This window comes from Mustela putorius, unplaced genomic scaffold, assembly GCF_011764305.1.
Source record: "Mustela putorius furo isolate JIRA1106 unplaced genomic scaffold, ASM1176430v1.1 tig00000127_pilon_pilon_pilon, whole genome shotgun sequence".
NCBI classification, from domain to species: Eukaryota; Metazoa; Chordata; class Mammalia; order Carnivora; family Mustelidae; genus Mustela; species Mustela putorius.
Window position 1 is genome coordinate 10,540,125 of NW_025421288.1, and position 131,290 is coordinate 10,671,414.

Consider the following 131,290-nt stretch of genomic DNA (forward strand, 5'->3'; position numbering starts at 1 on the left):
GCGGGGGGCTCACCACCCCAGAGTCACTTCTCATTAGTGCCGGTCCACTCCCCTCTGGGGACAGGCTCAAGGAGAGGGCACCCTTTGGCCAGGGGCTCCGTGAGGGGTCCAGAAGAGGGCAGAAAGAACAAAGCTGGAGATCCAACTTCCCTGCCAACCGCCCCCCCCCCCCGCCCCGCAAATGGCTTCCTGGTGCCCACCCTGCCCCCACCCCCCTTCGCCTTGTCTGGCCGGGCTGGCGGGGCTGGCTCTGGGCCTCAGACGCTCTGGAATCGCCAAGGTCTGAGCTCAGGGCCTGGCCCCCTTCCCAGGCTAACAGCCGGGAGGAGGGGGTGCTGCTTGAGGGCCCAGGGGGCTGGGGAGGGGCACAGCAGGGCCCCAAGGCAGGGGTTGGCAGGGGCTGGGGAGGGGCCTTGAGCTTGGTAAAGCTGGAGAGGAGCCAGGCCTGTCCACTGGTCTGGAAGGGAGGCCCTGGAGGGCTGCAGTGTCCTGGGGCCCCAGCCATAGCCTCAGGGCCTGGCCAGGAGACCCCAGGACTCAGTGTCTGACTCAGAGAACTGGGCAGGGGGAGGGTGTGACCAGGGTATCCAGAGCAGGACATTGCCAAGTCTGAGTGCCACCAAACCCTCTCCCGCCTGGCGCTAGCGGTGGCAGTCTGACTGAGGGGAGGGCCTTTGGGGACTGGCCTTCAGGAACACCTGTCGAAGGAACTCACGGTTTTTCCTTTGAGGATGGATTTTTTTGGGTCGCTTTGGAGGGGCTGAGAGAGACCCGTAAGTGCAGCCCCTGCCCGAATTGCTCGGTGAGCTCTGACCTGTTCATACAGCCTGGGACTGCGGGGATGGGGTGAGACCACGTCCTCAGGGGATCCAAGCTGCTGGAATCCCAAAGTGGGGGGCAGCGCCTGCCTCCCCCAGGGTGCAGGTCGCACACTGACACAGGGAGCAATGCTGAGTGCTTACACCTGCCAGGTGCGGGGCTGAGCGTTCTGTGGTCATTTTTCCCTCACACTCATTTGAACCTGACTCTCCCCTGACCCCAGAGCAGGCTGTGGCTCCCCTGGGAACACAGCGCAAACAGACCAGGCATAGAGTCTTAATCACTCCAAGCCTCAGTGTTCTTACCTGTGAAATGGGGCTCTAGTCATTCAACAGACTGAGAACCTACCACCTACCAACCTCTCCGTAAGAGATAGAACCAGTCCCTGCCTTCCCGGAGCCTCTGTGTGGGCGGAGCCCAGACACGTGACACAAATCAATTCACACAGGACGGTGGTTACCATAGAGGCCGGTGCTGTGACCAAGAACAAGAACTGGGAGCAAGAGAGCACTGGGACCCGGAGGTCCAGGAAGGCCCCCCTGGCAAAGGGACTTGGAAGCGGGAGGCTGGGGGAGGAACATGAGTTCACAGGGCGCAGGCGAAGCCAGCCAAGCAGGAGGGAAACCTGTGGGGGGCCAGAGGGATCAGAGCCCAGGGGTCAAGAGACAGTTTACAGGGGGCATGCAGGGCCCGGGGAGGGGAGAGAGATTCAGTTCTTCTAGGAACTAAGAGAAGAAAGCGAAGCAGCAGGGTGCGAAGGGCAGGGAGAATACGGAGGAGGAAGGCCACCACCACGAGGAATTTGGGTTTTCTTTTCATCGCAATGGGACTGTATCAGGGCAAGAGGGGGTGCTGTTGCCAGCATCCCGGAAGAGATGATGTATTTGGGAGGGGGGATCTAGACACTGGGTGAGTGGCGGGGACCAGAGAGGCAGGCGGCACGAGTGGCTCCAGGGTTGTGGCTCAAGCCTGTGGATGGGTGAGGAAAGCGGCAGAGGAGAGGGAGGCATGGGGAAGAGGCTGGACTTCTGTTTGCGGCTCGTTGAGTGTGGGATGCTTGTTTCCTCCAAACAGAGACATCTCAGCCTGGAGGGCTGGAGCTCAGACAGCGTGTCTGGCCTGCGGAGAGAGGCCTGGGGTCCCCAGCATAAAGGGCATCGCTGGCTATGGGAAAGGATGGGCTTAGCCTGGGAGAAAGGGGATCCTGGGTGAGCCAGCGAGGTCCCCATTCCCAGGTCAGGGAGTGAAGGCAGAGTCAGAAGCAACTCAGAAGGAGCCGCTGGAGAGAACACAGAGGAAAACCAGGGACACGATGGGGGAGAGTGAGAGGAGTGTTTGGGAGGAGCATGTAGCCAACAGTGTCTCCTGCTTCTGCTGAAAGCAGGACCGGGTGGTGACTTGGGGGCAGTGAGGTGAGCTCCCAGCCCATGTACTGAGTGCTCAGTAAAGGTTATCTATTGTCACTACCAAATTCCTTAAGCCCAGTGGGGAGCCAGCAAGGAACTGAGGGCACCCTAATGTGGGTGACTGAGGTGGCTAGACGGGCGGGGCTTTTACAGAGCGCTAGGGGACCTTCAGGGGCAAAGGAGGGAAACCCTGGCCGCTGAAGGGGCTGGGAGGGGGGATCCATTGCCCCACTAACCCCAGCCCGGAGTCCCAGGGAGCTGGAGCGGTGGCCTGCCGCAGAGACTCTCAGCATCAGTCCACCTGCTGCCTCAGGGAAGGGGCTGGGGAAATAAACACTACTCTAGTCTCCTCTGGAGCACCTAGGCCTCCCAGGGGCTGAACCCCAAAAGAAGTCTGTGGGCAGGGGCCCCTGGGGGGCTTTAGGACATGAGGTTAGCCACGAAGCAAGCAGAACAAGGAGACAACGTGGACCAGCAGGGCAGACTGTGACAGTCCGACTCACGGGATGTCATTCGCCTGGTCACTGTCTATTCTCATGTCCTGTGTCACCACATCCAGCTGTCCCACCCCCTAGAATCTACAGGCATGCTTCCTGCCTCCTAGATGGAGTTCTTCTGCAAGCCCAAGGAGACCATGGCCTTTTCCATCATTCTAGATCATTTTCAGCACCTAAGACGTCTCCCCACAGACACTACGTACCTGCCCTGGTCCCTCCTCTACCTGGCGACAGTCAGCTTTTAAAAACCTCATGCTACTCCCTGCTTTAAAAACCTCCAGTGGGGGGCGCCTGGGTGGCCCAGTCGTTTAAGCGTTGGCCTTTGGCTCAGGTCATGGTCTCAAAGTCCTGGGATGGAGTTGTATACCCCCCACCACTCAGTCAGGAGTCTGCTTCTCCCTGTGCCCCTCACCCCACTTGTGTTCTCACTCTCTCTCTCAAGTAAATAAATAAAAATTTTAAAAAGGGGGCGCCTGGGTGGCTCAGTGGGTTAAGCCACTGCCTTCCGCTCAGGTCATGATCTCAGGGTCCTGGGATCGATCCCCACATTGGGCTCTCCGCTCCATGGGGAGCCTGCTTCCTCCTCTCTCTGCCTGCCTCTCCGCCTACTTGTGGTCTCTGTCTGTCAAATAAATAAATAAAATCTTTAAAAAAAATTTAAAAAAAAAGAAAGAAAGAAAACACCCCTGGGGTGCCTGCGTGGCTCAGTGGCTTACGCCGCTGCCTTCGGCTCAGGTCATGATCTCAGGGTCCTGGGATTGAGCCCTGCATTGGGCTCCCTGCTCAGCAGGCAGCCTGCTTCCCCCCGCCCTTCTCTGCCTACTTGTGATCTCTCTCTTTCTGTCAAATAAATAAATAAATAAATAAATAAAAATCCGGTGGCTTCTCTTTGCTCCCCTCTTGCCTCTGAGGGGTTGGGAGGTGGGGTGGGTGTGGGGTAGGGATGATCCTTCTTGTCTAGGGTTCCTGCCTCTATGTCTTTCTCTAAAACAGCCACTCCTGGCCCTCTGGGTCCCATGGCCTGTTTGCTTCCTGCTGGGGATTCATCACAGCTTGGAACATTCCTCTTAATGGGTATGTTTACTTATTTACTGTCTGTCTCCCCGCCCTCTCAGGAAGGCACACCTTTGTCTCCAGATCCCAGCACAGGGCCTGGCACACAGAGGGTGCTGAAGTTTGTTGATTGACTAAATGGAGTGAGACCACGAGAGTGCCCACCGCATACCGCGCACTTTGCACTGCTCCGTTATAGCATTCTTCCAGCGACCCTGCAAAGGGGGCAACGGAGGTTTTGAAAGATGAAGTGATTAGACTCAGGTCATCAGGTGAGTGACCCGATCACCTGAGTGACCCGAGAGACCACTCCAGCCTGCCTGATCCAGAACCGACAGAGTGCTCCTGGGAGAGAGGAAAGGGACGGGTCCCACAAATGTGCTAAAGATGGGTGTGTGGGGCCCTGAGGGCAACGAGGGGCTCTGCTGGAATTAGGACAAAGAGGAAGCAGGGGAGCAGACCCAGGACGTGTTTGGACTGCTTAAATGCTAGGGAAGGCTCTTTCTACTGAGGGGGTTCTTGAGGCCCAGAGAAGGCAAAGGACTTGGCTGAGGTCACACCGCCCGTCAACGGCAGAGCCAGGATTCAAACCCAGGGCTCCTGGTGCCTCCTTAGGGGACTTGGCGGGACAGGGCATCAGCCATCTGCATAAGGAAGTTCTAGTTCAAGAGGCGGCATAGCACAGTGGTCTTAGATTTTCCTGGCTGCGTCCTGAACTAACTATGGGAATTGGGAAAATCCTTCAACTTCTCTGGGTCTCAATTTCCTCCTTGTTAGACATGGAATCAAATGAGCTGATGTTAAGGAACCCCTTAGTGGACGCTTCAGAGTTCTGAGTGTCTTTGCAAAGCTTCTGGGCTCCGAAGAAAGACCTGGCTCTGGGGAGTAAGGGGGGGTAGGACTACTCATCAGTTCTGAAGATGACGGTGGAAAGTTTCAGAGGCCTGGAGGGGACAGTTCTGCCCTGGAGCATCTCTCTCAGAAGACACTCTGGTGAGAGTGGCCGTCACTGAGTCACTCCAATGTGCCACTGAGAGATGAAGGGAGCTGGGAGATGGGATTGGAAATTGAAACAAACCTTTCTTCATGCTCCATCAATCAGACAAGATCTTCGGCCCTGCTACCCTTTTCCACCTTTCAGACACGGGAAAAGCCCACTGAGAATCAGGGTCTAGAGGTGCAATGCCTGGAGGGAGTCCCAGGCCTGCGGCATCCCAACTGAGTGATCGTGGAGAAATCTCTTATCTGGCCAAGCCTCAGCTTCCTCATCTGTAACTTGGGGATGATGAGAAAACCTAATTCCAGTGTCACCGCGAGCATTAAGTGAGATAATTCATGCAAATCTCTTAGCACAGTGCCTGCCTCAAAGAAAACAGACGCCCTGGGAAGGGGCTGAGATTATCCCCCACTTGCAGACTAACAAGGGAGCTCACCATTGTTTTGTGCGCGTGGGCAGAAGACACGAGATTCCTGGGTCAGAGACAAAGGACTTCATCACTCACGGCATAGTGAACAGTGTGATCACCAGCTATTGACATTAGTCTCCCTGTCCCTAAGTCCCACAGAGGTGGCACCAGTGGGCCAGACAGATGTCTGCACACAGTGCATTGCAGTATGGAGAGGATGCTAACCTTAGAGCACTCAAATCTTTTCTAGTGGCCAGCAAGCATGTCCGCACTTGGCTCTGGAGGAGACGTCGTCTCCATCTTCCATGGTTGCTTACTATACCTACATCCCTGAGAAAAGTCCTGGACAAGGGAGGCCAGGCCTCTCTCACATTTCTGCAAAATGAGCAGAAACTCAAGAGACTCCTGGATAGTTGTTTTGCAAGAACAACCAACCCTCACATCGGAACTATCTTCGATTTCGGCAGATTTTCCCAAGGCTGCACCACTCTATTGGCACCTGTTCAACAGGGCCTGAAACCAAATCTGTCCAATTTGTCACATGCGGCATTTCTTAAGGCTGCTCTCAACAGGACATCAAGGCCAAGATGAGGCCAATTTATAGCCCTTACCTCAACCACGACCCTCAGGAGGTCCTAGCTGAACAATTTCATAAAGCATCTGATCTCCCTGACAAAGGCAAGGTGGCTGCTCCTTAGCTCTCTGTAACAACCTGTCCGCTTGGCCGGAAGTGTTACTCGCTGTAGAGCAGCTTATATGAACAGCTGCATAGACTCTGCCCGGCCCTGTAAGGAAGAAGTCCAGGGAAATCCTATCATCTATAGCACCAGTGAGCTGGTGAAGGAAAGCTCTCCCAAAAGCTGTCCAGGCCAAGGTGGTGCCATTGATGATTTCAACTAAAGTTGGGGATACAGTTCAAGTCATCCTGTTTTCAAGAAAGAGGCAAGTTACTCTTTGACTTCCACACAAGTTGGCTAGTCTCAAGGGTGCACATGGTGCTTCTGGGAAGAAACCTGGCGCCCCCACCCCCAGCCCAAGTGGGACAGAACTCTATCAGTTAGGGAGCACAGGTTGATGGTGCCTCCCATTGGCCTCTCCACAAGCTGGTAGCCTTAGAGTTCCCAGTCCAAGTTAAATAATTGAGTCTAGTCCTTGTTTGGGGCATTGACTAATGGCCCAACCTGTCCCATTTGTCCATGCCACCAGCCAGATGGCATTCATCTACCCCAGGGAATTGGGAGTGGTGATGGCTATGACTGGGTGAGGAAGACACCTGGGGGTGCTGGGGTTGGCAGGTGTTTTGTGCGGAAAGTATTGGAGGTGAGGCGGCTCTCTGTTCCTTCCAGGCTTTCAGTAAGTTAAGCGGAATGGCAATCCAGCAGGTCAGAACCGAGGACAGCAGGCCCAGCAGTCAGTTAAATTTAACCCCCTTGCGATAGTTTGGGTGAGTGGCACCAGGATGTTGACCTCAGTAAGGGAGGTTCTGGTGGCCAGAAAGGCAATGATCATTAGTGTCTCTCCTTCCTCCATGTCTCCTGTGTCTGAGGTCCTCCTGTGGCCTCCGTCCTCCTTCCCCAGCTGCTGAGATGGTCATTTTCCTGCTGTTGTTACAAAATCAATCTGTTCTGTTCCAGTAACTAGAACGTCACCTTTTCCCAGTCGTTCCCCTACTTAAACTTTTCATCTGGAAGGGCCTGGTGCAAGAAGGACAAGGACATTTTTATAAAACTTACATGGACTCGGGGCGCCTGGGTGGCTCAGTGGGTTAGGCGTCTGCCTTCGGCTCAGGTCATGATCCAGGGGTCCTGGGATCGAGTCCCACATCGGGCTCTCTGCTCATCATGTCCCCCAGTCTACATGAGGACCACGTCCGGGGACTCAGAGAGGTACGCACAGAGCACTCCTCTTATTCTCATGATCCAGGCCCATGAAGCCCAACAAGAGAAACTAGGTGGTTGACCCACGATTGTAGGCCCCTTTTTGACTGAGCTTCCACCCAGGAGATGCACCAGTCAGGCTGGGGCCAGAAAGAATCCTACATCTAGGAATGGTGAGTGTAGAGGTCTGAATTTTTATGTAAGTAATCTCTATACCCAGTGTGGGGCTCGAACTCACAACCCCGAGATTTGGAGTCCCATGCTCTACTGACTGAGCCAACTAGGCACTCCAGTGAATTTTTAAAACTGGTCTAAGCTCCACCCCTCTCATCCTGATCATGACAAAGGACCTGACTAAAGGGAGATGGCTCCATCCTGGGCACAGCCACATTCAGGGACTGAACTGCTGTATTGAGGTGTGTGGACCAGGAGGGAGGGCCAGAAATTTTCCTGAGGTTTTGTTTTAAGTAAACTCTACCCGCAACGTGGGACTTGAACTCATGACCCCGAGATCAAGAGTCACATGCTTTTTGAGTTTATATTTGAGGAGGTTACTTCAACACCCAATGCCTGGGGTTGAGAGAAGGTTTGGAAGGGCAACCATATCCCTAGACTATAAGCCCATTATGGAGTGGCTTTTGGGATAAAAGTCACCCTGTTGCTAGATCAAATCATCCAGAAAGTTAAAAACACAGATTAGTATCAAGAACCACAATGATGTGGCCGCAGTTGGCTGGTTGGACTGGAGCAGCACCCGTGTAACCACAAAAGTGTGAGGCATCACCGATAGCCCCAAGAGGGAGTGAAAGGTTCTATGTATTCAACCCCTCAGGAGTCAACAGAGGCAACACAGCATATACTCTGGCCTCTCTAGTCCCAGGAAAAACAGATGAACGTTGCCAGGAATCACAAGTCTGGCGTGGAGTGGCACCAGAAGCACAGAGTTCCTTATTTTCTTTTTTTAAGATTTTATTTATTTATTTGACAGAGAGAGATCACAAGTAGGCAGAGAGGCAGGCAGAGAGTGAGAGGGGGAAGCAGGCTCACTGCTGAGCAGGGAGCCTGATGTGGGGCTCGATCCCAGGAGCCTGGGATCATGACCTGAGCTGAAGGCAGAGGTTTTAACCCACTGAGCCACCCAGGCGCCCCCAGAGTCCCTTATTTTGTGCCAATTCTATGATGGCGGACCTGTGGTCATGTCTGGTATGTTGAGGGATCCAGGCAGAAATGGAGACAATCTGGACAATGCAGGATCAACCAACAGCCTGATTTCGGTCAGTCTCATTAGAGAATGACCCTTTAGCATGGGCATCTACATAAGTGATCTAGACTGGTCCACTCTGATTTGTTTCCACAGTTAGCTGAAAATGTTACCATCCAAAACTTTCTATTGGGTGGTAGGGTTACTATTGCTGACATTATCTACCTGGCATTTAGGTACTCCTGGATGTTGCAAACACATCTTGTAGCAAACACATCATGTAACAAACACAACTTGCTTTCCAGTTGGACCTGCAAGGTTCATGCCCTTTGGCTAAGCTGGGCTTGAGTTGGTCCATATAGATGAAGGTTTGTCAATTTCGTTGATCTTTTCGTTGAACTTGTAGGTTAGCTGATTTTTTTCTAATCTTCATTACAGCCTTCCTTTTGCTCGCTTTGGGTTTAGCTTGTCCTTCTTTTTCTACGTTCTTAAGGTGGATATTTAAGTTACTGATTTTAGGTCTTTTCTTTTTATAAATGTAAGATTTGACAACTATAAATTTCCCTCTAAGCACTGCTTTGGTTGCAACTTGTAAGTTCTGGTTTGTTGTGTTTTTAAAGATTTTTAAAATAAATCTTAAAGAAGCTTCTAATTTCCCCTGTGATTTCTTCTATGACCCATTAGTTATTTAAGAGTGTGTTGTTTAATTTCCACGTATTTGTGAATTTCCCCAGTTTCCTCCTGTTATTTCTAGTTTCATTGCATTGTGGTCTGAGAACATATTCTGTATGATTCCAGCCCTTTTAAGTTTATTGAGACTTGCTTTATGGTTTAACATATACTCTATTCTGGAGAATGTTCCATGTATGCTTGAGGATATGCATTCCACTAGTGTTGGGTGGAGTGCTCTATAGATGTCTGTCCTTACTTGGGCTTGAGTCACGCGCTGTGACTTTTCTTTTAAAGGAGTCTACCTTGATAGAAGCTATTTCTGTCTGACTGTGATAATAACATCTGTTTTTGCCTGGTTTTAATATAAGGGCTAGGAGCGTTTCCTAAGTGGGGCTGATAGCAAGAATTTAACTGGATTTCTTTGGGTCACCTTTGAGCAGCGTTGTAAACCCAAACTAAGACGATAAGAACACTAAGAGTAATCAATGACTCATCTGTGGTTTTCTATGGGAGTTGGTCTGTCTCAAGAGAGTCTCCCTGAGCGGGATAAATCTCCCTTATATAAGCAGCCAGGACTCCCTGGAAGGGAAAAAACCAAACCAACCAACCAACCAAACAAACAAAAAACCCTGAGACCTTTTACTGTCATCTTGGAGTGGGTATAAGATTGGCATGACAGACAGTAGGAAGGACTGAGTGGCAAGATGGCTCAGCTGTTTTTATTCTCCCTTAACAAGCAGCACATGTCCTCCCCCTCACCTCCCAAGTGAGCCAGCAAAATTCTAATGATTCATCTGGTTTTTGTCTGTAGTGGTAGTAAATTTCCCTCCATTCATGTTTAGTGTGTGTGTGCTGTCTGAAAGGGGACAGAAACTTCTGTATGCCCTAGATGAGTCTTAGGATTGGTTGTTACGATGGGGCGGACCTGAGGGTGACCCCTCCACTCCCCAGTTCTACCCGGAGGAGTGTTAGTAACTCCTGGGCGATGTCTGGCAGCTGACCTTGAATCGATATCCGGGTACTCTGCTGGTAACTACCTCCCTAATTTGTTCTCATGAACAGGAAATAAAGTTGAAGACCCCTTACTGCTTGGTTGATTATTCAATCTGGTCAACATGTGTGCTGCCGATTCCCTTGGTCTTCCCTCAGAACTTGTTAGTAAACCCCTGAGGTCCTCATACTGAAAACTATGTTTCTTTTTTTTTTTTTAAGATTTTATTTATTTGACAGAGAGGGAGAAATCACAAGTAGGAAGAGAGGCAGGCGGGGGGGGGGGGCAGGCTCCCTGCAGAGCAGAGAGCCCGATGCGGGGCTCGATCCCAGGCTCCTGGGATCATGACCTGAGCCGAAGGCAGAGGCTTTAACCCACTGAGCCACCCAGGCACCCCTGAAAACCATGTTTCTGTCAACGTCTCATCCCCCATGCCCAAACAGCCAAGAACTGTGGTAAGGTCTCTCATTTCACCCTACTTTCAAATAAACAAGTTATGGGGATACAATTTTGTGGCTACCGGCAGAAAACGTGAGACTTTTGAGTAAGAGATGAAGGACTTTATTACTCAGGGGGCCTGGGTAGCTCAGCCGTTAAGTGTCTGCCTTAGGCTTGGGTTGTGATCCCGGGGTCCTGAGATCGAGTCCCTCATCGGGCTCCCTGCTCAGCGGGAAGCCTGCTGCTCCCTCTCCCTCTTCCTTGTGTTCTCTCTCGCTGTGCCTCTCTCTGTTAAATGAATAAATAAAATCTTTTCTTTTTTTTAAATCTTTTTTTTTTTTTAAAGATTTTACTTACTCATTTGACAGACAGAGATCACAAGTAGGCAGAGAGTGAGAGAGAGGAGGAAGCAGGCTCCCTGGCCAGCAGAGAGCCCGATGCGGGACTCGATCTCAGGACCCTGAGATCATGACCTGAGCCGAAGGCAGAGGCCCAACCCACTGAGCCACCCAGGCGCCCCATATCTTTTTTTTTTTTTTTAAAGAACTTTATTACAGCACACAAGTGTCATGAATGTGAGCATATCGGTCCCTTCCCCTTCCCCTCAAGTCTTGCCAAAGCAAGGCGGCCGGACTCCTATAGGTGCCTGGAGGGACTCTGAGCTGGGGGCATCTAGGTGTTTTATAAGGGGCAGTAATATGCCAGCCCTTTGCTTCAGAGGGGCGAGTTGTCTCTACTGTCCAAGGCTGTCCACTATACAAACATCCAGCAAAAGACAGTCTGGAACCAAGGTAATGTCTCCGCTCACTACACCTGTATTCACGTGAGAGAGGCGGTGATCAGTGGTCTCCTACCGCCTCACTCCTCACATCTCACTAAATCCTCATGGCAGCCCTGCCAAGTAGGTATTTAACTGACTTGGTTTCACAGATGAGGAATTGAAGTCCAGGGAAGTGAAGTGAATTACTCCCGGTGATAGAGCCAGTAAGCAGTGGATCCGGGATCAAACCCGGGCCAATATGATTCCAGGCCTGTGTCTTGTCCATCCTCCTGCAGAACTTGAGGCATGGCGGGGATCTGAGGGGAGAAAGATGATGGCAATTCCCTTGAGCAGTGGGACAGGATTGTGGGGAGGGTGGGAAGGGTTGAGGGGGGCCAGGAGCCAGATCTGTAGGACCTTGGAGACCACAGTAAGGACTTTGGATTTTTGTCTAAGGGTGATTGGGAAATGCCAGAGAGTTTCGAGCAAAAGAGTGGTATGACCCGATTTATGTTTTTTTTTAATTCTTTCCTTATTTATTTGACAGGCAGAGATCACAAGTAGGCAGAGAGGCAGGCAGAGAGAGTGGGGGAAGCAGGCTCCCCGCTGAGCAGAGATCCCGATGCGGGGCTCGATCCCAGGACCCTGAGATCATGACCTGAGCCCAAGGCAGAGGCTTAACTCACTGAGCTACCCAGGCGCCCCTGACTTGATTTATGTTTTAAAGATTTATTTATTATTTATTTGAGAGAGAGAGAGAGAGAGAGAGAGTCTTGCCGGTTAAGTGAGAGCACAGTGGGAAGGGGCAGAGGGAGAGCGAGCTGAGTGCAGAGCCCCATGTAGGTTTGATCCCACAACCCCAAGGTCACGACCTTACCAACACCAAAAGTCTGATACTCAACTGATTGTGCCACCCAAGTACCCCTTGATTTATGTTTGTTTATTTATTTATTCGCTTATTTATTTTTGAAGATTTTGTTTATTTTGTTGGAGAGAGGGAGAAAGAGAGAGCACAAGCAGGAGGAGTGGCAGGCAGAGGGAGAAGCAGGCTCTCCCCAAGCAAGAAGGGCAATGTAGAACACGATCCCAGGACCCTGGGATCATGACCTGAGCTGAAGGCAGACGCTTAACTCACTGTGCCACACAAGTGTCCCCTGATTTATGTTTTAAAATAATTGTTTCCTGTTCTGCAAAGTGGGGATAACAGTAGTACCTTCCCGATAAGGTTGGCATGAGGAGTAAATGATAGGGATTAAACAGAAGGAGGAGTGCCGGGGTCTTAGTTGGTGCCAGGAAGAATAGCTGTTGGCTGAGTGGATACTGGCCATGACGGTGACCGAAGGTGCACTGAGAAATTTAGGATGGGACTGGGAGCTGAAGACAGTATGGACCTGGAGGGTCTGTACATGCCGGCTAGAGTTCAAGAGGTCCTCTAGTCAGCTTGGCATAACTTACCTAGGGTCAGGCCCAGAGTCAGGAGCACTGCTGCCCTAGAACCTGCCAGTAGATGGAGACAGTGAAGAGGGGCACAGGGCTCTCCAAGTAAGCAGCCGGCAGCAAGGGTCAGAAAATAGCAGTTTCAGGCAATCTATGTACAAGGAAGATGGGGCCAGGAGAAGGGCGTTCAACCTCCAGGTAAGAATGCAGAAGCATGTGCTGTCTAGTTAAAGGAGGAGGTTGCCAATGAGATTACGGGGGCGGGGGGTGTCTAAATCCTAGCTCCTTCTCCCCTGCCTTGTGAACCGCCCTAAGGCCCTTCAGGCTACACTTTAGGGCACCATTGCCTACCCCATCTGGCTTCTCCAAACCTAATAAGGGAGAAGATGCTTAAAGAAAAAGAACACAGAAGGTTGGGGGGGGGCGGAAATCGAGTCCAGTGTTCAGGGAGCACGAGTAATTTTAACAGAAACCCACCTAAAAAACAGCATAATGGCCATAACCATAACTATTCTAGATCATTCAGCTTCACCAACCCGCGGGAAGCGCTCCGCGGCCGCTGGACCCCGACCTGCACATGCCCGGTACAGCGCTCATCAGCCGGCCCGCGTTTGGAGGACTTAGATTTAAAAAAAAAAAAAAAAAAAAAAAAAAAAAAAAAAAAGGGGCGCCTGGGTGGCTCAGTGGGTTAAAGCCGCTGCCTTCGGCTCAGGTCATGATCTCAGGGTCCTGGGATCGAGCCCCGCATCGGGCTCTCGGCTCAGCAGGGAGCCTGCTTCCCCCCTCTCTCTCTGCCTCCTTGTGATCTCTGTCTGTCAAATAAATAAATAAAATCTTAAAAAAAAAAAAAAGTGAGGGGCGGACTTCGCATCCATCCCAGGCCTTGGGGTTAAGGAGATCGGCCGACTGGGCCTCCGAACATGCAGAAGAGGGTGAGGGTGTCTTGAAATAGGCTGAAAGGTACAGAAAGGGAGGACGACCCCCCGCCTGGCCGGTCTTGCGGGTTAAGTGAGAAGCACTGACGACGGAAGAGGCTGCACGGGGGCGCAAGGGGCCACTTGTTATCATCAGGGGTGTTGTTGATTACGCCACTGCCCAGCCTGCCCCGGGGCCCACTTGTGCGGAAAGGGAAATCCAAGGGGGAGATGGAGGCCAGCGGGGATTTCTCAAACCAAGTGGTCCCCATCTGCGGCAGGAAGGGCGACCCCGCGCAGCCACTTTCAGGTCCTGCGACCTGAGCGGCGTTAGCCCGGAGACTCCCGCCCTGCGGCCCAGCGAGCCCAAAGTTCGTCTACCCGGTTGGCGCGGAGGAGCTCGCCCACCGGCCGAGAGCTCCAGCAGCAGACACGCCCCACTACGGGCAACTTGACGTCTGAGAGGCGCCATTTCCGCCCTCATCCTGGGCCTAAAAAGAGGGGGCGGAGCCAAGCGGAAAGCGCTCTGCTTGTACGTCACGTCCGGTGAGCCTAGTGGCGACAACGGCAACATGGCTCTGAACGGTGCTGGTGAGGGTTTGGGCTGTGGGGGCCTATGGTTGCGGGGTGCAGGAGGTAGCCCGCTCGGCAAAGACCCCTCTGTCTCTTGTGCCCCTCTTCCCCCAGAAGCCGACGATTTCTCCTGGGAACCCCCAACCGAAGCGGAGACGAAGGTTCTGCAAGCGCGAAGGGAGCGACAGGATCGCATCTCCCGGCTCATGGGCGACTACCTGCTGCGTGGTTACCGCATGCTGGGCGAGACGTGCGCGGACTGCGGGGTGAGGAGACACTCAGGACGTGGGATCCGGGTTGGGACCGCGGACCAGGCCGCCCGGCCCTTCCCCAACTCTCCCCTCTGGACCCCATCGCCCTGCATCTCACCCTGTGTCTCATCCGCGCCCGCGTGCTTTCTGCTTCTAGACGATCCTCCTCCAAGATAAACAGCGGAAAATCTACTGCGTGGCTTGCCAGGAGCTCGACTCAGACGTGGATAAAGATAACCCGGGTGAGGGGCGAATGTGCTTGCAGAAGCTGCGTGGTGATAGAGGCCCAGAAACAGTAGGTTTGGGAGGTGACAGTAGAGTCTGTGGGTGAGGCGGAGGTAAGGCGCTTTCCCTTTTCGGCTAGGACCATTCATTCAGTAGAAGCACTAAATACCTGTGTGCCAGACACTATCAAGAGTCTGAGCTCAGTTGGGCATAGTCCTAATGGGAGAGATGAAGGAAGGGCATGACTAACTCTGACACAAAGAAGAAAACGGAGGAAGGAAAAACATCTCAAGCATAGGAAGACCAGAGCAGTAGAGAGGAGGTGGCCCAGGGCTGATGGGGGACAGACTTCCTGACCACTCCATCCACTTTCTCCTCTTTTAGCTTTGAATGCCCAGGCTGCCCTCTCCCAAGCTCGGGAACACCAGCTTGCCTCCGCCTCGGAGCTCCCCTCCGGCTCGCGGCCAGCCCCTCAGCCCCCAGTACCCCGTCCAGAGCATTGTGAGGGAGCTGCAGCAGGGCTCAAGGCAGCCCAGGGGCCGCCCCCTCCTGTTGTGCCTCCAAATGCAGATGTCCTGGCCTGCACACAGGAGGCCCTTCTGCAGAAGCTGACCTGGGCCTCAGCTGAGCTGGGCCCTAGCACCTCCCTGGAGACCAGCATCCAGCTGTGTAGCCTAATCCGGGCTTGTGCTGAGGCTCTGCGCAGCCTGCGGCAGCTGCAACACTGAAAGGCCCCTCCTGAGAAAAACCCTCTAGAAAAACAGCTGTCCTCTTGTGTGGTTTGTTCTTTTCTTGGTTCTGAGTGTGCATGCCAGCTCCAGCTCCACTTGCCTTTTTCCTGCCTTTGGCCTCTTACTCTACCGCTGTCTGCTCTCTTTGATGCCCTGAGAGATTCGTTGGGCTTGTTTGTGCTTGCTTTCTCCCACTCAGAATGAGGGGGGAGGGAGAGGACTATATGATACTTTTTGTCCGAGGAGGAGGTCATAGCCTCCTCAAAAGCAGGAACAAGAGGGATGGACCTCTGCGGCATCCCTCCAGTGCTCAATTCCCAGTCTTGAGTGAGATTTTGGGTTCCAGCCCCTTTTGGTATCTTCTCTGTCCCCTGAGCATTCTGATCCCACCATCCTGACCCACCTCATGCCCAGTCAAGGTACTCAGACACGAGACACTGACAGGGCGTCCGGTTTCACGTTAGGGACCCAGTGTGGACTTAACTCAAGTTTCCTGACTCCCCACCACCAGGCTTAGATCCTTTCCCTGGGGAGTTAAAATTGAGCAGAATAATTAAACACATTTTTGTGGAGGGAGCAAAGAAGAACCGCTAAGGAACCCCATTCGCCGCTTTCAGTCTCTTTTCCCGCCCCTTTTTCTTGCTTCGTTCTGGTGGATACCCCATTCCCTTTCTCAGCTTTTCGCGATGTGGTCCCACCACCGTAGCCCTTTTAAGAGAGGCCCCGCCCATACGAAGGGGGTGGGGCAGGGGCGGAGTCGGAGGAGTCGGGGAAGGAACAAAGCGCGGCCTGCGGGCGGCGGCTGGGCTCGGCCGGCGGGGCCGCGCGGTGCGGGGCCTGCGGGCTGCGGCCCGGGCGGAGGGTTGAAGGGAAAGAGGCAGCATCGCCGTCCGCGCCGGCCGGGCCATGAATGGGCTGCCCTCGGCCGAGGCGCCGGGCGGTGCTGGCTGCGCCCTAGCCGGGCTCCCTCCGCTACCGCGCGGCCTCAGCGGTCTACTCAACGCAAGCGGGGGTTCGTGGCGGGAGCTGGAGCGCGTCTACAGCCAGCGCAGCCGCATCCACGACGAGCTGAGCCGCGCGGCACGTCTCCCCGATGGGCCCCGCTACGCTGCGGGCGCCACCAACGCGGGACCCGCCGCCGGTCCCCCCGGCCCGCGTCGCCCTGTCAATCTCGACTCAGCACTAGCAGCGCTGCGCAAGGAAATGGTGAGCGGCTGGGCCCCGGGCCAGCTGGGCGGGGGGCTGCAGTTGAGCATGAATGTCCCAGGGCGGAGCGCAGTCAGAGGCCCGTAACCCGGATCTCATGGCTTGAGCGTCAGAAGAACTGCAGAAGCGGGTTGGGTCAGAGGGGGTTACAGTAACAATGATTATAGTTGCCGTTTATGCCAGTAGTTACCATGTGTTTTTTAAGTGCTTTACTCATGTTACTTTATTCCATCTTGTTAGGTAAATGTTACCCCTATTTTACAGATGAGGGTCAGTGACTTGTCTAAAGATTTACAGCTTGTAGATGGCGTTGGCTGCCCACAAAAGTTTGTTGCTTAGAGAGATGCAGGAAGATTGGCTAGGGCTGAGGGTGGCCTGGACCCCAACCCCAGCCCACCCTCAGTCTTTTGCAGGTGGGGTTGCGGCAGCTGGACATGTCCCTGCTGTGCCAGCTGTGGGGCCTGTACGAGTCAATCCAAGACTATAAGCACCTGTGCCAAGACTTGAGCCTGTGCCAGGACCTGTCATCCTCTCTGCACTCAGACAGCTCTTATCCACCTGATGCTGGCCTGTCTGATGACGATGAGCCTCCCGATGCCAGCCTGCCCCCGGACCCGCCACCCCTCACTGTGCCCCAGACACACAATGCCCGGGACCAGTGGCTGCAGGATGCCTTTCACATCAGCCTCTGAAGAGCTGGGGGTGGGGGGAACACGCACCCATGCAAAAGGCTCAGAAACTCAGCCCGTAGTCAGTACTCAGACTTCTAGTGCCTGCTTTCCCTGTTCCACCTCACTTCACAAGAAGGCAAACCTTTGGGCCCCTCAGAGGTAAAATTGCCAACGCCCTCTCTCCCGACTCTGGTTAGCTAGCACTGGGGCAGGCACCTGGGCTACAGCCTTGGCCCATGGCACCGAACCTCCACTCCTCTCACATGTGTACACCCCAGCTTGGCCAACCTGCTGTCTGGTGGTGGGGCCCAAAGCATCTGGCACTCCCCTTGACGTCTCTGGGATTGGGATGAGTGCCTGGTTCCCATCTCCTTTTCACCTTTTGCTGCTATTGGCAGCTGCTGGCTCAGGGGCATCCCACCTCTGGTCCCTGGGCTCCACTGCTCTAGACCAGGGCATCCCCACTCTTGCACCCACCCACGGCCGGGAGGGCCAAGGCTCCGTGCTGGATATTTAAGTTTAGGGGCCAGACTCTTGGGCACGTAGGTAAATAAATACTCTCTCAGCGTTCTTGTGTTCTGAATGCCTGGCTCTGGGGCGGGGAGATAGCGGTGTTTCTGGGAAGTGCGGTCCCGCGCTCCGCCGGCAGGTGGCGCCGAAGACCCCCGAGTGGAAGAAAGGCTTGCCTACGAGGGAGTGCGAATCCTCCCTCCACCTACCGGGCTGGCGAACAAGCGGACCTGGCCGAGCTAGCACCGCGGTCTGCGACGGCGGGCGAGTGACTTCCCCTCTGGCCGGAGATCTGGGAGCCCTACCCTCCCCGCCCCGCCAACTCGCCTTGGTCGTTCCTGGCCGGCCGGGAAGGAAGGAGAAGGAGCCGCCTATCTTGGGAGAAACTTTCCACCCCAAGTGGGGGCGGAGCTGGGGCGGCACAGGAAATGGGTGGGCCGGAGCCCGCGGGCCTAGGGGCCCTTCGGAGGGAGAGGGGAAGGCGCCTCCAGGATGCGCCCGGGAGCTAGTGAGTGCTCTTCGGGTGGGAGGAAACAGCTGCAGGGGCAGAAGGGGATGAGGTGGCGACGGCCCACACTTCCCCAGAGGCCACAGAAGCCCTGGGCGAGGGGGCGGGGAGAAAGGACCAGGGCCCTGCGCTCCGGGGCAGGAGACCCAGCTCTGGTGAGGAGCGTCTACGTTCCAGACACTCCCATTCTGCACTTACTCTTGTACAGGCCGCCTGGCTCCCCAACAGCACTTGGGAGACTTTAGGCCTGTGTGTGAGGGACTTCCTCTTACGGAGGACCACACCGCTGGGCCTGGGAGACAAACCCACGTGTCAGGCTCGCCGGAAGAAGCCTACACATTTGGGGATGGTGGGTGTTCAGACCTCCAGGCACACACATAAACCCCCTACAGCTCCCTGAGACGAAGAGGAGAGGACCTCGTGGTTACACACTTGGGCTTCCAGGCTGCTCACCCCCACACCCTGCGCACGGTCCCTTGCCTCTGGAGACAACAGTCGGCACTCTTGGCAGGTCAGAGAGGCTGTTCAAACCAAGTATTTATTAAGCAGGTTGCAGTCCGTTCACAAACCTTTCCTAGTGCTGGCAGGGAGGGAAAGCTGAGGAGCTGCCCCCAGGGCAGTTCCCTAACTCCAGCCCTGACACCGGGAGGTGCTCATTAGCATGCTGGGCCCGCTGGTAGGCGATAAGGGCTCTGATCTAGGTGTGAACGAGGCAGCTAATGCCTGGGGCAGGCTTCTTAGGAGAGGTAGAGTAAATGTGTGTGTGTGTGTAGCCCAAGCTCCTGCTTACACACACACACACACACACTCTCTCTCTCTCTCTCTCCCTCCCTCCCTCCAGTCTGCAATAACGGATTCCGTTTAATGAGACCTCAGAAAATCAGCCAGTCTATGTAGGGAATGCTTCCCAAGATTTCCTACTCTCAGTGACTGTAAGAGTCAGAACTATAATTATCCCTATTTAACAGAGGTAGAAACTGAGGCTCAGAATGTTAGTACTTTGCCCAAAGTCACACACTTGTTGGAAATCAGCTGCTTGTGGGGTGTTGGGACTGTCTTCCGTGACTGGCAAATGCGTGCTACCCAAAGGTAGGGACACTCGAGTTGACCCCTGACTCTGCTCTAAGACCTAGATGACAGCAGGAGTCGGCCACCCCAGTGTTGACAGATGGCTCTGGCCCAGATTCGCAGCGTGGCCCTGAGCATGTCTGTTCTTTCTGGGGCTCTGTTTCCCCCACCTGTGAAATGGGGCCATCGTCAATCAGTACGTACCAGGGCTGCGGGCAGGAAGGGTGGCGGCCCGGGCAGTGCTCCTGAGGGCGGCACCAAGTTGCTGGTAGCTCTCTCCCCGGCCCACGCGTCCACACCGCCTCCGCGCGCTATCAGCGGGCCGTGCTGTCCGGGCGGGCCCCTTGGTACGCCCCCCAGGCACACACGCCCCCTCCCCCGCTGCCGCCCCAACAGCGGCCGCCGCGCGAGGCCCCGGAAGCCAGGCCGCCCCGCCCCCCGCTCCCGCCCCGGCCCCGGCCCCCGCCCCCCGCCGGAGCCCCGCCCGCCTTCCGACGGGGGTGCGGCTCCAGGAAACGGCGCGCTCGCCGCTCAGCGCTCCCGCGACCCGACGCGCCCCGACGCGCCCCGACGACCCGGCCGGCTCAGCCCGACCACCCGGCGGGCCCCAGCGGGGGTAGCGGGGTGATCGGCTCCGGGTCCGAGCCTCGGACATCTCCCACGGACGGGGCGGGCGGCGCGGATAGCAGCCCGGGGGGCCATGGGGACCCAGGCCCGGCCAGCGGTCGTGGGCCAGCGGGAGCCCCGAGTCTGAGGAGCGGGCGCCGGGGGCGGCGGGGGCCATGACCTCGGTGTGGAAGCGCCTGCAGCGCGTGGGCAAGCGGGCCGCCAAGTTCCAGTTTGTGGCCTGTTACCACGAGCTGGTGGTGGAGTGCACCAAGAAGTGGTGAGTGGCAGGGAGGCCTGGGGGCCTCCGCAGACCGGCTGGAGCGGGTGGGAGCACGTGAACGAGATGCCCCCTGGGGCCCTCAGGCGTCCCTGGAGCCCGAGAGAACCCTGTCCCCAGCCCCGTGGCCCCTTGCCTCCACCTTGGGCCCTGGTGTCCCAGACACAGAGACTCAAAAATGCCTCTGCAGCTTGTGGGACCCCTGGAGTTGGGGGTGTGGGTCGCTTTTGGGGAGTGGAGGTCAGAACTGGCAGGCCTGAGAATCTGTCTGTGCCCACACCTTCCCTAGTGGCGCTCAGCGCTGGGGAAGGGAGGTCTCATGTTTTTGTAACCAGAGGGACGGTTGGGGTAACATCAGAAAAGGGAGCAAGTTCTGAGGTCTGCGGGTGGCCTGGTTGTGGCAGAAACCTCCACGGACCGCAGCGCAGAGCAAGGGTGTTGCCCCCTCCTCCTCTGCCCGCTTGTTGAGCCAGAGGAACCCACACGCACACTGGAGCCAGAGTGGGTGCTGGGAGGCTGGCTGTGTCTCCACCATGTCCTTAAAAGGGGAAACTGAGCACTGGGAGGGATGAGGAGGGAGGCCCCATCTGCTTAAAGGAGCCTGAGGGCCTAGAGGGCTCGGAGTCTGGGAGCTAGAGGGCTTGGAGGGCGCGGCTGCGGGGTGGGGAGGATAGGTGAGAGTGTACAGGACCTAACTGGACGCCTGAGGGCCCCAGGGGGCATCTCGTTCACGTGCTCCCACCCGCAGCTGCCGGGACCCCTGCGTCACACCCTAAATATACGTGTTCACTGGTGTTCACTGGTGTCGGCTTCCCTTGGCTGGATTAGGGCACAGCTGTGGGGGCCTCACCCGCCAGGGCCAGGCCCGGCTAAATTTAGGCTCCCAAGAGGAAGAGCTGCTCAGGCAGGAAGGGATTATGGGGTCCAAAGGGAGGAGAGTAAGCAGGAGGCTGGGGTCCCTGGGGCAGCAGCCATATCCCTGGTTTTGACTGCGCCAGCCAGAGGGCCAGCTCACTGCCTTGGTGAGGCCCAGAAAAGACCAGGGCCTGGCTAAGGTAACACAGCACAGGGCTAGGACTTGAATCCCGGCCTCTGGCTTCTGCCTTCTGCCTCAGGATCCTGGGGGAAGCCAGGGGGCGGGGAACGCTGGGCATGGTCCCAGAGCCCAGGCCTGGGGTGCGGGCAGTGGCAATGCATCTGAGTCATGGGAGTCCAGGATAGGAAGCTGCCCCTGCCCAGGTCTTGACTGCCCAGGAGGGTGTGCCCAGCCTGAGTCAGGCTGCCTGGCCAGGCCCCGCCCTCTCTAGGCACCCCCTGGCTGCTTCCCCTTTCTGGGCAGGCCCCATGGCTACCTTGCTCAGCCATCGCCTACAGTCTGGGGTTGGGAAGAGGAGCTTGGCTGCAGGCCAGAGGGCTCTGGGCTCTGCTTTGTGACCCTGCCTGGCTCCCAACCTCTCTGGGCCTCAGCATCCTCAGGGGCTAACCAGGAAGCCATTTGTCCAGCCTCAGCCCACAGAGGGGCGGTGAGGTGGGCAGACCTAAGCGTCCTGGCTTGGGGCTGTCCTCGGCCTCATGGTCCCCTCAACCACCCTCACCCTCCGGGGTTACAGCTGGACCCTCTAACCTGAGACAGCCTTCTCCCTCCCCGGCCCAGCCATGTGTCAGTTCTGGGGGGCCGGGCTCGGCGCAAGCAACTCGTTGCTCTTGTGTTTATCTGTCTCTTCACATCTCTGCCTCTCCCCTGAGTCTGCTCTAGCCTGTGCGGTTCAGCCTGGCGGTCACCCTCTGGAAGTCTTCCTTGATGTCCCTTGTGGGAGTTCAGGGGGCCCTGCAAAGCTAGAGTCCAGAGCTCGGGGTTTGAGAGTTGGGGAGCATGGCTGATTCTCAGGGCCGCCGGGCTGTGGGTGGGTATCTAGTGGCAAGCTGACCCTCCTCCTCCCCGGCCACCTCCAACCCTCTACCCCTCGCTCTGACCCCAAGCCTCCCCCCAAGCTCAGACCTTCTCGCTTGCCATTCCTTCTTCCTGGAGCCTTCCTTCTCCAGACCCGCGCACAGCCTGTCCCTCCCTCTGAGCCTCTGCCCAGACCCCAACCTCAACAGGATCCCAGTGGCTCTCTCCCGTCTCCCTGAAGTCCGCTTGTTAACTTATTTTCCTTCTTGACTGGCACTCTTCCCCAGCCTCTGTCGTCGCCAGCCCCGGAAGGGTCTTGCCTCCCTTTAGCTCTGCTCTGCCCTGCCCCTAAACTGGGCTAGGTTTACAGGGTGCACTCCCCACATATTTGTGAGTGAATAGGTTTGTTTAACTCTGAGTCTGTGCCTCTCCGTGTCTCTGAGTCTGTGTCTCTTGCAAGGTCCTTGTTGGGTTTATGTGGGTCTTTCCGTCTCTGTGTGTGCCCGTCTCTCTGAACGTCACTGTCTTGCTGTCTGTCTTCACGATCCCTGCAGACCCACATGGGGCCTTTGCCCTTCTGCCCTGGGCCCCGCCCTGCCTGCGCAGCCTCACCCTGCTCCTGGTGGCTCCCGATAACCAGCTGCCTGGGCCATCTCCTGGGGGAGGGGGATGTGGGCAGAAGGAAGACCCCGGAGGAGATGGAGAGCCAGGCCGGGTGGGCCTAACTGAGTAGAACCTCCTTCTCCCCACCCCCAGGCAACCCGATAAGCTGGTGGTGGTGTGGACCCGGCGGAACCGACGAGTCTGCTCCAAGGTGGGGGAGGTCGCCTGCTGGGGGTGAGGCCAGCCGGGTGTGGGGATAGTGGGTGAGTGAGGCCTGATGGGGGAGTGGAGTCTGCTGTAGGTTTGGATCTGAAACCATGTAAAGGAGAGAAAGATGAGGTCGAGTCTGGGGCTAAGGGCAGGGGGCGAGGGGAGAGCCGTGAGTCAGGGAGGCCTCAGACTGTGCCTTGCAGACCCACAGCTGGCAGCCAGGCATCCAGAACCCGTACCGGGGCACTGTGGTGTGGATGGTGCCGGAGAATGTGGACATCTCTGTGACCCTCTACAGGGTGAGTCCCTAGCCCTTCTGCACAGGTGGGAATGGGGGGGGGGCGGGCAACACGGGGGATCCCCCAGTGGGTTATCTATCCAAATAGCAGAGCACAAAGGGGTGAGACCGAGAACCGAGATGGGGGTGGAGGTGGCCCAGGAGGTCTCCTCGGAGGAGGTAGCATGCACAGGTAGGGCCCCGAGCAGTATGAGAGACAGCTGGCCCTTCTCCCCACGCTGCCTTCACCCCAGAGCCGCTGTACTCACCAGTGCCCCCTTTCCCTAGGACCCTCATGTGGACCAGTACGAGGCCAAAGAGTGGACGTTTGTTATTGAGAATGTGAGTGGCCCAGCAGGCTGGGGCCCGGGCTCTTGGGGGCTGAGGGATGGCACTGATGGCCCTTCCCCTGGCCCCTCTCCCTGGCCCGCAGGAGTCTAAGGGGCAGCGGAAGGTGCTGGCCACGGCCGACGTGGACCTGGCCCACCACGCAGGGCCCGTGCCGGCCCCAGTCCCCCTGCGGCTGCGGCTAAAGCCCAAGTCGGTGAAGGTGGTACACGCTGAGCTTAGCCTCACCCTCTCCGGGGTTCTGCTGCGGGAGGGACGCGCCACGTGAGTGCCCACCCTCTTTCCTTGGCCTTGGTCTGCACCTCCGACCCCAGCTCTCACCCCCGACCTCTGACCCTCCCCACCCCCACCAGGGACGATGACATGCAGAGTCTTGCCAGCCTCATGAGCGTGAAGCCAAGCGATGTGGGCAACCTGGACGACTTTGCTGAGAGCGATGAGGAGGAGGCTAATGGCCCAGGGGCCCCCGAAGCACGGGCTCATGCCCCGCAGCCAGGTGGGCTCATAGCCTGCCGTGGATGAGATCACCAGGACCGAGGGAGGGTGGGGGTGAGCCGGGCCGCGGGCCGCTGGCGCAGGCCCAGTCGGGGGGCTCGCTCCTGCCCAGGCAGTCCCAACCTGCCCAGCAGCTCTGACTGTCCAAACTTGGCTCCTAGTCCTGTGGCAGCCTAGCTCATTAGCTGAGTCCTCCAGGCCCTCTCCTCAGCCCCGACGGGGTGCCTGCCCAGGTTGGCACCTGTCCTGAGCTGGTGTCCTGAGCTGAGCTCAGCATGGCGGGGAGATGCCGGCCTGGTTCCCCAACCCTCACCACCGACCCTCGTGCTCAGCCACTAGCTTCCTCACCCTTCCCTTGGCTCGTTAAGGCTTTGTTTCTGTCTGTCCCTGCGGTTCTCTCTCTCTCTTTCTCTGCATCCGAGGGCCTGTCTCTTCTCGCAGGCCGGGGCGGTGCCCTGAGGCTGGGGCGTTTCCCAGGTAGGCCCAAGACTCTGGTTGGGGGGGAAAGGGGTCCGACCTGAGGGGCCCTCCCCTGGGCTGACCTGCCCCCCATCCTCCCCCAGACCCACCTCGGGAGCTGAAGACAGTTTGTGAGGAGGAGGAGGGGGGCCGGGCACAGGCCCCGCAGGCAGGTGAGGCCCAGGCTGGGGGGCTAGGGCTGGGGAGGGAATGGACCTCTAGTCTCAGGGCCCAGGCCTCAGCGCCCCTCCCTTCCTTCCTCCCCAGCTGCCCGCCCTTCTAGCACGGAGGATACCAGCCCAGCCCCTGTGAGTGCCCCTGTGCCCCCAGCCAGGGCCTCCCGGGGCCAGGGGTCAGAACCAGCTGCTGTGGCAGGGGGCCAGGAGGGGCCCCCGGGAACCCCACCAGAGAGGAGGTGAGATTTGGGATGGGCCCTACCTCCATCCCCTGCCCCACTGTTAGAAAGCTCCATTCCCCCTTCCTACCTGCCTTTCCGGGGCCTCAGCAATCAGAAATGTGGGGATGGGGCTGTCAGTGGGGAGCTATGTGGGTTCCCCAATGCTTTCTCCTGCTCTCCCCTCAGGTCTTCAAGACAGCCAGGCCAGGATGTGGCCCCCAGCCCAGCCCCTCGGCTCCGGAAAGGCTCTGATGCCCCTTGGCCCCCAGGCACCCAAGGGGAAGATGAGGCTCCCAAAGCCTTAGGCGCTCCCCTAGCAGGAGTGGGTTCCTCTGGGGAGACCCAGGCCCAGGGAAGCCCTCAGGAAGGGACAGAGGCTCAGGGACCCGGGCTGGGCCTGGGCATCGAGGGTGGAGGCTCCAGAGTCTCTCTGGTAGGGCAGAAACCCGAGGTGAAGGAGGAGAGCGCTGGGGACAGGCCAGGGGCTAGGGGGGTGGACGCCGGGCACGAGTCAGGAGGCAGAGAGGTGAACACTAAGAGGTCAGACATCAGCGCGGGGAAGGCTGAAGAGAGTTTAGGACCGAGTCAAGTGGATGCTGAGCAGAGATCAAAGGTGAGACATGAGGACACCAAGGGGTCGGAGGCTACAGGGGTGATGTCTGAGGCCAGATTCAAGGAGACTCCCGAGGCTCCTCCGAGGGGCTGCCAGGGAAGGGCAGGGGTCAGGAGCAGGAATGAGGCTCCCACAATCCTGAGCGCGTCCCCAGGAGAGGCTGCGGGGCACACCCGGCCTCTTGGTGACCTCAAGGGGGCCGGGGCTGCCGCAGGCCAGGAGAGAGAGGGTGCAGAGGTGAAAGGCAGAGCCCCTGGTGTTGGGGGGACAGGCCTGGAGCAGGGTCCCTCTGTTGGAGCAGCAAGCATCAGGTCTCAGGTGAGCAGGCACCAGAGGGCCCCACCAGCAGCTGACCAAGGAGTAATGTCTAGGGATCTGGGGTTTGGGGAGGCAGAGGCTGGGGATTTGAGCATCCTGGGAACAGAGACTAGGGTGGCAGAGTCACAGGTACTGGGGACCCAGGAGACAGAAATGAGGGGATCAGGATTCCCAGAGATAGAGACTGGGACAGCAGAAGCTGAGGTATTGGGGGCCCAGGAGACGAAGACCATGGGATCAGGGGTCCTGGACTCAGAGGCTGCCGGAATGGCAGAGTCTGAGGAACTGGGAACCCAGAAAACGGAGGCTGAGCATTCAGGATTTCTGGGGACAAGGATTAGGATGGCAGAGACTGAGATACTGGGGACCCAGGAGCTAGCTAGTGGTTCAGGGATACTGAGGAGAGAGGCTGAAACAGCAGAATCTGAAATATGGGGGGCCCAGGAGACAGAGGGGGGAGGTTCCGGGACACCAGAGATAGAGGCTAGGAGGGCAGAGGTGGAGATATTGGGGACCCAAGAGACAAAAGTGGGGGTTTCAGGGATAAAATCTGAGATAGCAGGGACCCAGGGAATAGAGGCGGGTGGTTCAGGGATGCCAGTATTTGAGACTGAGACGGCCCAGGAGCTAGAAGCTGGGGGTTCAGGGGTCCCCAGGACAGAGAATGAGATGACAGGAGCGCAGGAGACGGAGGTGGCAGATTCAAGGGTTTTAGGGACAGAGGCTGGAATGGCAGAGGCTGAGGAACTAGGGACTCATCAGCCAGAGGTTACAGTGTTAGAGGCTGAGAAGGCGAAGGCTGAGACTTTGGGGGTCCAGGAAGAAGAGACTGGGCTTGGGGGGACCCTCAAATACGAGGCTTTACTGGATCCCATCCCTAAGTATGGAGTTTTAGGGCCTCAGGGAGCAGAGGCAGAGGTGGAGAGTACAGTTTTAAGGGTCCAGGAGGTGGAAGTTGGGGCTCAGGGAGCTGCAGAGACCAAGTCTGGGGCTTGGGGAGCCCCGGAAGTACAGGTGGAGGGTTTTGGGCCACCAGAGAACAAATCCAGTGTTTTGGAGGCCCAGGATGCAGAAGCTGGGGTCTCGGGGACGGAGAAGGGGAAAGAAGCTAAGGCAGACCTCCCAGAGGCCAGCCTGACTGAGGTGCAGGTGGCCAGCGGGGCAGGGGCTGGGGTGCCCAAGCCCTCAGGGGCCTCTTCCCCAGAGGAGCCTGAAGAGGACAGGAGGCTGCCGGGCAGCCAGGTAGGGACGGGGGCCGCCGAGGGCCCAGTCTGCTGCTTCCCACTAACCTGGGGCTGAGCGAACGGCGGCTCTGCATGGACCCACCTGGTGGACTGGGGAGTGGTGGGACAGGGGCTCAGCTTCAAGGAGCCCCCCTCACCCTCTCCTCTCTCAGGATGCCCTGGCTCCCCCTTCTTGTCTTCCCTGGGCTGCATGGAGCCGGACACCCCCTAAGCTGATTTTCTGGGCTGACCTTGAGGTGTGGCTGCTGGTGACCCCTGATCTTGCCTGGGGGCCACTGACCTTTTAGGTGACCTTGGAAGATAACCGCAGAGCTGGAAACCCTTTGCCTGGTCCCAGGGCTCTGACCAGTGGTCTCTGGTGATCCCTGCAAACCCAGAGCTGGGGCTGTTTTCTGCCCGAGGGGCAGAGGGCACGGTCCTATGTTCACAGGCCCTGAGCCCATTCTTGTGTCCCTAGGCACAGCCTGCCCCAGTCAGCTCCAGTCAGTCCCTGCTGGAGTGGTGCCAGGAAGTCACCGCTGGCTACCGTGGCGTCCGAGTCACCAACTTCACTACATCGTGGCGCAATGGCTTGGCCTTCTGTGCCATCCTGCACCGATTCTACCCAGACAAGATGTGAGCCGCCGGAGCGGGTGGGAAAGAATGGGGGAGCCTCCCTGGAGGTCTGTGGGAGCCCAGCCTCTGACCAGTGTTGTCTCTGCAGTGACTATGCCTCCCTGGATCCGCTCAACATCAAACAGAATAACAAGCAGGTGAGATGCAGAGGGAGCCACGCCTGGAGGGAAGGTTCTAGAGCCAGGCCTAGGACTAAGATTTCAGGCAGGTCCCTAACTCTTCAGGAGAGGAATCTGGGGGCTGCAGGGCCCCCAGCCGTGGACTTTGGAAGTTTTGCCACTTTTTAACTCTCTTGAGCTTTAAATCGTTTGGTTTCCTTAGTTTAGTTTAGTTTTGTTTTACAGCATATTTCCACCGGATGGTTTTTCCCAAACCGCCCTTCGGTGTGCGGTTGCTGGGTGACGGCGGGGGCGGGCCCTGCAGCTAGATCTCCCCCAATGGAAGGGGGAAGGCGTTGCTAGGCAACCCCTGGCTTGCCAGTTGCCGGGTAACGCCCGCCGCCGCCGCCGCTGCTGATCCCCAGCTCCCCTATTCCTAGGCCTTCGATGGCTTCGCGGCCCTGGGCGTGTCGCGGCTGCTGGAGCCGGCGGACATGGTGCTGCTGTCCGTGCCCGACAAGCTCATCGTCATGACGTACCTGTGCCAGATCCGCGCCTTCTGCACCGGGCAGGAGTTGCAGCTGGTGCAGCTGGAGGGCGGCGGCGGCGCCGGCACGTATTGTGTGGCCGGCGCCCGGCCGAGCCCGCCCGACGGCCTGCACGCCGGGGGCCTGGCGCAGCGGCTGCGCGAGCACCGGGCGGAGGCGCCGGAGGAGCCCAAGGGGCCCAAGGAGCCCGAGAAACGCGCGGAGGACCGGGCGGCTCCCGAGGCGGCCTCCAAGGAGCACGGAGCCGAGGCGGCCCAGGAGGCGCGCAGGGCGGAGGCCCCTGCCGACGGCCCCGGAGCCCGGGCGTCCGTGCCCCCGGCTGAAGGGCTGGTGAACGGGGCCGGGGCGCCGGGCGCGGGGGGCGGCGTGAGGCTGCGGCGGCCGTCGGTCAACGGGGAGGCCGGGCCGGTGCCGCCGCCCCGCGCGCACGGCTCCTTCTCCCACGTGCGCGACGCCGACCTGCTGAAGAAGAGGCGCTCGCGGCTGCGGAACAGCAACTCCTTCTCGGTGGACGACGGGGACTCGGGAGCAGCGGGAGCCGCCGGAGCCGCCGGAGCCGCTGGAGCCGCTAGTAGGACTTCCGGAGCGGCGGCCGCAGTGAGTGTCCCCTGTGGCGCTGGGATCGGGAGGGCGGGCCAGAGAAGCACTGGCCCGGAGAGGCCCCCAAGAGCAGGGCTGGCCCAGGGCGGCGGGGTTCAGCTGGACCCGGCGAGGCACTTTCTGAGTGGAGGGACTGAGGTGCAGCGGCGGAGTCCCCCGACGAGGTAGTGAGCTCCTGAGCTGGGGACACATGCAAGCCGAGGCCCCCCAGGCTTGCGGCAGCGGGGGCAGAGGCTCCACCTTTGTTTCCAGCCTTGGGATATAGACTAATGCCTGACACCCAGGTGGTAGAATCGTGGGCAGGAGTAGGAAGTTCCTAGAAGACTCCATGTTTTCAGCACTCAGCGCACTGCTGTTTCAGAACTGTAAAGTGGGTTGGGCGTTTCTTTCCCTGCAGGGAAAAGGTCACCCTGCAGATGACCCAGGGGCCACCATTGTCCTGTAAGCTGGGACAGAACTTCTGTGCTCACAGGGACCATCCAGGGCCTCCCAAACCCAAGGATCTCTGACTCCGATCTTTAACTCCAGATCCTGGAGATCCATTCTTCTCTCATAACGGGAGGTTGGAGATGGTAGACCCAGCCAGGTGCTGATGTCCCCCACCCCTGCCCCTGCAGGTCTCAGGTTAGGGGCTCTCGGGGTGTCCAATGGTCACTGCACTGAAAGGGGGACGGTCCCAGAGAAGGCAGGGATTTGCTCAAGAAAACTGAAGCCATTTCGGCTGAAATGGCTTTCCAGCTGGGCTTCCTTCCACCCAGTGCACCCGTCCTGCCTGTGACAGCGGGGGCAGCTCTGTGAGGCCACGCCTTCAACTGCCCGGGGATGACCCCTGAGTTCTAAAGAAAGGAGGGCACAAACTGGGAAAGTCTTTCTGGAAGAAGCAGCCATGTGAGCGAGGCTGACAGATCAGGTGGGCAAGCTTTCCCATATGAAAGCTGAGAGGGGGTGGTTCTCACGTGGGGGGACCGGCTGCAATTACCGCTGGCAGGAAAGCTGGCGTCTCACTTAGGGATCAGCCTGCCTATCCTCCCATGGAGCTAAGGCCCGCAGGTGGTGATGAGGCTGTCTTGCAGTGACAGAGCAGTGACAGAGGCAGGCATTGGGAATGAGAGACAGGAGGGGCCCGGAGGCACCCACAGGGGATGTGGTAGGCAGGGGTCAGACACAGCCACCCATGGGCCAATCTGTTGGCCTCTGGCAACGCCTCCTTGATGTGTGTCAGTGGCTCTTTGAATCTCAAAGGGGAGGGTCCATCCTGTATCTTTCTCTGCCCAAGTCCCAGCGTCTGGTCCTTCCAAGCCAGGCCCCTCTCCAGAGAGGGGCCCCTCCCCATAGGCCTGGAGGGGACACCTCGTTTTGTTTTGTTTCTTTTTTCTCCTAAAGATTTATTTATTTATTTATTTGAGAGAGAGAGTGAGAGAAGCAGGAGGAAGAACAGAGGAAGAGAGAGAATCTCGAGCAGAGTCTGTGCTGAGTGCCAAGCCTGATACAGGGCTCGATCCCATGACCCGGAGGTCATGATCTGAGCAGAGACCAAGAGTCAGACCCTCCACGACCCAGGCGCCCTGGGGCTCCTCGTTCTTGGCCATTCCCATTCCCCATGCCCCATACATGCAGTGGGAGAAGGTCAGGCCTGTTCCTGCCCTTGGAGCTCCCAGAGTCCTGGCTGGGATGACGTCAGGCACCTTGAAGCTGGGGTGGGGTGGAAGCAACACCATAGGGAAGGCAGGATGCCTCTGCCCAGAAAGGCTTCCTGGAGGAGGGGCCATACATGAGGGTATAGAAAGCGGAATTGGGGTCAGACATGAGGAAGCATTGGCATTCCCATCAGGGCTGGGGTGAGTAAGCTGAGTTGTTGCTGAGGTTGGGGTTTTTCCTTCACCCTCCTGCCTCTGCCTGCTCTGCCTGGTGAGGAGCCCACTTCCCTGTCCCTCGCCTGTTCCCATGACTCCTTATTGGCTCCTAACTGACTCCACACAATACCCCTTCCAGGGAGGAATGATCACCCCATTTTGCAGGTGGGAACATTGAGGCTCAGAGAGATGAAGGAAGAAGCAGAGGAAGTTGAGGTTCACCTGTGAACCCAGAACTCTTAAATGGCACTTTCTATAAGGCCCCGCAGTATTGACTGGCTGTCAATACTGGCTGGCTGCCAATTGACTGGCTGCACCCAGCAAGCCATTTAACCTCTCTGTGCTCTCTCCCTGAGGATGAGAAGCATGCAAGGGCGTGAAAGTTCCTCCCAGAGTGGCCTTGCGACACCCCTTCAGGGTGCTGTCAAAAAAAAAAGGGGAACTGTTGGGGTGGCTGGGTGGCCCCGTGGGTTAAGCCTCTGCCTTCAGCTCAGGTCACGATCCCAGGGTCCTGGGATGGAGCCCCACATCTGGCTCCGTGCTCAGTGGGAAGCCTGCTTCCCCCTCTCTCTCTGCCTACTTATCTCTGTCTGTTAAATAAATAAATAGAATCTTTAAGAAAAGGGGGGGGCTGTGTTCTCCCCCAGATGCCTTTCTAGAGCTTTGTGACCCCCAGATTACACAGGGCTGCGCTTCCTCCTACACAAAAAAGACACAAACAGAAACCCAGTGGGTGTCACTGGCCCAGAGGCAAAGAGCAAATTGGTGGCTAAGCTTGGGAACAAATCACAGGATTGGACAGCCCTGGGTGCTAAGCCAGGCTCTGTATGAGCCTCATCTCTGACCTCCATTTTCCTCATCTGTAAACTGGGGATGTTAATCACCCGACACCCGGGATCATTGGGGGAACTGAAGGAGTCCGTATATGCGCTGCACCAGATGCATCGATATTTAGTCAATAGCCCTTCATCGGTGGTCCCCATGTGCACCCCCTGGCCACCCCTCCCACCCCCGTCTGCAGGGGCTACCTCTGGGCAGGGAGACACGGGTGGCCAGCAGCCATGACGGCGTGGGCGCTGTGCCAGGGACAGCCTGGGAGGCCACGCGGGAGCACTGGGGATCAGTGAGGGAGTCAGTGAGTCCAGCCTGGGGATCAGTGAGGCTTCAGGATGTGTGAAGGTGAGGGAGGGGGAGGGGAGCCGTGTGAGAACCCGAAGGGGCCTCAGGGAGGCCGAGCTGAGCTGGGTGTGAAGCTTGCTGATGTGAGGCTGCCCCAGAGAGAGGCCATTCTGGGCCGAGGAAGCTATTTGGGGAAGCGAAAGTCCATGCGCACGGTTAGGGGGTAGTAGTAGAGGCCGGAGCTGCCACCAGGCCTTGGCCACAAGGCTGATGGCTGAGGCGGGGGTCGGGGGAGACTGACACCAGCGCGTGACTGCTTTAGGAAGACCCCTCAGTTGTGGCTTGAGGGTGCAGTCGGCAGGCAGGGCTTGGGGAATGACTGCCGCTGACCCAGGCCACAGAAGGCGGCCCCTGAGCAGGGTGTGTCCAGGGGTGCCTCTCCGAGAAGTGCAGGGTGGGCTGGACAGCCAGGTGGTTCAAGCCCTTCTTCCCACCCTGTGACCCAGAAGGGAGGCTGGAGCAGGAGCCATCAGAGGGGACCTGATGCCCCCCAACCCCCCAGCTGCCTCTCCCAGTGGGTAGCCAGGGGTGGGGCCTATTAAGGGCCAGCCCTGGGGTGCCTGGGTGGCTCAGTGGGTTAAAGCTTCAGCCTTTGGCTTAGGTCATGATCCCAGGGTCCTGGGATGGAGCCCTGCATGGGGCTCTCTGCTCGGCGGGGAGCGTGCTTCCCCACCCCCCTCTGCTTGCCTCTCTGCCTACTTGTGGTCTCTGTCAAAATAAATAAATAAATAAATCTTTAAAAAAAAAAAAAAAAGGGCTAGCCCTGCCTTTCCAGGCTGAAATTGGTAGGTCCAGCCAACCTGGCCTTTTCTGAGGGTCCTGTGGAGAGCCCAGCAGGCGTTAGATTTGATAAAGTGGGAGGGTGCCCCCTTTTGGCCAGGATATGGAGGTGCTGGTTCAGGATGGCCTTGGTCCTGCAATGAGTTGTATCAGGTCATCTCAGTAGCGCGTGTCACTGTGTGGGCCCATGGCCATGATGGAGACGCAAGTGCTAGGTGATGCGAGTGGGAAGTGGCCTGATGGAGCTCCATGGAGGAGGGGACGAGAGAGGGGAAGGAGAGGCCCCTGTCCGGTCCTTCTCAGTCTTTCATCCCTGTCTTTCACAAAATGCCCCTGAAGCCAGGGTTTATCAGCCCAGCCCCAGGAACAAAGACTGTGCAGCTCCAAGAGTGGGAGTAGAGCGGTCTAGGACCACAGGGCCAGGGAGGGTGAAGGCCATGGCCTTTGCTTGAAGAGGCAGTTTCCCTAGAGGGGCTGGGGTGGAGCTCTGTGCACTCAGAACTGGAGAAGCAGCGGGGTGGGCACGGCCTGAGCTGAGGCCCTCCTGTCCTACCTGTGCAAGAGGCTGTGGCTGGCCCCAGGGTGGTACTGTTGGGAAAGCCCTACAAGGCCTCACTGGCCTCTTTCTCCACAGGAAGGCCTGAGCCCTGACCCCAGCTCAGCCTCTGTCCCACCCACAACCACAGCCCCACAGCAGCCCCCTGGTGAGTAGTTCTGCGGAAGGAGCAACCCAGCTCAGTTCAGGCTGTTCACAGATCCATCCTGAGCTGGGGATCCCCTGGGGGGCTGGTGTCAGTTGGAGGTGTCTTAGCTTGGTCTCTGTCTGCAGGTGGGAGTGCCCCCTCGGAGGAGCCACCCCCAAGTCCAGGGGAGGAGGCTGGGCTGGTAAGATGGGCTGGGGTGGGCGGAGCTGGTGGAGGGCACTCTCTAGGCAGAGCAGGGGCTGAGCCCACTCTGGCCTTTGTCCCCCTTTTTTGCAGCAAAGGTTCCAGGACACAAGTCAGTATGTGTGCGCAGAGCTGCAGGCCCTGGAGCAGGAGCAGAGACAGATAGACGGGCGGGCAGCCGAGGTGGAGACCCAGCTGAGGAGCCTTATGGAGTCAGGTGGGGTAGCCTCCGAGTCCCCTCACCAACACACGCTACCAGGTCTGCCTAGCCCTGCGGCCCTTCCCGATCTGGGGAGGAGTTGGGAGGAGGCAAGGCTGGGGTCACTGTCCCATTTACAGCTGGACAAGGGAAGCAGCTTGCTGGAGGCACACGGCTCTGGTTTCTGGGATGCCTGCAGGGAAGCAAGCACCGTCCCCACACCCCAGCCACCCTACTCCTGCCATCTGGGTTAGGGGCAGGCCTTGTGACTGTCCTGGCCTGGTTCTAGGTGCCGACAAGCTGCAGGAGGAGTTGCTGATCCAGGAATGGTTCACGTTGGTCAACAAGAAGAACGCTCTCATCCGAAGGCAGGACCAGCTCCAGCTGCTGTGAGTGCAGGCAGGCCCCGCCCAGCGCGGGCAGGCCCCACCCTTCACGGGCTGGTCCCGCCCAGCGCAGGCAGGCCCCGCCCAGTGCGGGCGCCAACCCCAGCCAACCCAGGGCCAGCAGAACAAAGGGAATCTTGGCGGCTTTGGTCAGTTATTCACCGCTTTCTTCTTTCTGCAAAGATCTTTCTGAAAAATTGTTCAGTCATCTTATTTCCTCCCCCGGAAAAGTCCTGTATAAGTCGTACACCTTGTAAATTGGTACTGTTTTTATGAATCAGAAAACCAAGGCCCAGGGAAAAACGTGATACCTAACAGGCAGGTCAGGGCTGAGTGCCTCAGTTTGAGTCTGTTCCTTTACAATAAGGAAAACCGAGGCCCAGGGGGAGCTGAGTTGGCTCCCGAAGTGGGGTCAAACGCGACTCTTGGCCGTGTTTGTTTTTCTAGTCTTGCATGATGAAGGCAGTTTTGCCTTCTTTGCATTTTGGATCATTTTTCAGAATAACCTTGGTCTAATACTTAGGGCTTATGAATAATGATCATCCAAATAATCCTGCAAGGTTGTTTCTTTAAAAGAAAGACAGACAGACAGACAGACAGGAAGGAGTGGTGGGGATGGGAGAAAACCATATAAACATCCAGAACTCAGGGAACAGTTGGAAGATGATTTGGTGCAGGGAGAGGGATACAGAGCTGCCCTCAGGCCAACCCTCCCCTCAACGGGTAATGAGGTGGCATGGGGGGGCAGGGAGCGGTCACAGCGGTGGGACCCCTCCCCTTCCCTTTCCCCTGTCCGCGACCCACCTCCCTTCCTCCCCAACCCCCCCACCCCCAAACAGCATCGAGGAGCAGGACCTGGAGCGCAGGTTTGAGCTGCTGAGCCGGGAGCTACGGGCCATGCTAGCTATCGAAGGTGGGCGATGGGGCCTGGGAGATGGGGCGGGAGGGGCTGAGAGCCAGGACAGAGCAGGGGCCGGCGCCTCCTGACCCTCAGCCTCCTCCGCCCTCAGACTGGCTGAAAACGGCCGCGCAGCAGCACCGAGAGCAGCTTCTGCTGGAGGAGCTGGTGTCCCTGGTGAACCAGCGCGACGAGCTGGTCCGGGATCTGGACCACAGGGAGCGGATGTGAGTGGGGCAGGCTCCGCGTGGGGGTCTGGGGGGCGAGGGGTGGGAGGTGCTCGCTCCGGCCCGCGGGACTGGGGGTGGGGGTGCGGTGCGCAGAGCGGGAGCAGGGCCCCGACTCTGACTTGAAGCCGCGCCCTCGCAGCGCCCTGGAGGAGGACGAGCGCCTGGAACGCGGCCTGGAGCAGCGGCGCCGCAAGCTGAGCCGGCAGCTGAGCCGGCGCGAGCGCTGTTCGCTGAGCTGAGCCCGGCCCGCCCGCACCGCAGGTTTTCCCGCCGCCGCCGCCGCCGCCGCGTGGGTCGCCGCCCTGGGCTGGCGCTCCGGAGCACCGGGGCCGCACGGCCGCAGCGCGCCGCTCGTGGGGGCCGCCGCCGCCCCTGAGCTGGGAGGAGGAGGGTGGCCCCTGGGGCCGGACCGCCGGGAGCGGCTGGACGGCCGTGCCGTCCGGGCCGTATTTATTGGTCCTTGTGAGTGCGTGAGCGTGTGTTCGCGGGGCCGGAGGTCGGGGGGGCGTCCCAGGAGCGCCCCGCAGAGCCGCCCCTCCCCGACGGCGGGGCTCGGGCCGGCCGCCGCAGGAGCAGGGATGGCCGCTGAGCCGGGGCGCCCCCGCCCTCCCCTCTTTCCTGATCTTCGTGAGCAATAAAGTTGGACAAGCCTTTCTCAGGACTGGGGCTTTCAATAGACGGAAGGGGGTGGGGCTGAGGCCGATAAGGTCGTCTGGGATCCCGAGTGGGGCCCGTGCGGGCTTGGAGGTTCCAAGAGGCAGCCGAGGGCCTGCTGGGGCTTCACCCTGAAAGGATGGTGGGGTTTCAGGATGATGGGGTTTGGGTCGGGGGTCGTTGATCGCTTTAGGAGGCCCATTGAAAGAAGAGACGAAAACAGTCAGGGTTATTGGCCCCGCTTTTTAAAATACACTATTGCCTGAGGGCCTGACAGTCACCCCCCCCCACCTCCCCTCCCCTCTCTGGAGGCTTCCTCTGGAGGCTTGTCCACCTGGAAGGAGCTCAACTCCATCACCTGACCCCGGTCAGCAAGTCGGGGCCTGTTCTGGGGCTGCAGCCGAGGGCGCCAGGGTGCTCAGAGCCAGGTCATCCTGGCCCAGGATGCCACCTTGGTCTTCAGCGGTCATCGGGCCACTGGACCCAAAGAACTTGACCAGGGCACGGGCCTGTGGCAGCTCTGAGAAGGTCTCCACAACGAGCAGCATGGCCAAGAGCCCGAGGAGCAAGTAACCTGGGGAGGAGAGGTGGGCTAGGGCAGCTCCCTGCTCCCCCGCCAGGCAGGTGACCCGCCACGCCTGGCACCTGGTGCCGCTCACAGTCTTCTGAACGCAGCCATCAGGGTTCTTCCAAACACAACCCGCACCCCGCACCCTACGTAGGGCCTTCACCTGTGCCGCTTAGCCTCCCCAGCCCTTTATGGGAGTCCTGGTCCCAGCTCCTCGTCCCTCATCTCCTTTCCCTCCCACTCCGTGGCAGCTGGACTCACCAAGAAGGGCCAGCTGGCCAAGGTGGTAGAGCACAGGGTGTAGGCCACGGCCACGGCCCGGCAGCAGGTCCCCCAGGCCGATGGTGCTGAGTGAGCCGAAGCAGAAGTAGACGGCTTCCAGCAGGCTGCAGTCACCCTGCAGACCCCACAGCACCAGGGCCGGAAGCAGCACGAAGATCGCGGCCACCAGCAGGCCCCATCCAGCCGCCTGCAGCAACGCTGCCCTGGCCGGGGCCAGCTGCCACCGGCTGGCTCCCCAGGCCCCCAGGCGACAGAGCAGGGGCATCAGGCAGCGGCGCAGGGTGGCCAGGAGCACGAGGGAGGCTGGCAGCCCAAGGGCTGCATAGACCATGCAGAAAGCCTTTCCGTCAGACGACAGCGGGGCCATGTAGCCATAGCCTGGAAAGGAGCAAGGCTGTGGGCAATGAACCTGCGAGAGGGATGCTAGTGTCCCCCAACCAGGTGTCCGGCAGAAGGCTGCCCTCTGGTGGCCGAGATGATGGGAACTGTTCTGGCCCGGGACCTAGCTGGCTTTGCTCCTCATTCGCTGGGGGTCTTAGGCAAGTCTCTTAACCTCCCTGGCCGCTCTTCTCAGTTGGTTGTGTCCGACTCTTGATTTTGGCTAGGTCATAATCTCAGGGTCATGAAATCAACCCCCCATGGGGCTCTGCACTGAGCCTGCTTAAGACTCTCTCCCTCTTGGGGCACCTGGGTGGCTCAGTGGGTTAAAGCCTCTGCCTTCGGCTCAGGTCATGATCCCAGGGTGCTGGAATCGAGTCCCGCATCGCATCGGGCTCTCTGCTCGGCGGGGAGCCTGCTTCCCTTCCTCTCTCTCTCTGCCTGCCTCTCTGCCTACTTGTGATCTCTGTCAAATAAATAAATAAAATCTTAAAAAAAAAAAAAAGAAAGATTCTCTCCCTCTCCCTCTGGGCACTGTCCCCCCCACCCCCCACTCTCTAATAAATAAATAGATACATAAATAAACAAACCTCTCTGGCCACTCTTTTCTGGAAAATGTAGGAATTAGAAGAGGCAGTCACCTTAGGCCTCTTGTAGCTGGGACAGTTCTGAGAACTGCTGTCCTGTCCCAGGGGAGGCTGAGTGTTCTCAGATTCCTCAGCTCTGCCCTTGACCGATACAATACTTGCAAATCCACTAGAAAGAATGGTACCCGCTGTTTCACCTCCTGAAGGAGTACTGAGACATCCCGTGTGCTAGGCCTTGCTCTAGCATCTGAGTCTGTCCGGGCCCCGCTTTGTGGTGCCGGGAGACAGGCAGGTGCTGCAAAAAGAGGCAGCGTGCCCAAGAGGGCATTCCAGCCTGGAAAAGTATGTGCAGATTTAGGGCGAGGTGGGAGAGCAGGCAGTGCTGGGAGAACAGGACCGGCTAGTCCTGCCAAGGAGGTAAACTCGAGTGCCCGGAGGAGCCGGAGGGGAGACAAGAGGGAGTGGTGGGGACTGTGCTGGCCTGGGGAGGACACGCTCTGCCCCAAAGGGCAGGCCTCTTCCAGACAAAATGGAACCCCTCACAGGGATTCTGGTCCAATGCAAAGAGGTTTCCTGATTGGTCACAAGAACCAGGCAATATAGACCTTCATTCAAAAGACATTTAAACACTTTCCAGGATGAAAAACCTGCAGTGCTGGGGTGGGGGGTGTCCCATTCCTTTATTTCTCTGGGCCTTTGCACATGCTGTTCCCTCTGCCAGGAATTTCTTCCTCCCTCATCTCTGTGCCCTCTTGCCATGGCTAACATCTCATCAGGACTTCCTCCCCTGGACACTCGCTCCTCAGTCGGTGGCCTAATCTGTATCTGGGGTTCACTCCATTTTCCTCCACCCAAGAATTCACCCCACAATACCTGTCCCCTCCCTTTGTCTCAGGCCCTGGGGTCTGGTCTTAGGGGGTGTCAGGGGGTGTGGCTAAAGACACACCCCACCTGGCAGCTGAAGTGGAGGCACCAGTTGGGGTGTTGGTGTGGGAAGCGCCAGCTGTGACATCACGCCTTGTCAGGCCTGGGCTCTGGCTGACCTTTGGGGGCTGGGAGAAGGGCTACACCCCCAGGGTCCCCAGGAGTCCCCTCTTGCCCGGCCGCCTGGCACCCTTACCCGTGGTGGTGAGGATGCTGGCAGTGAAGAGCAGGGCCGAGGGCAGGTCCCAGTTCCCGGCCTCTGAGCCATTGCCCAGGCTGGAGACCCCGTGGACCTGGGCTGCCAGAGCAGTGCCCAGCAGCTCCTCCAGGGCCCCGGGGGGCAGGCAGGCCCCATACTCCGCCTGGAAAGTGGCCAGCTCGGCTCTGAGCTTGGCCTGGAGCTGGAGCGCTGGAGGCCCTTCCAGGGCCTGAAACACCAGAGCCCCAATCCCCAGGGCCAGCAGGTGGGCCACCACCAGTAGTGGGAATCGGGCCCAGGGCCTCAGAGCCCCCATGGTGAGCCGCCCGGGGTTGGAGGTGCTGTGGCAGCCGGGGCTGTGCCAACCGCAGGCACCTGGGAGGGGCTGGGCAGGGTGGGGCCGGGAGGAGGCGCCGGGGCGTGGGTGGCTGGAGACAGAGGGACGCCGGGGACTGGGAAGCCAGGGGGATGTGAACAAGCTTGGAGGCGATCGAGGTCCATTGTCCCTGTTTCTGGGCCCAGACATCATTTGCCCAATTCCCCGCAGCTGGGGAGATGCGGGTGTGGAGCCGCAGGGGGAGGCCTGGAGAGCGAGCGGCTGGCTCAGGCCCCATGGTGGAGGCCCCTTCGAGCTCGCTCAGCCACACACACTCCGTTCACCCACTCGGCAAGCGCTTCGGTCCGGAGGACACCAGAGAAGAGGATGGACCCAGGTCCCTTCCCTCCTGGTGTCGCCACCAGAAACCCGTTAGCAAGGAAATGTGCTAACTTCACATGGTCATATGTGTCCTGAAGGTTTTTTTTTGGGGGGGGGGGTGCCCTGGGGAGGGCTCCTGGAGAAGTGAAGAGTGACATTGCCTCTGAGGAACAGGAGAGGCCAGCCAGGCAAGGTGGGAGAGAGCTGGGGGGGGGGGGAGGGATGGGGACTGGCTGGGGGGGGATGAGGGTGAAGACACAAGGCCTGGAGGACAGTAGCAGCCCGGGGAGGCCGACGGGGGTTACGGCAGGTGTCCTGCGAGGAGGAGCAGGATTTGGGATGGGTCAGGTAGGGGCAGGGTGGTGAGTGGAGCCGAGGATGCCCAGTGGCCTCTGGACAGATGTTCACCCACGTCCATTCTGAGTCCTGCCTGAGAACCCCCCCATGCTCCGAGGTCCTGTTCCACAGAACAAGGGACCTGGTGGGCCTGGCTGCTGGGAAGTGGCGAGGGGGAGCCTAAGCTACCGCTCCCCAGAACCGCAGAGGGGGCCTGCCCCGGGGCTTGGCATGGGGGTGGCCGCCCACAGAGCCCTGCAGCAGTAAGAGTGTGGGGGGCCTCTGCCAGCGCGGGTTCCTCCTCCGGGCGCCAGACCATGGTATAGACAAACCCAGGACAAACCCCCAGGATGCTGCCCGGAGGGCTCTAGGCGCCCGCCCCAACCCCCAGCTCGGCAAGCTGCCGAGGATGAGCAGGAAAGGCCTGCAGAAAGTGGGGTCCGAGGACGGTCTGGACCGCCTGACTGAGGCCCGTGGACTGGACCCCAGCCAAGGCCCAGGCCGACTGCCCATTGCACTGGGGGCATGGTCACCAGGTTTGAGTGACGGGTTGGAGCCCCCGGTTACCTCCAGAAAGGTGACAGGCTAGGCTTGGGGAGACAGCTTGGGGAGTTTATTTGGCTTCATTGGATCCCGAGGCCGAGGCCCCAACCTTGGCCGGGGCGGTAGGAAGGCACCCAGAGAGTCCCGGCCCCAGAAAACCCCCAGGGTGGGGTGGGGGGGGTTCCAGGCACCAAGCCCTGGGGCAGGGGCCACAGTAGCAGGGCTTTGTCAAAAGTGCTGGTGACGGCTGAGGCTGGCCCCTCTCCCCGGCCCTACCCCTCCTTCCTGTGCCACCCCTGGGGGCAATTCCCTGAGACAGGCTCTGGTCCTCCCAACCAGCTGGGTACAGTGTTGGGCCCCAATAGGGCAGGTAAGTTGGGGGACCCACAGGTTTTGGGGTGTGGGGGGGTGTGGGCCCCCCGTCCAGTGTGAAGGCTTCCTGTGCAGTGTAGTGTTCCTGACCCCCCAGAGAGGTCCCTGGGGGAAACCGAGGCAGCTGCAGAGGCTTGCCCAGCTCCAGTGTACACTGTGGCTCTTCTAGGGCCGCTGGAGCCCAGGCGGGGGCAGCCTGGCCCACTCAAGGCCCTGCCTCGGGCGCCCACGGGGCCTGGGCGCCTATGTCTTTGGTCTGTGCCCTGCAGTCCTGAGGGCCTCCCCGGAAGGGGTTGGCAGGTGGAGAGTCCCAGAAGGGGTCCGAGTCTGGGAACAAGGTCCAGGGTGCCCGGCGAGGCGCAGGCTGGGGTGAGGACAAAGGCGAAGGCCGGGGCCCGGCTGACACAAAGCTCCAAGGGTCGATGCGGCTGCGAAGGGGTGAGGGCCGAGGTCGGCTGATGAGGCCCAGGGGCGGTGAGCGTGGGGTGCCTGGGGTGCCAGGAGCTGAGCGGGATATCCCCGGCGGGGGTGAGACGGTACTTCCTAGGAGTGGGAGGAAGAGGCATGGGGTCAGGTGGGGGTTTGCCCGTCTGCACAGGGAGCTGCTTGACTCAGGACGTCCACCTCTGCGGTGTTAAGAACAAGATCTCTGTGACAGCCTGGCCTGGGCTCGGATCCCAGCTCTGCCATTTACCTCTGGGAGCCTTGAGTCCCTTGATCTCTCTGTGCCCTGAGCTTCCTCACCTAGAGCCTGGGTATGACCTGAGCGCCTTGCTCAAAGGGTGGGCAGGTGGTTAAACGAGACAATCGCCCTACGTGGCGGGGCAGCGGGAGGAACAGAACCTGGAGCAAGTGAGCAACCAGTAGGCGGAGCTCTCCTCCCCTCCAGACGATCATTCCTTTTATCTCACAACCCGCCCGGCCCGCCGCACCCCATCCCTGCAACTGGGTGGCTGAACTTAGAACTCAGTTCCCTCCAGGCAGCCCCCAGCCTCACCGCCCTGCGGGTCCCCCCAACCCCGCAATCAGGCCTGCTTGGGGGCTACTCACCACGCCTCTCCTCGTCGTGCCGCCGGGGGCTCTTGGCGGACAGCTGGCCCACAGGGACCCCCAGCTCCAGCAGCAGGGGTGCAGGGGCGGGTGGGCCGGGGGCCTCCGGGGTCAGCAGGGAGGCGGGGACGTCGAGCGTCTTGGGGGAGAAGCGGATGGGCTGGGAGGGGGGCGGCTCGGCGGGGGACACGGTGGGCAGCGCGCGGGGCGTCGGCGGCGGGGTCTCCCCGCGCTCGCGGCCTGGTCCCCCCGGCGGCGGCGGAGTTTGCAGGTCGCGGCCCAGGCCCAGGGAGGCGAGCAGGGCGGTGCCGCGCAGCAGTGCGCGCTGGATCAGCTTGGGCGTCCCGGAGCCGCTGCCCCGCTCCACCGGGCCTGTTCGTCGCGGCTCCTCGGGCTCCGGGCTGGGCCGCTGGGGGTTACCTGGCAGCGGGGGCGGGCACACATTAGGCGGTCTTTGGGCAGGGGCCACGAGGACCCCTGAGTGGCCCTGGAACAAGGACCGAGTTCTGCTCCTCACCAGCGTCTTCCCGGACTCCCATTACTCCCCCACTCAGTTCCTGCCCACCCACGGGGACTCCCCCCCAATCCCAAGCCGACTTCGGTGGCCTTAGTGTCCAGCCAGGGGCATCTGCAGGGCTCCTGTGCCCTGTGTCCACCTCCTTCTTGTCTGGTCAGGCCCGGTCGTTTTGCCCACCTCCCCCTACTTGATCAATAGCTTGTACGGGGCACACAGGCCAGTTCCAACATACACAACAGCACCAAGAGGCATGTGTCACTGTCCCTCTCCTAGAAATGAGGAAACTGAGACTCAGAGTGGTTAGTGCCAGGCTCGAGCTGACTGATTTAGGGGCATATGTTATCCGATCCTCATGCAGGGGTTCCAGGCTCAGAAAGGTTAAGGGTGTGTCTAAGGCTGCACAGCCAGGGAGGGCTGGAGATGGCCGCACTCCAGGAGGAGGCAACAGAGCCTTCACTCTCCACCACTTCCCACCCAGACTCTGCTCCGGATTTCAGGACATTGGTGTCCTGCCTATGGGCCTAAGGTTGACCTGACTCCGTTCTAGACCACCAGGGGCGACGCTGGGGAACCACACATTAAGAAGGTAGTGGTGGTAGGTCCTTTGGTCCTGTGATGGCCTCCCACAAAGCCCAATTTTGTTAAGTCCTCTTTGGCACTAGAACTTGCCATGGCTCTCCATTACCACTAACATAAAGTCCAAGCCCCTTGGCTGGGCTTTCAAAGCCTTCTCGCACTCTGCCCACCTTGCGCCCGGCCTGGAGCAGGACATGGGGCTGGGGATCCAGAGGAAGAAATGCAATGCTGGGGAAATTGAGCTTTTACTAGCCGGAACTCGGTTCGGGTTCCCTTTTCTCAGCTACAGCCCTTACCCAGGCTCTGACCCATCCTCGCGCCCCCACCCCAGGTCCCTGCCTTCTAAAATGCAAATTGGCCAAATTCATTCTCATTTCTGGCCCTTCCTGAACTGGCTCCCGCCAGCTTTTCTGGCTTCACCCACCCATTCACTCAACCAACATCTGCTGGGACTAGGCTGGGCCCCACAGACCCAGGGGATGAAGGCCTGGCTCTCACCTGCTGCCTGAGACCTGTAACTCCCAGGCTGTCAACTCCCCTCCGGGTCCCAGCCGGGCTTCCTCTCCCCTGGGTGTGGAAAACCTGGCGCCTGCACACACACTGTTCCCTCTGCCCAGCACACCTTTTCTACCTCGCCTTTCTGTGATCCCTTATTCACCATTTAAGACCTAGGTGAAGGGTCCCCTCCTCTGTGAAACCCTGATATGTTAATTACAACAAGAAATATACATTGGGTCTTCATCTCATTTTTGGCACAGAACTCCTGAAACTCCCAGCTCTTCCTAAAGGATTGGATCACAGAAGCAAAAGGTGCATCTCTGCTCTTCCTAACCAGGGAAGGGTTTAATCACATTTACGTTCAGGTTAATGAGGTCACTTCTGGAAAGCTCATAAGGAAGAGGGTCTGGTTGCTGGCAGCACAGACCACAGGACTAGAGAGCTGGAGACTGAGGTCTATCACCAACAGCCAATGGTTAAATCAACTGATCACATTCACATAATGAAGGCTCCATTAAAACCCTAGCCAAAGGGTTCCGAGAGCGTCCAGGTCAGCCAGCACCTGGAGGAGCTAGGAGTGGCGCCCGCAGAGAGGGTACCGAAGCCCCAAGCCCCCTCCCACATGCCTTGCCCTACTCATCTCTTCCCTCTGGCTGTTCTCGAGCGATGTCCTTTATAATTAACTGGTAATCTAGTAAGTAAGCATTTTTTCTGAGCTCTTTGAGCCATTCTAGCAACTGATCAAAGGTGACAGGAACCACTGATTTAGAAGCAGCACAGGGGACAACCGGACTTGGCGGCTGGAGACCGAGGTGGGGCGGAGATGCGGGGTAGGGAGGGTTCTTGTGGGACAGAGCCCTTCATCTGGGGGCTAGCCTGTCAGAACTGACTGTGAACCACACATCTGGTGTCAGAAGTGGAGTGGGTGACACCTAGGGGAGAACAAGGTTTTTTCTTGCTTCTAGAAGGCTTCCTGGAAGGCCCCACCACCACCACAGCGCTTATGGCTCTCATCAGGCCTGACACAGCCACTTCCTGCTGCCTGTTGCTCTCACTTGTTTCTGAGCTGCCCCGACCGCCAGACTAGGCCCGCCCCCCAAATCACGGCAGGGCTGATTCCTAACGTGTCGATGACTGGCTCATAAAATGCACTGACATAGTCTGATGGAAGAGTCCGTTCTCCTGCTCCCCTGCAACAGCCACACAAGCTGAGTGCTATGCTCCCACTCTGCAGGTGAAGGCACGGGCCGTTTATAAAATTAAGCAGAACAGGGGACAAACCTGTCTCACACCAGCACGAAAAATGAGACAGAGTTAAAGGGAGATGGAAGTCAGTCTGCAAAATGGAAAGTGTAAAGACATTCCTGTGGTCAATGGCCTGAGAAACAGAGGTTTCCAAGAGATACGTGCCTTGCTCGAGGTAATTCAGGAAGGGGTTCCTTGAATTTGCCTCTGAGCTTCCTAGCATGAGGAGGAGGCATCCCTGGGTTTAGGATAAGTACAACCATTTTCGACCCATGGATGCAGATGAAATCGTTTCCGTGAGACCTCACAGCAAGGACACACCATGTGGTCATTAGTGGCTCTAGGACAACATACTTCGTGTTGAACCTGAACCAGAACCCCTGGGACATGAGGATGAGAGGGGCTGTTCCATCAGTGTAGGCTGACTGTTCTACCAGCAGGCAACTCACTGTAGCCCGTTCCCCAGTAGTGCGGCCCTTGCCTGGGCAATCTCACAGGGTTTTCTTCGATTCTCAGCCAGTCTTCCACCTCTGTGGGTGGCTGAGAGGTCAAGGTCATGTACTCTCCTGGACCCAAGATGGCCACTGGAGTGTGGACTTGTGCTCAGGGAACCAAGTGCTCGGCCAGCAGCTGGGCTGGGGTAGGGGAGCTCCTTCCAAATAAGGGGCAAGCTTGTGGAGGATGAGGTTCAGGCCCTTTTGTTCCTACTCCTGCTTGCTTGGGAAGGGCAGGCCCAGAGGGCTCTGCCGAGCATGGTAGGGGCAGCCTCAACCTAAACACCTGGGTTGACGGGACTTTAAGTTCTCTATTGGCCCTTCTAGCTTGGTACATTCAAGAGCAGGTGAATCCTAGCTTCCCCCTTGGCCTTCCAATGCTCCCTTCAGTCCCTGCAGTCCAGCCAGCCTGGGGCAGTGCAATTTCTGGAGCGGGGAATGGTGTGTCAGAGGACGGTCCAGGGTCCTGCCTCTAGAGTCAAATCTGGGTTCAAATCTCTCCTCTGCTGGGTACCTCACATCAAACCAAAGAACCTCTCTGCACCTCTCTGTACGTGCCCAGCCCTTTCTTCAGGTGAAAGCTTTTAAGGCTCTCAAATCCTGAGGCTTAGGATCCTCAAAAGCTGAGGGCTCTAGGTAGGGTTACTTTACCTCTCAGAGCCCCGATTTTCTCATCTCTCAAATGGCAAAAATAATAGCACGTCCCTCACTGGGTTGTTGCTCAGATGGAATGCCTGGTGCCCGTAACTGCCGCTGTCTTCACGGAGAAGAGAACAGCCCAGACCCGGACACAGAGAGCAGGCCCTGGATTCCCTCCCCCCCACCCCTGCTCAGCTTGCTTACCCTCTTCTCACCTACAGGATCCCCAGAAGGGACTCTGAGAAGCGCAGTGTGGCAGGCACCTGCCCGGCTCCCCTATGCACGGTCCCCTCTCTGGACCCAGCTTCCCTTGGGTCCCAGATGGGCAGTACCACTCCCTGTCTTTCTTCCCTCCCCGCAACCTGCCAAAGCCCGGCTGCTGCTACAGGGCCAGGACCGAGCTCTCTCACAGGCCAGGCCTGGACAAGAGGCCTCACTCTGGGCCCCGGGAAGCCTGGGTTGCACCTGGCTCAGCTGTGGACCTACAGTGCAGATGCGAATCCTAGGAGTGGCCGGCCCTACAGTTAATTTCTTATAGTTCTCCCCATAGTACCCACAGGGGTGCAGCAAGAGTCTGCTGGGGATAGACAAAGCCACTCACCATTGAGCATTGGGGGTGTGGAAGGAGATCCCAAGGAGGACGAGTCATCTGAATCCAGGTACCACGTGGCTTCGTCCAAGCGGGACCTTCTCCTGGGGAGGGAAGTTGGGCTTCAGCAATCTTAGGACTATCGGGAGGCAGATGATGGTGGGGTGGGGACACTCAGGCACTCACCTCCCATTCTGGGCTTCCCCAGGCTTGGGGGAACTGGGACCCCAGGCCCAGCATGCTCGCCGTTCTCCATTGCTTGAGTCCTCCAGACGTCGGGGGGACTGGCGGCCCCATGCCTGGCCTGGTTCTGCGGGTTCCACTGTAGGAGGAGAACCAGGGAGTCTGAGCTGAGGCCAGGAGCCCCATCATGAGAGTCAGGCACCAGGGACACCTTCTTAGAGGATGGGGGATCAGGTTGGAGCCCATACTATTCCAAGGGTGGGCTTTGGGCCACAGAGAATCTGAAGAGAACTGAGACAGGGTGGGTGGGTTAGGGTCCTGGGGCTAGCACTCGGGTGGGGTATAGTTAGTTCACTGGGGCAATCTTGTCTGGGTTTGAATTCTGGCCCTGCCCCTCATTAGCTGTGTGACATTTGGCAAGTTACTTTTTTCCGCTTTTTTCATCTATGAAACTTAGAGAAAATGAATGCTGCCTGAGAACTCAGAGGTACCAGCCTAGTCAGACAGCGGAGGGAGCCTGGGTGCCAGCAGTCAGAGGAGGAGACAGTGGGTGGAACCCACCTCCTAAGATAAGGTTTGACAGAAGAGAAGGGGCCGTGGAGGGGTTTCGCATGAGAAGAGGTTTCTTACACTGGATCGCCCGGAACCGGGGGAAGGTGGGCGAATCCCCAGCTCCGACCTCGAAGACGTTTCTCCTCCGGTCCAGGCCAGGTGAGGCCTGCACAGTGATGCGGTGTTTGAAGTCTGGGGTTGGGGGAAAAGCAGGGGAAAGGTTTGTGGTGAACAAGAGTCAGGATTCCAGCCCTCAGGGCCATCAGCCGGCTTCCAGGCCACGAAGGCAGTGCAGGGACCGGGCCTGGCACGGTAGCTGTGGGACTGGGGCCCGCATCACTGCCTTCCTGGCCCGTCAGACTCTCGGTAAGAAAAGCGGACGGCCTGGACGCCAGCATCCGAAGAAGCCAGACGCAGCCGGAGATTCCCGGGAGCGGACGCGCCAAGTCCCCTAGGCCTTACCGGAACTTTCATGAGCCCCGCCCCTCCGCGGGGGCAGCCACTCCCCGGCCGCCATGCAAATATTTCCGCCAGAACCCGCCCCCACACGAAAGCAGCGCTCCCGGCCCCACCCCTTCCAGCCCTCGGCTCACAGGTCCACCCACCAACTTCCCCGACCAATCCCAGTATGGCCAGCACAAGCCTGACCCCGCCCTCCTCCGCTCACGCAGCCAATGGCTGGGCCCCGCCCCTTACCGAGGGGCATGCTGATGCGCTCGCCGCCGTCCCGCGCGCGGAGCTTGCTGCGCTTGAAGGTGCCGCGGCGGCGGCGAACGTGCGGCCGCTCGCGGTCCACCTGCTGCAACAGCAGCGTCAGCTCGCGCTCGAACACCTCCAGCTCCCACTGAGCCAGCAGGTGCTCGCGCCGCCGCAGCTGCTCCGCCTGTGACCGCTGCTCACGCGCAGCCCGGGTCAGCTCCTCCTCGCGGCTCAGAAGTTCCTGTGCCAGGGACAGTGAAGGCAGTGGCATCAGCCCGGTACAGACTCTGCCCCAAGAAGACCGGGGAGGCACTTCCTTTCCTTTTCCAATCGGGACCTCTACCTTTTCCTTGGCCCGCAGCTCGTCGAAGAGGCCTTGGATCTCGCGCTTCCAGCCTTCCTGCATGGAATGGAAGGAGTCCCGCGGCATTTCCCGCAGGACTTGCGCCTCCAGCGCCTCCAGCTGCTGCAGGATGGAGGCAAAGTCGGGCCTGCGGTGGGGGTCCTGCGCCCAGCAGTCTGGGGACACGGAGCGGAGGGGGCACAGAGTGAGAAGGGGTCTGTGGGGGGATGTGTCTTGTGCCAAGGAGCTCTGCCTCTCCCCCTCCAGTCCCCTTACCTGCCATGAGCTGAGCGAAGGGCTCAGGGCAGGTGGACGGGATGGGCAGCGTAAGCTTGTTGACGGCTACTCCGTAGGCTACAGCAAGGCAGTCGATACCACGGTAGGGCACCTCCCCAGTCAGCAGCTCCCACAGCAGCACCCCAAAACTGTGGGCAAGACAAAGGGTCTGTGTTCGCTCCTCTACTTATTCAATGCCATTTCACCCCAAAGCAATGAGGAGCCAAATGATTTGAGTTCCCTCCCCCAGGGGTCTGCCTTTCTGCCCAGCCCTCGATTTCCATACCCCCCTTGGCCCTCCTCAGCCCCACAGATGGCCTTGTCCAGGCTGCAGCCAGGCCTCACCTCCAGACATCGCTGCCCTTAGAGAAGGTGGAGGCCTTGATAACTTCAGGAGCCATCCAGGCGTAGGTGCCTGCTGCACTCATTTGTGTGGTTTTGTGCCACTCCCGGGCCAGGCCGAAGTCAGTGATCTTTAAGGTCTTGTGGTCCATGTCATCGCCTTCAATGGGCTGCAGCAGCAGAACTGGGGACGAGGGGGCAGGACTGTGGGTACTCCGTGTTCAGATCGTGGGGTCAAGGGAGGAGCTAGAAGCAACCCATCATCTGACAGACATGCTGGCTAAATACTGGGAGCAAAGAGGTGATCTTGCTCTGGACGGTTGAGGTAGAATCAGACAAAAGTAGCCATATTGGGAAACGTGGTTGGAGGGGCTCCTTGAGGCCAGGCTTTTATGCTCAGCTCTAGCACTCCCAAAACAGCCTCTGAGGCACACATCATCACCCCCATTTTACGGAAAAGGAAACGGGGCAGAGAAATGACTTGCTGAGATCATATGCAAATAAAGAACAGATTTCAACCCCATCTGTGTGGTTCTAAAGCTGGTGTTCATTGCATAGAAACCCCTGTGTCTTGTCATGTTGCTGAGGCAGGAGTGTGAATTAGGACCTCCCTTGGGATGGGGAGCAAGAGGGAACCCCTTGGTGAGAAAGGAAACCCAGTACGCCCCAGTGCCCATACCCCCTCATGGCTGGAACAGCCCCGCCCAGATGAGAGCCTCCAACCAAAGATGTCTGCCGCTGCAGAGCTGGATGTGAAGAACAGGGGGGTTCGAGAAGCGAAGGTTCTCGGCCAGAAAAGGAGGAGCTTGGGACAAATGTGGGAGTGGATGGTCAGATCCGACAGGGGCTTGTGGAGCTGACCCAAGGGGGCCTTGTATACAGAGGAGAAGCAGCAGCTTGCAAATCTCATCAGGACAAACATGGCTCAAATGAGAGAAGGTTTTGAGGAACAGAAAGACGATAAAGTCATAGCATCATCAAGGGTTTGAAAAGGCCTCTCCCTTTCCTGGTTAATGAAGAGAAGCGACATCCAAACCAACTACCTTTCTGAACATATGTCATTTCAGGGCGCACATACCTCTCAGCTCTCCTGGCCAGGGTGACGGCACTATTCTGGGGCGGCTCAGGGTAAGGGGCAGAGGGGTGGGGCAGAGGGGATGGGCACCTAACCCAGCCTGGTGAAGGGGAGGACTTCTCAGAGGAGGTGGCGGGACCAGGGGTAAAGCCCTAACTCCCGATCCCAGAACTTGGTAACTGGCCAAGTTCTCTGGGCCTTGTGGGGACACCTGGCCCTTCTGTCACCCCTCCCTTCTGTCTTTGATCCTGGGGCCTCTGCCTGCTTGTGCCGTTTCCTTAGGGCCTTCCTAGCCTCAGCCTTTTCAGTGTCAGTGGTCCTCAGAGTGTGGCCTCTCCTCAACCCCTACCCACTGTCCCCGGGCTGTCTTGGCTTCTCCTAAGTGCCCGCTGCCCCCTCCCCATGGGCCCTCCCACATTTGGAGCTCTGCGCCAGGAGCCGGTTCAGCTGTCCATCACTGCCCTATCTCATGTTCAAATGCCCTCCCGCCCCCACCTTTATCCACCCACCACGGGGCAAATCTCCCTGCAATTTCTCCTAATCCAGTGAATGGTTCTGCCATCAACCCTCTTCTCTTCTGGAGCCAGACTGGGGCTGAGTCCTGAACTATTCATAAAGCTACGGATAACAAAACCCACCAAAACCCACCTCGGAGGGTCGGCATAAGCATTTAACAAGTTCACTTTTTTTTTTTAAAGTAGGCTCCATGCCTGGTGTGGAGCCCAACCCAGGGCTTGAACTCACAACCCTGAGATCAGGACCTGAACTGAGATCAAGAGTCAGACACTCAACTGACTCAACTGACTGAGCCCCACCAGCACCCCCAGCAAGATCGCACTTTTTAAATCCTTAGTACAGGGTGGGACGTCTAGTATGCGTGTCCTAAAGCTTGTCCGCTCTCCTAAAGATTAGTCGTCCGCCATCTCCAGTCGGCCCTCCTCACTGTCCTCTGTTACCAGCATTCCCCGATTTGCAACAGCCTCTGGCCTGGGTGCTGGAGGCTCAGAACCGGACCATCTAGTAAACACTATACAGGTTCATTCCAGAGCAGAACCAGAACAGGGGGAGGGCAGGTGGCTGGAGCGGAACCAGCCGGAGGGTCTGCGTGTTGAGGCAGGAGAGGGACTCCGGTCTCCTCTGGTGACGGGATCCACCCATCCTCCTTAAGAGCCACCGGTCAGGCCTCTAGCCACTTGAACCTCACAGACCAGTGAAGCACTTTCCGCACCAACATCTCTGCCTAGGAGGCCAGCCTCCCCTTTTCCCTCACATAATCTGAGGCCCAGAGATAGGCAGCCTCTCATCCAAGCCTTGAGACTTCTTTGTCCTGGTGACCTGTCACCTCCCGCCCCCCAACTTGGCTTGACACCTTTGAATCCTTATCCTCATCTCCACATCCCCTTGAATTTGTCCCAACCCAAATGGCTCATTTGGCGCCTGATCTAGACCTTGGGGAAGGGGTAATCAGGAGCCACCTGGAGGAGAGGGGGCTGGAGATCCCAAGCTCTCAGTCCCCATGTGGGGCTTCCTGGCCTCTGGAAGGGCCCTGGCCTCCAGCCCCCTCCCCAGGCTGGCCTCTGTGGAGCTAGGGAGTGGCGTGCACAGCTCACACCTCTTCCGCTTCCCTCCATGGTCCCTACTTCTCCTTTCTGGGAGGCCTGGGCCAGGTCTCCAACTGGGGGGGAGTCCTTTGGGGGAGCATTGGGGGAGGTCAGACCCAGGCTGGGCTGGCTGGTTAGTCCTGTGACTCGTGGGCCTGGAGAATTCCCCCTCCACTCCCCGCCAGGCTTCCTCACAAGGCCCCCATTGTCCAGGAAAATCACGCCATTGTTTCCTGCCTGTGCCCCCCCAACCCAGGGACTCCCCCCACCATCCCGCAGACAGCACCCCAGGCCTAGGCCTGGGGTCTTCGAGGTGGGAGGCCGGGCTCAGGGAGGCTGAGGGCGCCTTCCCTGTCCTTCACCACCACCCAGACTCTGGGAGAGACATACAGGATGGGGGGGATGTAACCCCTGGCTCCTTCCTCTCCCACAGAACCCCCCCCCCACCCTTGGCTCTTTCCTCCCCTGCAGGCAGCTGGGCTGGGGAGGGAGCAGAGGCTGGAGCAGGGGCAGGAAGCCGGCTCAGGGGCAGCAGGAAACGCAGGAAGCAGTGGGGAGGGTGGGGAGCAGGGGCCTGGGCTATTGTTCCATTTTTTCTGGAAAGAAAACTGGAGGAAAAACAGAAGAAGGGAGTCCCCTCCCCCAAGGCCTTCGGGGAATCTCCCTTGGGTTGGCACAGGGAGTGGGGGTCCCTGGGGGGCTAGAGCCAGGGAGGGAGGCTGAGCAGTGCGAAGTGCCCCACTGGATGAGGGGAGTAGGGGGGTGGCCGGCAGGCCTCCCCAGACCCCTCCAGTCCTGGCAGGGACTCGGGTATTATTGAGTTCTGCCTTTCTCTCCCCACAAGTCACTTGTATACGGCCAGCCCAGGCCAGGCAGCCCAAAATCTCCATGCTCACTACCCCCCAGGAGCTGCCCATGTCTCTCAATAACCCATCAGCCCCAGCCCTGTGTTTCCACTACTGGGGGGCGGGGTATGTGGCGCTGGGCCCTGCCTCTTTGCCTTCGCTCTGGCCCAGGTCCTAACCAAAACATCCAGCTGGTGCCTCTCTGAACACGGCCTGCTTCTGGCCTGGTGTGAAGCTAGTCTCCTCCAGGAAGCCCTCTGAGCTTGTCACTCACTTGTCTTGGACCCACGCTGGCCAGTGTGTTGGGCCTAAGATGGCTAGAGGTGGAGTACCTTACTGCTTAAATCTCCCTTAGCCCCACCACGCCCACCCCAAGTGCTAACTCTAGGTAAGGCCCTCTCGGCGATCCAGACCGCACACGTCTACCCTCACAGCTGCCGACCGGCCGCAGGGCAGGCAGCAGGTGCCAGGCCCCTCCAGCCCCTGGCGCCATTTCCCCTTCCTGGTCACTCCCTTTATCCAGAGTCCAAAAGTGAGGCTCTGAGTTGAAATAACCAGCTAAAGGTCATGTAGTTAGGGGTAGGGGCAGGGCCAGAATTCCAGCCCTGTCCCCAGCCTTGACCACCAGGGGTGGGGAGCCGGGCAGGGGGGCTTTCCACTCCAAGATCTCTGTCCTGGAAGCACTTTCTACCCCCAGAGCACAGCATCAACAGCACATCCAGAGCTCCCATGGATGCGTACGACTCACCTGGGAGATCCCAATTTTCTAACCTGGCAGCTGGGAGCTGGGGCCAAGGACTCCTGAGGCTCAGGCGCGAAGGACTGTTTGGTGTCTGGGTCTCCGGCTTTGGGGCCGGTGTGGGCCCATGGCGCCCCGAGTCAACTGGGGCTCCCCTAGGACAAGAGCTCCAGCCTCTAGCAGACCCCCCAGGTGGCTCAGCTGAGAGCTGGTAGGTGTGTGCTTGGGCCATACCGCCCTCCAACCATGCTCCCCGAAACTCACTGTTGTTGGACTTGAGGTCTCGGTGGATGACGGGCACCAGGGCCTCACAGTGCAGGTAGTGCATCCCGCGGGCTATCTGCACAGCCCAGTTGACTAGCACGTGTGGGGGCACACGCCGCCCGGCCAGGGCACGGCTGAGGGGCCCACCGGCCGCGTACTCCATCACCAAGCACAGGTTGGGCTCCTCCAGACACACGGCCTTGAGGGCAATGATGTTGGGGTGTGCCAGCATGGCGAAAAGCCGGGCCTCCTGGCGCACGCTCTCAGCTGTCACACTGATGTCCTCATCGGGGTCCTGGCGAGCCGCCTTCACGGCCACCAGCTCACCTCGCCAGCTGCCGCGGTAGACCTTGCCGAAGCCGCCGATGCCGATCACCTCCTCCAGCCGCAGCTCTTGGAAGCTAGCCACCTCGCAGGGGGGCGGGCCGCCGCCCCGAGACACATAGTTGGATGGAAAGATCCCCACCTGGCCGCCCACCTGGCCCGCCCACCAGCCCTCATCGCCAGAGATGGCTGCATCCCGGGACAGCACCTCCACACGGTCGCCCTTCCTCAGGGCCAGTTCGTCCTGCCCATTGGGCTCGTAGTCAAACAGGGCTGTCCACACAGGGTTGGCATAAGCCGCTGTCTTCGGGGACCCCTCTGGCCAGACTCCGCTGCCGCCGCCCCCACCGCCCCCACCACCACTGCCATTCCACGACCCCAGCGGGCTCTTGAGGAAGAGGTTCTTCAAGGGCTCCATGGCTGGGAGCCGATATTGGGGCAAGCGGGGTACCTTCCCTGGGTGCCCCTGGTCCCCACCCCCGCTGGCGCCCGAGGCCCTAGTCCCGGAACCTGGGCATCCGGGCCCTGGCCCTCAGCCCCAGACCCAAACCTCTCTGGGGAGCCAGGAGTATTGACTCCCGGCCCCCCGCATCTCGGGCGTCTGGAGGGCCACCCAGGGCAGTGTGGTCAGGCTTTGGGGGTGGGACCCCGAGGCCTCCGGCGTCTCACCATGGCCAGCTTGGAGGGATCGGGAATGTCCCTCAGTCCCGGAACAGTCCTGGGAGGTTGGCTCCAGCACTCGCCCAGCGCAAGGTGGGGCCAGAAAGAAGGCAGCGCCTGGACTCCGTTGGGTCTTTTTGCGCACACGGGGTGGCTGGAGTGTCCCTAGTTGGGCCGAGCTGCGGCTTCCCAATCCCGCTCCCTCAGCCGGACGGCTCCAACCCCGTTCCCTTCTTCCTCCTCCCTTTGTACTTTGGCCCGGGGGCGGGAGGCAGAGGTGGAGGGTGGAGTTTCACTTTTTTCCGCTCTTCTCCCTCCTGCAGGAAACAGCATCAGATGACGCGGGCGGGTAGACTGCTCCCCTCCCAGAGGCTGCCGGCGCTGGTCCCGGCAGTTCCCGGGTAGGCGGGCAATGAAGGGCAGGAGTGGATGGGTATCCCCAAATGCCCATCCCTGAAGGTTCAGGGTCAAGGTTGGTCTTTGCTAAGGACAGGCCGTCCCCTCTGCATCCGCATCAGCAAAATGAGGTAAAGAATCTGGCTTGGGAGTGAGTCTAGTCTTGGCTCCGAAGTTGCACGGCTGTGTGATTCATCTTCTCTTCCCCTCCTTCCCTTCATAGCTGACACAGGGACCAGAAGCTCCTTGGGTTGGGAGTGGGCAAGATTGGAATACGGAACTGGCTGCATCTCAAGCTTTAGGAACGGGTTGTCTAAGCCCATCCTCTTCCCCTCCCCTGGTAAATAATCCACTTCTTTCATGCCCCTTACCAAGTGGTTGGAAACCTGAGACTGTCGACCTGAACTTCGCCCAGTGGTTGGATTCAGAATGGCTAAGTCGCCGTCACAACCGCTAGATAGAACCCTCCACCCCCATTGCCTAGAGCCTGTCACTTTAAGAAAAGCGACGTTATCCTATTTCTATTATTCAGGCCTGTTCTGGAGGGTTGCTTTCTACCCGCAAGTCTGAGCTCTGACCCGGAAGTAGAAGCAGATCGGGGCGAGAGTGCAGATTTGAGGTCCAGCACTAAAAGGGGCGGGCCGAAAGGGGCGTGCTTTGGTGGAGAACTGTCGCAGTAGCCCTGGGAAGTCCACGCCTCCAACCTCTTCCCGCCTCCTGTAACTCACTGGGAGAGTTTTGTGCCAATTAATTCCGCCATTACCCAGTGGCCACTCAACTATCCCTTCGGCTCCGCCCAGTGGTGTCAACGGGATTGCCAACGCCTAAGTGTACGCATGCGTCCCAGCCCTACGACTCTGCGCATGCCCAAAGGGCTCCCCGGCGTCTTAGCGCTCCACCACCTTCCTGCGCGTGCGTCGGGTTTCATGCCTTCAAGTTTTCCTTTTCCGGGTCTCAACTAGGCTCGTCGGGCGCATGCGCCACCGCTGGCTGGCGGCTCGCTGCTCCTTCCGGCCTTCCCCTTGGGCCGGGTCCCGCAGTAGCCGGGCGAGCGCGGAGACCGAAGCGACTGACCTGTAACCCCGGAAGTGGACCTCAGGGTCCCGGGGCTCTCCCCGGGCCGGAGCCGAGGGAGCCGTCGCCTGCACCCGCGGAGCACCCACCCCACGCCCAACTCTGAATGCCGCCGACGGGTGTCCGGCCCGTGCCCCGCGCCCGCCTACCGGCTCGGCCCCTCGGAGTTCTGGGCCGGGGGTGGGGGCCTGGACCCCGCCCCTAATGAGGCTCCACCCCCGCGTCCAGGCCTCGCACCGCTGACTGCTCGGGTCGGCCCCGCCCCCTGCCCGCCCCGTCGCCCGGCCGACCCCTCTCCCCGGCTAGGGGAGGCCATGGCGTGAGCGCGAGGCCGGGCCCCGGGGCCCTCGGGCGCCAGACGGGGCATGGGCCGGCGGCCGCCCCCATGAGGGTCCCGGGAGGGGGGCGCGCGCAGCAGCGGCGGGGCCATGGGGTCGCAGGTATTGCAGATCCTGCGCCAGGGGGTGTGGGCCTCGCTCACCGGCGGTTGGTTCTTCGACCCGCACCAAAGCACTTTCTCCAACTGCTTTCACCTTTACGTCTGGATCTTCCTGCTCACCTTTCCCTTCTTGCTGTACATGGTGAGATGCTGCCGCCACCTGTAACTCCCGCCGGGGAAAGGGAGGGCAGGTGTCACGGAGGGGTGCGGAACTGGCAGTGATTCGGCGCTATGTTTTGTAGGCTTGGGGGTGGAGAAAGGACTCTGCAGAGGTTGGGGGTATATGGAGGAGCGACCAGATTATCCTTTAATTGGGTTGGGTGACCTTGAGCCTCTCACTGGATTTCTGTCCAGTGAGAGGATAAAACCTCCTGACAGGGTGTTTGGACCAGTTGCAAGGGACGGGTGAGGAGGTCTTGTGAATTTGTTAATGCTGGCTGTGACTGTGGCAGTAGGTCTATCCCATGGGGACAGGGCTGTGTGAGGAGAACCTGACTCAGTGCCGCCTCCAGGTCCTGCCCCCCAGCTTGGTGGTGGCTGGCGTGTACTGCCTCGTGGTGGCTGTCATCTTTACTACCATCAAGACAGTGAACTATCGGCTACATGCCATGTTCGATCAGGGCGAGATTGTGGAGAAGCGCAACTCGACCATGGGGGAGCCTGAGGAGGAGCCTGTACAGGGGGACAGCAGTCTGCCCAGGTGAGTGGGGGAGGGGCCGTGTGGGGAACTAAGGGATCTTGGTGCCTGGGCTTAAGCATCTGCGCCTTGGGGACGTTGGCTTCAGGAGCAGATGAGTCCCTGTTCTGTGGTCAGCCCCACAGGACCCTTGAGAAGAGAGGAGTGCTGGGGATAGCGGAGGAAGTAGGACCTAAAGGGAGGGGGAGGTTAGCTGAAAGCTGGCACTTTTCTCCCCTGCTAGGGACCCAGGAGTGGAGATGACAGTGTTTCGGAAAGTGAGTTCCACGCCTCCAGTTCGCTGTAGCTCCCAGCATTCTGTGTTTGGCTTCAACCAGGTTTCGGTGAGTGCTCCCTATCCTCAGCCTGTCCCACTCCTCTCCCAAGAGCCCATCCCCACCGGGTATGTCCTGAGGCTACTTATCCGGCTTGTTCCTTCACTTCTCTCTTTGTCTGCTCAGGAGCTGCTGCCCCGGATGGAGGACTCTGGTCTCCTCAGAGGTAGGTGGCTGCTGCTCAGGTCTGAACTTGGCGGCGTGGAACAGGATGGCGCCTTGGTGTCTTGAAGTCCTGCTGACACCTGTGGGGCTGTGGTTGCAGACATCAAGGAGCTGGTGCGGGAGCAGGGCAGCAACAATGTGATCGTGACCTCGGCGGATCGAGAGATGCTGAAGTTAAGCTCACAGGAGAAGCTGAGTGAGTGGGCATGCTCTGGCGGACGCCAAGGGGGAGGATGGGCTATCTTGTCTTTGAGTCACCCCAACTGTTGCTTCTCCAGAGCTCTCTTTGGTCTTCAGAATGGGGCCTTCTCCTGGTCCTGCTGCAGCTGGGCTCTGGGGAAGCGGTGGCCACAGGACCCCCTTAGTGGTTAGTTCCTTTTGCGGCATGCCCTTTCCTCATTTTGTTTTCCTTTTCTCTGATAGTTGGAGACCTTCCCCAGACACCCCCGGGGGCTGCCCCAGACCCCTCTCTCCCCAGCACAGACTCTTCAGATCGTTCTCCCTTGGCCAGGGATGGAGCCCCCTGGAGTGGGAGCAGTGTGGCCGACACTCCTATGAGCCCCCTTCTGAAGGGGAGCCTCAGCCAGGAGCTGAGCAAGAGCTTCCTGACCCTGAGCCGGCCTGAGCGGGCCCTGGTGAGGACCAGCAGTCGACGGGAACAACGCCGGGGAGCAGGTGGCTACCAGCCCCTGGACCGGCGGGGTTCGGGTGAGCCCACGCCCCAGAAAGCAGGCTCCTCAGATTCCTGCTTTAGTGGCACCGATAGGGAGACGTTGAGCAGCTTCAAGAGCGAGAAGACGAACTCAACCCATCTGGACAGCCCCCCCGGTGGCCACGCCCCCGAAGGCAGTGACACAGACCCACCCTCCGAGGCTGAGCTGCCCGCATCACCAGATGCTGGGGTCCCCTCCGATGATACGCTGCGTTCCTTTGACACCGTCATAGGCGCAGGGACGCCACCGGGTCCAGCTGAGCCACTCCTGGTTGTGCGGCCCAAGGACTTGGCCTTGCTGCGGCCCACCAAACGGCGGCCCCCCATGCGAAGACACTCCCCACCTGGCCGTGCCCCGAGGCGGCCCCTGCTTGAAGGCGGAGGCTTCTTTGAGGACGAAGACACCAGCGAGGGCAGCGAACTGAGCCCAGCCTCCAGCCTCCGATCTCAGCGCCGCTACAGTACTGACAGCTCTTCTTCCACTTCCTGTTATTCCCCCGAGAGCTCCCGTGGGGCAGCTGGGGGACCCCGGAAGCGACGGGCCCCCCATGGGGCTGAGGAGGGGGCTGCTGTGCCCCCCAAGCGGCCCTATGGGACCCAGCGGACGCCTAGTACCGCCAGCGCCAAAACGCATGCGCGTGTGCTGAGCATGGATGGGGCAGGGGGTGATGTCCTCAGGGCCCCCCTGGCTGGCTCCAAGGCGGAGCTGGAGGCCCAGGCGGGGGTGGAGCTGGCTTCTGGTGAGCCTGCTCTGCTGCCTGCTGAGGCCCACAGGGGACCTGCTGCCAACCAGCCCGGCTGGCGGGGGGAGCTGCAAGAGGAAGGTGCTGTGGGGGGAGGTGAGTGCCCGCTCTGCTGGGGGGCGGGAGGAGGTGAGCTGGGTATGGGCTCGGGTTTGGACAGAGCCCAGGCTGGAGTGGAGCTGGTCAGAGTCAGCTCGGCCTCTGGCTCAGGCAGTGGGTAGATGAGGACTGAGCGAGGGAGTACCGTCTGCTGAACCCCTCACACGAGCGGGGCGGGGAGATCGCAGACCCCTGGCTCCAGGTCCTGCAGTTAGCGCCAAGCCCTTGTCCACTGAGGGCTCTCAGCATCCACATTCATCGTGTCCTGATTTCCAAATGTGGAAACCGAGGCACAAGTGGTTAGGTGACCTGGCTGGGCCCCAGAGGCAGGACACGCTTGGATGAGACCTGACCTGTAGTTCTGGGCAGGGGCTGCTGCCGCCCCCCCGGCCCCTACCCATGTCCGAGGCTATGTCCACGCCTCTGTGGCTCACGCGCGGGGCCTCTCTCTGGGCAGCAGCTGACGAGACTGGCAAGCGGGACCGTACGAGCAGCGTGCGGCGGACTCAGGCGATCCGCAGACGCCACAATGCGGGCAGCAACCCCACCCCTCCAGCCTCTGTCATGGGCTCGCCGCCCAGGTGAGCACCTGCCGGGTGGCCGGAGGGGTGCTGGGGGCCCGTGGCTCTGAGTGGCGCTGACCTTCGGGCTGTCCCTTTCTCAGCAGCCTGCAGGAGGCTCAGCGCAGCCGCGCCGCCTCTCACTCCCGGGCGCTGACGCTGCCCTCCGCCCTGCACTTCGCCTCCTCGCTGCTGCTCACGAGGGCCGGCGCCACCGTGCACGAGGCCTGCACCTTCGACGACACATCCGAGGGGGCCGTACACTACTTCTACGATGAGAGCGGTGAGCCCCTCCCTGCGTCCAGTGGCCTGGCCTCTGTGGCCCGCCACCCCCCTTCCCTCCTGCCGAGGGTCTTCCTTGTCCCCGCGGCAGTGCTCGCTCTGTTGGCCACGGACCTGCTCAGCCCCCGTGCTGCCCGCCACCAAACTTGCAGTTTCTCTGAGATGTGGGCCGCTTCGTTGTCCCTGCTCTGCTTGTGAGGAAGCCAAGGCACTACCTGAAGTCCCAGCTGAGCAAGTGGCAGAACAGGGACCCAAGCCCGGGGCGGGCTCACCTGCAGGCCCTCTCTTCTCTGGCTCGCGGTTTCCTGGGGGCTGCTGGGCTGCCGTCCAGGGGAACGCCTCACTGGGTGGTTCATATGGGTCGGGCTTTGGTGCCCCTGTCCCTGACATGCTGCCTTGTGTCCCTGGGCCCAGGTGTGCGGCGTTCCTACACCTTCGGCCTTGCTGGAGGCGGCTACGAGAACCCTGTGGGACAGCAGGGGGAGCAGGCAGCTAACGGAGCTTGGTGAGTCTCCCAGCTGGGGCTCTCCTGGCCTGCAGCCTGGCAGGTTTACCGTTTCTGGGCATTTTCTCTCTGCGCTGTGCTGGGGTAGCGGCAGCTCAGAACCTCTGGAGAAGAGAGGGGAGCAGCGAAGGGCAGGCCTGCGGGGATCCTGTGATACTGCAATAATGTGGTGTTTCTGGGCAGGAGGCTGCCAGGAAGCCCACGGTCTGGGAGGGAGGCACTTCTGCCCTTTGCTGCCTCTGGATCCTTGGTGCTCCTTTTGGGTATCTGAGCAGCCCCCGGAGCCCCCAGTTATGGCCTGGCTTTGGCCTTAACCCCACTGCGGTCCTGGGGCTCTCCAGTGGCCCCGATCTTTCTTCATGGCTGCTGTGCCCACAGGGACCGCCACTCGCATTCCTCCAGCTTCCACTCGGCCGATGTCCCGGAGGCAGCAGGCAGCCTGAACCTGCTGCAGCCGAGACCTGTGGTCCTGCAGGGTATGCAGGTGCGCCGCGTGCCCCTGGAGATCCCGGAGGTGAGGAGCCAGTGGTCGGGGAAGGACCCGCAGGAGGGGCAGTGGCGGGGGCGGGCGGGTGGCTCACGGAGCACTTGCCCCCGTACCGAGAGGGACAGGCTGCTCGAGTGGGTGCTCTGGGGGCCCTTGGTGTCCATCCTGACCTTTAACGGCTGGCTATGGGTGTGCAGGCTCTGGATCTCTGTGACTCAAGGAGTCGTTCGTTTGCTTATTCGACAAGTGTGTCCGGAGTACTTTATCTCGGAGGGGCCTGCAGGGAGCTGGGACGGCGGGTCTCTGCAGGGAAACCCGCCGAAGAGGCAGCGCAGCTTACCTGGCCGAGGCCTGCCGCTCCCTGTGCTGGGCCCAGGCATGGGGCATGGCTCGGGGCGCTCGGTCCCTGCTCCTTACTGTAACGTCCCGTTTCGCTCCTGAAAGTGTCCCGGTTTGCATCATATATTACACGGTCAGCGTGGTAATAGCAGACGCGTTAAGGATGAGTGAAAAACAAACTCAGAACTTAAAGAACGGTGGTAAAGGGCACCCATATGGCTAACGCTTAGGGTCACAGAGTACATGCAGTGCCCAGAAGCCCCGTGTGTCCCTTCCTGATGCATGTATTTTCCTTAGTGGTCACACAGGAGGGACACCACGGTCCTGACACCGCTGATGGCCACATCCAGCTCTGCATGGGATCCCCAAGGCCCCGCAGAGCACCAGACCCATAGCTTGCCTCCTGAGTTCTTGTGGGCACGAGAAATCCCGAGATTAAGTAGCTTGCCTGGGGCCTCACAGCATGGCCCCTGGCACCCAGGCCTGTCGTCAGGGCTGGGGCTCTGTGTGCTCCAGGCTGGGGAGGTCAGGGTGACCCCCGATGGCTCCGTCATCAGAGGATGGTAGGATTTGTACTGGGTCTCAGAGGGCAGGGTGGACCTCACTGAGCCCAGGAAGAGGCAAGAGGAGAGACTCCGGCCCTCAGCAGCCACTGGGGCACGTCCCGGGGACCTGGAGAGATGAGCGCGCCTTTGTGATGGAGTCGCAGGACAGGCCGCAGGGCCACTAGATCGTGGGGCCTTCTGTGGCAGAGGAGACGGCGGACCAGTCAGTGTGCGCCAGGCAGGGGAGTGTAGTGTCAATGGGCCGTGTTGGGGGGCGAGGGGCTGATGGCTGCGGCTGTGGGGACCGCAGTTTGACCTGCTGGACCAGGACTCCCTGCACGAATCCCAGGAGCAGACGCTGATGGAGGAGGCACCTCCTCGGGCCCAGCACAGCTACAAGTACTGGCTCCTTCCCGGCCGCTGGACGTCCGTGCGCTATGAGCGGCTGGCCCTCCTGGCCCTGCTGGACCGGTAAGTGCCCATTTGCCGTGGCCCCCGGGCCTTCCTGAGCCTCTAAATGTGGGGAGCCCATTGTGGCGTCCCTGAAGGTGCCTCAGGCTGGGGTCCGCAGTGGGGTTTGACTAGGTAGGTCCTCCTGGGATGTAAGGGCATGGCCTTATGGGTGGTGCTCTAGGCACTCCCTGCCCCAGAGCTTTGCTCCAAATCGGCTGTTCCCAGCCAGTCTCTTGTTTTTATTTGCTTGGTGTTAGAGCTGATGAAATTGAGTTCTGTGGTCTAGAAAAGCTCACAAACCCCTTATGTCAGCCTTCCTGTTTCTTCGGGGTAACTGAGGCCCAGGAAGCCAGACAGGAAAGTCAGATGACTTCTGTTGTCTGCATGGATGGCTCGGCCTTGAACCTGTGGCCCAGTTTCCCACGCTCTGGATGGCCCCCGGCCCTGCAGCCGGCACGTGTCCGGCACCGCCTGTGTGCACAGCATGGCGTGCTTGACCGGGCATGCATGAGCCAGAGACAGGCAAGCCCTGTGGTGGTGGCCCTTGGAACCTCGGGGTCTAGAAGGGGCAAAGATCGGGATGCAGGGTAGCAATGGGGCAGTTTTCTGGAGCAGGTGCCCCTGGCCTCGTCCCTGAAAGGGACAGGTTCGCATATTTGGAGGACGAGGGGTGGCTTGGGCATAGGCTCAGACGTGGGCCTTTGTGGCTAGGTCCTGTTCTCCTCCCCACGCTGCCTGCCTTCGTCCCACTAGCTGGGAAGGGGATGGGTGTGTCCTGACCCTGCTGTCTCTCCAGGACTCGGGGGCTGGTGGAGAACATCCTCGGTGTGGGCCTGAGCAGCCTCGTCGCCTTCCTGGGCTACCTGCTGCTGCTCAAGGGCTTCTTCACGGATATCTGGGTCTTCCAGTTCTGCTTGGTCATCGCTTCCTGCCAATATTCCCTGCTGAAGGTCAGGCCTTGCTCCTTGGGTTTCCTTCCCCCACACCCCTCTTTCCAGGCGTCTCCATGCCCACAAGGTGGAGGGGTGTGAGCTTGAAAGCAGAGGTGGTGTTTAAGATCCCCCGTAGTTAGCTCTCTATCTTACCTATGAAAGAACTGAGACTCCAAATGGTGTAAGGTCCTGCCCTGGCCACCCCGGATAGTCTGCTGGTGGAACTGAGCAGGGTCTGGGGTCTCTGATCCTCCCTTGGGCTCTCGCTCTCCCTGCCAACATGGCTCCTGTCTCTTCCAGAGTGTCCAGCCTGATGCGGCATCTCCCATGCACGTGAGTACCCTGCCTTTACCCACGAGGCTCGGGCGTGGGCCCTGGGCAGGGGCTGACACAGGCGTGGAGGGCTCTGGAAGGGGCAGGGCTCCCTTACCACCTCTGTGGCCTCAGATCTTCAGTCCCGCTGCCCTTACCTTGAGGGCCAGGCTTCCTATTTTGGTTCCAGGGCCATGGGCAGGGCAAGTGTATGCGTGTGTGTCTGTGTGTGTGTGTGTGTGTGCGTGTGCGTGCAGGATGGTCAGCTGGGGACAGCTGGCTCCTCGCTGTCCCGCTCCCCAGGGCCACAACTGGGTGATCGCATACAGCCGGCCTGTCTACTTCTGCATCTGCTGTCTCCTCATCTGGCTGCTGGACGCTCTGGGCTCAGCCCAGCCCTTCCCCCCCGTCTCCCTGTACGGCCTCACGCTCTTCTCCGCCTCCTTCTTCTTCTGTGCCCGGGACGTGGCCACTGGTGAGATGGGGCGGTGTGGCCCAGGGGGTGAGGCCCCGAGGCTGGCAGGCCAAGGGGCGGTGCGCGGGCGGACTGACCGGGCCTTTGCTCTCTCTCCCCGCCAGTGTTCACCTTGTGCTTCCCGTTCGTCTTCCTCCTGGGCCTCCTGCCCCAGGTCAACACCTGCCTCATGTACCTGCTGGAGCAGATAGATATGCATGGCTTTGGGGGTACAGGTAGGGGGCCCATAGGTAGCCTGGGGGGTCGGGAGAGCATGGGGCCTTGGAGGGGCTGTGGTTTACGGCGTGGCTCTGGCCTTCTGCTGATCTTTCTCCCTGTTGATGCGGTGGATTCCAAGAGCCCGTCTCCTCTCCCCCGACCCCCCCCCTTCCCAGGCAAATGGCTTAAACCCAAGAATGTCAGAAGCTCTGAAGGCCTCTCAGGGCTTGGGGAGTGGACAGCACTGGACTGGGGATGGGGCCCAGGGAGGTTAGCCCATGGGAGTTAAGGAGCATCGGAGCCCCGGCAGGTGGGAGCTGGGCTTTACCTGCTGTCTCTCCGCTCGCAGCTGCCACCAGCCCGCTCACAGCGCTCTTCAGCCTCTCCCGCAGCCTGCTGGCCGCTGCCCTGCTCTATGGCTTCTGCCTTGGGGCCATCAAGGTAGGGATGACCTGTGGGGTGGGGGGCATGCTGAGGCCCAGGGGGGTCGTTGGGACGGGACTGTGAATTGGGCTCAGCAGTGGCTTCTCCCGTGGGGGGACCCCCACCCCCCACTCCCCACGCTTCCCCTTGCCTCCCTTGACCAGCATGGGTTCTCTCCCCAGACTCCTTGGCCGGAGCAGCACGTCCCTGTCCTCTTCTCGGTCTTCTGTGGCCTCCTGGTGGCACTGTCCTACCACCTGAGCCGTCAGAGCAGTGACCCCACTGTGCTCTGGTGGGTGCCTGCATGGGCCTGTCTGTGCGCATGTGTGTGTTTTCGTGAGTGTGCATGGCAAGGGTTGGCGGTGGGGGTCTGTGCATGTGCCTGTCACCAGCTGACCCTGGAGCCCGCAGGAGGAGGGGCGGCCCCCGCAGACCCAGGCCTCTGCCTTTTCTCACCCACCCCAGGTCCCTGATCCGGAGCAGGCTCTTCCCTGAGCTAGAGGAGCGGAGCTTGGAGACGGCTCGGGCTGAGCCCCCGGACCCCCTGCCAGATAAGATGCGCCAGTCGGTGGTGAGAGGCTGGCGCGTGGGGTCCTGGTCTTGGGGCGGAGGGCTGCCCGGGAGCGGTCGGCCCCGGGGTGGCAGGCACCCACGCTGGTGTCTCCTGGCCTTGCAGCGTGAGGTCCTGCACTCTGACCTGGTGATGTGTGTGGTGATCGCCGTGCTCACCTTTGCCATCAGCGCCAGCACCGTCTTCATTGCCCTGAAGGTTCGTGTGGCCTGGGCTGCCCCCTCGCTCTCCGTCTGCCTGAGGGTGCTGGGCTGGCGTGGCCTCGTCCTTCTCTGCCCTGGCCCGCCTGTGCCGGGCCCCATGGGCTTCTCGGCCCGCTCGCCTGGGCTGAGCCTCCGGCCTGTCCCTCTTGCAGTCGGTGCTGGGCTTCGTGCTGTACGCGCTGGCCGGGGCCGTGGGCTTCTTCACGCACTACCTGCTGCCGCAGCTGCGCAAACAGCTGCCCTGGTTCTGCCTGTCGCAGCCCGTGCTGAAGCCCTCCGAGTACAGCCAGTACGAGGTCCGAGGTGAGTGCCTTTCCCAGGGTTGGGGCCCCTCTGACCCCCCTGCCTCCCTGCCCCATGCCCCAGGGACCTCTGGCCCTCTAGGCCCCTTGTGCCAGCAGGGGGCAGCCTCTGCACATGCCGCCCTGTCCCCACGGCCCTTGTGCAGCCCTCCCTGTGCTCTCTGCCTGTCCTCTCCCTTCCAACTGACTGTGCCCGACTTGGCTCCTGCTTGCCCCTCGCCCCGCCCACCCTGCCTTCCTCTGCCCATCTGCTTTCACGGGGGAGATGGAGGATGTAGAATTCCAAGGCCCCAAGGGGATCTTTTGTCCAGAAGGATTGATCGATTGCCCACAGACTAGGTCTGCTTGGTGGATTTTTATTTGGGCTGTGCGATGCAGACGTCTCTAAGCCTCTGTTTCATCACCTGGATTTGGTGCCCGAAATTCCACGTGCCCTGTTTTACGTCCGCAATAAAGAGTTTGCCCCCTGGGCTGGCGTTCTCACGTGGCTACGGTCAGCTCAAGCCAGGGGGCAGTGACCCGTGATGAAGGGCTGCCGCTCGAGGTCACCGTGGATGCGGGCCTCACCCAACCTCCAGCGGGCACCTGGGATGTCCTCATTTGGTTTGTTTTTCCAGATGGCAGAATGGGCAAAGCATGTGCCCTAAGACCCGGAATGGCCTACCTGGGCCTCATCACCCTCCTTTGAGCTGCCACAAAGTCTCTGGGGGCCCAGAGAGCCATGGCCCCTGGTTTTCCCTCCCTCTGGGGTTATACCTCACCTGGTCAGGCAGTGAGAGGGGAATGTGGCCGGTCAGCAGTGCCGCCTTATGCCGCAGGCGCTGCGCAGGTGATGTGGTTTGAGAAGCTGTATGCCAGCCTCCAGTGCGTCGAGAAGTACCTCATCTACCCGGCGGTGGTGCTCAACGCCCTCACGGTGGACGCCCATGCCGTCGTCAGCCACCCAGACAAGTTCTGCCTCTAGTGAGGACTGCCCCGGCCCCCGCCATCCCATAGTCCCATATTCCCATGGGACATGTGAGACACTGAAGCCCACAGATGGAATGAAACCTGCCTCAGTTGCCCCAGCAAGCGAACTCCTGCTGCCCTTTGTTGAAGATAGTTGCCTCTTTGAAGACAGATGTGTTTCCCAGATGTGTCTTAAAAGGGAGACCCCTCTAGAGAGCAGAGACTGTGCGTCCCTTGCCCAGGAGAGCAAGGCCCAGCTCAGTAGAGCCCAGGCCAGGGCTGGGGAGGGATGGGCCCCCTTCCCTGCTGCCCCCCGAATCCCACCTGCCACGTAATGCCTGCTCCTCCCCCACAGCTGCCGGGCGCTGCTGATGACCGTGGCTGGGCTGAAGCTGCTGCGCTCAGCCTTCTGCTGCCCTCCCCAGCAGTACCTGACCTTGGCCTTCACTGTCCTGCTCTTCCACTTTGACTACCCACGCCTCTCCCAGGGCTTTTTACTCGACTACTTCCTCATGTCTCTGCTCTGCAGCAAGGTGAGTTGGTGGCTGTGCTGCAGGCTGAGCGGCGGGAGCAGACCCTGTCTGCGTTGGCTGCGGGGAGAACTTTCCCAGGGGCCTGCAGCCCCGCTAGCTGCTTCTCCACGTCCGCCCCGCTGTGGGCCTCTGCAGCAGGTCCCCCAGGGGCACAGAGGAAGCTGTGGTTTAAAGCACTAAAGTCACTTGCCTTCTGTCCCCCGGAGAACTGGTGAGCATCCTGGACTTGAATCCGGGTCCCTCTGACTTTGCTGCCCAGTCTCGGAGTCATGGCCCTTCACCACCTTCCTTGTGGACAGTTACTAGGGAGTTAAGTAGTTAAGACTTGGCTTTGGCCTCTGGAAACCAGCCTCTGAACTCTGCCCCTTTGCCAGCCACAGCCTCGGGGAGCAGTGAAGAGCTGAGTTTCAGAGGCCCATGGGGCCTGGACAGATCTAGACTGCTTTGCCAGACTGTGGGACCCCCTGATGTGGGGCTCGGGGGTGCGGGGAATCACTGAACAGAACCCTTCCCTGGCACTGTCCTGGAGGCCTGTGGTGGTGCCTGCCATGGGACCCCAGCATGGGCCTGAGCCATTTTCTCTTTGACGTGGGCATTCTAGTCTGGTTTCTGGTCTGGTCCAGGATGGTACAGATCTGAAGTGTGCTCCCCTCTGAGGGCGGGGCCCGTCTCGACTTCCAGTGTCACGGTCGAGGCACAGTTTCATCACTCACCGATGGCTTGAGCAAGCCGTTGTCCTGCCCTGCTTTTTCTGAACTTTCCCATCTGGTCCTGAAATGGGACAAGATGGGAGGCTCTCAGGGGTCCCACAAGTCACTGCTGCTTCCTTAGAGGGTCTGCCAATGGCAACGGGCTCCTTTGTGCTGGGTCCAGAGAGAAAGGGCTGGGAGTCCTGGTGAGCTTGACCCCCACGGGGGCAGCCCCTGGGGTAGCCCGAGGCTCTGAATGGGGTACTTGGCCGACCCCGCCTCTGTGAGTGACCTGTGTGTCTCTTCCTTTCGCCGTCTCCAACCCGCCAGCTGTGGGACCTGCTGTATAAGCTGCGGTTTGTGCTGACCTACATTGCGCCCTGGCAGATCACCTGGGGCTCCGCTTTCCACGCCTTCGCCCAGCCCTTCGCCGTGCCTCGTACCCAGCCTGCCGCCTGTGACCTGCAGATGGGGCGTGCGGGGAGGGCGGCGTCCCGGAGGGGGGTGCGCGGGCCAGGTTGGTGGGAGTCCATGGGTGGCAAGGGAGGCTAGCGTGGGGTCCTGTGTGCCTGCCACCTCCTTGACTCGTGCCCAGACTCGGCCATGCTGTTTGTTCAAGCCCTGCTCTCAGCACTCTTCTCCACGCCGCTCAACCCTCTGCTGGGCAGCGCCGTCTTCATCATGTCCTACGCGCGGCCCCTCAAGTTCTGGGAGCGCGACTACAAGTGAGTGTTGGGGGAGCAGGCGGGTCCTCCAGAGGTGCCTCAGAAGGAGGGGGAGCTTGGGGCCCAGGCGGGGTGGGGCACAGAGAGGGGCCGCCGCTGGGGGGGCACAGCCGCTTTCAGGGGGCTGATGTGAAAAGGGCAAAATCTGAGTCGGGCCAAGCCTCGGGGTCCCACCCTGGGCGTCCCGGCTGTGGGGTCCTGGGGTCGTCCCCTCATGTCCTGGAGCCTCGGCCTCCTATGAAATGGGGCTCTCATGACATCTGCCCAGAGAACAGGGCTGTGGGCCATGAGGATGCTGTGGTGGGCTGGCAGGAATCCTCCCCCGAGCCTATCGGCCGACTGGGTTTGTCGTTCTGTCTGAACAGCACTAAACGTGTGGACCATTCCAACACCCGCCTGGTCACGCAGCTGGATCGGAACCCCGGTGTGTTCTCAGCCATCCAGGGGCCTTTCGGGTGGTGCCTCCCTGGGGAGGGAGCCTCGCTTACTTGTCATTTCGTCCACGTGTCTGTCTGTCCCGGGCCTCAGGCGCTGACGACAACAACCTCAACTCCATTTTCTATGAGCACTTGACGCGCTCGCTGCAGCACACGCTGTGTGGGGACCTGGTGCTGGGCCGCTGGGGCAACTACGGCCCCGGTGACTGCTTCGTCCTGGCCTCTGACTACCTCAACGCCCTGGTGCACCTCATCGAGGTTGGCAATGGCCTTGTCACCTTCCAGCTGCGTGGCCTCGAGTTCCGGGGTGAGCCGCGGGGCCTGGGTCTGACGCAGGCCGCTGCGTTTCATAGCGCAGGAGGGCCGGCTTCTGGTGCAGCCCTGCTCTGGTTGCAGGGTGACGTGGGGCAAGGCACCCTTCCTCCGTAGGCCTGGGTTTCCCAGTCTGAGTGCTGAGGTGGCAGGGCCTCCTTCGGCCAAGCCGTGCCCCCATCCTGACTCTGGGTCCACAGGGATCGAACAGGCTGGTCTGGCGGAAGTGTGGGCCCGGAGCTCTGGGTCTCCCATCAGCTGCCCCAGGCTTGCTCTCTGGTCTCAGGCTTGGCTCAGGTTGGGTGTCATGTACAGCCCCTGGTGAGCGAGCCAGGTCTTTGCCCTCCGGGCCATGCACATGTTGGACATCAGATTCGGAAGAGGCCTCTGAGGGTACAGAAGGGCTCGAGGCCCAGCTCACGAGCACCATGGACCTGAGCAGCCCACTTTGCTCTGAGCTTGTCTTTGCTCTGGCCTCTGGGAGTCTGGAGGAGGAAGGTTCATTTGTTAATCCGCGCGTCTAGTAACTGTTGCTCACGGCATCCTCGGACAGGGAGCGGCTAAGGCCTGGGCTCTCAACAGGGAGAAGGCAAGCAGGGAGGTCCCAGTGGCCCCCTGACTGGCTGCTCCCCCCCGCCCCCAGGTACCTACTGCCAGCAGCGCGAGGTAGAGGCCATCACGGAGGGCGTGGAGGAGGACGAGGGCTGCTGCTGCTGTGAGCCCGGCCACCTGCCACGGGTCCTGTCCTTCAATGCCGCCTTTGGGCAGCGCTGGCTGGCCTGGGAGGTGACGGCCAGCAAGTACGTGCTGGAGGGCTACAGCATCAGCGACAACAACGCGGCTTCCATGCTGCAGGTGTTTGATCTCCGCAAAATCCTCATCACGTACTATGTCAAGGTATGCCTGGCGGGGGCTGGGCAGCAGGGGTCCCTGGACGGCTCACCGGGAGCATCCTGAGTGCCACCTTCTGGATGGTTGGGAACCCATTTTCCCCAAGAGAAACATAGGCCTTAGAGAGCTTTAAGCGTCCTTCAAGATGCCACTCACCACCTGACAGCGGGCCCCACGGGCCCCAGCGGCTTGCGTGCCTCTGACAGTCTAGTGTTGGGGGGTGGGGCGGAGAACAGGGCTCGCTGTCCGCCTCCTCTGGGAGATGCACCTGGACAGTGAGTCCTGGCGGTGGGCAGGCAGTGTGTGCATGAATCCCCTCACTGGGCTGCTGGTCCTGGGAAGGGCGGCTGCGGAGGCCAGCCTCCTAGACCCCTGGGAGCCTGCCCCACTCCGGTTGCAGAGCACCGATAATGCTAACGGCGGTAAATGATGATCCCAGGAGCGGCTGCCAAGCACTGGTGACTATCGGGGGGCAGGCTCTGAGCCAGGCTCCACTCCCAAGCGGGTGAAGCCTACCACGCCCTCCAGGGGAGAGCCCACTGTCAGCTCTGGCAGTTGGCTGGCAGGACCGAGCGATTAGTCTGTGGCCCCAGGATCAGGAGAAAGTGGCGGAGCTGAGCTCAGATCCAGGCCTGGGCTTCCCTGTGTTAATGTGGGTGCTCCAAGCCCCTGCCCAGGGGGTTGAGGGCTGTGAGGCACAGTGTGGGGTCCAGCAGCAGCCCTGAGCTGGGTTCTAGGAAGCCTCCTTTGGGATGTCCCCTCTTTTGCTGTGCCTCAGTTTATCCCCTTGAGGAGGAGGGATCCCTGTAGTGCCGCGAGAGGGCAGGAATGATGGCCCCCGGGGGAAGGGCACTGTTTCAGTGAGGTGAGGGTGCCTCCTGGGCCCTTTGTGCCCTCTTAGCATCTGCCCTGGGGCTCCCTGTGCAGGAACTTGGGGTGGGAGAGGCCCGTCAGGGCCCAGGGCAGCCGGCTCACCTGAGGCTCTCTTGAGGGCAGTCCTCTGCACCTCCCGGCTGTGCCCTTGCCTCTGCGGACACCCCGTCGTGGCATATGTCAGAGAACCTGGAATTCCTCTGTCAATTTTCCCGTCCCCCCAGCCACTCCTAGGGAAGGGTATGTGAGCCTCCCGCCCCTCACCTTCACCCAGAGAGACACTGTGGTCCAGACAGGGACATTCCTAGGCTCAGGTCATCCAGAGGTCACACTTCTGTCCACCTGTCCTGTCCCCCACTGTCAGAGAGCTGCCCCTACGCAGGTCACCTTGCTGCCTCCCGCAAGCCCAGCTCAAGGCCAACACGGCCGTCTCGTGGCCGCACACCAGGCACGCAGCCCTGCCCAGGCTGCAGGCTGAGATGAGCTCCAGCCCTGCCAAGCTGACCGTCGCATGGGGAGGCTAACTCGCCACGGCTATAGCCGCCTCACAGGCCGGCACAGTTGGAGCGGGGTGGCGGCGTCCGGGGAACCTGGGGGTGCTCTGCCAAGGACAGTGTGGGCTCAAGTTTGGAAGGAGGAGTTGGGGCTGCCAGGGGCAGTGCCTGGGTGAGGTGGCAGCCTCTCGGGCCTGGAGACCGCACCAGAGCTACCCTGCTAGACGTTCCTGCTCCTACTGCAGGGGTGCCCTGTGTTTGGGGCCAGTGGTGGCACCCACCCCAGCCCTGGACTCGCCACCCCATCCCTGGGGAATGGGGCCCACTCAGGGTGGGCACATGGAATCCCAGTGACCTTGCTGGTTGCCAGCTGCCAACCTCATGCTGCCCGTCCACCCTGCCCGTCTGCCTTCCAGAAACTCTCCATCGGCTCAAAGCCCTATGCAGCAGCCAGCATCCCCTTAAAGGATACGGCAGCCTGTGACTTGGAACACAGGTTACTGTGCCTTTCCTTTTTTCTGAGAGGAGCGCCCTGTGGCTCCTAGACCTCCACTGCCTAGAGGAACCGGGACCCACAGTAGGCCCCACTGGCTTGCAGGCAGCCCCACTACCTCAGCCTGACCTTCCAAGGCCTCTGAGATCGCATCCCACAGCGTAATGGCGTGGAAGGTACTGGGGGCTCCAGTCGTAGCTCAGTCTGCCCTGTTGTTTCACCTCAGGCAAGTCTGCTGTCTTTCTGCACCCCGGTCTCTTATCAACGGGGATCTTCTGAAGCAAGCAGGCGAGCACTTGTCACAGGCAGGACCCTCCAGGGCTTGCTCTGTAAGGGGGGGTTTGCTTCCTGGCCACATTCTCACTCCTCCTCCCTGGCCTCGGAGAGGGGATCAGACTGGCCTGTGTGCCTTCAGGGAGTTCAGAGGAGACAAAAGGTGGGAGTCCCAGGTGACATCCTGGGGCTTTCTGTCCCGTGGCGAGGGCGCGACTGTGGTCCCCAGCCCCAGCCCTAATGCCTGCTCCTCCTCGCAGAGTATCATCTACTACGTGAGCCGCTCCCCAAAGCTGGAGGCATGGCTTAGCCACGAGGGCATCGCCACGGCCCTGCGGCCAGTGAGGGCACCAGGCTACGCGGACTCGGACCCCACCTTCTCTCTGAGTGTGGACGAGGATTATGACCTTCGCCTCTCCGGCCTCTCACTGCCTGCCTTCTGTGCGGTGCACCTCGAGTGGATCCAGTACTGCGCCTCCCGCCGCAGCCAGGTCCAGCTCCCACTGCCCTGGGGCTGCCCTCCAACCCCGGTTCCCCCTCCCCTATCCCAGTTCCTCTTGCTCTCAGCCTCCCTTGGTCTGGGCCCGAGCCCCCACCGCACGTTTCCCTGCCCTGGGTCTGAGTGGGGCTCTGGGGACGGGGTCCTTGTGCCACAGCCCGTGGACCAAGATTGGAACTCGCCGCTGGTCACGCTGTGTTTCGGCCTGTGTGTGCTGGGCCGACGGGCCCTGGGGACAGCCTCGCACAGCATGTCTGCCAGGTGGGTGCCATGGGGCCAGCTGGGCCTCCCATGTTTCCCTCTACCCCCTCCACAAAGAGCTCCGGGCCAGCGGCCCCCAGGAACCGCATCGGCCCTTCCTCCAGGTCGGCTCTCCCACATGGGCAAGGCACCGCCCAGTTCTAGACCTTTCCTGGTCCCCACCACCCCTTGAGGGACCGAGACGGAGCTGGACCTTGTCGGGATGGGGAAACAGAGGCCCCGTTGGAGGCATGGTCTGGGCTCGAGTCCTGGAGTGGAGCACCAGAACTCGGAACCTTCACGCTCACCTGTTGCTTCTCTCCCCCAGCCTAGAGCCCTTTCTCTACGGCCTTCATGCCCTGTTCAAGGGCGACTTCCGCATCACCTCCCCGCGGGATGAGTGGGTCTTCGCGGACATGGACCTGCTTCATCGTGTGGTGGCGCCCGGGGTTCGCATGGCCCTCAAGCTCCACCAGGTGGGGACAGGCGTGCGGGGGAGGGTGGGTGTCGGGGGATGGAGCGGGGCGGGGGCATTGACTCAGCTCTCCTGTTGGCCCCACAGGACCACTTCACGTCCCCGGACGAGTATGAGGAGCCGGCCGCTCTGTACGACGCCATCGCCGCCAACGAGGAGCGCCTGGTCATCTCACATGAGGGTGACCCCGCCTGGCGCAGCGCCATCCTCAGCAACACACCCTCGCTGCTGGCCCTGCGCCACGTCCTGGACGACGCCTCAGACGAGTACAAGATCATCATGCTCAACCGGCGCCACCTCAGCTTCCGGGTCATCAAGGTGGGGACCGAGGGCCTGGCCCCCGCCCCGCCCCCGCCTGGTGCCAGCCCCCTGACCTTTGTGCGGGCCGTCCTGCAGGTGAACCGCGAGTGCGTCCGGGGCCTGTGGGCTGGGCAGCAGCAGGAGCTGGTGTTCCTGCGCAACCGCAACCCCGAACGCGGCAGCATCCAGAACGCCAAGCAGGCCCTCCGCAACATGATCAATTCCTCCTGTGACCAGCCACTGGGCTACCCCATCTACGTGTCGCCCCTCACCACCTCACTGGCCGGCAGCCACCCCCAGCTGCGGGCCCTGTGGGGCGGCCCCATCAGCCTGAGCGCCATTGCCCGCTGGCTTCTGCGCAGCTGGGAGAGGTGAGCCCGGGGGGCCGAGGTCCTGGAGTGGGAGGCAGAGGCTCGGCGAGGTGAAGCGACTTCCTCCTAGGGCTCAGAGTGAGAAAGTGCTGGAGCCAGGACTGGGCCCCGAGAGCCGACACCGTCCCAGAGCTGACCCGCCTTCGTGCCGCTCTCCCACAGCTGACGGTGGCCTTTCGCCTTCAGAGCCATCGATAATGTCTCTTAGAAGGTCCTAGAAAGTAGATGGCGAGATCTCTTAGAGACGGGGTCCTGGGGCTCAGAACCATTAGCTGGCTTGTCCTAGAGCTGGGGACCTGCGCCTCTGGGGTCTTGGGCCCTCCCCCTTCCAACCTGTCTCTCCCTGCCACCGCCCGCCCAGGCTTCATAAGGGCTGCGGTGCCGGCTGCAACAGCGGCGGGAACGTGGACGACTCGGACTGTGGTGGAGGCGGCGCCTTGACCTCCCTCAGCAATAACCCCCCGCTGGCCCACCCCACACCTGAGAACACAGCAGGTGAGCTGGCGAGGCCTGCCGGAGCCAGTGGGAGAGGACAGCCTAGCTGAGACCTCAACCCTCTTATCTGTCTCCCACAGGCAGTGGCGACCAACCCCTCCCTCCCGGCCCAAGCTGGGGCCCTCGGCCTTCCCTGAGTGGCTCTGGTGACGGGCGCCCCCCTCCTCTGCTGCAGTGGCCGCCCCCTCGGCTCCCTGGACCAACCCCTGCTTCCCCTGCACCCACTGAGGGTCCCCGGCCCTCAAGGCTCCCTGGCCCTGGTCTCCTCAGTTCTGAGGGTCCCAGTGGGAAGTGGAGCCTGGGGGGCCGGAAGGGGCTAGCAGGATCTGAGGCGGAGCCAGCCTCAGGGAGCCCCAAAGGAGGAACCCCCAAATCTCAGGTAAGGGTCCTGTGGAAGAGTTGGGTCCTGGGCTGCTCAGGTCTGCTGTTCCACCGACCTCTCTCCCCACCCGTAGGCGCCCCTAGACCTCAGCCTCAGCCCGGATATCGGCACCAACGCCTCCTCGCCCCCCAGAGCAGCCCAGGACATTCCTTGCTTGGAGAGCAGTGCTCCTGAAAGTGGCACACCCACTGGGACCCTGGGTGACTGGCCTGCCCCTCCTGAGGAGCGTGAGAGCCCGGCCGCCCAGCCCCTGCTGGAGCATCAGTACTGAGCGGCCTGGTACCCTCTGGATCCCAGCCCTAGGATTCAGTAACTTGGATCCCCGGGCTCTGGCCTCCTCTGCTGGACCACAGAACTGAGGGGCTTTGGCTTCCACATCTGAACCCTGACCTCTGGCTGCCTTAGCCAGAGTATCAGAACTAAGTGGCCCAGACCTCTGACCTTGATCCCTGATCTCTCATCCCTAGTCCAGGGCCTGGGCTCCCCAAACTGACGCAGGCAGCCTCCCAGCCAGGCCCCAAAAGCCAAACCCATGGGCTGGTCCCGCTTCGAGCCTGTGGCCAGGACTGACTTGACTTGGCCCCCGGGCCCGCACTGCCTGCAGGGGCAGCCCCCTGGCCAGGACCTGGGGCTGAAATGTGGGAAGGGTGGTTTCTTTTTTCTTTCTTTCTTTTTTTTTTTTTTTTCCATGCTTCGGAGACACCAGAATTAATAACACTATTTTTGATTTTGGTTGGTGTTTTCTTTTTCTGACTGGGAATGTTTGGGTAGAGTGTGGGGGAGGATGGCCAGGTCAGGGTAGATGAGCACAGACAGCGGGGTTGGGGATAAAGAATGCGGGGCTGGGTGATGATGGGAGATAGTAGTAAGGCCCAGGTGGGGTTCAAGTAGGCTAGGTCCCCTTCCTCAGAAGACTTCCTTTTTAAAGCTTCATCTGAAGTTCAGTTTGTTCAGTTTCTCACCCCTGTATTTTCAGACTTCCAGCTCATGAGGTTAGTGCCTAAAATGATCAGCCTTGACCTTGGTGAAAGCCTTTCTCTGAACCTGAAGTTCTTCAGCTTATAAAGAAGAGAGGACACCTGTCTAAGGTGTTTTAAGAATGAGAGCGTGTGTAGAGCAGGGTTCAGTGCTTAGTGAGTGCTCTTAAATAGTCGCAGTTTCTGGGCACCTGCCTGGTGGGGTGGAGGAGGGCAAGGGGACAGGGGACCCAAGGAACCCTGCTGTAGCCCTCCCAGGTGGTCTGGAAAGCAGGCACACTATTCTGCGTTTCTCAGCTGAGGCTGGAGGCCCAACAGCAGGGCCGGACTGGGCCGGGCTCGGTTTGGGTGCTCCGACCCAGGGCCTCCAGTCCCCGCCCTCTGAACTTCCCGCCGCAGACTGCTCCCAGGCTGGGCCCACCCCCTCCGCGGCGGTCCCACCCCCCCACATGGCCCCGCCCCCAGGCGGAGCCAGCGCCCGAGCAGTAGCAGGAGAGGCAGCGGGACCCCAGCGCGGGAGGCGGCCACCAGGCGGGAGCCCCAGAGGTACCGGCGGGAGCGGGGGAGTGGAAGCACCGCGGTCGGGCCGGACAGGGGGAAAGGTGGCTTGGCGTGGGCCCGGGTGGTGTGTATGTGGAAGGGGGATCCTTGCCGCGTTCGCTGCCTGCACCCTCCCAACCTCCGTCCGGGCTCCGGTCCCGAGTCAGCACGTCCAGTCCCCTGCGTCCGGCCGGCTGGCGGCCCCCACTCTCCTCTGCGTGACGGGCCGGCCCGCCCGGCCAGTGTGAGGGCGATTGGATGCGGCGGCCCCCGACTCCTCTGGGCGGCGCTGGCGACTGCCCTTGCTGCCGGCCTTCTGCGGGGCTCCCCCTGTCCTGGGGCTCCCCTGATATTGGGACGGCCTCCTCCCCAGCCTTTGCACACCGCCCCCCAGTCTGAGGTCTGGCCTGGGAGGAAACATCTGTCGCGCCCCCTGGCAGCAGAAATGGGGTCATGACCTCCAGATGTGCTGGGAAGCGTCCAGCGCCTCCTCCTGGGGCAGCCAGGCCTTCCGGATCTGTGGGGGCGGGGCCGGCCCTCTCCCCCCAGTGACACAGGCTGCAAGGAATGTCCCGGCCTCAATGGACCCTGTGTGAAGCTGCCGGGTGGGGGGCAGAGCCCAAGAACACCCCCGAAGGCAGGGCCAGAGCCCAGCCTTGGGCCAGAACAAGAGGCAGCCCATGGGCTGTGCACGCACACATACACAGAGCTCAGCCCACACGTAACAGGGGCGTACACAGCTCCCCTCTCATGTCCCCTCCTGTCCCCTCCCGCCCCAACACACACATCCCAGCCCAGGCCCGAGAGCTTGGCACATGGACCAAGGGCCTGCCTCACCACCACATACTTAACACCTGGCCGCCTTCACACTCTTGAACCTCCTTTCAGTCTCCCAGTGGTGTTGGGAAGGGGCAGAAGGGGTAACCTCATTTTGGAGATGAGAGGACAGGCTCAGCCTCGGTGTCAGACATTGTCTAGGAGAAACTATGGGAGGAGGCACCCCGAGCTTGGAGGCCTACCCTTGCAGGGTCCTGGAGCTGTGGATGAGGGCTGCATGGAACCCCTGCCCCTGCCCTGTCCCTGCCCAGCCACACAACAGCATCACTGGAGGATGGACCAAGACCTGCCAGCAGTTGTCTGTGTTGCCAGTGGAGGGTCCCATATCCCTGCCCTGCCTGCCCACACCAACCTGGGTCCACTTGGGGCGGCCCCCCTTCCCCAACTTTTTCACACCACCCTTTGCACCTGCCCTTGGGTCTCCACACATTTCCGCATTTAGCAGGTCCCTGGTGCCTTGGGTGTCTCAGTCTTACATCCTGTGAGACTTTGAGCCTCAGCCCAACCCCCATTCACCTCACACCTACACATACAGGGACAGTTGTGGGCAGGTACCGCACTGTTTAGGCCTGGGAGATTGGCAGACCCGGGTTCAAATCCTAGCTGTAATGTGGGATTATGTCAGGCAAAGAGCCTCCCTTTATCTGGACCTCAGTTTGAGCATTTGTCACATGGGGCTCAGACTCCCCTGTCAACATCAGGTAGGCAGAGGTCCCATGGTCCCAGTTCCTGCAAAGGGGCTCCATCTGTGTGACTCCTTCCCCTGCCCCCCAGGCATGGCCACAGTCTCCCGCAGAGAGTGAGCCTGGTTGGGCCTGTCCTTCAGGCTGGGGTGATGGATCCCATGACTGGGCTGGTGTGACCCCAGCACCTTCCTCAGGATATGGGGCTGGGCAGGGGGCTGGGCTCAGAGTTGGGGCCACTTCCTGTACTGAAGGAAGTGCTCCTGCGTTTCTGTTGCCCTGCCAGTGCCCCCGGGGAACCCCTGTGTCCTTGAGGTGTTGAGGCCATGAGAGCCAGGACATTGAGACCCAGCTTCTGGGTGCTCAGCTCCTCAGGGACCCTGAAGGAAGTGGGAGGGGCAGGGAGGAAGGTCTCTGGGGACAGGACGTCCTCCCTTTGTCAAGTGGGCCGGACTCAGACACCAGTGGCCCCATGGGTTTCCCGTCCCAGGCGGGACAAACCCATCTGTCCAGCTGGGCCAGGACTTGGTAGGGACCCTCATTCTGGGCCCAGGCCAAAGCCAAGGTGTGTGAGTAGGAACTGAGGGACCCCGGCAGCCTCGGTGCTGCCCGGGTTCCAAGCCCCCAGGGCCAAGACTGGGACAGCCCAGCCCCTGGCCCTGACCAGTGCTTAGCTTCAGGAGAGGGCTGGAAACCTCAGCCTAAGGCAGACAAGGAAGTGGCCAGGAAAGCGGAAGCGGCTTTGATGGTCGCGGAGGGGGCCGGAAGCCACCCCGCGTGGTAGAGGACCAGGCTGGGGGCCTGGGTTCCTGTTTTCTCCCCAGGCCCCTCTGAGCAGACCCCTCCTCCCTCAGGGCAGGAACTGGCCTGCTGCCCGGGCACCAACCCCCCGTGCCCGCCAATGCGACCCGTTCCCCGGAGAGCCAGGCCCACAGCACGCCCATGTGGGCCGGCGGCGGCGTGGGGAGCCCTCGGCGGGGCGCGGCCCCTGCACCCACGGATGACCTCTTTGCGCGCAAGCTGCGCCAGCCGGCACGGCCCCCGCTGACACCGCACACCTTCGAGCCAAGGCCAGCCCGCGGCCCGCTCCTGCGCAGCGGCAGCGATGCGGGCGAGGCCCGGCCCCCCACACCAGCCAGCCCGCGTGCCCGTGCCCACAGCCACGAGGAGGCCAGCCGCCCTGCCGCGGGCCCCACCCGGCTCTTCACTGACCCGCTGGCCCTGCTGGGGCTGCCGGCCGAGGAGCCGGAGCCCGCCTTTCCGCCAGTGCCTGAGCCCCACTGGTTTGCCCACTATGACGTGCAGAGTCTCCTCTTTGACTGGGCTCCAAAGCCGCGGGGGACAGGGGGCCACGCGGAGGCCACCTCTGGGACTCCGGCCTCTGCTGAGGACCGCTCTGCGGGCTCAGACCTGCTGCTTGAAGCGCCTGGCTTTGTGAGTGAGCTTGGGGGTGAGGGCGAGCTGGGCCTGGGTGGACCCGTGCCCCCACCCGTGCCCCCTGCACTGCCCAACGCCGCCGTGTCCGTCCTGGAGGAGCCACAGAACCGAACTTCAGCCTACAGCCTGGAGCACGCAGACCTGGGCGCCGGCTACTACCGCAAGTACTTCTATGGCAAAGGTAAGGGGAGGGCTGCCTGGCTGGGCGGCAGTCCCTGTCACCTGGGGAGCACACAGTAGGGCTCACGAGTTGTCCCTTCCCTGTTAAGTTCCTGGCCATATGAAGGATCGTGCTCTGCCTGTGGGGCCCAAACCGCCCTGCGGAGCCGAGCTTTAACCACGTTCCTAAGGCCTTTGGCCGCCATCTGATTCTTCCTCCTACCCCTCCGGGCTTGGGGGAGATTTCCCATCAACATTTCCGTGAGGTGGAAACAGGTCTGAGAACCTCTGTACCCTTGCGGGAAACTTGTTCCTTCACATCAGCGGACAGAAGGGAGGGCCGCTCACATCCTGCCGCGGAACATGGGCGTGGCGCGCGGGGCCTTGCAGGACGTAGACCTGGAAGCAGGCAGGCATTGGCCCTCTGCGGCGGGGGCAAGGCGTGCTGTGGGCGGAGCCTCCGAGGGGGCGGGGCAGAGGGCCGAGCATCAGGGAGGCCGCACGAATAGGGATTTGGCCTTGTAGGATGTAGGCGGGGCAGCGGAGGGAGGGGGCCTTAGTCTAGGGTCTGCACTACGAGGTGCGATGCGGAGTGGGCGGGGCTTCGAGATGGGCGGGGCGGGACCGGTCATCCACGACCCGGGCCCCCCTCCCCACCAGAACATCAGAACTTCTTCGGACTGGACGAGGTGCTGGGCCCGGTGGCAGTGAGCCTGCGGAGGGAAGAGAAGGAAAGCAGCGGAGGGGGCACTCTGCACAGCTACCGCATCATCGTGCGGACCACACAGGTGGGCGGGGGTCCTGGGATCCGATCGCGCATTGCCTCCTTGAAAACCTGTATGGATTCTGAGGTCCGTACATCCCCTCCTCAGCTCCGGACCCTCCGAGGCACCATCTCGGAAGATGCGCTGCCGCCGGGGCCCCCACGGGGCCTGTCCCCTAGGAAGCTTCTGGAACACGTGGCTCCGTGGCTGAGCCCGACCTGCCTGCGCCTGGGCTCAGCTTCACCAAAGGTGCCACGCACGCTGCTCACGCTGGATGAGCAAGTGGTGAGTGGCCGGCGGGGCCCCCACTCGGACCCCAACCCAACAGCTACATACACCTGGTCAGAACCCAGCCTGTCCAGCTCCCAGCGACCCAGCCTTGACCCTGATCTGGGCCAGACGATGACCCGGGAGAGTTGGCCTTTCAGAGAGGGCAGCAGAGTTCATCCAGAACCTTGCCTCTCAAAGTAAAGTTTGTAGACCAGCAGCAACATCCACATTATCTGGGAGCTAGTTAGAAATGCAGATTTGGGGGCCCTATACTCCGCCTCTGGTCTGCTGAATCAGAGGCTGTACTTTAAGAAGGTCCGGAGTTAATTCCTACATACGTTTCAGCTGAGAAGCACTGGTCTGACCATCCCCTCCCCTTCCTGCACACACCTGTCATTCCCATTCTCTGTGCACTTGGCCAGCAAGGTGCTGCGTAGTCTCCTCTCAGTGCAGGGTGCTTACTCCTTGGGGCTGCCTATCCCACTATGGGGCAGTGGAAGTCCCTCCCTAGCCTGTGCTGAAAGCTGCCCTCTGGCTCTGATTCTCCTCCTCTGTGTCATTCAATCTGTCAGCCACTCAACAAACATTTCCTCAACCTTGGTGCCAGGCCCCAGAGTGGACGCTGGAGACATGTCCAGACCAGGTGCTGTCTCTGAGTAGCTCACAGCCAGCAGGGGGAAAGAGCGAGAGACTGACCCACAGGGAATCATGAGGGATTGTGGAGCAGTGAAAGGGGAATGTTGAAGGCTCCATGGTTTGTTTTGACAGCCCTGCCTTGGCCGGGGATTTAGTGTCATGGTAGAAATATAAGCGTTTAAGTCAGGAAAATCAGGCATTTTCTGGGAAGAAGGAACAACTTGTGTGAAAGCTTAGAGACCGACAGCAGGTCACACTGGGGTCCTGTAGGGAGTTCTGTGTGGCTGGAGTCGTGCTTGGGGAGAAAGGGGGGGGGAGGCTTGCATTTGGTGGTGGGGGCACTGGGGAGCCATGGAAAGATATGAGAGGTAGAGCCTCTGGCTGGAGTATGGGGGCCAGACTGGAGGGTCAGGGAGGCCAGGCCAAAGGCTGTTGCAGTCATCCAAGCCACACCCGGCGGGGAGTATGTGTGGAGCTCAGAAGAGAGGTTGGGGCTGGACGCAGAGACTGGAGTGTGTTTCCATGGAGACAGCTGTTGCAGTCACTGAGGGTGAAGACCATGGGTGGAGAAGAGGCCCAGACCAGGGCAGGTGGGGTCGCTAGGGTCTCAGGCAACATGACGTTTAGTTGTTCAAGTGCCTGCTGTGGTATGGCCGTGCCAGGACGAAGCCATGCCTGTGGGCTCTCAGGGGACGCTGGGGTGGAAGCGGGGCTGCAGGGGTTCCGAGGGACGCACTCAAAGTGGGGCCTGTGGGGATAGACAAGTTTCATATGAAGAAAGGAGGCCTGAGCTGGAGGGGCCCGAGAACCTTGACCTTGGCATGATTAACCCCCGATGGGAGGAAGCCAAAGGAGCCAGGGGCAGGGCAAGCGAAGGTGGTGCAGGGCTCAAGGCCTCCAGAGGCTGGGCTGGGGGTGCCTGGGATTTGAGGGGGGGAGGACAGGCTAACCTTGAGATAAGGAGGAGAACAATAGGAACATTTATTGGGATGAAGCACGCTCTGCCTGGGTCTTCTCCACGAACCACCTCCTCTCTCTCAAGGGGTCACTCGAGAACCAGCGCCCCTCCAGGTCCCTTCCCACGTGTGACTTCTCCTGGCCACTGGCAGCAGGACCTACCGAACCTCTTAGAAGACCCAGAGGAGGCTTAGGGAGGGTGGGGCTCAGGGCCACATGTAGAGACAGCCCGGCCCCCGGGTCATTCCCCAAGACCTGGGGGGGGGACCCCAGAGACTGAGACCTGGGCCTTCCATCTGTCCCCCCCCCCCCCATCCTGGCAGCTGAGCTTCCAGCGCAAGGTGGGCGTCCTGTACTGCCGCGCGGGCCAGGCCTCGGAGGAGGACATGTACAACAACCGCGAGGCAGGACCCGCCTTCATGCAGTTCCTCACCCTGCTGGGCGACGTGGTGCGGCTCAAAGGCTTTGAGAGCTACAGGGCCCAACTGGACACCAAAAGTGAGGTCCTGGGGGGCTGGGGAGTGGGGGGCAGACGGCCTTTTGGTGGGAATCAGCTGCCTTGTCACTTCTCTACCCCATGCTGGCCTGGGCCCAGGCTCGGGGTTGCAGAGTTCTTTGGGTAGGCTGAGGATACAGGCCAGGGGCTGTGGGGGCCAAGCGAGCCATAGGCTGGAAGGAGGGACTAGGATCGTCCCCCAAGGCCCTGACGTCCTACCATCTGAGCTGGGGCCAAGGGGGTGTGCGGGCACCACACCCCCCACCACACACATAGTCCGCCAGCCCAGCTTCCTGGGGAACGCGCCTGCTTCTCTGGTTGGAAGTGTCCCAGGGCCCCTCATGGAGCACCAGTCTTGCCTCCCACTCTCAGCTGCTCCCCACATGCTGGTGCCTGGGCCGACATCTGTCCTCTCCCGGGACATCCACCCCCGCCTCCCTCGTAGCGGCCCATTCCTCCTTTCGGTCTTCATTCTGTCTCAGCCCGCCTGCCTGGAGCCTGGAGCCTGTGGGGGAAGGGGAAGGGAGCAGCCAAAGCTGAGGCCCTTAGAGCTCATGGCCCGTGGTGGGAAGGGGTTGTCCACCTGCTGGCTGGGGACACAGGAGCTCCAGACCGCAGGCAGGGATGGCAAGTTCAAGAAGATTCCCTTTCCTCTCCCTCTGTGTCCCCAATTCCCTGGCCGCAGCGGATTCCACGGGCACGCACTCCCTCTACACCACCTACCAGGACCACGAGATCATGTTCCACGTGTCCACGATGCTGCCTTACACCCCCAATAACCAGCAGCAGGTGTGAGGGGGCTAGCTTGGGGGGGGTAGCCAAGAGCCTCTGGGGACCCCTGCAGCGGTGCTGTGTGGGTGGAGGCATTTGAGCCTTCGTCTGGCTTCTCTTGAGCCTTAACAATCTTCCCCAGAGGCAAACACCCAGACCTTGACCAGGGACAGATGGGGGGGGGGGGCGGGCACTGACGCCCAGGCTCTGGCCTGACTGCATGTGGAGGGGCTTGGAGGACAGACAGGTCCCGCTTACACCCCCCACCGTCCAACTCCCAGCTCCTGCGGAAACGCCACATCGGCAACGACATCGTGACCATCGTGTTCCAGGAGCCCGGCAGCAAGCCCTTCTCCCCGACCACCATCCGCTCACACTTCCAGCACGTGTTCCTGGTGGTGCGGGCTGACGCGCCCTGCACTCCGCACACCTCGTACAGGTGGGTGCCCGGAGGGTCTCAGTTCTGCCGATGTCAGGGGGCCTCCCGGTTGCCCCTGACTCCCGCCTCCCTCCCCTCAGGGTGGCCGTGAGCCGCACCCAGGACACCCCGGCCTTTGGACCAGCTCTGCCCCCGGGCGGAGGCCCCTTCGAGGCCAACTCCGACTTCCGCGCCTTCCTGCTGGCCAAGGCGCTCAATGGCGAGCAGGCAGCGGGTCACGCACGCCAGTTCCACGCCATGGCCACGCGGACGCGTCAGCAGTACCTGCAGGACCTGGCCACCAACGAGGTGACCACCACGTCGCTGGACTCGGCTTCGCGCTTCGGCCTGCCCTCCCTGGGCGGGAGGCGGCGGGCGCCCCCTCGGGGCCCGGGCGCCGAGCTGCAGGCGGCGGGGGCGCTGGTGTGGGGCGTGCGCGCGGCGCCCGGAGCGCGGGGCGCGGCTGGGGCCGGGGTCGAGGCCGGAGGTCCCGACGACGCCGAGGTGCCCTGCCTGCTGGGCATCTCGGCCGAGGCGCTGGTACTCGTGGCGCCGCGCGACGGTCGCGTGGTCTTCAACTGCGCCTGTCGCGACGTGCTGGCCTGGACCTTCTCGGAGCAGCGGCTCGACCTGTACTACGGCCGCGGGGAGGCGATCACGCTGCGGTTCGACGGGTCCCCCGGCCAAGCCGTAGGCGAGGTCGTGGCGCGCCTGCAGGTGAGGCCCGGGAGTCAGGGCAGTCTCCCCGCCGGGTCCCCCCAGCGCCTCCGAGGGCCGAGTGGGCGGTGGAACCCCTCGCTCCCGCCGCCTCTCCCGTGAAAGGGGAAACCCGGGGCGGGGGGTGCAGACCCAGCCCTGGCGCTTGGCAAAGCTGGAACTGGGGGTCCTTGGGCGGGTGGCTTGCGCTGTCTGAGCCCCAGACTCTGGGTCCGCGGGGTGGGTGCGGGAAGGTCCGGGCGGCCCCGGGGGCGGGGGCGGGGGTGGTGCCGGGGCGGTCCCCTCTCTCCCCCGCTCATGCCCCGCCTCGCCCCAGCTGGTGAGCCGCGGCTGCGAGAGCCGCGAGCTGGCGCTGCCCCGCGACGGCCAAGGCCGCCTGGGCTTCGAGGTGGACGCCGAGGGCTTCATCACGCACGTGGAGCGCTTCACATTTGCCGAGACGGCGGGGCTGCGGCCGGGGGCGCGCCTGCTGCGCGTGTGTGGCCAGACGCTGCCCACGCTGGGCTCTGAGGCCGCTGCCCAGCTCCTGTGCTCGGCGCCCAAGGTCTGCGTCACCGTCCTGCCCCCCGACGAGAGCGGCCGGCCCCGCAGGTCAGGCCCGGGACGCGGGGAGGCGGGAGGACCCGGCCGCTGGCCACCTCGGAGCCCGGGCCTCCCGGGTCGCCGTTAGCTTTTCCCAGAGAGTACCTAACCTTGAGGCAGGCTCTCCTCGAGAGACTCTGTCTCTTAATCCCTGGGAGTCACATATGCAGTGTGAAGCCAATTAAACAGGCTGTTTTCACTGCTCGGGATCTAACAATCAGCTCCATCTTTTTTTTTTTTTTTTTTTTTTTTTTTTTTAAGGATCATCCAAGACACATACATGCTATTGATTAATTGCTGTCTTAGCCAGGATATGCGAACTTTTTCTGTAAAGGGCCAGATAATAAATATTTAGGTTTTCTGGGCCATCTGGTCTCTGCTACAGGTACATAGCTCTGCTGTAGCACAAAAGCATCCGTAGATGATTGGTAAATGCATGAGTTTTCTTTATTCCACTAAAACTTTGTGGGCACTGAAATTCGAATTTTCTTGATTTTCACGTGCCATGAAATATTCTTTGGATTTCTTTCAATGGTTTGACAATGTAAAACCCACTCTCACACAGGAGTACAAGAACAGTCACATCTGCTGAAACAGAAAAAGGCACACGGGTTGGATTTGGTTCACGAGCAGTAGGTTTTAGATCTCCACGCTAAGTGATTTACTTGTGTTAGTATTTAAAGCCTCACAGCAAGCTGTGGACCAGGACTGTTAACCCCATTTCACAGATCGAGAAACTGGTGTTCCGAGCAAGTTGCCCGGGATACACAGGGGCAGCACTGGGGCCGGAAAAATGGCCAGCAGTCAGGCAAACAGTTTTCATTGTTAGGGAGTTTGGAGAGCTCTCCTCCTGGAAGTGAGCCTCAGGGACAGCTGGGAGTGGGGTTGGAGATGGAGGACCCGGGGGACAGGCCGTTCCTGCCTGACACTGCCCACTCCTCCCTGCAGGAGCTTTTCGGAGCTGTACACGCTATCTCTGCAGGAGCCCAGCCGGCGGGGGCCCCCCGAGCCGGTGCAGGAGGAGGCCCCAGGGGTGGTGACCCTGCTGCCCACCACGAAGCAGCTGCTGCAATTGTGCCTACACGATGGTGGCAGTCCCACAGGGCCTGGGGATCTGGCCGAAGAGAGGACTGAGTTCCTGCACAGCCAGCACTCACCGTCCCCCCGCAGGTGCCCCCTCTCGGCCTTCCCTCCTCTCTAGGCGCAGTGAGGCTGGACCGGTGTGGTCCTGAAAGCAGGGGCCGTGGGGTGCAGCTTCCCTTGCTGAGCTGTCCCTGCTCTCCCCAGTTCCCTGTCAGACGAGGCCCCGGTCCTGCCCAACACCACCCCGGACCTCCTCCTGGCCACCACGGCCAAGCCGGCAGCACCCAGTACTGGCAGACAGACACCCCCCACCCAGGTGAGCAGAAACAAGGCTCTGGAGCCTGAAGCACGGGGCTGGGCACAATGGTGGTGGTGGACGTCTGTGCATCCATACCCATTCACACCCCCCCCAGGATGGGCCTAGCAGCCCCACTGGTGGTGAGGACAGGGTCGACCCGGCCCCAGAGCTGAGAGCCTCCTTCCTGCCACGAACCTTGTCTCTGCGGAACTCCATCAGCAAAAGTGAGTCTAGGGCAAGGTGGGTGGGGGTGGGGCTCAGAGCGGCTGGCTTGGGCTTCCCTGGCTGAGCCACCTCCTTGTGTCCACAGTCATGTCGGAGGCAGGCAGTGAGACCCTGGAAGATGAGTGGCAGTCCATCTCAGAGATCGCCTCCACTTGCAACACCATCCTGCAGTCACTGTCCCGGGAGGGTGAGGCCACCAGGGCGCTGGGGCTGGAGCCGGGATAGGGTGGGGCTTTCTCCGTTTACCTGCCTGCCCACACGATCCCTGTGTCCACCCACAGGACAGCCCATCCCGGAGAATGGAGATGGCAAGGGAATGCCAAAGGCCGATGCTGAGTAAGTCTCCCGGTGCCGGACCTAGTCCCTTCACTGTGCGCGTGGGACCACCGTCGGTGCCCATGCACGAGAACTAAGCCTTGTCCCAGGCAGGGCTCTGCTTTTCCAGACATAGAAGTCTGCGAACACAGGAACTGGGCCTGTCCCATTGAAGTGGGTTGGGGGGGGCAGGCAGAGGTGCTGCTGCCTGCCTGGTCCTGTGACCTGACCCCTCTGTCCTCAGGCCAGAACCCGGGAGCCTGTCCGAGAAGGTTTCTCACCTGGAGGCCACACTCAGGAAGCTGCAGGAGGACCTGGAGAAGGTGACAGTGTGGGTGGGCTGGGGGTCAGCAGGGAGTGTACAGGGCTGCCCTGGGCAAGGAGTCAGCGTCGTGACACCTGCCTCCCCCACCCCAGGAGAGGGCCGACAGGGCAGCCCTGGAGGAGGAGGTCCGGAGCCTGCGGCACAACAACCGGAGGCTTCAGGCTGAGTCGGAGAGCGCTGCCAACCGCTTGCTCCTGGCATCCAAGCAGCTGGGCACACCCACCACCGATCTGGACTGAGCCGACTGTCTGGTCCAGCCTCAGCCTGGCTCCGGACCTGCTGGCTACAGCTCAGGCCCTTCAGGGCACCTGGGGCACAGCGGGGTCCCTGGGCCCTCCTCAGGAACTCTCCCTGCGCTCGGAGGCGCATCTTAGCACTGCCCCACTCCCCCTCCCGGAATTTGGTGGTGAAGTCCCCCTTACCCTGTCCCTGTTTGTAAATATTCTGTGGAGAAAAGGGGACTTCAGGGAGTAAAGAAGCCACTACTATTTGTGTCTGTGCGGGTGTTCCTGACATGACAGGGGAAGGGGGTTTGTCCCCAGAGGCTCCGGCCAGGTTCCCGGGACCACTTAGAAGGACAGGCCTTTGGACCATTGGCCCAGGTTAGGCTGGCACTCACTGAGGCGTTCTCTGAAGCTAGGCCACCCCTTGGCTTCTCGCTCACAAACATTTATTTGGTCTGTTGGGAAGCAGATGTTCACACCCCACCCCTACTCTGCTTTGTCTTGGGAGCCGGCCCAGCCTGCCACTTGCCCTGGAACCAGACCTGAGGGAAGGAGATCAGGGGCAGACGGGACAGAAGTGGACCGCAGGGCAGGGGGAGGGATGGAGTTCTAGGGATCAACGAGAGCCTGACTATGCCCGAGAGCCTGACTATGCCCGGATGTAAAGGCCCTCTCACTTTTCAAGGTGCTGCCCCCCAAGGCAGGCCGCACCTCCTTTCTCTAGGTAGGTTGGCGCTCCCTTGACCGTAAGAGGTGATCGTATGACCCTGGGAAAGCCAAGGGAGAGGCGTGGCCTGGCTGGGAGGACTAGGGCTCATTCCTTCCCCGGGGTACTCAGGCTGTGCACACTGCTAAGCCAACCGCTTCCTCTGCTCCGTACCCTTCTCAGCCCTCCGCGTGTCTCCGGCGGTTCGCCCTAGCCCCGCCCCCGGTGCTGGGGTTCCATCAAGCCCCGCCTCTCCGGGTGCTACCCCTCGGGTTCGCAGGGGTCCTGACCTGGCAACCGCGCTCGGGACCGCCCCTTGCACTTGGCCTGATCCCTGAGTGGCCCACCTGCTTCGAGCCCCACCCCTGGCTCCGCCCCCTGGGCCAGAGGCTGGAGCGCAGGCTCAACTCTCCAGATGCTGTCTGGTACCCCGACGTGCCGCACCGGCTGGGGTCTTCCTCGCAGCCACAGTCCATCGGCGTGTGCAGCCAGGGCCTGTTGTTCCCAGGGGACGCGCTGGCTTTTGCTGCAGGCCCCACCGATAACCCACAGGCGTCTGCCTTCGCCTCCCGCAGCAGCCCGAAGCCAGAATTTAGCCGCCGCCGACTCAGGGCCGGGGTTTCCCCCGCAGCGCATCGCCCGCCCCCGCCTCTTGCAGAAGGCTCTTTGTGCGCCTGCGCACTTGAGAAGGCAGGGTCTTGCGGGCCAAGGCCTTTCACGAACACTGCTTTACTGCGCCTGCGTCGGGCTAAACCGGAAGTACGTCCAGCTCCCTCTCTTCGGGTTGTGGCCTAGCTTTTGTTTAGGCTTCCCTGGACTGCAGACTTTTTTCTTTGGCCCTCGCAGAACAGGATGTCAAAGCAAAGGCCTCTACCCGGAATCTCCTCTTCCCCAGCAAATGCAAACTTTCCCTTAGCCATCCAAGAGATGAAATTCAAACCTCTTTGTCCAGTGTCCTTGGTCTTTTATAGCCTTACTCCATCAAATCTTTCCAGCATGGTCTCTCTTACCCTCCTCACTCTTGAACGCTGGTAAATGCTCTGTAAACACCCTACTCTGTTGATCTAAGACCTAAAGCTGATACAGCCTCTGTGACACCACCCTTCCTGAAACGACTCCATTCCCACAACCGGTGGGCCCTACCCGCCTCTCCCCGGGCTGGGACAGCACCGGCATTAGCTGCCTGCTGTCATGTTCTGGGCATTTCATTCCTGAGGCCATCCTCAGACTGCCAGCTTCCGGATGGCCATGTAAATATTCATTCAGTTCTAGATCACTCATGTCCAGCAAGGTGTGCTGTTTGCTGAAAGAAGGGAAATCTCCAGCCAGCTTGGCAATGAATTTATTAGTTCAGAGTAGAAAGAGCAAGAGTCCAACTGCTTTGATTCTTCAGTAAAAACTGAGCCTCTTGATTGGAGAGCTGCCAGTCTGCCCTCACCCCTACTCTCCAAACAACTAGCCCTACTATTAAGGCACTTGAGAAAGGGGGAAACAGAGAAGTCTCAGACTGAACCTCCCTGGATCCTGGAAAGGGCCAGTGTTGTCCCACCAGTTCCCTCCAGCCACAGTTGAGCAAGGGAAGAGCTGGCAGAGACCTCTGCAGGGCCAGAAGGCCAGGCCCTCAAACGCTGGTGTTAGTTCAAGGACAATGCCAACACCACAGAGGGGCTGGTAAAGGGCATTATTTTGGCACAAGGTGGGAATCAATCCATGATTGGAAAAAGACACTTGGTGATAAGGCTTTTTGGCCTCAAAGGCCATAGCTCCAGCCTGTCCCTCTCTCTAGGAGAGTATTAGAAGCTGGAGGGTTGGGGTGGGCGACCCCAGAATTCCCTATAAGGAGAAGGGAGCTGAACATCAGGGTTGGGGAAGAGTTTGATTCCTCCTGCTCCCCCCTTTCCAGAGAAGTTAATGCTTCTGCTTAAGCACCTCCAAAAAGAGAGAGAGATAGACACTGCCAATAAAAGAATAAAATGCGCTCCCCCCACCCCTGGAAGACATTACCCAAAGAAGTTGGGGGCAGCTGGAGCACACCCCCCAGAATCCGTAAGTGCTTGCTTTGGGAGGGCTTCGATCTCCTGCACCCTGTGCCCCAGGCGGGGGTAAGTGTCACCCACTTAGGAGCTGATCTGACTCAGGAGGGCTGAGAAGTCCATGTCTGCGATGGAGGAGAAGTCTTCATCCCCTGAGAGGAGGCCGTTGGGGAGCCCAGAGGCCCCCAGGGGAGCAGGAGCTGGGTCGGGGGGCCTCTGGGACCCTGTCACCAGGCGAGTTATTGCCTCAGGGTACTCCATCAGCATGGGCTCGGCTGTGTGTGGGGCCGCAGATACACCTTGGTTCAGCAGCTGCTGAAACTCCGAGTTGTCGACGCATGCCAGGTCTGTGAACACGGCGGGGTCAGCGCTGCTGCCCAGCAGGGCCCCCAGGTCTTCGTCAGCGTCAAACTGCAGCTGCAGCAGGGCCTCCGACAGTGTCCCTTCCCCGGCCTGGGCGGTCTTGGGGGCGGGGGGGGCCACAGGCTGAGCGAGGCCCGGGGGGGCTAAGATTGGGGCCGGGGCTGGGGCCGGGGCTGGGACCGGGGCCAGGATGGGGGCAGGGGCCGGTGCCAAGGCAGGGGTCTGGTTTGGAATCTGCCCCGAAGGAAAGACCATGGGGGAGAACTCCTCGAAGTTGATGGTGCTGAGGGATGGCGTAAAGGGATAGGGCTGGGGAGCTGGAGAGAGAAACAGAGAGTCCGGGCTCAGAGGAAGCTTCAGAGACCCAGCCCGCTGTCTGTGCCCCAGCCCCTTTCAGTAGGGCTTAGGATCAGCCCCTCCCTAGAAGGTCCCAGCCAGCACCCTCACTCTCTCCTTTCACTCCTTCTGACCTGTGTGGTTCTATCCCCACCTCCTCCAGCCCCCCGAGCTATTCCACCCTCTGAGAGGGAGGGATGCTGTCCGATCAGCTGGTAAAACTTCACTTGACAGCTAAAAACTAAGGCCCAAGACACCAGGAGCCCGAGGAGCATCCAGGGTCGTGGCCTGAAGCAGGACCCTCTTACTCTTTTGTGAGCTACAGATGAGAGCGTACATTCTGCTACAGTAGAGGAGATTCTGAGTCCCTAATTCTACAGAGAGCCGAGGGAAAAGACTGCATTTTTCAACTGTCTCCCAAGGCATCCAATACGGGGTTGAGCTGACACAGCGGTTCTCAGACCGCAGTGCTCATTCGTGCATTAGCTGGTTCCTGGAACACGCTTCCGCAGCCTCGGATGGCGCAGGGCTTTAAGAAGGCCCGGGGATGCGCGTCTTCGCCACCCCCCTAATGGCTCTGATGTAGGTAACATCAGAGCCTCAAGCCCTGAGAAACAAGGGCCCAACAGAGAGCAGGCTGCAGACACTGCGGGTGAAGCGGACTGCTTGCTTATCCTCCCAACCCAGGTATCTAAACCACAGGCGAACGGATTTGAGCCTATAGTTCTGATGGGGCAACCGGAAATTCTCACCTGGCTTGGGGACGGAAGTTGTGCTTCGGGAAGGCACCGCAATGCGCCGGGGCGGAGGCCTGGGGTCAGTGGGTCCTGTGGGGCAAGGAAGGCTGGTCAGTCCCCAGCCCCTTCCGAGTCTCACTCCCCCAGCCCACCCCCTTCCCTCTCATGCTCCCCACTGCCCCTCACCATTGAAGGGACTTTTCTTCATGATGCTCTTGAAGGTCTCGTATGTCCTTTTGCGCTTCTCCTCAATCCGGTGACGATCATCTAGAAAAGTAACGGGGAGAAGTGGGCCTTGCTCTTTTCAGCTGGATCCCCAGAGCTTTCAAAGGAGCTTTCAGGAGGAAGATGATGGCCCTTCCCTAAGACCCTTTCTCCAAACCCTCCCTGCCAATGAGAAGAGCCGCAGGATATCGTGATAAGCAACAACTCTGAGAAGCCCAGAACTTTCTCAGAAGGCCTCTGTTGGTGACTGTGACCCCCCCCAAAGGCCACACGGACGCCTCCAGGTAAAGGGGCCACGCTCTGCGGGGGCAGAAACCCTGGTGGGACCCTGTCTCCGGCCTGTCCTCTTCCCGGTGTTGCATACGTCCGAGCTTCCCCCCAGCCTGGATCCAGGCCTGGCCACGATCTTTGCACTCTGGGGCGGCTGAGGCACGACGGGCTTGCCGAAGACCGACAGAGACCCGTACTCTTATCCCTGATGCCTGCCTAGTTCCGTCCGGAACCTCTAGGACTGCTTCTAAGTACTGCGGCAAGTGGGTAACTCCAGAGAACTCAACGCCACGTCCACAGCCAGCCCCGTCATCTCACCTCCAAAACCCGCTTCCTCCTCCACCAGTGTCCCTGCACCACCCATGTGCCCTGTCACCAAAGTTAGAAACCTTGAAATCGTCCTCAACGTCCTCCTTCCTCTCAGCCCCGACCATCCACGAACTTGACACACATCTACCGAGCACCCACCGCGCACGCGCCATCCGAGCCACCGTGGATGGGGCTCAAGTAGACGAGATGCCTGCTGCCCTGAAGGCTGACACCCTAGCGACAGGGGGACAGGGACACAACTACATACAAGGGACAGGAGCTCTGGGAAGAGACACAGCGTGATGTAAGAGAACCGTAAGTGAGGCTGGAGCGTTGAGCCTGGAGGTGGCCAGGGAAGCACTGGTGTGAGCCCAGCCTACGAAGACCTGGGGCCAAGTGGTCCAAGCTGAGGCAGGAGCTGGAGCGCGGGTCCCGAGGAGGACAGCGGTGGAGGGGCCTTTGGCTCTTTGCTCAAAGCTCACAGCACATCTCCTGGACCACCGCGCCATCTTCCTTGCAATGGCCTCCTTGCCTTGAGGCTCTCCCTCTCTGATTCTCTACTCACTCTTCCCAGAGTGAGCGTCCAGATCCACTGGCGTCCCTTCCTTGCTTAAACCTTTGGTGGCTCCCCACTGCCTTTAGGATGAAATCCTGGATGAATGCCTTGAGCCTGACACTCAAGGCCCCCCTGCCAGCCCCGGCTCACTGCCCACTGGCAGCTCCCACGAGGCTGTCCCCAAACGCAGTGGGCACCTCCAGCACCCCTGCACCTCCAGGTGCCTGTCCGCCAGCCTGGAGAATGCACTTCTGGGTCCTTTTCCACCTTAAATGCTCTCATTCCTTGCGGCCATCTCCAGCTCTCTGCACACACCTCCCTCCGTCTCACACGTCACTTTGTCACTTAAAAATCTGTTCTGTGTGGTTGTCTTTCTCATGTGACTGAGCTCCCGGAGCGCAGGGAACACATCTTAGTCATCTCTGTATTCACAGTCCCCAGCACGGGCCCTGGCACACGAGCAGGCGCTTGTAATTATTTGCGGAACGAACCGATGGCCGTTTCCGGGGTCGCTTTCCAAACTCTATTAGACCGCTCCGAGGGCAGCAAACACTCTCAGGCTAGATGATGGGCTTTGGACTGAAGATCATTCCGGCTGTTCCTAATGTGCTCAGGTGCCCGAAAGCCTGGACCAAAATCATGACGATGTGGTCGTGGCAAGAGACACACAGCGTGGCAGCACGAGCCTGGGGCCAGAGAGCCTGGGTTTAATACTAACTCTGCGATCATCGATGTGACCTGGGGCAAGTTAGACGCAATCTTCTAAAATCAGGTAATTAATTCGCCGATATGCTTGGAATAGGACCAGACCTGTAGTAAGGACTCAGGGCCCTTACTATTAACCGAGGCAAACGAGAGAGTATGATCATCACATGAACCCCTGCTCCGCCTGCAGAGTGTGGCCCTCGCCCCCAGCGGCAGACATCTAGCCCTGGCCTCGCTTTCGCTGGCAGGAGTCCGACGGCCCTGCTGCCTCCCTCCCCAGCTGTGTACCTGTGTCTGGCAAGTACTGGAACTCCATGGGCTCACTGAGCTCCCGATCTGAAGGCCGCCGCAGCTGCATGGAGACACGCACGGGGGCCTGCAGGCTGGGGTCCGCGTAGGGAGGTGTCCGGAATACAATGGCCACTTGTCGGTGGACGTCAGCTTGTGAAAAGGAGCCTCGGGCCTCCCAGCCTGGTCCCGTGAAATACACTTCAATGTCCTCTGCAAGGGACGGGGCAGCAATGTGGGTCACTGCGCTCGGCTCACACAGCTGCCGGCCCCCCGTCCCAGGGGCTGAGATTTGTTCCAGGAGATACGTCACTCTGCTGCCCCCGAGGTGTTGGGGGGCGGTGCAAGCCAGTCTCCCGACACTCACTGTCTCTGCTCAGCCTTGCCCCTCACCTCCTGGTCCAGAGTCCAGCCCTCTTCCTGGTGCGTACCTTTCTGCACCTTGTCACACAGCAGGAAGATCTCATCCCCGCCGAGGCAGCTCCCGGAGTTCCGGTTCACCCGGCAGATCTTGAGCTCAGCAGTGTTGGGGGCGCCTGAGGGTGTGGGGTAAGGGAGGAAGCCCAGAACCATCCATCAGAGGTCTCCAAGGCTGACCCCACGAGATACAACATCTCTGTCCATCCCAAAGTCAAGGTTGCCCACAGCTTGCTGACCACACCTCTGAGGCCAAGGTCCTGTGGCTCCTCGCCCCCAACTTTTCTGGCAACTGTTTACGCACTAGCACCTCCTGTGCACCCGGCGCCATGCCAGGCACGGAGAACACACAACATCCAAACATCCCTGACCTCATGGGGCTTATACTGTGGGGAAGCCAGTCTGGTCCTACCTTCTCTCTGGGTCCACCACACCCAGACAACCTTCAGGGCCCAGTCTGCTTGGCCACAGACCCTTCCCTCCTGACCTCTTCTTCATCCTGGTTTCCTATCCTCAGGGCTCCAGAGCCCTTTTATATTCATTCATCCTGGCCGGTTACTTAATTAAAAGACTCCAATTGGTCGACAATGGCCAGTCCATCTGTGAGCTTCCTGTGAGCTTTCATCATTGAATTACTACTCTGCGCCATCATCTTCTTCCTGGGAGTTCATTTCCTGGAGTCGTTAGTACAGTTCTGGCCACGCCAGCCTCTCATCACATATTCAAAGGGCCTGTCCTCCCTCTGACTCCGGCTGACCTGGAAGCTACGCCTCAGGGCAGCTCGGGGTCTTCTTCGCCTTGTCCCCGCACCAGCACAGAGCTGGACACAGAAGAGATGACAAATGTGCCAGATGCTTGAACGAAGCCACAGCTCCTCTTGCAGGCCATTCCCAGCCAACCTTGTTCCTCCTTCCAGGCTTGTCCCTACCCCCTTCCCATGGCTCCTTGGCCACTTACGGTTGTCAAAAATGGGATGAGAGAGGACGGGTGACAAGCGGAGGGGCCTGCCTGCCGGGTCCCGCACTGTCACCTGGAAGCAGAGCCGCACTGCGTTCAGGTCATAGTCCCCACGCTGTTCTTCTATGGGAACTGCCACAAAAACACATGGTCAGGAGATCGGGAGGCATGGCTGGGAATGGGGGGGCGGGGCAGGGAGCTCAGGGCTGGGAGGATTGCTCAAGGGTGTGTCAGACAGTGGGAGTCCTAAAGGAGGAGAGAGAGAAGGATCTAGACCCATCACTGACCTCTGTGACTCATCTGTGACCCTGGATGTCATGTCCCCTCACTGGCTCCCACTTTCCCCAACACTAAAATGGGACTGTGTATTGAATGGGCAGCAAAATTCCAGCTGTACTAGGAGTCTTGGCCAATGAGGGAGAGACACAAGGAAGGTGGCTTTGGAAGGGGGACAGAGGGTGGGGGTGCTTCCGCCAGGCCCCGCCTTTGCTCCCTCACCTTGGAAGGGATTGTTATTGGTCTGGATGCGTTGACTGATGGCCTGCTCCAGGTCCCGCTTCTTTACACACTGGATCCCCAGGTTCTGGAAGCTGAGTCCCCCCCCAGGAATGAGACCCATTGGCTCTGCCCAGCCTGCCCCTCCCTCCTCCACCCATTCTCCAGATCACCACTCCGCTTCACCCCCTCGAATGGCTTCCTCTTATGCTGCGAAGAAACCCACTCCCTACCTTGGCTGACAAGCACTTGTGCCCTGCGTCCTGGCCCTAGCTACAGCCCCTGCTGGTCCCCTACCCTCAGCCGCAGTGGCTTTTTTCTGTTCTCCAAACACACTAAACTCACCCTCCACTTCAAGGCCTGTGCATTTGTTCACTCTGCTTGGACGGTTTTTTTCCATGCTTCTCCGCTCTTTCTCACTACTCAAGCCTTAAATGAAAGGCATTTCCTGACTTGCCGGCTCCCCGGCCTCCCCTCCACCAGTTGGCTGTTCCTCTAACCTAAAACTGTTTTTATTTTCATAAGTGAAGTTGCTCTGGGGGTTCAGAGGTGATTAGAGATCCATCCCCATCCCATTGAACTCATATCTACTTGACAGTGGAGATGCACAAACAGATAATCCAAGGCAAAGAGAGTTTGCTTGCAGAACTAGGAGTGAGGAATTCTGCCCTGTGATCTGGATGGAGTCCCACTGTAACAGCTGCACAGCTGCCTGGCCTCCTGTCCCCCTACCTCACCCCCATACCCTGCTGGTCAGGAGCTCACCTGTGGATGCAGCGGTCTGGGCAGAGCTCAGCCTCATAGAAGCCATCCCGGCAGTCTTTCCCCACAAGCTCATGGGGGTGAGGCCGGTGAGGGGGGTCTTTGGTGACCAGAGAGATGCGAACTGTCCCCGGCCCCGTGTAGCCATTGATCTGTTCAAAGTACAGAGAACATCTAGATACTCAGGAATTCCAGTCCCAACTCCCAGACACTGACTGCACCCAGGCCTGGAGGCGAGCCCGCTGGCCTTCCACAGTTCTGCAAACCCACTCTGGGCCCCCCACCCCACCACTAACAGCCATGCTGACCTTGATGGTGGGATGGGTCTTGGTGGTATCCGTGCTCCTCTCGCCTGGGATACTGCCCGCTGAGCGGCCCTCGCACTTGTAGCGGAAGCGCATTCCCCGCTGCTTGGGCTGCTCGATGATCTCCACATAGGGGCCAGAGGCCTGCGCAGGCTCTGCAGGCGAAACCCGAACCAGCCCGTTCAGGCCGCTGCCCTCCCTGCCCCAAACCCTGGGGGGCTCCTGCCCAGTCACTGAGAAAGGATGGTCCACTTACCAGACGGGAAGATGAGGGGAAACAGGTCTGAAAGGGGAGGGAGACAGGGGTCAGCGCAAGCCCACTTCCCAACCTTACCAGGCAGGGCCTGCCGCCCCTCGCCCCTCAGAGAGGACGTGGAGCCAGGCTCCCTCCCTCCGAAGGGCACTGAGTCAGGGCCTGCTCCCTAGAGTCTGCAGTGGAACTAAGAAGGGGCAAAGAAGGCAGAAACACCTGTTTCCTGTGGGAAAACTGGGGACAGTGCCCTCTCCTTATGGAGGGAAACGGAGTCAGGACCTGCTCTACTTCCACAAGGAAAACTAAGGGAGGGCACTCCCCACCCCTCATCCTGGGAGGAAACTGAGTCAGATACATTCTCCCCTAACAAGGAAACTAAGTCAGAACAGCCCCCATGGCCCCGGGGTGAAACTGAGTCAAAGCTCACCGCCCTCCCCCCCGGAGGATACTGAGTCAAGACCCCGCCACCCAAAGGGGAAACTGAGTCAGACCCTTTAAAGCCCGCCCCGCCCCGCGCCACCATCCGGCCGGCCGCTCCCTGCGCAGCGCCCATCGGCGCAGGAAGGGGCGGAAGGCGGCGCGGGGGCTCCCGTCGCTGTCCCCGCGGCCCCGACGCGGCCACCCCGCGGGCTCAGAGGGGGCCCTCACCGTCCATGGCCGGGGTCCCGGGGGCGGGGCCGGGGTCGCAGCTGGGCCCGCAGCGCGCGCTAGAGCGAAGCCATTCGCCAGAGGCGGAAATGCGCCGCGCGCGCCCGACGCCGCGTCACTGCCGGGAATACGGCCGCGCCTGCGCGCTGCGCTGTCGCCGCCGCCGCCGCCGCCGCCGCCGCCGCAGTCAACACCAACCCCAGCGCGGGGCCAAGTGCGTGCCCCGCCAAGGACTAGAGGCCGCGCGCGCCGCGGCTGCCGGAGGCTGGGAACAGGCGCTCGCCGCTCCGGGGACTAAGAAGCTGCTCGTCGCGGCGCCGCTCCTGGGGCTGGCGGGGCCGCTGGGCTCCCTCCCTCGGTCTGGGCCCCGCCTGGAGGGCGGGCCCGGCGATTACTCACAATGTTTTTAGGGGATTTCGGGGCCCCCTCCCGCGGATCGGAGGAGTTTGGTGATGTCACCCAGGCCCGGTCTGGAGCCCAGCCAGGGCTGCTGGCTGCGGCCGTCTGCCCTGCGCAGGGAAAGGCCCGGGCCTTTCGCCCGCAAAGGCCAGGTGGCTGAACGCCACACGGTTTCCTAATCGCTGAAGGTGCTTCTTGGTGGTCGTCGCGGCAGAAGCATTTTTTTAAAATTAGCCATCCACCCCAATCTACAGCAGCGGGGCAAAGGGGACGACCGGACCTCTCCACCCGCAGTGCTTGTGCTCGGACCGTGGGCTTCGCGGAGCCTGCTGCACGCCAGGGCGACTGAGGCCGGGCCGCGTCCGCTCCCGCTAGCTAGGGGGGCCCGGGCGCTCGTGGGTTTAAGATTTGTAAACGCAAATGCGTTTACAGTTCATCCCTACTGCGGGTCCTGGGGAGCCATGGATGGGCAGGCGGAAATCTCCAGAGCCTCTCTGCGGCCAGATGTCTGTGTCTTAGAAGGTCCCGGACCCCTGGGGCCACCTAAAGCAGCGGGGTCATTTCCCCCTCTCCCTGGCCCATCTCCCCAGGGCCTACTGCTGGATTCCAACCGGTGGCCAGAGCATTTCCACTAATTACCCATCAAGTGACCTCTCAGCGGGGGTATCGCCTCCTATCTCCTAGCCCTTATGCAGGGTGAGGGAGGAGGCTGGAGTAACCCCACTCCGGCCTTTTTGCTCATCTCCAAAGGAAGATAGATGCCCCACGGCAGGCAGCAGGGCAGCAGATTCTTCCCCAAATGGAGAAAGACCAGATTCGTTCTAAATTAGGGAATCATGTGGGAATTGGAAAAGATTGGAAATTCTGACTTGCTTTCCCAGGCTCTGAAAAAACAGGAAGAGAAAAGTGAAAACAGTTAACCACCCCTCCCGCTCATTTCGGTTTCTCCTTTGGCTGGCCCGGATTTGAAGAGTCAACTCACTTTTTTTTTTTTTTTTTTTTGAGGAGGCTGACTTCAGGTTGACAGATTGGATTCATTACAATCTTTGGTTAATGACACACAATTATTGATTCTTGCATGATCCTCTTTTTAAAATTCACATGTATTTGGGGCGACCGGGTGACTCAGCCGTTAAGTGTCTGCCTTAGTCTGGGGTCATGATCCCAGTGTCCTCAGATAGTGTCCCGCATGGGACCCCCTGCTCAGTGGAAAGCCTGCTACTTCCTCACCCACTCCTCCTGCTTGTGTTCCTTCTCTCGCTTTCTTTCTCTCTCTCTCTCTCTCAAATAAATAAATAAAATCTTTAAACAAAAATAAATAGAAGGAGCGCCTGGGTGGCTCAGTGGGTTAAAGCCTCTGCCTTCGACTCAGGTCATGATCTCAGGGTCCTGGAATCGAGCCCAGCATCGGTCTCTGCTCAGCAGGGAGCCTGCTTCCTCCCCTCTCTCTGTCTCCCTCTCTGCCTACTTGTGATCTGTCTGTCAAATAAATAAATAAAATCTTTAAAAATAAATAAATAAAATTCACATATGTATAACTTAACACGTTGAATCGCAGTGTGCCCATTGTAAAACTGAAGGGGCTATGTAGTGTGTTCACCCACGTGCTCCTCCCCTGTTCATCCCTCCCTACACTGCTGGCCATGCACCATCACCCAGTATTCTGTGTCATTCCCTTGACATGTTTTAAAAGAAAAAAAAAGTGTACTCACATATACATGCCTACACAACATGTTGTTTGCTTTTAATGAGTTCTGAACTTCTATGAAGAGAGTATCCTATTACTTTTCTTTATTACTTGCTTTTATTTTTATTTTTTAAAAAGATTTTATTTTTTATTTGACAGACGGAGATCACAAGTAGGCAGAGAGGTAGGCAGAGAGACAGGAGGAAGCAGGCTCACTGCTGAGCAGAGAGCCGGATGCTGGGCTCGATTCCAGGACCCTGAGATCATGACCTGAGCCGAAGGCAGAAGCTTTAACCCACTGAGCCACCCAGGCACCCCTGTTACTTGCTTTTATTACGCAATATATTACTAAGATTCATCTGTTCCATAGTTCATTCACTTTTTACTATTGTACACTATTCTGTTGTGTAAATATACCACGGTTTGTTTATTTATTCGGCCTGAAGGTGGTCACTGGGTTTCTCAGTTGTTTTTTGTTTTTGTTTTGTTCTTGCTATTATAAACAATGTGATTAAGAACATTCCTCTGTGTGTGTCCTCTTGTACATGTACCCAAGATTTATTTGGGTATATATCCAAAAGTGATTTACTGGACTATAGAATTTCGCTTTATCAGTTTTCTAAATAATGCCTTGGTTCTCTAATATCCTCCAAAATTAACCAATAGGCATTTTTTAAAAGATTTTATTTATTTATTTGACAGAGAGAGATCACAAGTAGGCAGAGAGGCAGGCAGAGAGAGAGAGAGGAAAGCAGGCTCCCTGCCGAGCAGAGAGCCCGATGCGGGACTCGATCCCAGGACCCTGAGATCATGACCTGAGCCGAAGGCAGCGGCTTAACCCACTGAGCCACCCAGGTGTCCCCCAATAGGCATTTTTAATTTCTTTAAAAAAAAAAGGAATTTATTTATCTGTTTGACATAGAGAGAGCACAAGCAGGAGGAATGGCTGGCAGAGGGAAAGGGAGAAGCAGGCTCCCCACGGAGCAAGGAGCCCAAGTTGCTGCTCGGGGCTTGATCCCAGGACCCTGGCCATGACCTGAGCTGAAGGCAGATGCTTAACCGACTGAGCCACCCAAGTGCCCTGATCAATAGGCATTTTTTTAAAAAGTAATGAATGCATAGATTTAAATACATTCGATGGGCTTTGATCTATTAATATTTGATCTATTGTTATTGAAGTTCAAACTGTTCCAACTCCGACCAGTGGAAACCTTTTCAACTTTGTTGTTCAGGCCTTCTGACACAACTCCACAATTCTAGTGTCTAAGATCTGGAATTGGAAAGCTTTCCAAGGAGTCTGGTTCTTCTTAGTGGGAAACGGTATTTAAAGACCACAGTCTGGGGCACCTGGGTGGCTCAGTGGGTTAAGCCTCTGCCTTTGGCTCTGGTCATGGTCTCAGGGTCCTGGGATGGAGCCCCGCATCGGGCTCTCTGCTCTGCAGGGAGTCCACTTCCCCCCGTCTCTGCCTCTCTGCCTACTTGTGATCTCTCTCTCTGTCAAATAAATAAATAAAATCTTGAAAAAAAAAAAAAGACCACAGTCTGAGTGCTAGTATCAATAAGTATTGATACTGGGTGAGTCATTGTACCTCTTTTCAATAAATAGTTAGGCTATATATAAAATATGAAATGCATCAGGAGTTCACATTGGTATCTCCCTTTCAAATTTAGGACTACAGGTTTTCTTCTTCTTCTTCCTTCTTTTCTAAAGATTTTATTTATTTATTTGACACAGAGAGAGAGAGATCACAGTAGGCAGAGAGGCAGGCAGAGAGAGAGAGAGAGAGAGAGAGAGGAGGAGGCAGGCTCCCTGCTGAGCAGAGAGCCCAATGCGGGGCTCAATCCCAGGACTCTGAGATCATGACCTGAGCCAAAGGCAGAGGCTTAACCCACTGAGCCACCAGCTGCCCCAGGACTACAGGGTTTTAACTTAACCTCAATCATCTTATGTATTTATCCTGTGTTAAAAAAAGCCTCAATTCTCTTTTTTCCAGAAATAGAAAAATCCATCCTTAAGTTCATATGCAGTCTCAAAGGACCCCAAATAGCCTAAATAATCTGGAAAAAGAACAAAGTTGGAGGATTTGATTTCAAAACTTACTCTAAGAGACGACTAATCAAACCAATGTGGTACAGACATAAAGATCAATGAAATAGAATAAAACTTTTACATATATGGTTGAATGATTTTTAAAGATTTTTTTTAAATTGGTCAGAGAGAGAGAGGACATAAGCAAGGGGAGTGGCAGCCAGAGGGAGAAGCAGGGTGTCTGCTGAGCTGGGAGCTGATGCGGGACTCCATCCCAGGACCCTGGGATCATGACCTGAGCCGAAAGCAGACGCCCAACGACTAAGCCACCCAGACGCCCTAATGTCAGTATACTTAATGCACGGGAACTATACACTTAAAATGGTTAAAATGATAAATTTTATATGCTGCACATTTTACCACAGCAAAAATCAAAACAAAACCAAACCACCTCTGTTCTCAAGATGCCAACCAAATACGCATTTGATGTGTTTCACACTATACAAAAAACACTCTCAGAATTAACAACGCCAACTGCTACCAATAATGTGGTTATTGAAAATAGAAAATGTTTTTTCAGTACTTGTGCTTAGGTATATATAACTGGGGGTACATATCCATTATCAGGTTAAGCCGGCTCATTCTTAGTTCTAGTTTACTAAGAAAGTATATGGCAAATGGGTATTGATTGCTTTCCCCACATCTACAGAGAAGATCAGATGATTTTTGTCCTTTATCCATTAATGTAGAGTATGATGTAGATTTCCTAATAGTAAACCATCCTGTATTCTTGGAATAAAACTAACTTGGTCACAGTGTGTTATAATGTTGACTTTGATTCACTGCTATCTGTGGAAGGGATTTTCCAACTGTATTTCCATCTCCTTAGAAATATTAGAATCAGCCTGTTAATTTTCATAAAACAGCGCCAAATCTATAGATCAATTTGGGGAGCATCAACATGTTAATATCATGTCTCTCAGTCCATGATCATGGTTATGATCTACACTTGCTATGCTTTCTTTTCTTTTTTAAGATTTTATTTATTTGACACAGAGAGAGAGAGAAAGAGCACAAGCAGGGGGTGTAGCAGGCAGAGGAAGAGGGAGAAGCTGGCTCCCCACTGAGCAGAGAGCCTGACATGGGGCTTGATCCCAGGACCCTGGGACCATGACCTAAGGTGAAGGCAGATGCCCAACCAACTGAGCCACCCAGGCACCCCTAGGTTTTCCTTAAATTTTTATGTAGTATCTTGTAGATCTCAGTGTACAAGTCTTGTACATTTTTTGTCAAATGTATCTCTAAGTATTCAGAATTTTATGGTATTTGTAATGTTTTTAAATTTTTAATTTTCAATTGTTGCCAGTATATAGACATATTATTTATTTATTTAAAATTGATTGGCTTGATAGAGAGTGAGAGCATGCATGTGTGCAAGGGTGGGCGGTTGAGGAAGAGAGAGTCTTAAGCAGACTCCACTCTGAGCATGGGGTCAATCTCATGACCTTCGGACCAACCTGAACTAAAACCAAGAGTCAGATGTTCAACCGACTGTCCACCTGGGTGCCCCGAAATATAATTTATTTTGGAATATTGCATCCCACAACCTTAATAAAGTCATATTTTGTTCTTGTAACTTTGTTGTAAATTCCTTAGGACTTTCTACATAGATGATCATGTTGTCTGCAAATAAAGTCAGTTTTGCTTTTTCCTTTCTAATCCAGGTGCCTTTAAATCTCTTCCTTCCTCTCTTCCTTCCTTTCTTGTTTTCTTGCTCTAGCTTAGAACCTCCAGTACAAGTCTGAATGAAAGTGGTGCCAGTGGACATCTTTGCTTTTCCCAGATCTTAAGATGAAAGCATTCTCTTTCCTTATTAAGTAAAATGTTTGCTGCAGTGCTGCACGTTTTTTTTTTTTAAGATTTTGTTTGTTTGTCAATTTATTTATTTGAGAGAGAGATATCACAAGTAGGCAGAGAGGCAGGCAGAGGAGAGGAGAGGAAGCAGGCTCCCTGCTGAATGGAGAGCCCATGATCCCAGGACCCTGAGATCATGACCTGAACGGAAGGCAGAAGCTTAACCCACTGAGCCACCCAGGCGCCCTGTTGCAGGTTTTTTATAGGTGCCTTTAATCAGGTTGAGGAAATTCCTTTCTATTGCTACTTTGCTGAGAGATTTTATCATGATTATTGGATTTTGTCAAATGCTTTTGCTATATCTATTGAGAGGATCATACTGAACACATGTATTGAACTTCCTAAAGTGTTAATACAAAACAATATCTCAGCTGCCTCGTTCAGTTCCCTACAGTAGAAAAGACCTTAAAAAAATCCTTGGTTTTTATCTTACCCCTCTTGATCAATACAGAATCGTGGTTGAATATCTTAGTTTCACTTTTTGTTTTATTTACATTGGTTAGACACTATTGTTATTGCTCTAAGCAGCTGTGTTTATATGCATTTAACTACATGTCTGTGCTTTTATAGCTGATCATTCCTTCTCACAGTTCAAACCATCCTTCCAGGATAATTTTCTCTCTTCTTGACACACGAACTTTAAATTTCCTTGAACATGTTTCCTGCTATTAAACTCTTAATTTTTGATTATCTGCAATGGGTTCATTCTACCCTCATTCTTGAAAGATAATTTTGATAACCACACAATTCTAACTTGGTTGTTTTGGCTCAATACTTTACAGATTGTCTTGTGGCTTCTTTTGTTGTGTTGCGAAGGTTGCTGTTGTTCTAACTCTTATTTCTTGACTACAAACCTGTCCTTTCTTTTTGGCTGATTTTAAGATCTCCTTTTTGTCTCTGATATTCTATAATTCCAGTAGAATCCAACTGGGCATAGATTCCTTTCTCCTTAACTTCCTTGTTATCTGGAAATTATGTTTTCCAGATGTGTGGATGGATGTTTTTCATCAGTTTTGAAAACTTTGTATCCATTGTCTCCAAATATATTGCTTTTCCTACATGCTTTCAATAAGTTCTTTCTAGGACTTGTTAGTGAAATAACTAGATAGTCCTCAGGAAAAAAAAATTTGCAACACATATACCCAAGAAGGTCCTTCTATCCAGAATACATAAAGAACTCTGACAAATCAGTGTTAAAAAGAGAAACAGTAAACATGGGCAAAAGAGTTGAAACTTCATAAAAGGAGATACACACACAAATGGTCAATAAACACACAAAAGAATATTCATCGAGAGTCATCAAGGAATTGCAAACTCAAACTACAATAAGATACCACTTCGGATATACTAGAGTAAAAAAGACTAAAACATCAAATGAGGAAGAGGATGTGAAGCAACTTGAATGCTTGCTGCTGAGAACATAAAGTGGTACAACCACTTTGGGGAACTGTTTGGCACTTGTTAAATACACATCCACCCTATGACCAGTAATTTCACTCTTACGTATTTTCCAAAAACGAATTTCAAAAAATCCTTTCACAAAATTTGTGTGTTTATAGCTTTCTCATAATACGAGAAAACTGTAAACTATTCAAACGTCCATCAGTATAAGCCCTTTGCGAATGAATGGCTAAACAGATTACGGAATAGTCACACAATGGACTATAGTTATTGCACGTTCTTCTGTGGAAAAGCAGCACAGTGTCTGCTGGACGGTTTTTAGATTTAGACAACAGCATGTACTGCATTTGGGAATTATCTTCTGATCCATTCACTGGGTGGGGGACCTATACTAGGTCCAGGTTTAAGTAGAGCCCAGAGCACGAGAGAGCTCTATGTATATGTAGGTTAAGATACAAGGGTCTCTTGGGGCGCCTGGGTGGCTCAGTGGGTTAAGGCTCTGCCTTCGGCTCAGGTCATGATCCCAGGGTTCTGGGATTGAGCCCCAAGTCAGGCTCTCTGCTCAGCAGGGAGCCTGCTTCCCTTCCTCTCTGTCTGCCTCTCTGCCTACTTGTGATCTCTGTCTGTCAAATACATAAATAAAATCTTAAAAAAAAAAGATACAAGGGTCTCTGCCTATCATGATCTCCAAGCAGTCATCTCCACCAAATTTCAAGGTAATATATTCAAGATTGAGTCTGTGCAGATCCAAAGGGCAAATGTGAGTTTCATGACCGTATGGCCCGGTCTCCTGTATCTGCTACATCAATATCTCATTCTTTCAGATCATGCCCTGGGGATTCTCTGTTACCAGCTAACAGAGAAGGAAAACTAAGGCTTGGTTCATTGTTGGACCATTTTTGGTTCACTACTACTCCACAGACCTACCCAGGGTGAAGAATAGTGGTTAGGGGTAATCTTCCCAGTGGGAAGAGCTTCAGGTGGGCAACTTGGTCATCAATTTGCTGTAAAGTGAGAAGTTAATGGCTCAGAATAGGGATATATATGGATTCCCAGGCAGTGATGAAATGGTTGGTCAGGGACGGGGAAGTAGTGAGGGTGAGAGGTCAGAGACAAGGAGATGTAGGGAAGAGGCATGACAGTGGACCTAGGAGAGTGGAAACAAAGTGCATGGATCTTCGTGTCTGGTGCTTCTGTCCACCAGACAGCATCCATCACAGAGAGAAACTAAACAATATGGTGGGCGGGATGACTTGTCTCATAGATGTAAACCAGCTTTTGTTTAGGCTACTCTAGTGTTTGTACAATGGTTTCATGAGAAAGCTACTACAGAGGCAGGAATGGAGGTTACCTATGGCCCAGTAATGTCGGCTCCCTTTCACCACAGCCGGTGGCAAGTGATTTATATTGGGACTTTCTTCTATGGAGTAACTGTGATCTTGTTCATACTGGGATTGGCATGTGTTTGAGGTACAGATTTGCCTTCCATACCTGCAGTGGCTTGGCCACTACCATAATCTGAAGACTTAAAGAGGATTTGATCCACCAACGTGTGAACCCACTTTATAGAGAATGAGACATAACCATGGTCACATGACCATATTACAGAGTCTGCTAGTGCTACCATATACTGCCTCACCCAGGAGCTGCTGACCTGCGAGAATGCTAGCATGACCTCTGAAAGGTAGCTAATGTACTAGCTTGGGAATGACATATGGCCTTCAAGATGACATACAGCTATATGCTGGTCATAGCATCCAAGGGGATATGCTTTTACCAAGGACACAAATTTCCATCAGACCCAAAGTTATGGCTATCACTTAGTCATGTGGGGCTCCTGGTACAAGTAAACCAGCAACTAAAGAAAGGAGTTCCTATATTGGCAGAAGTAACTAAATCTGATTGTTATGAGGAAATAGGGTTCTTCTATATAAGGGGGGGCAATGGAAACAAATCTGAAATTCAAGAAATTCACTGACATGCCTCTTGGTGTTTCCATGCCTATTGATAAGTATGCATTGGCAACTGCAGCAGCCACCGAGTGAGAAGGATTAGGTTTGGGCTAACCCACTGAGCAAGCCCCCATGTTCATGGATGGGGAGAGTCAGTATTGCGAAGGTATCACTTCTCCCCAAATTTACCTGTAGAATCCATGCACTCTCAATCAAAACGCTGGTAGAATCTAGCATAGAAACTGGCAAACTGATTCTGAAACTTCTAGGGAAATGTGAGGGACCTATACTAGCAAAAACATCTTTGAAAAAGAACAAATTTGCAAGAATTACATTACTTGATTTCAAATTTATTTTAAAACTGTACATTGGGGGGCACCTGGGTGCCTCCGTGGGTTAAGGCCTCTGCCTTCGGCTCAGGTCATGATCCCAGGATCCTGGGATCGAGCCCCGTATTGGGTTCTCTGCTCGGCGGGGAGCCTGCTTCCTCCTCTCTCTCTCTCTCTGCCTACTTGTGATCTGTCAAATAAATAAATAAAATCTTTTAAAAACAAACAAACAAACAAACAAATAAATAAATAAAAAAAACTGTACATTGGGCTTTGATTAAAGAGGGTTTATTGAAGTAAAAAAAAAAAGCCATAGTAAACAAGAAAGTGGGATATTAGTGTAAAGATAGACCTACAGATAAAAGAAACAAATTAGAGAGATCAGAAAGAGACCTACTCACACACATGCAAGATCAACTGACCTTTAGCAGGGGGACAAAGATGATTCAATGGGGGAAGGTTCATCTTTTCAAGAAGTGGTGCTGGAATAATGGGCCAGGGCTGGGGTGGGAAGGAAAGAACCTTAATCCCTACCTCACATCATATACAATAAGTGGTTTCTCATCTCTGCTGGTGTTCACTGCTGGTAGTACCCTTTCACGTGTTTGGTGGTGGTGGTTTGAGAAGTCAAACAACAGTCCTGTAGGCTTAGCTTGGGAAAGCTTCCCTCCATGGAGGGTTTGGTTTTGCTTTTGTTTCTGCTATTGGCTTCAGTGGAGGTGGTGAGCAAGAGGACCATTGTGTCCATCTTAGGACTGATTCAGCCTTCCTTTTGGGTTTAGCTCTAAATGGGAGTGTCAAAAGCAGCTTTAAAAATTTTTTTTTTTAATTTTTAAAAAAGATTTTATTTATTTATTTGACAGACAGAGATCACAAGTAGGCAGAGAGGCAGGCAGAGGGTAGGGGGAAGCAGGCTCCCTGCTGAGCAGAGAGCCTGATGTGGGGCTCGATCCCAGGCCCCTGGGGTCATGACCTGAGTTGAAGGCAGAGGTTTTAACCCATTGAGCCCCCCAAAGCAGCTTTTTTATCCTTGTTCTTGTTCTGAGAATTTAAGAGTGTTGACCTGATGTTAAATGTGTTAGCTAAATATTGGAAGTATTTAAAAACTGCAATTTTTTTGTCTTTGTTTATACAAATGGTTAATACAAAGTTTAACCCAAAGATGAACACAAATATGAACACAGAGTTTAATTAAAAATGTAAATATTACCTATAAGACCATATAAATAGTTTTCTTGTTGGAGCTGGTTGTTGTTGTTGTTGGTGGTGTGTGTGTTTGTGTTTAAGTAGGCTTCATGCCCAGCAAGAAGCCCAACAGAGGGCTTGAAATCACAACCTTGAGATCAAGACCCGAACTGAAATCAAGAGTCAGACACTTAACCAACTGAGTGCCCCCAGGTGCCCCGTTCTTGTTTTTTAAGTAGGATCCACACTCAACGTGGGGCTTGAACTCATGACCCTGAGATCAGGAGTCACATGCTTTACCAACTGAGCCAGCTAAGCCTCCACAGAGCTGATTGTTCTAATAAAGAAGAGCAGAACTAGTCTTTGAACCTCCCAGTTTATTTATTTGTCTTTAAAGTTTTATTTGAGAGAGAGCAGGGGGAGGGGCAGAGGGAGAGAGAATCGTAAGGCGACTCCATGCTGAGTGAGGAACTCCATGTGGGGCTTGATGGAGGTGGGGGCTTGATCTCACCACCCTGAGATCATGACCTGAGCTGAAATCAAGGGTCAGAAGCTCAACTGACTGCATCATCCAGGGGCCCCATTTATTTGCTTTTTCAAAGATTTTTATTTTGGGGACACCTGGATGGCTCAGTTGGTTAAGCAGCTGCCTTTGGCTCAGGTCATGATCCCAGGGTCCTGAGATCAAGTCCTGCATCAGGCTCCCTGCTCAGCGGTGAGCCTGCTTCTCCCTCTCCTTCTGCCTGTCACTCCCCCTGCTTATGCTCTCTCTGTCAAATAAATAGATAAAATCTTTAAAAAAATCTTATTTTTAAGTAATCTCTACACCCAATGTGGGGCTTGAACTCACAACCCCAAGATCAAGTTGTATGCTCTACGGACTGAGCCAGCCAGAGGCCCTAAAACTCTCAGTTTAAATAAGGGACTTAGAACAAAGTTATCTGTCAGGTTTTCTTTTCTTTCTTTCTTTCTTTTTTTTTTTTTAAGATTTTATTTATTTGGCAGAGAGAGGGAGAGAGAGATCACAAGTAGGCAAAGAAACAGGCAGAGAGAGAGGGGGAAGCAGGATCCTCGCTGAGCAGAGAGCCCGATGTGGGGCTCGATCTCAGGACCCTGAGATCATGACCTGAGCTGAAGGCAGAGGGTTAGCCCACTGAGCCACCCAGGTGCCCCTGTCAGTTTTTCTGACACATATGAGAAATATCTGTACCAGTTGTGGATTTAATATTTGTTTCTATAACTCTCCTAAAAATGACATCTTCCCTATCTCTTAGAATTGTCCTCCCTGTGATAATTTGGGAATAAATGAATCAAAATTGTATCAAACTAGAAAAGCACACCTGCATATGTTTGTTTGTTTGTTTATTTATTTATTTAAGACTTTATTTATTTATTTCACAGACGGAGATCACAAATAGGCAGAGAGGCAGGCAGAGAGAGGAGAGGAAGCAGGCTCCCTGCTGAGCAGAGAGCCCAATGCGGGGCTCGATTCCAGGACCCTGGGATCAGGGTCCCTTCGACCTGAGTCGAAGGCAGAAGCTTTAACCCACTGAGCCACCCAGGCACCCCTACACATGCATATTTAAAGAAATCACTGCCTTGCACCCTTCTGGCCACCAGCCAGTTGATTTACTTTACATGTGACTTGTCTTAGTTCACTGGGTCCTGGGAACCAGCTCCCCTGGCCCATTTCCAGCATTGTAACAATAGCTAACATTGAGCATTGATTGTACGCCAGATTTTGAGCTAAATGCTGTACATGGTGATCATTTGAATCTAATGCTCACAGACAGTCTTTGAGCTGGTGTTGTACTATTCATCTCCAAATTACATGTGAAGTAGCAGGTTCAAAGACACTGGGTAATATGCTTAAGGTCACACAGCTTCTAGAGAAGCCAAGATTTTTTTTTTTTTTCAGATTTTATTTATTTAGTTTACAGAGAGAAAGAAAGATCACAAGTAGGCAGAGAGGCAGGTAGGCAGGCAGAGAGAGGGAGGGAATCAGGCTCCCTACCAAGCAGAGAGCCTGATTTGGGGCTCAATCCCAGGATCCTGAGACCATGACCTGGGCCAAAGCAGAGGCTTAACCCACTGAGCCACCTAGGTGCCCCTAGAGAAGCCAAGATTTAAACCCAGTTCTCTCTGACCTGAGAGCTGATGTTTTGTTGAGATTACCTTACCTTTGACAATGTGACCAGTGAGCAAAGTCCCAGATGCAGTGGCTGGAGGGATGCTTGGGGCCCTTCAGGTCTGCCTTGAAGCAAGTCATCTTCTGCAGTGTCCCTCCATGTCTACCTTTGGCTCCAACATGGTCAGTTTAAGCAACAGGATGCTCGAGGCAGCTCTGGGTTTTCAAGGTCCTTTCTGATGTCGGGTCAGAATTTGCCTCCCTTTGGCTTCCATTAAATGGTCAGCTTCTTGCCCTATGGGGCCTTAGAGAAGACATAAGGCTAGTCCCCACCCTAGGGAATCCCCTCAGATCTTGACTCATTCATTTACCAGATATTTACCGTGTACCCACAGGGTGTCTGGGACAGAGGAGTGAACAAGACAAGAGTTGTAACCTTGGTGGGGTTGGCGCCTGCGCGCGCACACACACATATCCTTTTAGTCTCCTTGGATTATTCCAGCTTTCCAGATTCAACACCCTTTGAAAATGTGGCCCAGGTGAGGTAGCTACACAAAGGACAAGGTCATGGGGCTGGCTGTGATGACCCATGCAAGATGCTCTGGCTTGCTTCTGGGTTTTGGAGGAGCCCTAGATCCAGGGTAATCTCAAAGCTTTACTCTGTCCTAATCCTGGTAAAAAAAAAAAAAAAAAAAAAAGGAAAGAAAATCCTGTCTCCCCATCTCCGTACACCAAACAAGCAGGCAGCAGGACAGGCCCAATTCACTGGCCTCCCTACCCTCTCCCAAACTCCAGGGTCCCCACTCTCACCCCAGCCAACTCTTGCTCTTGTTCCCAGCTCTTCCCCTAGCCAGAGCGTGTGGGCCCTTCTCACTGAACTCACATTCTGCCCTTCTGCAGCACAAAGCTTCCTTATCTGTTCTCACTGTCTGCCCCTCCTCGTCTCAGCCTCCCTTCCCTTTCCCCAGTCTTCTGGCCTCTTCCATCCCCCAAATCTCTCTCCAGTTCAGCCATGGCCCAAGATCAAGTGTTGGCACTGTTTCCTGAGACTTACACCCTTCCTGTTCACCTCCCCAACCCTACTCCAACGGGTATTCGGAGTAGAAGGAAATCTGAGATAGAATCCAGGTCAAACACACACACACACACACACACACACACACACACACACACACACACACACACTTCCTTTTATCCCGTGACTCTCCCTAGTCATGGACTCAGGACACAGTGGAACAAAAGAAGTCATAATGCCGGTTTCAGTCTTAACAATAGGTGCGGAGAATGAATGCCTACCGAAGGGATAATGAGAGGTTCAAGGGTGGAAAAGACAGGAACAGCAGAGGTTTCGGAGAGGATCCAAGAAGTTGGGGTGTCCCTCTGTACCCCAGCCCCCCGCCACCAGCCCCCACCCTGGCTGAGATACAGAAATAAAAACAGAACCCAGGGAGATTAGGTTGCTGACAGCCCCACGCCTCTGTCGTGATTCTGGGCTGGAGTTGGGTCGAGGATGATGGTCAGTGGAACCCGGAAGGTGATCTGCAGGGGCTCAGAGAGTCCCTGGGCATCATCAAGAGGGACGGGGCACAGAACTCCTGCCACCAAGAGTTCCATGGTTTTGGTGTCAAGAGCTGGTAGACCTGGAGTGGCCCTGATCTCAGGGCAGGGAGGGCCAAGATGCAGAAGGGACCAAGTGGACTTCTCATAGGTGCCCGCAGGGGCTGGATGCCCTCCCCCAATAATAACACTACCTAGCCTTTATAGAGTGCTCACAACATGACCCTTCATGGGAATAGAGCTCATTTACATCTCTTGTGAGATACTATTATTCCCATTTTACAGATGAGCAAAATGAGGGACAGAGAGGGGAAGACATCCACTCAGGACACAATACAAAAGTGCAAGGCAGGTATTTTCACTTAAAAAAAAAGTCAGTTTTATTAAGATATATTTATATACAATAAATGCATATATTTTGAGTGTGTAGTTGATGAATTTTGACATACACATCTAGGTATCCATCACCACAATCGAGATATAGAACACTTCCATTTTTCCAAAATGCTCCCTCGTGTCTCTTCCCAGTCAATCTCCACAATCATCTGGTGAACCAGGCATTAAATGATCTGCTTTCTGATACTATTAATTCAATTAGTCTTTCCTGAAATTTCATAAAACGGAATCATACAATATGATGAGAACTCCTCCCTTTGTGGGAAGGTTTTAATTTATGAATTCAATTTCTTTAATAGATACAGGACTACTCTGTATTTTTCATTTCTTCTTGAATCAGTTCTGGTAATTTGTCTTTTTAAATAATTTGTCCATTTCACATAGATCACTGAATATACTGACATAAAGTTTTCAAAATATTTACTTGCTATCCTTTTTTAGTCTTTTTAAAAAAAGATTCTATTTATTTGTCAGAAGGAGAGAGTACAAGCAGGGGGAGTGGCAGGCTCCCTGACTCGATCCCAGGACCCTGGGATCATGATCTGAGCTGAAGGCAGATGCTCAACCAACTGAGCCACCCAGGCACCCCCCCTTTTTTTTTTTAAAGATTTTATTTATTTATTTGTCAGAGAGAGAGCGCGAGCGAGCACAGGCAGACAGAGTGGAAGGCAGAGTCAGAGGGAGAAGCAGGCTCCCTGCGGAGCAGGAGCCCGATGTAGGACTCGATCCCAGGACGCCGGGACCATGACCTGAGCTGAAGGCAGCTGTTTAACCAACTGAGCCACCCAGGCGTCCCCCCCCCTTTTTTTTAAATCTTTTTTCCTTTTTGTCTTTTAATAAGACTTAAATAATAATAATAAATCATACATATTTATCCAGATAGTTACCATTTCTGGTATACTTCATTGCTTTTTTGTAGACCCACACTTCCATCTGATGTCACTTTCCTTCCACCTGAATGACTTCTTAACATTTTTCCCCTAATATTTCTTATGGTGTGAATTTTATGTCTTAAAAAGTCTTTGTCAATATCTTTGAACCTCTTTTACTGGGTAGAGAATTCTATTATGCTGACAGCTTTTCTGTTTCAACACTTTAAAGATACTGCTTCACTGTCTTCTTGCTTTCGTTGTTAAACCAACAAGAAATCCGCTGCCATCCTTATTGTTATTTCTCTATACATAACAAATCTGCTTTTCTTCTTTTTCAAAAGATTTTATTTATTTATTTGACAGAGAGATAGAGCACAAGTAGGCAGAGAGGCAGGCAGACGGAGAGGAAGAAGCAGGCTCTCCACAAAGCAGGGAGCCCGATGTGGGGCTCAATCCCAGGACCCTGAGATCATGACCTGAGCCGAAGACAGTCACCTGACCAACTGAGCCACCCAGGCGCCCCCCAATCTGCCTTTCTTTCCTGGCTGCTTCCAAGCTTTTCCTTTAATCACTGGTTTTGAACAATTTGATTATGATGTGGCTTGATTTTGAGTTTTCCATCCCCTCAAGTTTCTTGTACTTGAAGGAAACTAAAATTTTTGGCTCTGTGAGTTTACAGTTCTCATTCATTCAGAAATTATTTCTCCAAATATTTTCTGTTCCACTCTCCTCATTCAGGGACTCCGATCACACATGTCTCAGGCCACTTGAGGTTGTCTCACAGCTCACCAATGCACTTTTCAGTTTTTGTATTTTTTCTGTTTCATTTTGGATAGTTCCTTTGATATATCTTTAAATTCATTAATATTTTCTTCTGCAGTGTTTAATATATTAATCCCATTCCGCATATTTTTAATCTCAGACGTTGTAGTTCTTACCCCAGGAAATCTGATGTGGGAATTTTTGTATCTTACGTGTCTCTTCTTAGCTTTTTAAACATACAGAATAGTTACATATATATATATTTTAAAGACTTTATTTATTTATTTGACAGAGAGATCACAAGTAGGCGGAGAGGCAGGCAGAGAGAGGGGAGGAAGCAGGCTCCCCGCTGAGCTGAGAGCCCGATGCAGGGCTCGACTCGGGGCTTGATCCCAGGACCCTGGGATCATGACCAGAGCCGAAGGCAGAGGCTTCAACCCACTGAGTCACCCAGGCGCCCCCAGAATAGTTATATTTTTAAGTGTCCTTATCTGCCAATTATAACATCTGTTCATTCTGGGTCAGTTTTAATCGACTGATTTTTCTTTTCCCTATGGGTCATATTTTCCTACATTTTTGCATGTTTGTAATCTTTTACTGGATGCCAACCATTATGAATTTTACTTTTTTGTATTTTTGTATCCCTATACATATTCTTGACTTGTGTTCTGGGACACAGTTAAATTATTCGGTAATGGTTTGATTCTTTTGAGTCTTGCTTTTAAGATTTAGAGAGTTTTTTCCCTCACACCAACCAATGCTCTAACACCAGCTGAATGTCCAACTATTCATTTCAGTTCTGACACTATTTGTAGTTAGTGCAGAACTCACAGGTGAAGGGTTTAGTCTCACAAGACTGCCCCCACTTCAGATGCCAGGTGCATGGGATCCCCAGTCTACCCACATGTCTGACTGGCCTTCTACAAATTTGGGGGGTTCCCATGGCCCTCCTCCCTCTGGTTCAATGACAGTAGAACTCACAAGAGATCAGGAGAGTGCTTTACTTAGAATTACTGGTGTATTACAAAGCACATAACTCAGAACAGCCAAACAGAAGAGAGGCACAGGGGAAGGTATGGGGCTCAGAGAGCTTCCAGGCACTCTCTGGACACACCACCTTCCCAGGTCTGGGTGTTTACCACTCGGGAAGAACTGTGTATCCTGTGGTTTAGCAGTTTTTGTTGCAATCTCATTAGGCAGCCACGACTGATTAAATCATTGGCCATTGGTAATGAGCTCAACCTCTAGTCCCTCTCTCTTCTTTCAGGGTTGGGGGTGGGGCTAACAGTTCTAACCCTTGAATCTCATGGTTGGCTCCTCCGGCTACCAGCTCCCATCCTGAAGCTATCAAGGAGCCCACCAGTAGTCATTTCATTAGCACAGATTTGAGTATTACTTTAAGGGGCTCATTATGAATAACAAAAGACATTCCTATCATTCAGTAAATTCCAAGGGTTTCTGAGCTCTGTGCCAGGAACCCCGACGATATATTTTTTTTTACACCACAGATATACTAGGTGGGACTAGAGCAGCATTTAGTTTGGGGCTAATTATTCCTCACTAGTGAGGCAGGACTCATCTAGGACCCAATGCCCCATGTATTATTAAGTCTTTCATTCTGACTGGTGGATACAGACACTATCTTTGGCCCATAAATATCGGTTAGGTCAAGGTGGTCTGTAGTATTATTCAGGTCTTCTATATACTTACTGTTATTTTCTGTACCTGTTTTTATCAGTTCCTGAGAAATGAGGGCTGAAGTCCCTAATTGCGGGTTTTTCTGTTTCTCCTTTTGGTTCTGTCAGTCTTTGCTTCACGAATTTAGAAACTCACTGAATGCCTACAGTTAGTACTTCTAAGTTTTCTTGACAATATAACCCCTTTACAACTATAAAATGTCTCTCTTTATCCCTGGCAATTATTTCTTGTTCCATAGAGAGCTACAGCTCTCAACTACCAAGGTCAGATGACTAACACCACGGCTCCAGGCAAGCCCTCTCCTTTCTCTCCATCTCTACCTGAGATTCAAATCCACATCACAAAACTTACTGAGATCAATTTCCCCACCGTCCAGGCATGATGGACCTCAAAACACAGATGACGCTGAATTGTGCAGAAAATAAAGGTTCTCTGCTTTCTTGACAATGTTGCGACACTGCATGGATAGGAAGATTGATGGAGAGATGGACAGATGTCCTTTAAAGTCACAAAGCCCATCTATTCCTCCTGTGTTCCCTGTTTGTCAGCCTACTCCCCAGCAGCAGCTTCCTTCTCGACTTCTAGCTACCCTCCCAGATTCTCTCGCATGTCCTCTTCCAGCCAGGTCCTCCGCGCTCTGCCTGGCAAAGTTCCTACTCCCTCTGCTCTATCTTTTGAGGACACCAGAAGTCCCCTGAATGTCACAGTGAAGTCATTCTGCATCCTGATCACAGCCCATCCCCTGGGCAGCTCCCTCTCCGGTTCTCATTGTCAACTAGTCCAAACCCGAACTTCCTTTGGCCTCTACACCCATGCACACCCCCAGCAAAGCACGTGGTCTCCCACTCTCTCCAGAAAAAAGACCAAGGAAGAGGTTCTCAAACCTCACAAGAACTCAGCAGTGCTAACTCCCCCATGACATCATCAACTAAACACGCAGTCTTTGATTCAGCCAAATTTATTTTAGCTGCTGTCATTGTGTGCTTACTCCACTAAGACCTTTGTACTCGACAGTTATTTATCTGTCACACCTACCGATCGAAAGAGGTGTAATTATTCACACTTTATAGATTAGGAAAGTGAGGCTCAGAGAAGTTAAATTACTTATTCAGTCGGATGGCGAGGAAATGGCAGAGCAGGGATTCTTTCTACAACATTGCTTTTACTTAAGTGTATGTTAAAACATTTTTCAGATAGGTGAGATTTGGGGCACCTCGGTGGCTCAGTCAGTTGAGCATCTGCCTTCGGCTCAGGTTATGTTCTCGGGGTCCTGGGATCGAGCCCCACATTGGGCTCCCTGCCCAGCTCGGTGTCTGCTTCTCCCTCTCCTTTTGTACCTAAATCCGCTGGTGTTCCCTCTTTCTCAAATAAGTAAAATCTTAAAAAAAAAAAAACAAAAAAAACGAAAGAAAGAAAGAAAAAGATAGAGGGGCGCATGAGTGGCACAGTCCTTAGGTGTCTGCCTTCGGCTCACTCAGGTCATGATCCCAGTGTCCTGGGATCAAGCCTGGCATGGGGCTCCCTGCTCAGTGGGAAGCCTGCTTTTCCCTCTCCCACTGCCCCTGCTCATGTTCCCTTTCTCACTGTGTGTCTCTCTCTGCCAAATAAATAAATAAAATATTAAAAAAATAAACATAGATAGGGGTGCCTGGGTGGCTCAGTGGGTTAAAGCCTCTGCCTTCGGCTCAGGTCATGATCTCAGGGTCCTGGGATCGAGCCCCGCATCGGGCTCTCTGCTCAGCGGGGAGCCTGCTTCCCCACCCTCCCACCCCCTGCCTGCCTCTCTGCCTACTTGTGATGTCTATCAAATAAATAAATAAAAACTTTTAAAAAGAATAGGTAATATTTATTTTTTTAAAAGATTTTACTTATTTGACACAGAGACAGAGAGAGAGGGAACACACGCAGGGGAATGGGAGAGGAAGAAGCAGATGTGAGGCTGGATCCCAGGACACGGGGATCATAACCTGAGCCAAAGGTAGCCGCTGAAGGACTGAGCCACCCAGGCACCCTGAAAAGATTTATTTTAAATTAAAAAAACAAAAGCAAAATAAGAAATAACAGTGTAAAATAATATAAATATTATATAATAAATATAATATAAATATAATATCTAACCATAAAGTAATATTGACAAGATATAATCCAAGTATATCATTCATTACACTAAATGCAGGGGACAGCAATGCTAGTAATACAAGCTAAATTACATTAGGTATTAAAAAAATAGTGTAATAATGGCATAAAAACAGACATATGGGCTGACTGGAATAGAATTGAGACCCCCGGGGGTACCGGTGGCTCAGTGGGTTAAAGCCTCTGCCTTCAGGTCAGGTCATAATCCCAGGGTCCTGGGATCAAGCCCCACATTGGCCTCTCTACTCAGCAGGGAGCCTGCTTCCTCCTCTCTCTCTGCCTGCCTCTCTGCCTACTTGTGATCTCTGTCTGTCAAATAAATAAATAAATATAATCTTAAAAAAAAAAAAAAAAGAATAGTGAGGGGGCCTTGCATTCCCAGACGGGAGCCATTATAATCAAATCAATACAGTATTTGCAAAGAAGGAGATGAATTTACAGAGCCAAACTGGGGACTCAACTGGGTCCCAATACATTTTAGGATTAATACAGGACACACAGGGTATTTTGATTCAGTAGGAAAGAGCTGAATTAGGTAATGAGAGGTGCAGGCAAACAGCTCACTGCTAATCTGGACCAAAATAAATTCCAGAAAGATCAAACACTTCAATGTTAAAAATAACATAATAAATATTGCATAAGAAACTTGAAAAAATGAGGAGACCGTCTTCCCCAAGGCTGCCAACCCAGAAGTCATCACAGGAAGGGCTGCCATCTTTGACTTAATAAAAAATCCCTTAAATGTATCCTCAAAGATGCCAGCCACACCGCAAAGAGACAGAGAGGATAGATTTAGAAAAGATATCTGTGAAGCAATTCAGGTGGAACAAGCAACGTAACAGAAAGTGAGCTAAGTGTACAGAGAGCCAACTCACAGCAGAAAAGCTCCCAAGGCCAACAAAGAGAAGGAGAGATGCTCAACTGGGAAAAGGCTGGGAGATGCACGTTCAAGCCATGCTACTCCACCACGTGACTCTTCAGTCTGGTGGAAATTAAAAAGGCCTTTAAGATCTGTGGCTGATGGGGAGATGGGGAAACAGGAATTTTCAGACATTTTTCATTGCTTAAAAAAACCCAACCACATTTAGTTAATACGGGGTTAAACTGAAAATTCTTTCAATCCAGCAATCCTGCTGAAGGAAACAAATCCCTTAGACTCAGAGGGATATTTTGTAGCTGTGTTCGTGTTGGCATAAAGCCAAGAACAAAGGGGAAAGGCCCCAGAGAGCTGAATTCCACCTGTGGAATAGTACAGGCATTAAAGAAGGAAGAGGGGCTGCTGACACCTGCCGGGAAGGGGGTCCCATAAGGCACTGCGGAGTGAGGGGAGTGCATTTGCTCAAAGCACGAAGAGTGACTAAGGAACCAAACGAAAACACATCCTGTGTACAAACGCTTGCACATATTCACATTCTTACTACATAGGCATAAAAACACACGTGTTATGGCCACGTATTCATCAGGTTCTCCAGAGAAACAAAACCGACAGGATGTTGGAGGTGGACCAGGCTTTGTAATGGTTGTGGATCATCCAAGAATAGAAAGAGTTAAAAAAAAAATTCAAAGTATAGACATATATTTTTTTAAGATTTTATTTATTTATTTGACAGAGAGAGATCACAAGTAGGCAGAGAGACAGGTAGAGGGGGGTGGGGAAGCAGGCTCCCCGCTGAGCAGAGAGCCCAATGTGGGGCTCGATCCCAGGACCCTGAGATCACGACCTGAGCCGAAGGCAAAGGCTTAACCCATTGAGCCACACAGGTGCTCCAAGGATAGACATATTTTTAAGCAAAAAGCATATTTCTGGTGAATGAAAACTTCAAAAAAGTTAATTTTTGTATTTGGGAAAGAGAGAGCACGTGCGTGAGCGAGTGCAGTGGGGAGGGGCAGAGGGAGAGGAGAGGAAGAACCCCAAGCCGCTGCCATGCTGGGCGTGGAGCCTGATGCAGGGCTTGATCCCAGGACCCTGAGATCCCAACCTGAGCCAAAACCAAGAGCTGGACGCTGACCTGACTATGCCCCGCCAAGCACTCCATGCAGTGAAATAAAACTTTTGAAAAGCCTTGCTGAACCCTCGCTCTTCAGAATGGTTCCAGGCAGAGCCCAAGTCAATCTTATCGCTCAGAAGACCACAAGACATGCAGAAGTGCGTTTATAAGGACTATTGGAGCAGATAAATGTTACCTAATAACAATAACGAAAGTCTACTTCCGTTAAGTTTGAGTAAGAAATCTCATGTAAGCTTTGAGTTCGAGTAAGAAATCTCGTGTAAACTTCAAGATGACATGCAGAACTTAAAGGATTCCTGCCCCGCAGTCACTGTTGTAGCCACCAAGGCCACTCCCAAGTCTCTCTGCTGAGGTGGGGTCTGTGCTCCCCAAGGTCCCTGACCAGTTGACTCTGGGATTCCTGGAGCAGGGCTAGCAGGCGGTGGGCCAGTGGATTGGAAGGTAGGGTCTGTGCTCAAATGATGGCTCTGCTAATTCTTGGTTCTAGGGTTTGGTTAAGTCCCCAAGCTCTGAGCCCTCATGGTTTATTTGTCAAGTGGGTACAGCACAAAACCCCATTTGCAGGTAACTGTGGGGTCAGTTTCACTCTTCCAGCAAATGTTCATTGAGAGACCCTTTTGTGCAGGCGCTGGGGAACTAGGGGTGGACCACGCAGAAATGGTCCCAGCCCCAAAGACCCTGAGTGTGGGAAGGTGCGGAGTGAAACACACATGTTGCCAGATGACGAGCAGCCTGGGCTGTGAGGTCCAGAGGAAGAGTCGTCAGAGCTGGGAAAGCATTATCACCCGGTGGAAGAGCAGTGAAAGGTCAGAGGAAGGGCTCCAGGGGGGAAGGGAAGCGTCGGGACCTCCTGTAAGAGGCATCAGCTCCTCTCTCCAGCCTCTAGGGGGCCTCTCTCTGCCCACCCCCTCCTTTCTTTCTCTAACCTATGTATTCCCTCCTCCCCAAACCCATAAGTCATTCTCTATCTTTCACAATATTTTATATATTTTTAGATAAAAATGATGGAACAGGGGTACCTGGGTGGCTCAGTGGGTTAAAGTCTCTGCCTTCACCTTAGGTCATGATCTCAGCGTCGTGGGATCGGCCCGAATCAGGCTCTCTGCTCAGCAGGGAGCCTGCTTCTTCCCTCTCTGCCTGCTTGTGATCTCTCTCTCTCTGTCAAATAAATAAATAAAATCTTTAAATAAATAAATACGAGGGAACAGAAACAGCGAATCATTTTCCTATAATAGACTTGTACGAAAAGTTTCAGAGCTTTCTGGAAAAAGATATAATAATTGGAAGATTTATCATTATGAACTAATATGTCTTGTGAATATGTCAATGACAATTAAAAATAATCTCCATCTGATTCAGACATTTGATGAGATAAAAGATTAAAAGTAGGGAAATGAAGGGCCCCTGGATGGCTCATGGGTTAAACCTCCAACTCTTGGTTCTGGCTGAGGCTGTGTCCTCAAAGTCATGGGATCAAGCCCCATGTTGGGCTCCACACTCAGTGCAGAGTCTGCTTGAGATTCTCTCTCCCTGTCCCTCTGCCCTCTTGCTTGTGCAATCTCTGTCTCTAAAATAACTAAATAAGGGGCGCCTGGGTGGCTCAGTGGATTAAGCCGCTGCCTTCAGCCTAGGTCATGATCTCAGGGTCCTGGGATCGAGCCCCACATCTCTGTTCAGCAGGGAGCCTGCTTTCCCCCCCTCTCTCTGCCTGCCTCTCTGCCTGCTTGTGACCTCTGTCAAATAAGTAAATAAAAAATATTTTAAAAATTAAATAAGTAAATAAAAGATTTTATTTATTTGTCAGAGATAGGGAGAGCGTGCGCACAAGCAGGGGGAGCAACATGACCTTTGGCAGGTCTTGATCCTGGGATCAAGCCCCATGTCAGTCTCCCTGCTCAGTGGGGAGTCTGCTTCTCCCTCTCCCTCTGTCCTCCCCTCCTTGTACATGTGTGTGTGCTCTCTCTCTCAAGTAACTACAATTGTTTAAAAAAGGAACTCAACAACTCCAATGCCAATTAAAGGCCAATTACTGAGAAATAAATACGATGAGTATTTAATATCTAGAAGTTACCACTTCTTAAAATGAAAACACAGAATATACAAAGCATGAATTAGCCACTTGATAGTCCTGACAACTGTCTTGTGATAAATATTCTAGGTGTAAAAACCTCTCTTTCATTTTTTCATTTTACATTGACCTTGATCAAACTCTTGAAAGGGCGTCTGCAAGCAACTTCAACGTGGGCATATACACTTCATATAAGCTCATTTCCTTTTTTTTTTTTTTTAACGGGGAGAACCTTTCATCTGCCCGTTCTGATTTTGGTTGTGCTGTTGAAATCAATATTGTTAATTCAGATTTCCAATCAGTTTCTGGTTTCCTGCTGGGAGTATTTTATAACACTCACATCTTCTTTGTCTCTTGGCCTTTCTCCTCTTGAAGTTTTTACAAGGAACTGTAGCCTATAGCTAACACGCATATGTTTTAATCTTTCTTTTTTTAAAAAGACTTTATTTATTTATTTGACAGAGGGAGATCACAAGTAGGCAGAGAGGCAGGCAGAGAGAGAGGGGGGAAACAGGCTCCCCGCTGAGCAGAGAGCCCGATGTGGGGCTCGATCCTCGGATGCTGGGATCATGGCCTGAGCTGAAGGCAGAGGCCTCAATCCACTGAGCCACCCAGGCGCCCCAGTTTTAATCTTTAATTTTAAGCAGACTTTGTATCCAATGTGGGGCTCAAATAGGACCCAAACATCAAGATTCGCACACTCTACCAGCTGAGCCAGCTGGGCGCCCCACCCACAGCTGATACTTAATGTTGGAATACCCCAGGGAACATTATTGCACAGTATTTGGATAATGTAACATTTGGATCTCCTAGCAAGGTGTGCAGTACTACACAGAATCCCATGTCAAAATGACCAATTTAAAGACTTATTTTTTTTAAGATTTTATTTCTTTTTTTGACAAAGACACAGTGAGAGAGGGAACACAAGCAGGGGCAGTGGGAGAGGGAGAAGCAAGCTTCCCACCAAGCAGGGAGCCTGATGCAGGGCTCGATCCAAAGACCCCGCGATCATGAGAGCCAAAGACAGATGCTTAATGACTGAGCCACTCAGGCACCCCTTAAGGACTTACTTGACTTCCAAAAGGTGTGAGCTCTTAGAACACCATTCATAGGATTTGTATAAAGGCCACTTTGCATATAGACGTAGTAGGATGTGAGTTGCAGGAATGATTCACTGGTGTGGTCTATCCATGTAATGGAGATGTTATTCAGCCTTAAAGAGGAATGAAGCTCTGACACCTGCCACAACGTGGGTGATTCTTAGAAACATTGTTCTAAGTGAAATAAACTAGATGCAAAAAACAGATATGAAACTATGCCATTTACATGCGTTTCCAAGAGCAGTTAAATTCTTAGAGAGAGAAAGGAGAATCGTGGTTATGAGAGGCTGGGGAGAGGGGAATGGGGAGCTGTTGGGTGACAGGTACAAAGTTGCCGTTGGGGAGGATGGAAAATATTCCCGAGATGGATGGCGGTGATAGCTATACAGCACTGAATGCACTTAATGCCACTGAACGGTACCGTTAAAAATGGTTAAAATGTTAAATTTTATGTTATATATATTTTTTTACCAAAATTAAGACAAAACAAGACAAAACAATGCCTCACTGTTAGCAGAGACAGCGCCATGAACCCATCCTTGCAACATAGAAACAACCATAAGCGAAACTAATTTCATCATGGTGAGTTCCTTCTTATGGACTCCTGGTTCTGCATTTGCTGACGATGTTCCATCAGTGGGAATGATTGTCCACTAAGCACTAACGTGTCCATGTTTACTGCTAAGCTTTAACTGTTGTAGGAGAATTATAAGACTTTTCTTCTGATTTTGGTGGGTGGGAAGGAACAGAGGGAGAGGGAAAGAATCCTAGGCAGTCTCCACGCCCAGCACGATGTGGGGTTCAATCTCATAACCCTGAGATCATGACCTGAGCTGAACTCAAGAGTTGGACGCTTGACCAACTAAGACACCCAGGCACCCTGGTTTTGTTTTTTTTTTTTTCTGATTTTTTTTTTTTTTTTTTTTTTTAGGATCAGGACCAGCCACACAAACAGTGGGGCACTTGTTTAAAAGTTATTAAAGGACGCCTGGGTGGCTCAGTTGGTTAAGCAGCTGCCTTAAGCTCAGGTCATGATCCCAGCGTCCTGGGATCGAGTCCCACATCGGGCTCCTTGCTCTGTGGGGAGCCTGCTTCTCTCTCTGCCTCTGCTGCCACTCTTCCTGCCTGTGCGCTCTCTCTCTCTCTGGCAAATAAATAAATAAAATCTTTTTTAAAAAAATAAATATATAAAAATAAAAGTTATTAAGAAGAATCTTTGGAGCACCTGGGTGGCTCAGGCATTGGGCATCTGCCTTTGGCTCAGGTCATGGTCCGAGGGTCCTGGGATCGAGCCCTGCATTGGGTTCCCTGCTCAGTGGGAAGCTTATTTCTCCCTCTCCCACTCCCCTGCTTGTATCCCCTCTTTTGCTGTGTCTCTCTCTGTCAAATAAATAAATAAAAATCTTAGAAAGTGAAAAAACAGTTATTAAGAATTTCCAAGATGGCAACAGTAGAACGTTAAACTAAGTGCAGGACCTTTCTAAGCTCTGGGCCCTGTGTAACTGCACAGGTCCACACACCGATGAAATTGGCCCTGCTCAGGATTCAGAAAAACACATTTCCAGAGAAACACGGAGGAGGAATTCCTGCCTGGAAGCGCTGGGTGTGAAAGCAGATGTATGTGGCCCAGTGGCCACTGCAGGCATTCTACCCCTCCGGGGACTCCCCCACAGAACAAATCCAACCCACTGAGCTGGTGGTCTGCGGAGACCCTAGGTGGGGGATGGTGCCATCTTTGAGCTACTGGCCAAGCAGCCTTGGGGCTGCTCCACTTCCAAGGAGGTAAGAAGTTCAGTTTATTAAACCAGCTTACTCTTGGTTTTCTGTTATTTATAACTAAGAGTGTCCAGCTCATGCATGTCTTAAAGAAACTTCCTTCTCTGTCCCCTCTGGTTTCCCCCTCCAACTGCTATCTACCTTACAAAAAAAATAAATAAATAAATAAAAACCCATAGTGTATTTGTTTTTTTGGAGAGAGAGAGAGAGAGAGCAAGCACGTGCAAGTGCACGATGGGGGGGCGGGGCAGAGGGGAGAGGGAGAGGGAGAATCTTTTTTTTTTTTTTTTAAGGTTTTATTTATTTTTTTGACAGGCAGAGATCACAAGTAGGCTGAGAGGCAGGCAGAGAGAGAGGAGGAAGCAGGCTCCCTGCTGAGCAGAGAGCCAGACTCAGGGCTCGATCCCAGGACCCTGGGATCATGACCTGAGCCAAAGGCAGAGGCTTTAACCCACTGAGCCACCCAGGCACCCAGAGAGGGAGAATCTTAAGCAGGCTCCATGCCCAGCGCAGAGCCCTACGCGGGGCTTGATCTCACGATCCTGAAATCACAACCTGAGCTGAAATCAAGAGTTAGTCTTTTAATCGACTGGGCCACCCAGGCTCAGCCCCAGAGCTCATAGTTTTGTTTTGATAATTTTCTTCCATTTTTCATTCAAGCGTCTCAAACATTTCAAACTCAAACTACCATAAAGGCGGCGTCTGCTGCTTCCACTTTCTCAACCTTCACAATCTCGCTTTCATTGACCACCACCTGGGCAAAGAGCCCCGTGGTCCACGATGCTCACTCAGCTACTCCACCCAGTACGCATTTTCTTGGCCTTGCTGCTGTCTACAGTGGCGATTCCCAGACCTGAGCCTTCAGCCTAGGACCCTGTGTCAAGCAGCTTTAACCCGCACTTTGAGTTCAGCGAGCATCTCAATGATTTGGGATCTTATGAGGCATAACTGCAGTGCGTGTGTTCAAAAAACACAAGTCCATGTTCATTTCCTCGAAGAGACAAATTCTTGGAATAAGGATCCTCCTCCTGCAGGATCTAAGAACCCCAGAGATTTGGGGCCTGGGCAGAGAACCACAAGCCCTCAACGGGATCAAGGTCCCTGTCTTCTGTTCCCAGGCAGGGTCTTTTCTGTCACCATGCTTTTGGCCACACCTCAGTCTGCAGGCACCTCTGTCCCTGCCTCCGTGGCAGTAAGAGCCAGCTGTCCCCAGGCTGCTGCTTCCGTGCCCTGTCCCCAACAACCTTCATTCCCTCAAGTCATCTTTCAGAACTTTAGTCGGATACATTATTTTCTTGTTCCAAGTTCTTCAAGGGCTTCCCATTGCAGCAAAGCAAAATCTAACTTCCTCACACGAGTGCCATAAAAGGCTCCGCGACTGGGCCCTGCCAGCCCACTGACTCCTGGATGATCATCCCCCTATTTACACTGGCTTCTCGTTCCTGAAGAACACTGAACTTGACCTCCTTACTCGCCATTCCAGCTGCTTGCAACATGCCTCCTCCAGATCTTCTGCGGCTGCCCCTCGTTTCTACAATTTCAATTCCAGCAGAGCTCACCTACAGGGCTAGGTTGGCGTTGGGTGTACAATATGGTGATTCTGTCCATGACCTTGTGTCCGTAGGGATAAGTGTGCTCTTCATTCCCTCCACGTAACCCCCCTCCCCACCCCGGTCTGGTAACCACCGGTTTGTTCTCCATATTTAAGAGTCAGTGTTTGGTCTCTTTTTCCTGCAGGGAGATCATGCTGGCTGCCTCAACAACCCTCCCACCTCTCCTGGTTGCTGCTGCCGTGCTGTCTGGACGGACAGACCCTGGTTTGTCCTCACCAGTAGAATTCCATCCTCCCTGGCCAGCGGCACTGGCTGAGGCAGAGACACATGCCCCGAGATGGTTTACTCTAAGGGATCCCCAGGATTTTCCTTCCACAGGCGGGTAGGACATTTTTCTCCTCAGACATGGCCTTGGACACACAGAGGCCCTACAGCTAGGTGCAGCTGTCCTGTGATCGTGAGAGAAGCCCACCTTAATGGAGGAGGAAGGTGACCATGAGGAGGCTGGAGTGGAAAGACAGAAGCTTTGTTGTTGAGGACACCGACAGAGAAGCCACCCTCAAGTCCTGTGTGTCTTTGGGCCACATGGACCAAGACATTCCCTCACTGAAAGTTGGAAGCAGCGAGACTCTGGGTGGTAGAAATCCTGATGGACAGCCCTCACAGAGGCCCGCACTGACTGCGCCTCGTTCTTGGCCAGATCACGCTGCTTTATCGTCAACACTTACCCCTCTCCACGGGGATTATTTTTGTTCTGTTTTGTGAGTTGCTCGATTCCATCCCCCTCCAACAGGGGCCTCCTCTGTTTCCACTCAGGCTGCTCCCGCGCGGTGCGGCACACAGCTGGTGCTCCGTGAATGCTGTCGAATGCCTGGCGCCCTGTTCACGAGCTGTTTCTTTTTCCCTTTTCACTCTCTCCGTCTTCACTTCCTGGAATATCCCCAAGTCCTTTCTCTGGCCAACATTTACTCATCCTCTAAACTGTAGATCATGTACCAAATGCTCTGGGATCTCCCCCTGGATCCGTCTCCTCTGCGCTTTCCTTCCCATGCCACAAGACTAATCTTTCTCTTCAGTAAATGTCAGTGCACATCTCTGGCTCCCTGGGGAGACCATGTGCTTAATCCCTTGATAACTGAATGCCTACTATGAGTCAGGCACTATTCTAGAAGCTGGGAAAACAGCACTGGACAAAACAGTATAAATACTGTGTCCCTGGGTTCATGGATCTTACGTTCTAGTGAGGGAAAGACAGTTAACAAGTGAGTAAGAAAAACATGATTTGACCACTGGCGATCCAGGCTATGTAGGAGTTGGGGGGAGAGATCTAAGCTCAAGATATGAATTTGCAAAGACAATGTGCAAAGGAGGAGGGTGATGAGGTGGGGGGGGTGGCAGGCTTAACTGGGGAGGTCAGTGGTGGCCTCACCGAGAAGGTGACATTTGAGCAAAGGCTTGCATAAGGTGACAGACTGAGCCAGGTGGATAAATGGGAAGGAAATATTGCAGGCAGGAAACAGCAAAGGACCAGAGAAAGGAACTTCCTGCTATGTCCTGGAAACATGGGGAGGCCAGTGTGGACAGAACGTAGTGAGGGGACAGCAGGAGAAGCAGAGTTGTCATGGAGTTGGATATATACAGGGATTTTGAGTTTTACTCTGAGTTAATGACAAAAAATTGGTGGATTCTGATCATCAAGGTGACACAGTGTAAATCACATATATTTTTTTTAAACGATGGATTTATTAGAGAGTGTGTGTGCATGTGCGCACAAAGGGGAGGAGGAATAGAGGGAGAGGGAAAAGCAGACTCCCTGATAAGGGGCTTGATCCCAGGACCCTGAGATCATGACCTGAGTCAGATGCTTAAGTGAGACACCCAAGTGCCTGGGTGTGAATTAATATTTTTCAATGATCCCTCTTGTTCCCGTGGATGAGGCTATCGTGATAGTTCCGGGAGGAGGTGGTGGTAGCTTGCACCAGAGTGGTAGTGATGAAGGCAGAGAGAAATGATAGAACCTAGAAGGCTTACCGTGAGAGGAAGTTGGGTGACTTCAAGGTTTTTGGTCTGAGAAACTGGATGGATAAAACATCACTGACAAGGACAAGAAAGACGGTGCGAGGAGACAGTTGGGAAGGAAGACCAGGAGTTTGGTTCTGGACATGATCTCTAGACAACCAGGCAGAGACGCTGAACGGACGGTGAGGCTGAGTTGGGGGCAGATATCTAAGCTCAAGATATGGATTTGAGAAACCTCAGCACGTGAATGGTATTTAAAGCCACGAGCCTGCAGGAGACCATGAGGGGAGAGTGTGGACACAGACACGACGTGCAGGGCCGAACCTGGGGCCTGTGAACACTCAGCAGTCATGGACAGGAAGAGGAACGAGCAGAGGAGATAGGAGCAGCCACGGAAGTTGGATGAGAACCAGGAGGGTCTGATATCCTGGAAACAAGGACAAGAGCGTTTCAAGAATGAGACAATGACCAACTATGCCAAATGCCACTGCCAAGAGGATCAAGAAGCTGCGACAGGATTAGCATGGGTCATTGATGACTCTGACAGGGCTCAAGGGACAGAACCAGTACTAACTGTGCTAGATAGAAGGTCCTGGATAAACACTTATTTATTTATTGACTGCTATCAGCAAACCGTCAATTTTGACAGTCTTCTGATTCGTCCCGTTCTGGTTTTACCTCTTTTAATTCAAGGACAGTGCCAGCAGGGTGATCTTTCCAAAAGGCAGATACAATCATTCCCCCACTTATATCTTCAATACAAATCAAGCTGTTATGAATAAGTGGAAGGTTGTACACGTAAGGATAGACGGTGTTTGTAGCACTGTTTGTAATAGGGGAAAATCGGAAATAACTTGGAATATTCAAAAGGAGTAACTGGTTATGGCAGGTAAGATGTGTCTAAACAACAAAGCACAATGTAGTCATTAAAGTATTGCTAAGAGTATTTCGTGACAAGTGTTTAATTTACACTGCTAAGCAAATGAATTGGGAACAGCACAATATGTACAGTCAAGAACCTACTTTTGGGGTGCCTGGGTGGCTCAGTTGGTTAAGAAAATGCCTTCGGCTCAGGTCATGGTCCCAGAGTGCTGGGATAGAGTCCTGCACTGAGCTCCCAGCTCCATGGGGAGTCTGCTTCTCCCGCTGACCTTCTCCCCTCTCATACTCCCCCCCACTCAAATAAATAAATAAAATCTTAATTTAAAAAAAGAACCTACTTTTGTAATGAACAGACAACACAACAGTGTATAAGGCAGAGAGTGGCAAACATTTTCTGTGAGGGGCCAGGCAGTAAATGGTTTAGGTTTTATGGACCACATCCCAGGCACAATTATTCACTCTTAATGTGAAAGACCTCAGAGATAAAATGTAAATGAGGAGTATTTGAACCTCATAATTTTTACGTATCACAAAACAGTCTTCTTTTGATCTTTTCCCAGCCATTAACAGATATAAAAGTGATCCCACTGGCTGGCTGTAGGAAAACCAGAAGAGGGTTGGATTCGGCCCATAGGCCAGTTTGCTCAATCCTGGTCTATAAGACAACCAACCAAGATGTTCACTGCACACATTTACTCCTGATGGTCTGAGACCATACTTTTCTCCCCTTTATCATGGTCTGTTTTGAGGGGGACAGTTTCCTCCGAGATTATCTGCTTGGCTCATCCCTTTACCCCTCTGAAGCTTTGGTCAAATAATACAATTACAGCCAGGCTTGCCCTGAGCACTGTATTTAAAACTGCAACCTCTGTGCCTGGGTGGCTAGGTGGGTTAAGCCTCTGCTTTCAGCTCAGGTCATGGTCTCAGGGTCCTGGGATCAAGGCCCCATGGGCGCTCTGCTCAGCGAGAAGACTGCTTACCCTCCCCCCACTTGTGATCTCTGTCTGTCAAATAAATAACTGAATCTTTAAAAAACTGCAACCTCTTTACCCATGTCTTTTGGCTTGTAGGGTTTTTTTTGGGGGGGGCGGTTTCATAACACGTAACACTTTTTCATATACTAAATAACTTAATTTTAAATACACTTGATATGTATACCTCTCCTTTTCCTCCCAACCCCCAAGACTGTAAGCTCCATGAAGCCAGGCTTCTTCACCATATTCACTAATGTATTACGGGCTCCTGGAACAATGCTTGGCACATGCTAGAGGATCACTAAATATCTGTTGAATGCATGCATGAACATTATTTTTTTAAAATAAATCTAGGGGCACCTGGGTGGCTCAGTGGGTTAAAGCCTCTGCCTTCGGCTTGGGTCATGATCCCAGGGTCCTGGGATCGAGCCCTGCATCGGTCTGTCTGCT

General features: G+C 56.4%; 8 protein-coding genes and 2 non-coding genes across 27 annotated transcripts; 5 read left to right on the forward strand and 5 right to left on the reverse strand.

The window, feature by feature from the left end:
- Positions 1-7,271: 7,271 nt before the first annotated feature.
- Positions 7,272-7,344, reverse strand: TRNAW-CCA. The gene has a single exon. It is a non-coding gene; the product is annotated as a tRNA-Trp (tRNA).
- A 6,578-nt stretch (positions 7,345-13,922) lies between these two features.
- ZNRD2 (zinc ribbon domain containing 2) lies at positions 13,923-15,283 on the forward strand. Of its 2 annotated transcripts, none has more exons than XM_004770041.3 (4): positions 13,923-14,062; positions 14,159-14,310; positions 14,453-14,537; positions 14,905-15,283. In XM_004770041.3, exons 1-4 carry the CDS (start codon positions 14,044-14,046, stop codon positions 15,246-15,248), a joined length of 600 nt encoding a protein of 199 aa, XP_004770098.1. In that variant the 5' UTR covers positions 13,923-14,043; the 3' UTR covers positions 15,249-15,283. The 2 variants fall into 2 exon arrangements, with proteins under 2 accessions (XP_004770098.1, XP_012900138.1); XM_013044684.2 differs by having other exon boundaries at positions 14,020-14,056.
- A 157-nt stretch (positions 15,284-15,440) lies between these two features.
- On the forward strand, positions 15,441-17,698 carry FAM89B (family with sequence similarity 89 member B). Its single transcript, XM_004770039.3, has 2 exons — positions 15,441-16,457; positions 16,871-17,698. The coding sequence occupies exons 1-2, from the start codon at positions 16,158-16,160 to the stop codon at positions 17,147-17,149; spliced, it is 579 nt and encodes a 192-aa protein (XP_004770096.1). The 5' UTR covers positions 15,441-16,157; the 3' UTR covers positions 17,150-17,698.
- Positions 17,699-19,703: 2,005 nt separating this feature from the next.
- EHBP1L1 (EH domain binding protein 1 like 1) lies at positions 19,704-35,889 on the forward strand. Of its 11 annotated transcripts, none has more exons than XM_045064941.1 (20): positions 19,709-20,100; positions 22,748-22,805; positions 23,008-23,103; positions 23,370-23,423; positions 23,515-23,693; positions 23,783-23,925; positions 24,366-24,401; positions 24,488-24,556; positions 24,651-24,798; positions 24,967-26,953; positions 27,413-27,570; positions 27,659-27,707; positions 28,109-28,813; positions 33,263-33,332; positions 33,458-33,513; positions 33,609-33,732; positions 34,004-34,103; positions 34,940-35,013; positions 35,111-35,225; positions 35,368-35,889. In XM_045064941.1, exons 1-20 carry the CDS (start codon positions 19,997-19,999, stop codon positions 35,465-35,467), a joined length of 4,425 nt encoding a protein of 1,474 aa, XP_044920876.1. In that variant the 5' UTR covers positions 19,709-19,996; the 3' UTR covers positions 35,468-35,889. The 11 variants fall into 11 exon arrangements, 10 of the variants coding, with proteins under 10 accessions (XP_044920876.1, XP_044920879.1, XP_044920877.1 ...); XM_045064944.1 differs by having other exon boundaries at positions 24,967-25,711; XM_045064945.1 differs by having other exon boundaries at positions 19,710-20,100; positions 24,967-25,393.
- Positions 35,890-35,946: 57 nt separating this feature from the next.
- Positions 35,947-39,641, reverse strand: KCNK7 (potassium two pore domain channel subfamily K member 7). The gene is made up of 3 exons (XM_004770038.3): positions 38,818-39,641; positions 36,712-37,110; positions 35,947-36,456 (listed from the first exon to the last, which is right to left on the reverse strand). Exons 1-3 carry the CDS (start codon positions 39,347-39,349, stop codon positions 36,251-36,253), a joined length of 1,137 nt encoding a protein of 378 aa, XP_004770095.2. The 5' UTR covers positions 39,350-39,641; the 3' UTR covers positions 35,947-36,250.
- An 803-nt stretch (positions 39,642-40,444) lies between these two features.
- MAP3K11 (mitogen-activated protein kinase kinase kinase 11) lies at positions 40,445-54,628 on the reverse strand. The gene is made up of 10 exons (XM_004770037.3): positions 53,296-54,628; positions 48,775-48,955; positions 48,430-48,578; positions 48,154-48,329; positions 47,808-48,051; positions 47,190-47,303; positions 46,563-46,698; positions 46,389-46,480; positions 41,819-42,238; positions 40,445-41,311 (listed from the first exon to the last, which is right to left on the reverse strand). The coding sequence occupies exons 1-10, from the start codon at positions 54,035-54,037 to the stop codon at positions 40,974-40,976; spliced, it is 2,592 nt and encodes an 863-aa protein (XP_004770094.1). The 5' UTR covers positions 54,038-54,628; the 3' UTR covers positions 40,445-40,973.
- Positions 54,629-54,665: 37 nt separating this feature from the next.
- On the forward strand, positions 54,666-75,667 carry PCNX3 (pecanex 3). Of its 6 annotated transcripts, none has more exons than XM_013044522.2 (37): positions 54,666-54,806; positions 54,899-55,015; positions 55,208-56,330; positions 56,701-56,888; positions 57,109-57,208; positions 57,326-57,365; positions 57,465-57,560; positions 57,788-58,915; positions 59,376-59,499; positions 59,583-59,761; positions 60,175-60,265; positions 60,644-60,779; positions 61,947-62,107; positions 62,886-63,039; positions 63,322-63,354; positions 63,637-63,808; positions 63,913-64,023; positions 64,356-64,447; positions 64,612-64,721; positions 64,895-65,000; positions 65,106-65,198; positions 65,356-65,506; positions 66,324-66,468; positions 66,809-66,986; positions 68,006-68,114; positions 68,271-68,400; positions 68,766-68,824; positions 68,929-69,144; positions 69,793-70,046; positions 72,434-72,664; positions 72,830-72,933; positions 73,241-73,388; positions 73,475-73,705; positions 73,784-74,058; positions 74,420-74,553; positions 74,634-74,932; positions 75,009-75,667. In XM_013044522.2, exons 3-37 carry the CDS (start codon positions 56,178-56,180, stop codon positions 75,204-75,206), a joined length of 6,129 nt encoding a protein of 2,042 aa, XP_012899976.2. In that variant the 5' UTR covers positions 54,666-54,806; positions 54,899-55,015; positions 55,208-56,177; the 3' UTR covers positions 75,207-75,667. The 6 variants fall into 6 exon arrangements, with proteins under 6 accessions (XP_012899976.2, XP_044920920.1, XP_044920924.1 ...); XM_045064985.1 differs by having other exon boundaries at positions 61,965-62,107; XM_045064989.1 differs by having other exon boundaries at positions 61,986-62,107.
- Positions 75,668-76,375: 708 nt separating this feature from the next.
- On the forward strand, positions 76,376-87,913 carry SIPA1 (signal-induced proliferation-associated 1). Its single transcript, XM_004770036.3, has 16 exons — positions 76,376-76,458; positions 78,827-79,590; positions 80,229-80,356; positions 80,441-80,617; positions 82,519-82,693; positions 83,377-83,480; positions 83,744-83,901; positions 83,982-84,597; positions 84,914-85,188; positions 86,128-86,349; positions 86,467-86,578; positions 86,676-86,784; positions 86,871-86,972; positions 87,067-87,121; positions 87,345-87,423; positions 87,518-87,913. The coding sequence occupies exons 2-16, from the start codon at positions 78,915-78,917 to the stop codon at positions 87,662-87,664; spliced, it is 3,135 nt and encodes a 1,044-aa protein (XP_004770093.1). The 5' UTR covers positions 76,376-76,458; positions 78,827-78,914; the 3' UTR covers positions 87,665-87,913.
- Positions 87,914-89,680: 1,767 nt separating this feature from the next.
- On the reverse strand, positions 89,681-98,400 carry RELA (RELA proto-oncogene, NF-kB subunit). 2 transcript variants are annotated; one of them, XM_045065016.1, is made up of 11 exons: positions 98,015-98,400; positions 97,370-97,396; positions 97,117-97,268; positions 96,812-96,960; positions 96,050-96,141; positions 95,552-95,683; positions 94,609-94,713; positions 94,178-94,390; positions 92,011-92,091; positions 91,840-91,914; positions 89,681-91,068 (listed from the first exon to the last, which is right to left on the reverse strand). In XM_045065016.1, the coding sequence occupies exons 1-11, from the start codon at positions 98,019-98,021 to the stop codon at positions 90,473-90,475; spliced, it is 1,629 nt and encodes a 542-aa protein (XP_044920951.1). In that variant the 5' UTR covers positions 98,022-98,400; the 3' UTR covers positions 89,681-90,472. The 2 variants fall into 2 exon arrangements, with proteins under 2 accessions (XP_044920951.1, XP_044920955.1); XM_045065020.1 differs by lacking the exon at positions 97,370-97,396.
- A 10,755-nt stretch (positions 98,401-109,155) lies between these two features.
- TRNAR-CCU lies at positions 109,156-109,228 on the reverse strand. Its single transcript has one exon. It is a non-coding gene; the product is annotated as a tRNA-Arg (tRNA).
- Positions 109,229-131,290: the final 22,062 nt, after the last annotated feature.

Coding starts and splice junctions, on each gene's coding strand:
- ZNRD2 (XM_004770041.3), top strand. Junction 14,311..14,452: donor AGACGTGCGCGGACTGCGGG/GTGAGGAGACAC, acceptor TTCTGCTTCTAG/ACGATCCTCCTCCAAGATAA. Junction 14,538..14,904: donor CGTGGATAAAGATAACCCGG/GTGAGGGGCGAA, acceptor CTCCTCTTTTAG/CTTTGAATGCCCAGGCTGCC.
- FAM89B (XM_004770039.3), top strand. CDS start 16,158: ATGAATGGGCTGCCCTCGGCCGAGGCGCCGGGCGGTGCTGGCTGCGCC. Junction 16,458..16,870: donor CAGCGCTGCGCAAGGAAATG/GTGAGCGGCTGG, acceptor AGTCTTTTGCAG/GTGGGGTTGCGGCAGCTGGA.
- EHBP1L1 (XM_045064941.1), top strand. CDS start 19,997: ATGACCTCGGTGTGGAAGCGCCTGCAGCGCGTGGGCAAGCGGGCCGCC. Junction 27,571..27,658: donor CGATTCTACCCAGACAAGAT/GTGAGCCGCCGG, acceptor TTGTCTCTGCAG/TGACTATGCCTCCCTGGATC. Junction 33,333..33,457: donor AGCCCCACAGCAGCCCCCTG/GTGAGTAGTTCT, acceptor CTCTGTCTGCAG/GTGGGAGTGCCCCCTCGGAG.
- KCNK7 (XM_004770038.3), bottom strand. CDS start 39,349: ATGATGTCTGGGCCCAGAAACAGGGACAATGGACCTCGATCGCCTCCA. Junction 37,111..38,817: donor CAGCATCCTCACCACCACGG/GTAAGGGTGCCA, acceptor GCTCCTTTCCAG/GCTATGGCTACATGGCCCCG. Junction 36,457..36,711: donor TGGCCAGCTGGCCCTTCTTG/GTGAGTCCAGCT, acceptor TCTCCTCCCCAG/GTTACTTGCTCCTCGGGCTC.
- MAP3K11 (XM_004770037.3), bottom strand. CDS start 54,037: ATGGAGCCCTTGAAGAACCTCTTCCTCAAGAGCCCGCTGGGGTCGTGG. Junction 48,956..53,295: donor AGACCTCAAGTCCAACAACA/GTGAGTTTCGGG, acceptor CCTCGTCCCCAG/TTCTGCTGCTGCAGCCCATT. Junction 42,239..46,388: donor CACACCCCCAATGCTCAATG/GTGAGTGGCTTT, acceptor CCCCGCTGCCAG/GTAACCCCCAGCGGCCCAGC.
- PCNX3 (XM_013044522.2), top strand. CDS start 56,178: ATGGGGTCGCAGGTATTGCAGATCCTGCGCCAGGGGGTGTGGGCCTCG. Junction 63,040..63,321: donor GCCAATATTCCCTGCTGAAG/GTCAGGCCTTGC, acceptor TGTCTCTTCCAG/AGTGTCCAGCCTGATGCGGC. Junction 73,389..73,474: donor TGGCCCTCAAGCTCCACCAG/GTGGGGACAGGC, acceptor TTGGCCCCACAG/GACCACTTCACGTCCCCGGA.
- SIPA1 (XM_004770036.3), top strand. CDS start 78,915: ATGTGGGCCGGCGGCGGCGTGGGGAGCCCTCGGCGGGGCGCGGCCCCT. Junction 85,189..86,127: donor GAGAGCGGCCGGCCCCGCAG/GTCAGGCCCGGG, acceptor TCCTCCCTGCAG/GAGCTTTTCGGAGCTGTACA. Junction 86,973..87,066: donor GCAGTCACTGTCCCGGGAGG/GTGAGGCCACCA, acceptor GTCCACCCACAG/GACAGCCCATCCCGGAGAAT.
- RELA (XM_045065016.1), bottom strand. Junction 97,269..97,369: donor TCCCCTCATCTTCCCGTCTG/GTAAGTGGACCA, acceptor TTTCGCCTGCAG/AGCCTGCGCAGGCCTCTGGC. Junction 91,069..91,839: donor AACTTCCGTCCCCAAGCCAG/GTGAGAATTTCC, acceptor TTCTCTCTCCAG/CTCCCCAGCCCTATCCCTTT.